General features: G+C 48.0%; 2 pseudogenes and 19 gene segments (V, D, J or C); all 21 read left to right on the top strand.

The window, feature by feature from the left end:
* The first annotated feature begins 364 nt into the window (after window positions 1–364).
* On the top strand, window positions 365–1,602 carry LOC130851830 (T cell receptor beta variable 5-1-like). The segment is given in 3 exon segments: window positions 365–416; window positions 546–834; window positions 1,530–1,602. Coding segments are annotated over 3 exon segments (411 nt in total).
* Window positions 1,603–4,037: 2,435 nt separating this feature from the next.
* LOC130851829 (T cell receptor beta variable 6-1-like) lies at window positions 4,038–4,588 on the top strand. The segment is given in 2 exon segments: window positions 4,038–4,146; window positions 4,233–4,588. Coding segments are annotated over 2 exon segments (405 nt in total).
* Window positions 4,589–11,052: 6,464 nt separating this feature from the next.
* LOC130851828 (T cell receptor beta variable 5-1-like) lies at window positions 11,053–15,761 on the top strand. The segment is given in 4 exon segments: window positions 11,053–11,101; window positions 11,231–11,605; window positions 14,831–14,834; window positions 15,656–15,761. Coding segments are annotated over 4 exon segments (534 nt in total).
* A 5,959-nt stretch (window positions 15,762–21,720) lies between these two features.
* LOC130851827 (T cell receptor beta variable 5-1-like) lies at window positions 21,721–22,303 on the top strand (annotated as a pseudogene).
* A 2,294-nt stretch (window positions 22,304–24,597) lies between these two features.
* LOC130851826 (T cell receptor beta variable 6-4-like) lies at window positions 24,598–25,118 on the top strand. The segment is given in 2 exon segments: window positions 24,598–24,646; window positions 24,733–25,118. Coding segments are annotated over 2 exon segments (435 nt in total).
* A 6,378-nt stretch (window positions 25,119–31,496) lies between these two features.
* LOC130851825 (T cell receptor beta variable 5-1-like) lies at window positions 31,497–32,063 on the top strand. The segment is given in 2 exon segments: window positions 31,497–31,545; window positions 31,660–32,063. Coding segments are annotated over 2 exon segments (453 nt in total).
* Window positions 32,064–35,209: 3,146 nt separating this feature from the next.
* Window positions 35,210–35,701, top strand: LOC130851824 (T cell receptor beta variable 6-2-like). The segment is given in 2 exon segments: window positions 35,210–35,258; window positions 35,346–35,701. Coding segments are annotated over 2 exon segments (405 nt in total).
* A 6,459-nt stretch (window positions 35,702–42,160) lies between these two features.
* Window positions 42,161–42,743, top strand: LOC130851823 (T cell receptor beta variable 5-1-like; annotated as a pseudogene).
* A 2,249-nt stretch (window positions 42,744–44,992) lies between these two features.
* Window positions 44,993–45,552, top strand: LOC130851822 (T cell receptor beta variable 6-4-like). The segment is given in 2 exon segments: window positions 44,993–45,080; window positions 45,167–45,552. Coding segments are annotated over 2 exon segments (435 nt in total).
* Window positions 45,553–51,949: 6,397 nt separating this feature from the next.
* On the top strand, window positions 51,950–57,695 carry LOC130851821 (T cell receptor beta variable 5-1-like). The segment is given in 3 exon segments: window positions 51,950–52,001; window positions 52,131–52,298; window positions 57,556–57,695. Coding segments are annotated over 3 exon segments (357 nt in total).
* A 7,768-nt stretch (window positions 57,696–65,463) lies between these two features.
* LOC130851820 (T cell receptor beta variable 6-4-like) lies at window positions 65,464–65,955 on the top strand. The segment is given in 2 exon segments: window positions 65,464–65,512; window positions 65,600–65,955. Coding segments are annotated over 2 exon segments (405 nt in total).
* Window positions 65,956–72,382: 6,427 nt separating this feature from the next.
* Window positions 72,383–72,963, top strand: LOC130851819 (T cell receptor beta variable 5-1-like). The segment is given in 2 exon segments: window positions 72,383–72,431; window positions 72,560–72,963. Coding segments are annotated over 2 exon segments (453 nt in total).
* Window positions 72,964–75,258: 2,295 nt separating this feature from the next.
* LOC130851818 (T cell receptor beta variable 6-4-like) lies at window positions 75,259–75,779 on the top strand. The segment is given in 2 exon segments: window positions 75,259–75,307; window positions 75,394–75,779. Coding segments are annotated over 2 exon segments (435 nt in total).
* Window positions 75,780–82,176: 6,397 nt separating this feature from the next.
* LOC130851817 (T cell receptor beta variable 6-4-like) lies at window positions 82,177–82,697 on the top strand. The segment is given in 2 exon segments: window positions 82,177–82,225; window positions 82,312–82,697. Coding segments are annotated over 2 exon segments (435 nt in total).
* An 8,183-nt stretch (window positions 82,698–90,880) lies between these two features.
* On the top strand, window positions 90,881–91,371 carry LOC130851816 (T cell receptor beta variable 6-1-like). The segment is given in 2 exon segments: window positions 90,881–90,929; window positions 91,016–91,371. Coding segments are annotated over 2 exon segments (405 nt in total).
* A 6,403-nt stretch (window positions 91,372–97,774) lies between these two features.
* On the top strand, window positions 97,775–98,295 carry LOC130851815 (T cell receptor beta variable 6-1-like). The segment is given in 2 exon segments: window positions 97,775–97,823; window positions 97,910–98,295. Coding segments are annotated over 2 exon segments (435 nt in total).
* An 8,217-nt stretch (window positions 98,296–106,512) lies between these two features.
* LOC130851814 (T cell receptor beta variable 6-4-like) lies at window positions 106,513–107,003 on the top strand. The segment is given in 2 exon segments: window positions 106,513–106,561; window positions 106,648–107,003. Coding segments are annotated over 2 exon segments (405 nt in total).
* A 6,424-nt stretch (window positions 107,004–113,427) lies between these two features.
* Window positions 113,428–118,132, top strand: LOC130851813 (T cell receptor beta variable 5-1-like). The segment is given in 5 exon segments: window positions 113,428–113,476; window positions 113,606–113,891; window positions 114,585–114,643; window positions 117,202–117,205; window positions 118,027–118,132. Coding segments are annotated over 5 exon segments (504 nt in total).
* A 5,948-nt stretch (window positions 118,133–124,080) lies between these two features.
* LOC130851812 (T cell receptor beta variable 5-1-like) lies at window positions 124,081–124,662 on the top strand. The segment is given in 2 exon segments: window positions 124,081–124,129; window positions 124,259–124,662. Coding segments are annotated over 2 exon segments (453 nt in total).
* A 2,298-nt stretch (window positions 124,663–126,960) lies between these two features.
* LOC130851811 (T cell receptor beta variable 6-4-like) lies at window positions 126,961–127,481 on the top strand. The segment is given in 2 exon segments: window positions 126,961–127,009; window positions 127,096–127,481. Coding segments are annotated over 2 exon segments (435 nt in total).
* A 6,388-nt stretch (window positions 127,482–133,869) lies between these two features.
* On the top strand, window positions 133,870–134,390 carry LOC130851810 (T cell receptor beta variable 6-4-like). The segment is given in 2 exon segments: window positions 133,870–133,918; window positions 134,005–134,390. Coding segments are annotated over 2 exon segments (435 nt in total).
* The last annotated feature ends 8,092 nt before the right edge of the window (window positions 134,391–142,482 follow it).

The raw sequence follows: 142,482 nt of genomic DNA, 5'->3' as shown, positions 1-142,482 counted from the left end.
CCCAGAGGCTGCATGGGAAGTGGGGGTGACGGGGTTGGGGTGGCTGGTGAGAGCTGGGTGATGAGTGTCAGGCAGAGGCAGGCAGAGGAGAACAAGTGGTGTTGTGGGCACCCGGGACGTGGGGACGGTGCTCCTCTCAGAGCACCCTTTGCTGAGGGGCTGTGCAGGACAGGGAATGGCATAGAGGAGCCGGGCCTGGGTCCTGTCAAGAGGTACAGTGGACCGGGAGGCAGCCTGCAGGGCCGTCAGAGCAGTGACATCATAGGCAGATGCTCCTATCAGGGAAACAGGAGGTTCAGTGCTTTAGACCACTCACCCCAGGAGACCCGCCCCGAGGTAGGGCTTGTCTTGGGTTCCTGAGGCTGCCATGGGCTCCAGGTTCCTCTGCTGTGTGGCTCTTTGTCTCCTGGGAGCAGGTGAGTTCTGAGCACAGTGTGGGAGCTTCTGATATGCCTCTGCCATCCTCGAGGTAGAAGCTGATGAGGGCTGAGCAGGAGGCGTCCCCTGTGCTCTGCCCTCAGCCTCCTCTGTCTCCTCCCCAACAGGCCCAGTGGATTCTGGAGTCACTCAGACCCCAAAATACCTGATCAAGTCAAGACAACAGCAAGTGGCCCTGAGATGTTCCCCTGTCTCTGGACATCTCTCCGTGTACTGGTACCAACAGCCCCCGGGCCAGGGTCCTCAGTTCCTTGTTCAGTATTACAATGGGCAAGTGAGAGACAAAGGAAACCTCCCAGAACGATTCTCAGGTCAACAGTTCAGTGACTCTAGCTCTCAGCTGAACCTGAGCTCCTTGGAGCTGCTGGACTCGGCCCTGTATCTCTGTGCCAGCAGCCAAGACACAGCCCTGCAGGATCAGCTGCCTCTGGTACAAAAACACTCCTGCCCCAGCTCAGGAGGCGGCCGCGAGGTTGCCAGCTGTCAGTGTGCCAGGCCCTGGTCTTTGTAAAGGGGACAGGCTTTCTCAGGGTTTTATGGTCTCTTTTTAGGCTCACAAAGGCTATGCACAGTAAGTATTACTTTGTGTGATTATACATCTGAGTTATGAAATATAAGAGCTCATATTTATAACTGTCAGAACAAGGAATCAGACTGAAGTTTCTTCTCAACCCCTGTGGTCCCTGCCCCCATCTGTCCTCCCATAGAACATATATATGCAGACATACACACATGCTTTAAAGAAATTGGCTCACATAGTGGCAAAGGCTGAAAAGTCGAAAACCTGCAAGCTCACCCGGTGGTACTAGAGCCCCAGGGAGAGCTGATGGATAAGTTCGAATGCTGAGGAACTGATGTCCCAGTGAAGACCATCAGCTGGACAGTCCTCTCTCACCTGGGGGAGGATCAGTCTTTTTGTTCCATTCATGTCTTCAGATGGTTGGTTGAGGCCCACTGACACCGTGGAAGGTCATTTGCTTTCCTAATTAAACTATGAATCTAATCTAATATTAAAGTCTAATGATTTCACATGTTAATCTCTTCCTAAAACACCCTCACAGGAACACCCAATATAGTGTTTAACTAAATACCTGTGGCCCTGTGAAGTCGACACAGTACATTAGCCATAGCACCAACCTGCAGGGCTGTATAAGAATTTGGTGACCATGAAGTACCTGGCACCTAGCAGGACCCTGGATTTCTTGACTCCCTTGCTAATCTCTGACAGCCTCTGCATTCGTTTCCTAGGGGCAGTGGTAGACAAAGACACACTTTGCCCTGAAACCCTATAGTTGAGGACGACAGAAGTCGCAGGAAAAAATATTTATGCCAATGATTCATTACATGAAATAACAAGAGCTTGTAACATCCATGCATCCTGAGGTATTTTAAAGCCTACGTTATTGACGTGTGAATTATAGTTCAGCCACAAACAATGTGGAGCTTAGGGGCCCTGAGCCACCGCCAACCCCGCAGACAAAAATTTCTGTATCACCTCACAGTCAACCCGCTGCATCCACGATTCCACATGTGCAGATTCAAACAACCACAATTGTGTAGTACTGCAGTATGTGTTTAGTAAAAATCCATGTATAAGTGGACCCACACAGTTCAAACGTGGGTGGATCAAGGGTCAACTGTATATACAATAACATTACACCCGGTATAATGGACACATCACTCATTTGGATCAATATATATGTATAAACTCACATAACATCCACCCCATGAAGATACAGAACCTTTCCTTCACCAGAAAGTTCCCTCATGCCCCTTTCCCATGCCTCTCTCCTTCCTGACAACCAACAATATGATTTCTGTTGCTACAGATGTTTTTGCTCAGGCATCTTTTTAGTGAAAATGTAAGTTCCCTACCCATTAAAACAGTTCCTCTTTAGCACACAGCTAAATATTCCAGACAGTAGCATGCTGCTGGAAGTTTTATGGTTAGAGAAATGCTTGAAGTCACGTGAGACACCAAATTCACGTAAGGGACAGTTCTATGTGGAGGTGGACACTTTTATAAACTAACCATCAAAGGTCTTCCTAGCGGGTACAAGATGTTTTTAGAAAATTTATTTATTTACTTCCATAAATTACTTTTCTCAGGATCTCATTCCTTGAAATCATACTCTAATAATATTTTGGCAAAAAGCTGTCATCTCCTAGGAAATTATGTTGAGATCCCATGAGACACACACAGCAAGTCCTCATGGTCACACACGGCGTGCTGGGGCTGAGCAGACAACAGGCAGTAGCGACTTTGGTGAGAAATCATTTTATATGAGCAGAATGGATGCCTTTGCTTTGATCTCAACTATCCAAGCCACAGGCCTTGAGCTGGAGAGGCCCCATTTCCCTTCTAATCTTGCTGGGCCCTCAGTCGTTGGTGCCATGTGTCCGTCTTTCTCCTGGAGCACAGAAGGTCTGAGCACCAAGGTGGAACCACTGGTGGGCTAGCCAGGCCCCAGTTCATGGCTTGTTGCTGTGGTGACAACATCAGGCTCCTTCACTGTTTCTGATTTAATTTCAGTGTCTTTGTCTCCCAGGCCCCAGGGATGCTTAGTCACCAAGACCCCAGACAGGTGATCACGCTCCAGGGAAACCAGCAGGTCACCACAGGTCCACCCTCATGGACTCAGGACCAGCTGCATAATTTACAAGGCCCGTAGTTCAAAAATTATTAACAATTGGAACATCACCACAACAGAGCATTGCAGGAAGGATGGGGTCCTTCTAAGCATGGGGTTGTGTGCAACATGATACAGTTTGGGGCTCTGTGATATTTGTTACCCAATTCAATGCAGCCAGGCTTCAGAGAGAGGTGTCCCCAAGGAATGGATGTCCCGTGTAAAAACAGAGCATATTTTATTTACCTGGAGTCTGCCATCTCTCCTCACATCCCTCCCACATCTGTATGCCTTTGTGCTGACGTGTCATCCGCAGTGCTGGGCCATCTTCTCGCCACAAAGAAAGGTGGGTCACAGGCGTGAGGTGGTTCTCCTGCTGCCCCCCCCCACCCCCACCCCCAGACACGGGAAGCCCAGGCTCCGGTGACCACGCAGGAGCTGCAGCTGCATTGGGCAGGAGCCCTGGCTTTGGATGAATTGGTAAGAAATAGAGACAAAGGATTCCTCACATGTGGATGCGCCCGCCCTGAGGTTGGGGAACCAGATACCAGAAGGATCACCATAGGTGGAAGGAGGCGACCAGGATTGTGGTCAATGTCACAAAGCAGAAATGGACGCTTGAAGAGCATTTGGGACGCGAGTCATAGAGGGCAGCAGGAGGTCGTAAGGATTTTCCCCGAGATTCACATCTACAGAAACGTGGAGATAAATAAACTGAATAAGCATATTGATGAAGAATTCTCTCTGGGATAAGTTATACATAAAGTTACAAACTGTTTTAGAGAAAGGTTAAAAGAACTTGTAAGACTGGCTTCTGATCCGAGGAATGCCTTCTTCCTGTTCTAAGCTGCTCACTGTAGATTCCTGTTTGATTTGAGCCTCAGGGGAAGGGGCGTGGCCCCCTGTGTGAAGCATTGGCTCTGGGGCCTGGCAGGGACAGGGACATCTCTGAATGACTCCCTGCAGAGCCCCTCTCCCCTCTCAGCAGCACATAGACACAGAGGACCCTCCGCCTGCCCCACCCCCACCATGAGCACCTGCCTCCTGTGCTGTGTGGCCTTCTGTCTCCTGCAGGCAGGTGAGTCCCGGGGGGCAGGGGTCCTTTAGGGTCACGGCACTAAGCCTTCCCCTGAGGCTTCAGCATCAGCTTCTCCTTCTGCACAGGCCCAGTGAACGCTGGCGTCACTCAGGACCCAAAATTTCAGGTGCTGAGGACAGGACAGAACATGACAGTAAAATGTACCCAGGACGTGGACCACATCTATATGTACTGGTACCGACAAGACCTGGGACACGGGCTGAGGCTGATCCATTACTCAGCTGGCACTGCCAGCACCAGCAAAGGAGACGGTCCCAAGGGGTACAGCATCTCCAGACCAAACCTCAAGAACTTCCCTCTCACGCTGGAGTCCGCCACCCCCTCCCAGACATCTGTGTACTTCTGTGCCAGCAGTGACTCCACGGCGCTGCACGGCCACCTCCTCTCTGCACAAAAACACAGGGCAGGCCTTGCACCCTAAGACTGAGTGGAGTCCCTTGCAGACTCCTAGCACCTGGAGCCTAGGATCCTCTGGGGTCACATCTGTGCAGGATAACCCTTATAGTGTGCGATCTCAGCCAGCCCAGACCTGACTCCAGGGCCTCGTGGGCATGTGTCCACCGTCACTCTCTGTCTTTCATCTGCAGCCCCACCCCCACCCCGTGAAAAGAAAGATGCGTCCCCAGCTCTGACTCCTAGCCATCAGCCTGAGCCTGAGACCTCTAGGAGGAAACATCATTGGTAAATCACATGCAGGTAGGCCCTCTTCTCTCTCCATGGGCACCTCATTGCTGTTTCTCTGGAAGGTTCTCCCCCAGCCGGGCCCTCAGGACATCTCTGCTCTCGCCCACCTTTCCCAGATGGGGCAGGTTTCCTCTCCCCACCTCCCTGGCGTCAGCTCCCCGGCCCTCCCTACTGCAGCCTCGCTGCTCCGTCCTCATCGGGGTCATCTCTGTCATGGTCTGAGCACAGGTGGAAAAGAATTTCCAGACAGAAGGCAGATAAAGAAGATACGATTTATTAACGAGAAGGGATGCTGCTAGAACAGCGGCCTGACTTCCTGGGAGCTGGGGAGAGTCGACGATGGTGACGATGAGCATGGGTGGCTTGTGTGGTGTTACAGCCAGGGAGCAGAGGGACTAGCGGGTCACCTGCTGAGTGGGTGGGGTCTGCATGTTTCCAATGTGCAGAGTGGGAGAAGCAGGGGACCACGACCTTCCCTCCTACGGGATGGGAAAGGAGCCAGGCGTGTGCTTGGGAAGATGAGGTTGCGGTGGTTGCTGTGGGACAGTGATTAGGGTCTGGTAACTCTCTGTTCCTGTGATGTTGGCCCTTTGATTTTTTCTTGTTCTTTGTCCTTGGAGCTCACCACAATGTCCCTTCCCACGACACAGGGAACCTTACAAGAGGCCTGTGTAAATGGTCTTCTGTGAGCAAGCGGTCCAAGATCTTCAAAGGAAAATCAATTTTAGCTAATTATTAATCATCCAAAAGCCCTTGGGAGTCCATCTGCAGGAGGAGAGATAGGTTGTCTCCATGTGTTCCGCACCTCTGCCCGTTTTTAGTATCTCGCCTAACCTAGGCCAGGTCTGTACCATCTTCCTCATCAAGATGTTCTAAAAGCCAACACAGTTTCTCCATGGCTAGAATCTTTTCTCTTAAAATGCAAAATCACCAATCAGTTAGGGTACGTGTTTGTGTCCCCATTTAGGAAAAGGCAAAGTAAAACAAAACAAACATACAGAAACACAGTGCAATAGGCAAATAGTGAAATAGTTTCTAATTTAAACACACTCGATGAGTATTAAATCTGGACAAACCCCGTGTTCCCACACATAGACCACACGGGGTGCTGTGGAACAGCCCAGCTCCATAAGTTTCAGGGCCAAAACTAGCAATTTCCTGGGACCGGGAAGGTTAAGAAACAGCCTTGGTCAGTGTTTTACCTTTGGAAGCCTTCATAGCATAGACACTACTTTGCAGACTTGCTGTCCCAGCTGGGAGCCATGACCTTCAACTATGCACGGATGAGGGAGTTTCTGAGGTTACAAGGGGCAGTGAAGGGGGCCGAGCTGGGAGGGCACAGGGCCAGGGAGAGAAACTTGTGCCTCACAGGAAAAGCAAAGGCGTGTGGGGATGGGCATGCGGCCTATACCCAGCCTCGCCGAGACCAGCCCATTCCAGCCCCCATGTCACATAAGAGGCTTTGCAGGACAAAGCAGGGTTCCTAGATGAGCTGACCTGGAATGGGAGGCCAGGCTCATGGGAACCAGCAGAGACAATGACATCAGAGCAGTGATGTCACCACCTAACTTCCAATCAGAGAAAGGATGCCCAGAACTTCAGCTCCCAGACAACCAGAGCTCTGAACCAAGACACGCCTGCCCAGCTCTGCCGCTTCCTGCCATGGGCTCCAGTCTCCTCTGCTGGGTGGCTCTGTGTCTCCTGGCAGCAGGTAGGTCCTTGGTACAGGCAGGCATCTCTGTTCTAAGCCTGACAATACCTGAATCCAAGGCACCTTCGGGCTCTCTCCCGTGTTCTTTCTCCAGCCCCTGTGTCCTTCCCTCACAGGCCCAGTGGATTCTGGAGTCACCCAAACACCAAGATACCTCATGAAAGCAAGAGGACACCAAGTGATGCTGAGATGTTCCCCTGTGTTAGGGCACCACAGTGTATCTTGGTACCAACAGGTCCTGAGGGAAGGTCCTCAGTTCCTCTTTGAGTTTTATGAAAGTATGCAAAGAGCCAAAGGCAACTTCCCAGATCGATTCTCAGCACAACAGTTCCAGAACTCTCACTCTGAGATGAATGTGAACTCCTTGGAGATGAGGGACTCGGCCCTGTACCTCTGTGCCAGCAGCTTGGCACAGCGCTGCTGAGTCAGCAGGGTTCTGTGCACAAACCTCCCTTCCCCAGTGGGGAGCAACCTCAGAGCTGACAGCTGCATGAGAGCCCAGGGATTGTAGTGGGAAAGGAAAATGCATGAGGGGGCTGAAAGGCAGCCTTGGGCTCTTGTGGCACTCAGGGGAGGGACAAGAGGTCAAGAAGATGTGTTCAGAGGATGGGCTGCATCAACAGGTTCCCTCCTACACGACCTCCTTGGCTGGTACTTGAAGCTACCAGGGGTGAGGAAGAGTTTGTGATTTCATAATTGGTGGCCTCTTTTGTGAAAGAGAGAGTCCATTTGTGGAGCAAAGGTACTTGATCAATATGTGATTCTAATATCATCATATGCATTTGCTTTCTATAATTTAGGGGAAAGAATTGAAGATTTGGTGAAAGTCTAGGGCAAGGATTATGATTAAGATGGTTGAGAAGGGAGCTAGAGCTACAACATGAGTAAAACTGTGGTCTGTGTAACATGATCTCTTTTCTTCTCCCTCCCAAGGTCGCCAGTACCAGAAAATATTCAGCCAGGCCTCATAACACCCAGCATCACCTAGGGACTGGTCCAGAAGAGGTCATCACTACCCAGATGATGTGATGATGGTGTGAGAAACCTGGAGATGGTGCTGACTTCTTCCTTCTTAACCTCTCACCCCTGCCCTGCCTCCTCGGGACAAAGCTGAGTGCCCCCCACACACAGATGAGGGCAGGCCTCCCCTGATTATAAACAGGCAAAGCTCCAAAGATCAATTCTGCTTCCCTGGGATCACTTTTTAACACTTCATCACCCTGATTCTTTTCACTTCAAAGTATCACTTCTTCGCTCCCTCAGGATGCGTCTTCCTCTGTGACCAAACATCTCTTTGCAAAACTCCCAAAATACAGATGCCTTTTCAACCCTCTGCATATGCTCTTGCTCTTGCTCTTGCCATGGCCTAAAGGCATCTCTCTCCTCCCCAAACTTGACCAGGTACTACCCACCTTTAAACACTAGCTCAGACGTGTCTTCCACTTTGCTTCTTATCCTGACTTTTCAGGGTGATATACTGTTGACTTATTTGCTCAGGCCAACATAATAAAATGCAACAGACTATGTGGCTTATACAACAGACATTTGTTTCTCACAGAATTGAGGGCCTGAAACCCAAGATCCAGGTGCTACGGTTGGTTTCTGGAGAGAACTCAGTTCCTGGTTTGGAGACAGCTGCCTTCTCCCTGTGTCCTCACATGGCCTCTCCTCTGGGCTTTACAGAGAAAGAGCTCTCTGGTGTCACCTCCTCTTCTTCTAAGGACACCAGTCATGTTGTGTTAGAATCCCAGCCTTATAATATTGTTTACCCTCAACTACCTCCCTCCAGGCCCTAAGTCCAGATACAGTCACACTGGGGGTTAGGACTTCAACACATGAATCTGGGGGAGACACAAGTCCATCTATAGAAACTCCCTTCCTCTCTTTACTTTCATAGGAAAAGTCAAGGTATAAGGATATCATTCTTACTCCTTGAGACTTGTGAAATGAGTGAATTAATGCCCACCTACATAGAGCTGCATGGAGTATTTTATTTTCCCAGCACAAGTCAGACATTTATTCTAGAGCATGAAACTCTGGACCCAAGCCCAGTGTTCCAGTTTGTGGGAATATTTTAACATTTCCTTTTCTGGCTTTGCTGATGTCAATGTAAAGTTTTATCTGAGTATTCCATATGCAGCCCTCTTCCAAACCAAGTACACTTGCTAATTTAGGTCCCTGTGAGTTAGTTTAAAGTGATAATGGAAAGGTAACCTAATGTGGTTTAAAGAAAAAGTGCATGTTTTCTAGCTAAACGTGGATTTGAATGCAAAGTGCCACTCTCTTGAAATGTCCCAAATCTCTCTGAATTGTAACAATCTCAGAAGTTGGGGTTGGGATGTTTTCAGTTTCTTCTTTGCATTTGTCTGTATTGTTGATTTACAATGTTGTGTTAGTTTCTGGTGTACAGCTCAGTGATTCTCACACACACACACACACAGACACAAGAATGAGTCAAAAATTATCCTCACTCCAGTTTTAGTAAAACTTATATAAATTGTACAGACAGAGTGTGGATAATATATATATATATACACACACACATATATATGTATATATACTTCTCCAGATTCCTTTCTCTTATAGATTATTACAAACTTATGAATGTGGTTCCCTGTGCTATGCAGTAGGTCCTTGTTTTTTATCTGTTTGATATATAGTAGGGCATATACACTAATCACAATCTCCGAATTTGTCCCTCCCCACATTTCCCCTTTGGGAACCATACGTTTCTTTCCTATGTCTGTTGGTCTATTTCTGTTTTATACGTAAGTTCAGTTTTATCTTTTTGTGTGTGTGTTTTACGTATAAGTGATATATTATGATATTTGGCTTTCATTGCCTAGTTTATTTCATTAGGATGATAATCTCTAGATCCATCCATGTTACTGCAAATGGCATTATTTCATTGTTTTTCCTGGCTGAGTAATATTCTTTTGCATACACATACCAGTTCTCTATGCATTTATCTGTCAATGGACATGTAGGTTGCTTCCTTGTCTCAGCTATTGTATAGTGCCACTATGAACACTGTGGTGCATGTATCTTTTTGAATTGGAGTTTTGTCCAGATTTATGCCCAGGAGTCAGATTACAGGATCACATGGTAACACTATTTTTAGTTTTTTAAGGAACCTTTGTACTGTTCTCATACTGGCCGTACAATTTTCATTCCCACCAGCAGTGTAAGAGAGGTCCTTTCTCTCTACATCCTTTCCAACATGTATTATCTGAAGAATTTTTGATGATGGTTATTGGGCCCGATATGAGATGATATCTCATTGTAGTTGTGATTTGCATCGCTCTGATGATTAGTGATGGTGAGCATCTTTTCATGTGCCTTTTGACCATGTGATTTCTCTGCAGAATTGTCTAAGTTTTTGCTGACAGTATGGTTATTGCACGATTTTATAATTTCAGAAATAAATGGGTTCATGTATATATCGTCTGTATACAAACAGTACCTAGAATTTGGTAACACTAATTTTAAATATAAAATCTGGAAATATGTGGATGTGATTACTGAGAAGGAGCTATGGGATACCTGCTTCCAGGCTGGTTTCCCTTGAGGTCACCAGAGTGTTTATTTTTACACCCACACCTTTCCATCTCAGAATTCTACCCTCATTGCAGTGGTGCAGCAAGTGTTTCCTCCTTCATCGAAATGTTGGATCATACAGTCTTTTAATTCCACAGGCTAAGACTGGATTTGAAGTTGAACCATAAGTCAGCCAGGCTGAAAAGGTAGAAAACGTGTGTGTGTGTGTGTGTGGGTGTGTGGGTGTGTGTGTGTGTGTGTGTGTGTGTGTGTGTGGAAGGGGTTGCAGGTGGTGCTTGTGGGGAATTTCTATTCTTGATTTAGAAGGATGGTGCAGATCTAGGAGACTGTGGACCATTGGCCACGTGGAGGTGCTGTGGGCCCACGGTACTCAAGGTGCCCTGGGAGGGGCTGAGAGTCACCCAGGAGAAGGCAGCTTAAGGGAATCTGGACTCCATGTCTGCCTCAGGGAGCTGGTGAGGGTTCTCAGAGTGGCCCTGGGACATGAGGCGCCAGCACAGACCCCTCACTGCCCAGGTGAGTAGAGATGTGTCTGGAGCTTCAGGATGCACCAGGAGGCCGTGTCCCAGAGTCTGCACGGGAAGTGGGGGTGGCTGGGTTGTGGTGGCTGGTGATGGCTGGGTGATGAGTGTCAGGCAGAGGCAGGCAGAGGAGAACAAGGTGAGTTGTGGGCCCACGGGGACATGGGGACGGTTCTCCCCTCACACCACCCTTTGCTGAGGGGCTGTGCAGGACAGGGAATGGCATGGAGGAGCTGGGCCTGGGTCCTGCCAAGGGGCACAGTGGACCGGGAGGCAGCCTGCAGGGCCGTCAGAGCAGTGACATCATAGGCAGATGCTCCTATCAGGGAAACAGGAGGTTCAGCGCTTTAGACCACTCACCCCAGGAGACCCGCCCCAAGACAGGGCTTGTCTTCATTTCCTGAGGCTGCCATGGGCTCCAGGCTCCTGTGCTCTGTGGCTCTTTGTCTCCTGGGAGCAGGTGAGTCCTGAGCACAGCGTGGGAGCTTCTGATATGCCTCTGCCATCCTCGAGGTAGAAGCTGATGAGGGCTGAGCAGGAGGTGTCCCCTGTGCTCTGCCCTCAGCCTCCTCTGTCTCCTCCCCAACAGGCCTGGTGGATTCTGGAGTCACTCAGACCCCAAAATACCTGATCAAGTCAAGACAACAGCAAGTGACCCTGAGATGTTCTCCTGTCTCTGGACACCTCTCCGTGTACTGGTACCAACAGGTCCTCGGCCAGGGCCCTCAGTTCCTTGTTCAGTATTACGACAGGCAAGTGAGAGACAAAGGAAACCTCCCAGAACGATTCTCAGGTCAACAGTTCAGTGACTCTAGCTCTCAGCTGAACTTGAGCTCCTTGGAGCTGCCGGACTCGGCCCTGTATCTCTGTGCCAGCAGCCAAGACACAGCCCTGCAGAATCAGCTGCCTCTGGTACAAAAACACTCCTGCCCCAGCTCAGGAAGTGGCCGCGAGGTTGCCAGCTGTCAGTGTGCCAGGCCCTGGTCTTCGTAAAGGGAACAGCCCTTCTCAGGGTTTTATGGTCTCCTTTTAGGCTCAGAAAAGCTATGCACGATAAGTATTACATTGTCTGATTATACATCTGAGTTATGAAATATAAGAGCTCATATTTATAACTGTCAGAACAAGGAATCAGACTGAAGTTTCTTCTCAACCCCTGTGGTCCCTGCCCCCATCTGTCCTCCCATAGAACATATATATGCAGACATACACATGCTTTAAAGAAATTGGCTCACATAGTGGCAAAGGCTGAAAAGTCGAAAATCTGCAAGCTCACCCGGTGGTACTAGAGCCCCAGGGAGAGCTGATGGATAAGTTCGAATGCTGAGGAACTGATGTCCTAGTGAAGACCATCAGCTGGACAGTCCTCTCTCACCTGGGGGAGGATCAGTCTTTTTGTTCCATTCATGTCTTCAGATGGTTGGTTGAGGCCCACTGACACCGTGGAAGGTCATCTGCTTTCCTAAGTAAACTATGAATCTAATCTAATATTAAAGTCTAATGGTTTCACATGTTAATCTCTTCCTAAAACACCCTCACAGAAACACCCAATATAGTGTTTAACTAAATACCTGTGGCCCTGTGAAGTTGACACAGTACATTAGCCATAGCACCAACCTGCAGGGCTGTATAAGAATTTGGTGACCATGAAGTACCTGGCACCTAGCAGGACCCTGGATTTCTTGACTCCCTTGCTAATCTCTGACAGCCTCTGCAATCGTTTCCTAGGGGCAGTGGTAGACAAAGACACACTTTGCCCTGAAACCCTATAGTTGAGGACGACAGAAGTCGCAGGAAAAAATATTTATGCCAATGATTCATTACATGAAATAACAAGAGCTTGTAACATCCATGCATCCTCAGGTATTTTAAAGCCTACGTTATTGATGTGTGAATTATAGTTCAGCCACAAACAATGTGGAGCGTAGGGGCCCTGAGCCACTGCCAACCCCGCAGACAAAAATTTCTGTATCACCTCACAGTCAACCCGCTGTATCCACGATTCCACATGTGCAGATTCAACCAACCACAATTATGTAGTACTGCAGTATGTGTTTAGTAAAAATCCATGTATAAGAGGACCCACACAGTTCAAACGTGGGTGGATCAAGGGTCAACTGTATATATAATAAACATTACACCCGGTATAATAGACAGATCACTCATTTTGATCAATATATATGTGTAATCCAACGTAACATTCACCCCATAAAGATACAGAACATTTCCTTCACCAGAAAGTTTCCTCATGCAGCTTTCCCACGCCTCTCTCCTTCCTGACAACCAACAATATGATTTCTGTTGCTACAGATGTTTTTTGCTCAGGCATCTTTTTAGTGAAAATGTAAGTTCCCTACCCATTAAAACAATTCCTCTTTAGCACACAGCTAAATATTCCAGACAGTAGCATGCTGCTGGAAGTTTTATGGTTAGGGAAATGCTTGAAGTCACGTGAGACACCAAATCCATGTACGGTACAGTTCTATGTAGAGGTGGACACTTTTATAAACTAACCATCAAAAGGTCTTCCTAGCGGGTACAAGATGTTTTTAGAAAATTTATTTATTTACTTCCATAAATTACTTTTCTCAGGATCCCTTTCCTTGAAATCATATTCTAATAATATTTTGGCAAAAAGCCGTCATCTCCTAGGAAATTATGTTGAGATCCCATGAGACACACACAGCAAGTCCTCATGGTCACACACGGCGTGCTGGGGCTGAGCAGACAACAGGCAGTAGTGACTTTGGTGAGAAATCATTTTATATGAGCAGAATGGATGCCTTTGCTTTGATCTCAACTATCCAAGCCACAGGCCTTGAGCTGGAGAGGCCCCATTTCCCTTCTAATCTTGCTGGGCCCTCAGTCGTTGGTGCCATGTGTCCGTCTTTCTCCTGGAGCACAGAAGGTCTGAGCACCAAGGTGGAACCACTGGTGGGCTAGCCAGGCCCCAGTTCATGGCTTGTTGCTGTGGTGACAACATCAGGCTCCTTCACTGTTTCTGATTTAATTTCAGTGTCTTTGTCTCCCAGGCCCCAGGGAGGCTTCGTCACCAAGACCCCAGACAGGTGATCACGCTCCAGGGAAACCAGCAGGTCACCACAGGTCCACCCTCATGGACTCAGGACCAGCTGCATAATTTACAAGGCCTGTAGTTCAAAAATTATTAACAATGGGAACATCACCACAGCAGAGCATTGCAGAAAGGATGGGGTCCTTCTAAGCATGGGGTTGTGTGCAACATGATACAGTTTGGGGCTCTGTGATATTTGTTACCCAATTCAATGCAGCCAGGCTTCAGAGAGAGGTGTCCCCAAGGAATGGATGTCCCGTGTAAAAATAGAGCATATTTTATTTACCTGGAGTCTGCCATCTCTCCTCACATCCCTCCCACATCTGTATGCCTTTGTGCTGACATGTCATCCGCAGTGCTGGGCCATCTTCTCGCCACAAAGAAAGGTGGGTCACAGGCGTGAGGTGGTTCTCCTGCTGCCCCCCCCCCCACCCCCACCCCCAGACATGGGAAGCCCAGGCTCCAGTGACCACGCAGGAGCTGCAGCTGCATTGAGCAGGAGCCCTGGCTTTGGATGAATTGGTAAGAAATAGAGACAAAGGATTCCTCACATGTGGATGTGCCCGTCCTGAGGTTGGGGAACCAGATACCAGAAGGATCACCGTAGGTGGAAGGAGGCGACCAGGATTGTGGTCAATTCCACAAAGCAGAAATGGACGCTTGAAGAGCATTTGGGACGCGAGTCATAGAGGGCAGCAGGAGGTCGTAAGGATTTTCCCCAAGATTCACATCTACAGAAACGTGTAGATAAATAAACTGAATAAGCATATTGATGAAGAATTCTCTCTGGGATAAATTACACATAAAGTTACAAACTGTTTTAGAGAAAGGTTAAAAGAACTTGTAAGACTGGCTGCTGATCCGAGGAATGCCTTCTTCCTGTTCTGAGCTGCTCACTGTAGATTCCTGTTTGATTTGAGCCTCAGGGGAAGGGGCGTGGCCCCCTGTGTGAAGGGTTGGCTCTGGGGCCTGGCAGGGACAGGGACATCTCTGAATGACTCCCTGCAGAGCCCCTCTCCCCTCTCAGCAACACACAGACACAGAGGACCCTCCGCCTGCCCCACCCCCACCATGAGCTCCTGTCTCCTGTGCTGTGTGGCCTTCTGTCTCCTGCAGGCAGGTGAGTCTCGGGGGGCAGGGGCCCCTTAGGGTCACAGCACTAAGCCTTTCCTCTGTGGCCACAGCATCAGCTTCTCCTTCTGCACAGGCCCAGTGAACGCTGGTGTCACTCAGGACCCAAAATTCCAGGTGACGAGGACAGGACAGAACACGACAGTAAAATGTACCCAGGATCTGGACCACAACTATATGTACTGGTACTGACAAGACCTGGGACACAGGTTGAGGCTGATCCATTACTCAGCTGGCACTAGGACCACCAGCAAAGGAGACGTCCCCGAGGGGTACAGAGTCTCCAGACCAAACCTTGAGAACTTCCCTCTCACGCTGGAGTCTGCCACCCCCTCCCAGACATCTGTGTACTTCTGTGCCAGCAGTTACTCCACGGTGCTGCATGGCCACCTCCTCTCTGCACAAAAATACAGGGCAGGCCTTGCACCTTAAGACTAAGTGGAGCCCTTTGCAGACTCCTAGCATCTGGAGCCTGGGATCCTCTGGGGTCACATCTGTGCAGGGTAATCCTTATTGTGTGCGATCTCAGCCAGCCCAGACCTGACTCCAGGGCCTCGTGGGCATGTGTCCACCGTCACTCTGTCTTTCATCTGCAGCCCCACCCCCACTCCTGTGAACAGAAAGATGGGTCTCCAGCTCTGACTCCTAGCCATCAGCCTGAGCCTGAGACCTCTAGGAGGAAACATCATTGGTAAATCACATGCAGGTAGGCCCTCTTCTCTCTCCATGGGCAGCTCATTGCTGTTTCTCTGGAAGGTTCTCCCCCAGCCGGGCCCTCAGGACATCTCTGCTCTCGCCCACCTTTCCCAGATGGGGCAGGTTTCCTCTCCCCACCTCCCTGGCGTCAGCTCCCCGGCCCTCCCTACTGCAGCCTCGCTGCTCCGTCCTCATCGGGGTCATCTCTGTCATGGTCTGAGCACAGGTGGAAAAGAATTTCCAGACAGAAGGCAGAATAAAGAAGATAGGATTTATTAACGACAAGGAACGCTGCTAGAACGGCAGGCCGACTTCCTGGGAGCCGGGCAGAGTCGACGATGAGCATAGGTGGCTTGTGTGGTGTTACAGCCAGGGAGCAGAGGGACTAACGGGTCACCTGCTGAGTGGGTGGGGTCTGCATGTTTCCAATGTGCAGAGTGGGAGAAGCAGAGGACCACGACCTTCCCTCCTACGGGATGGGAAAGGAGCCAGGCGTGTGCTTGGGAAGATGAGGTTGCGGTGGTTGCTGTGGGACAGTGATTAGGGTCTGGTAACTCTCTGTTCCTGTGATGTTGGCCCTTTGATTTTTTCTTGTTCTTTGTCCTTGGAGCTCACCACAATGTCCCCTCCCACGACACAGGGAACCTTACAAGAGGCCTGTGTAAATGGTCTTCTGTGAGCAAGCGGTCCAAGATCTTCAAAGGAAAATCAATTTCAGCTAATTATTAATCATCCAAAAGCCCTTGGGAGTCCATCTGCAGGACGAGAGACAGGCTGTCTCCTTGTGTTCCGCACCTCTGCCCGTTTTTAGTATCTCGCCTAACCTAGGCCAGGTCTGTACCATCTTCCTCATCAAGACTCTCTAAAAGTCAACACAGTTTCTCCATGGCCACATTCTTTCTCTTAAAATGCAAAATCACCAATCAGTTAGGGTACATGTTTGTGTCCCCATTTAGGAAAAGGCAAAGTAAAACAAAACAAACATACAGAAACACAGTGCAATAGGCAAATAGTGAAATAGTTTCTAATTTAAACACACTTGATGAGTATTAAATCTGGACAAACCCCGTGTTCCCACACATAGACCACACAGGGTGCTGTGGAACAGCCCAACTCCATAAGTTTCAGGGTCAAAACTAGCAATTTCCTGGGACCGGGAAGGTTAAGAAACAGCCTTGGTCAGTGTTTTACCTTTGGAAGCCTTCATAGCATAGACACTAATTTGCAGACTTGCTGTCCCAGCTGGGAGCCATGACCTTCAACTATGCACGGATGAGGGAGTTTCTGAGGTTACAAGGGACAGTGAAGGGGGCCAAGCTGGGAGGGCACAGGGCCAGGGAGAGAAACTTGTGCCTCATAGGAAAAGCAAAGGCGTGTGGGGATGGGCATGCGGCCTATACCCAGCCTCGCCGAGACCAGCCCATTCCAGCCCCCATGTCACATAAGAGGCTTTGCAGGACAAAGCAGGGTTCCTAGATGAGCTGACCTGGAACGGGAGGCCAGGCTCATGGGAACCAGCAGAGACAATGACATCAGAGCAGTGATGTCACCACCTAACTTCCAATCAGAGAAATGATGCCCAGAACTTCAGCTCCCAGAGAACCAGAGCTCTGAACCAAGACACGCCTGCCCAGCTCTGCCGCTTCCTGCCATGGGCTCCAGTCTCCTCTGCTGGGTGGCTCTGTGTCTCCTGGCAGCAGGTAGGTCCTTGGTACAGGCAGACATCTCTGTTCTAAGCCTGACAATACCTGAATCCAAGGCACCTTCGGGCTCTCTCCCGTGTTCTTTCTCCAGCCCCTGTGTCCTTCCCTCACAGGCCCAGTGGATTCTGGAGTCACCCAAACACCAAGATACCTCATGAAAGCAAGAGGACACCAAGTGATGCTGAGATGTTCCCCTGTGTTAGGGCACCACAGTGTATCTTGGTACCAACAGGTCCTGAGGGAAGGTCCTCAGTTCCTCTTTGAGTTTTATGAAAGTATGCAAAGAGCCAAAGGCAACTTCCCAGATCGATTCTCAGCACAACAGTTCCAGAACTCTCACTCTGAGATGAATGTGAACTCCTTGGAGATGAGGGACTCGGCCCTGTACCTCTGTGCCAGCAGCTTGGCACAGCGCTGCTGAGTCAGCAGGGTTCTGTGCACAAACCTCCCTGCCCCAGTGGGGAGCAACCTCAGAGCTGACAGCTGCATGAGAGCCCAGGGATTGTAGTGGGAAAGGAAAATGCATGAGGGGGCTGAAAGGCAGCCTTGGGCTCTTGTGGCACTCAGGGGAGGGACAAGAGGTCAAGAAGATGTGTTCAGAGGATGGGCTGCATCAACAGGTTCCCTCCTACACGACCTCCTTGGCTGGTACTTGAAGCTACCAGGGGTGAGGAAGAGTTTGTGATTTCATAATTGGTGGCCTCTTTTGTGAAAGAGAGAGTCCATTTGTGGAGCAAAGTTACTTGATCAATATGTGATTCTAATATCATCATATGCATTCGCTTTATATAATTAGGGGAAAGAATTGAAGATTTGGTGAAAGTCTAGGGCAAGGATTATGATTAAGGTGGTTGAGAAGGGAGCTAGAGCTACAACATGAGTAAAACTGTGGTCCTTGTAACATGATCTCTTTTCTTCTCCCTCCCAAGGTCACCAGTACCAGAAAATATTCAGCCAGGCCTCATAACACCCAGCATCACCAAGGGGCTGGTCCAGAAGAGGTCATCACTACCCAGATGATGTGATGATGGTGTGAGAAACCTGGAGATGGTGCTGACTTCTTCCTTCTTAACCTCTCACCCCTGCCCTGCCTCCTCGGGACAAAGCTGAGTGCCCCCCACACACAGATGAGGGCAGGCCTCCCCTGATTATAAACAGGCAAGGATCCAAAGATCAATTCTGCTTCCCTGGGATCACTTTTTAACACTTCATCACCCTGATTCTTTTCACTTCAAAGTATCACTTCTTGGCTCCCTCAGGATGCGTCTTCCTCTGTGACCAAACATCTCTTTGCAAAACTCCCAAAACACAGATGCCTTTTCAATCCTCTGCATGTGCTCTTGCTCTTGCCATGGCCTAAAGGCATCTCTCTCCTCCCCAAACTTGACCAGGTACTACCCACCTTTAAGCACTAGCTCAGACGTGCCTTCCTCTTTGCGTCTCATCCTGACTTTCCAGGGTGCTATACTGTTGACTTATTTGCTCAGGCCAACATAATAAAATGCAACAGACTATGTGGCTTATACAACAGACATTTGATTCTCACAGTTCTGGGGGCCTGAAACCCAAGATCCAAGTGCTATGGTTGGTTTCTGGAGAGAACTCAGTTCCTGGTTTGGAGATAGCTGCCTTCTCCCTGTGTCCTCACATGGCCTCTCCTCTGGGCTTTACAGAGAAAGAGCTCTCTGGTGTCACCTCCTCTTCTTCTAAGGACACCAGTCATGTTGTGTTAGAGTCCCAGCCTTATAATATTGTTTACGCTTAACTACCTCCCTCCAGGCCCTAAGTCCAGATACAGTCACACTGGGGGTTAGGACTTCAACACATGAATTTGGGGGTGACAGGGGTCCACCTATAGAAACTCCCTTCCTCTCTTTACTTTCATAGGAAAAGCCAAGCTATAAGAATATAATTCTTACTCTTTCAGCCTTGTGAAATGAGTGAATTAATGCCCACTTACATAGAGCTGCATGCAGTATTTTATTTTCCCAGCACAACTCAGACATTTATTCTAGAGTATGAAACACTGGACCCAAGCCCAGGCTTCCAGTTTGTGGGAATATTTTAACATTTTCTTTTCTGCCTATGTTGATGTCAGTGTAAAGGCTTATCTGCATATCCATATTCAGCCCTCTTTCAATCTGTGTACATTTGTTAATCTAGTTCCCTGTGAGTTAGTTTAAAGTGATAATGGAAAGGTAACCTAGTGAGGTTTAAAGAAATCGTGCATGTTTTCTAGTTCAACGTGGATTTGAATGCAAAGTGCCACTCTCTTGAAATCTCCCAAATCTCTCCGAATTGTAACAATCTCAGAAGTTGGGGTTGGGATGTTTTCAGTTTCTTCTTTGCATTTGTCTGTATAATTGATTTACAATGTTGTGTTAGTTTCCAGTGTACAGTTTAGTGATTCTCACACACACACACACACACACACACACACACACACACACACACACGATGAGTCAAAAATTATCCTGAGTCCGGTTATATTAAAACTTCTATAAATTCTACAGGCAGAGTGTGGATAATATATATACACACATATATGTATATATGTATTTGTACTTCTCCAGATTCATTTCTCTCATGGATTATTACAAACTTCGGAATATGGTTCCCTGTGCTATACAGTAGGTCCTTGTTGTTTATCCACTTGATATATAGCAGGGCACATGCACTAATCACAATCTCCTGATTTGTCCCTCCCCACATTTCCCCTTTGGGAACCATACGTTGCTTTTCTATGTCTGTTGGTCTATTTCTGTTTTATATATAAGTTCATTTTTATCTTTGTGTGTGTGTGTGTTTTACATATAAGTGAAATATTATGATATTTGGTTTTCTCTGTCCAGTTTATTTCATTAGCATCATAACCTCTAGATCCATCCATGTTACTGAAAATGGCATTATTTCATTCTTTTTCCTGGCTGAGTAATATTCTTTTGCATACATATGCCACTTCTCTCTCCATTTTTCTGTCAGTGGACATTTAGGTTGCTTTCATGTCTCGGCTCTTGTACATAGTGCCACTATGAACATTGGGATGCATGTATCTTTCTGAATTAGAGTTTCCTCCAGACTTATGCCCAGGAGTTGGATTACAGGATCATATGGTAACACTATTTTTAGTTTTTTAAGGAACCTCCATACTCATTGTGGCTGTACAATTTTCATTCCCACCAACAGTGTAAGAGAGTTCCTTTCTCTCTACATCCTTTGCAGCATTTATTATGTGAAGAATTTTTGTTGATGGTTATTGGGCCCGATGTGAGATATCTCATTGTAGTTGTGATTTGCATCGCTCTGATAATTAGTGACGTTGAGCACCTTTTCATGTGCCTTTTGATCGCGCGATTTCTTTGTAGAATTGTCTGTTTAGGTTTTTGCTGACACCATTGTTTATTTCACGATGTTATAATTTCAGAAATAAATGGGTTCATATATATATATATATATCGTCTGTATACAAACACTACCTAGAATTTGGTAATACTAATTTTAAATATAAAATCTGGAAATATGTGGATGTGATTACTGAGAAGGAGCTATGGGATACCTGCTTCCAGGCTGGCTTCCCTTGAGGTCATCAGAGTGTTTTCTTTACTTTATTTTTCCATCTCAGCATCCTACCTTCATTGAGTGGTGCAGCAAGTGTTTCCTCCTTCATCGAAACGAAGGATAATACAGTCTTTGCCGTCCACAGGCTAAGACTGGATTTGAAGAGAAACTCTATGTCAGCAAGGCTGGGAGGCAGAGAACGTGTGTGTGTGTGTGTGTGTGTGTGTGTGTGTGTGTGTGTGTGTGGAAGGGGTTGCAGGTGGTGCTTGTGGGGAATTTCTATTTTTGATTTAGAAAGATGGTGCAGATCCATGAGGCTACAGACCATTGGCCACGTGGAGGCGCTGTGGGCCCACGGTACTCAAGGTGCCCTGGGAGGGGCTGAGTCACCCAGGAGAGGGCAGCTTAAGGGAACCTGGACTCCATGCCTGCCTCAGGGAGCTGGTGTGAGTTCTCAGAGTGGCCCTGGGACATGAGGCGCCAGCACAGACCCCTCACTGCCAAGGTGAGTAGAGATGTGTCTGGAGCTTCAGGATGCACCAGGAGGCCATGTCCCAGAGCCTGCACGGGAAGTGGGGGTGAAGGGGTTGGGGTGGCTGGTGATGGCTGGGTGATTAGTATCAGGCAGGGGCAGGCAGAGGAGAACAAGTGGTGTTGTGGGCACCCGGGGACGTAGGGACGGTGCTCCTCTCACACCACCCTTTGCTGAGGGGCTGTGCAGGACAGGGAATGGCATAGAGGAGCCGGCCCTGGGTCCTGCCAGGGGGCACAGTGGACCGGGAGGCAGCCTGCAGGGCCGTCAGAGCAGTGACATCATAGGCAGATGCTCCTATCAGGGAAACAGGAGGTTCAGTGCTTTAGACCCCTCACCCCAGGAGACCCGCCCCGAGGTAGGGCTTGTCTTCCTTTCCTGAGGCTGCCATGGGCTCCAGGCTCCTGTGCTCTGTGGCTCTTTGTCTCCTGGGGGCAGGTGAGTCCTGGCCACAGCGTGGGAGCTTCTGATAAGCCTGTGCCATCCCCGAGATACAAGCTGACAAGGGCTGAGCAGGAGGCGTCCCTTGTGCTCTGCCCTCAGCCTCCTCTGTCTCCTCCCCAACAGGCCCGGTCGATTCTGGAGTCACTCAGACCCCAAAATACCTGATCAAGTCAAGACAACAGCAGGTGACCCTGAGATGTTCCCCTGTCTCTGGACATCGCTCCGTGTCCTGGTACCAACAGCCCCTGGGCCAGGGCCCTCAGTTCCTTGTTCAGTATTACCGCGGGGAGGAGACAGAAAAAGGAAACCTCCCAGAACGATTCTCAGGTCAACAGTTCAGTGACTCTATCTCTGCTGAACCTGAGCTCCTTGGAGCTGCCGGACTCGGCCCTGTATCTCTGTGCCAGCAGCCAAGACACAGCCCTGCAAGATCAGCTTCCTCCGGTACAAAAACACTGCTGCCCCAGCTCAGGAAGTGGCCGCGAGGGTGCCAGCTGCCAGGTAACCAAGCCCAGGCCCTGGTAAAGCGGACAGCCCTCCGCAGATATTCTTTCTGTATGATATGCTTTAATGCTTACACGGATTATATAGCAGTGGTATTATTTTCATTCTTTATCCATATGAGGTAAAGCGCCTTGTCCAGATCTCATTTTTTATAAGTGTAAGAGCAAGGAATGAGACTTGTCAGTCTTCAACTGCTATGGTTCCCGCCCCCAAGGAACTGACTAGCATAAAATGTGTGTGTTTGTGTGTGTGTGTGTGTGTGTGTGTGTGTGTGTGTATTTGATTTAAAGCAATTGGCTCACATAGTTGTTAAGGCTGATATATCTAAAATATGCCAGCTGGCCTAGCGGTGCTAGAGACCCGGGTGAGCTGATATAACTTCAAAGGCTGTTTGGCAGGAAGAGCTGATGTTCGAGTGGAGGCCGTTAGATGGACAGTTCTCTCTTCCCTGGGGGAGGATCAGTCGTTTTGTTCCATTCATGACTTCAACTGATTGGAGGTCCCCATATATTATGGAAGGTCATCTGCTTTACTAGCTGAATTATTCATCGATTCTACTATTAAAATCTACCTATTCACATGTTAATCTCTTGTGAAAACAGCCTCACAGGAGCACATAGAATAGTCTTAACTGAATAGCTGCGGCCCAGTCCACTTGACATATTAAATTAGCCATGACACCACCCTGCAGGGCTTCATAAGAAGTTGGTAAGCATGAAGTACCTGGCAGGTAGCAGGACTCCGGATTTCTTGACTTCCTTTGCTAACCTCTGACAGCCTCTTCCACGTTTCTAGGAGCAAAGGTGGATATGGGCACATTTGCCAATAGCGGAGGACTTCAGAAGTCAAAGAAATGTGACTGTTTAAGCCTGATGTTCATCACGTGGAAACACAAGAGCACGTGAGATAGGTCCCTCCTCAGGCATTTTTAAAGCCAGTTTATTGAAACATGAAGTATAGTCCATGCTTGAACAATGTGGAGTTAGGGACCCTGAGCCACCACCCCCAAACCTGAAGTCAAAAATGTGTGTATAACTTCACAGTCAACCACCTGTTTCCACTATTCCACATCCTCGGATTGAAACACCTGTGACTGTGTAGTACTCTAGTATGTGTTTATTAAAACATCCACACATAGGAGGACCCACACCTATGTCGTTCAAGGGTCCACAGTATCTACAGTAAACATCACCCACTGTGTAATGGGCAGGTCAATGGTTTTGATCCATCTATCTATCTAGCATCTCTCTATATATCTATCCCCATGTAAATCCACCCCAATAAGATATAGACTCTTTCCAGCACCAGAAACTTCCCTTTCCCATGACTCTCTCCGTCCCTGACAGCCAAGGATACGCTTCCTAGTGTAGCTATAGATTTGTTTTGCTCAGGCATCTTTTTAGTGAACAGTTAAGGTCTCTACACATTAAAAGTATTCCTTTTCAGCACACTGCTAAATACTTCAAACAGCAGGTGCTCCTGGAGACTGTATTAGTGAAAGCAGTGCTTGAAACCATGTGAGACATAATGTCCACTTCACAGACAAGCCTATCTGGAGATGGATGCTTTCATAACATGACCATCAAAAGTTCCTCCCAGCTGGCACAAGCTGTTTCTGTAAAATTTATTGACTCACTTTCATATATTCCTTTTCATATTTACCCATTCCCTGACATTATTTTATAATGATATTTGGACAAGAAGTCATCATCTCCTAGGAAATCATTTGAGATCCCGTGAGCCAGGAGCCCCGCCTATCAGTAAGTTGATAAGAAGTAGAACCAAACGATTCCTCACATGTGGATGCGCCTGCCCTGAGGTTGGGGAACCAGATACCAGAAGAATCACCATAAGTGGAAGGACGCGACCAGGATTGTGGTCAGTTCAACAGAGTAGAAACGGACACTTGAGAGGATTTGGGACCCATGAGACACAAAGAGCAGTAGGAAGCCATAAGGATTTTCCCCGAGATTCCAAACTGTATAAATATGTAGATAAATAAAACGAATATGTGCATTAATGAAGAATTAACTCTGGGATAAAATACACATAAAGTAAAAACCGTTTTACTGAAAGTTAAAAGAACTTGTAAGGCTATGTCCATTCCGAGGGAGGCCTTCTTCCTGTTCTAAGCCATTCACTGTAGGTTCCTGTTTGATTTGAGCCTCTGAAGGAAGGGGTGTGGCCTCCTGTGTGACAGGTTGGCTCTGGGGCCTGGCAGGGACAGGGACACCTCAGAGAGCCTCCCTGCAGAGCCCGCTCCCCTCTCAGCAACACACAGACACAGAGGACCCTCCGCCTGCCCCACCCCCACCATGAGCACCTGCCTCCTGTGCTGTGTGGCCTTCTGTCTCCTGCAGGCAGGTGAGTCCCGGGGGGCAGGGGCCCTTTAGGGTCACGGCACTAAGGCTTCCCCTGTGGCTACAACATCAGCTTCTCCTTCTGCACAGGTCCAGTGAACGCTGGTGTCACTCAGGACCCAAAATTCCAGGTCCTGAGAACAGGACTGAACATGACACTGAAATGTACCCAGGATCTGAACCACAATGCTATGTACTGGTACCGACAAGACCTGGGACACGGGCTGAGGCTGATCCATTACTCAACTACCACTGGGACCACTAGCGAAGGAGACGTCCCCGAGGGGTACAGTGTCTCCAGACCAAAACCTGAGAGCTTCCCTCTCACGCTGGAGTCCGCCAGCCCCTCCCAGACATCTGTGTACCTCTGTGCCAGCAGTGACTCCACGGTGCTGCACGGCCACCTCCTCTCTGCACAAAAACACAGGGGAGGCCCTGCACCCTGGGTCTCAGCGGAGCCCTTTGCAGACTCCTAGCACCTGGAGCCTGGGATCCTCTGGGGTGACCTCCCTGCAGTGTGACCTGTATTGTGTAGGATCTCACCGACTCAGACCTGATTCCAGGGCCACATGGACATGTGTCCAGTGGCCTCTGTCTTTCCTCTGAGAAGAAAGCTGCGTCCCCAGCTCTGACTCCTAGCCATCAGCCTGAGCCTGAATCCTCCAGGAGGGAACATCAGTGGTAAATCACATACATCTAGATCCTCTTGCCTCTCCCTGGGCACCTCATTGCTGTTGCTTTGGAAGGTTCTCCCCCAGTCTGGCCCTCATGAGGTCTGTGCTCTCATCCACCTTTCCTGGATGGGGCAGGTCTCCTCTCCCACCTCCAAGGCCTCAGTTCCCGGACCCTACCTACTCCAGCCTTGCTGCTCCTCCTTCATCGGGGTCATGTCTGTCATGGTCTGAGTGCAGGTTGGAATAGAATTTCCAGACATAAGGCAGAATGTAAAGAAGATAGAATTGATTAGAGAGAAGGGATGCTGCTAGAACAGCAGGCTGACTTCCTGGGAGCCAGGGAGAGTCAACGATGAGCATGGGTGGCTTGTGTGGTATTACAGCCAGAGAACAGAGGGACTAGTGGGTCACCTGTTGAGTGGGAAGGGTCTGCATGTTTCCAATGTGCAGAGTGGGAGAAGCAGGGGACCACGACCTTCCCTCATACGGGATGGGAAAGGAGCCAGGCGTGTCCTTGGGAAGTTGAGGTTGCGGTGGTTGCTGTGGGACGGTGATAAGGATCCCGTCTTCTCTGTTCCGGTGATGTTGACCCTTTGAGTTTATCTTGTTCTTTGTCCTTGGAGCTCACCACAATGTCCCTTCCCATGACACAGGGAACCTTGCAAAGAGGCCTGTCTAAGGCTCTTCTTTGAGCAAGCTGTCCAGGGTCTTAAAGAAATAATGACAATTTCAGTTAATTATTAATCATCCAAAAGTCCTTGGGAGTCTACCTGGGGCAGGAGAGACAGGCTGGCTGTGTGTTCTCCACCTCTGCCCTATTTTAGCATCCTCCCTAACTAGGCCAGGTCTGTACCATCTCCCTCATCCAGATTTCCTAGAAGTCAAAGAAGTTTCTCCATGACCACATTCTTTTCTCTTAAAAATCAAAATCACAAATCCGCTAGGGTACGTGTTTGTGTCCCCATTTAGGAAAAACAAAGTAAAAGCAAACAAAATAAGATGAACATACAAAAACACAGTGCAAAAGGCAAGTAGTGAAATAGTTGCTAATTTAAACACAGTCTATGTGTATTAAATCTGGACAAGGAGAAAATCCTGGTTACCACCCATAGACCGCATGGGGGCGCTGTGGAACTACCGAGCTCCAGAAGTTTCTGTGGCAGAGCTAGCAGTTGCCTGGGACCAGGGAGGTTAAGAAACAGCCTTGGTTGGTGCTTTTACCTTTGGAAGCCTTAACAGCATAGACACTACTTTGCAGGCGGGCTGTCCCAGCTGGGAGCCATGACCTTCAACTATGCACGGAGGAGGGAGTTTCTGAGGTTACAAGGGACAGTGAAGGGGGTGGAGCTGGGAGGGCACAGGGACAGGGAGAGAAACTTCTGCGTCATAGGAAAAGGAAAGGATTGTGGGGATGGGCATGTGGCCTAAACCCATCCTTTCCAAGAGGAGCCCAGTCCAGGCCACATGTCACATAGAAGCTTTTGCAGGACAAAGCAGGGTTCCTGGGTCAGCTGACCTGGAAAGGGAGGCCAGGCTCATGGGAACCAGCAGAGACAATGACATCAGAGCAGTGACGTCACCACCTAACCTCCAATCAGAGAAAGGATGCCCAGAACTTCAGCTCCCAGACAACCAGAGCTCTGAACCAAGACACGCCTGCCCAGCTCTGCCGCTTCCTGCCATGGGCTCCAGCCTCCTCTGCTGGGTGGCTCTGTGTCTCCTGGCAGCAGGTAGGTTCTTGGTACAGGCAGGCATCTCTGTTCTAAGCCTGACAGTACCTGAATCCAAGGCACCTTCGGGCTCTCTCCCGTGTTCTTTCTCCAGCCCCTGTGTCCTTCCCTCACAGGCCCAGTGGATTCTGGAGTCACCCAAACACCAAGATACCTCATGAAAGCAAGAGGACACCAAGTGATGCTGAGATGTTCGCCTATGTGAGGGCACCGCAGTGTATCTTGGTACCAACAGGCCTTGAGGGAAGGTCCTCAGTTCCTCTTTGAGTTTTATGAAACTATGCAAAGAGCCAAAGGCAACTTCCCAGATCGATTCTCCGCACAACAGTTCCGGGACTCTCACTCTGAGATGAATGTGAGCTCCTTGGAGCTGAGGGACTCGGCCCTGTACCTCTGTGCCAGCAGGTTGGCACAGCCCTGCTGAGTCAGCAGGGTTCTGTGCACAAACCTCCCTTCCCCAGTGGGGAGCAACCTCAGAGCTGACAGCTGCATGAGAGCCCAGGGACTGCAGTGGGAAAGGAAAATGACTGAGGGCGCTGTAAGCGGCCGTGGGCTCTGGTGCCGCTCAGGGGAGGGACAAGAGGTCAAGAAGATGTGTTCAGAGGATGGGCTGCATCAACAGGTTCCCTCCTACACGACCTTCTTGGCTGGTACTTGAAGCTACCAGAGGTGAGGAAGAGTTTGTCATTTCATAATTGGTGGCCTATTTTGTGAAAGAGAGAGTCCATTTGTGGAGCAAAGTTACTTGATCAATATGTGATTCTAATATCATCATATGCATTTGCTTTATATAATTAGGGGAAAGAATTGAAGATTTGGTGAAAGTCTAGGGCAAGGATTATGATTAAGGTGGTTGAGAAGGGAGCTAGAGCTACAACATGAGTAAAACTGTGGTCTGTGTAACATGATCTCTTTTCTTCTCCCTCCCAAGGTCGCCAGTACCAGAAAATATTCAGCCAGGCCTCATAACACCCAGCATCACCTAGGGACTGGTCCAGAAGAGGTCATCACTACCCAGATGATGTGATGATGGTGTGAGAAACCTGGAGATGGTGCTGACTTCTTCCTTCTTAACCTCTCACCCCTGGCCTGCCTCCTCGGGACAAAGCTGAGTGCCCCCCACACACAGATGAGGGCAGGCCTCCCCTGATTATAAACAGGCAAAGCACCAAAGATCAATTCTGCTTCCCTGGGATCACTTTTTAACACTTCATCACCCTGATTCTTTTCACTTCAAAGTATCACTTCTTCGCTCCCTCAGGATGCGTCTTCCTCTGTGACCAAACATCTCTTTGCAAAACTCCCAAAATACAGATGCCTTTTCAACCCTCTGCATGTGCTCTTGCTCTTGCCATGGCCTAAAGGAATCTCTCTCCTCCCCAGACTTGACCAGGTACTACCCACCTTTAAACACTAGCTCAGACGTGTCTTCCACTTTGCTTCTTATCCTGACTTTTCAGGGTGCTATACTGTTGACTTATTTGTTCAGGCCAACATAATAAAATGCAACAGACTATGTGGCTTATACAACAGACATTTGTTTCTCACAGTTTTGAGGGCCTGAAACCCAAGATCCAGGTGCTACGGTTGGTTTCTGGAGAGAACTCAGTTCCTGGTTTGGAGACAGCTGCCTGCTCCCTGTGTCCTCACATGGCCTCTCCTCTGGGCTTTACAGAGAAAGAGCTCTCTGGTGTCACCTCCTCTTCTTCTAAGGACACCAGTCATGTTGTGTTAGAATCCCAGCCTTATAATATTGTTTACCCTCAACTACCTCCCTCCAGGCCCTAAGTCCAGATACAGTCACACTGGGGGTTAGGACTTCAACACATGAATTTGGGGGAGACACAAGTCCATCTATAGAAACTCCCTTCCTCTCTTTACTTTCATAGGAAAAGCCAAGCTATAAGGATATAATTCTTACTCTTTGAGACTTGTGAAATGAGTGAATTAATGCCCACTTACATAGAGCTGCATGCAGTATTTTATTTTCCCAGCACAACTCAGACATTTATTCTAGAGTATGAAACTCTGGACCCAAGCCCAGTGTTCCAGTTTGTGGGAATATTTTAACATTTCCTTTTCTGGCTTTGCTGATGTCAGTGTAAAGTTTTATCTGAGTATTTCATATGCAGCCCTCTTCCAAACCAAGTACACTTGCTAATCTAGGTCCCTGTGAGTTAGTTTAAAGTGATAATGGAAAGGTAACCTAGTGTGGTTTAAAGAAAAAGTGCATGTTTTCTAGTTCAACGTGGATTTGAATGCAAAGTGCCACTCTCTTGAAATGTCCCAAATCACTCTGAACTGTAACAATCTCAGAAGTTGGGGTTGGGATGTTTTCAATTTCTTCTTTGCACTTGTCTGTATTGTTGATTTACAATGTTGTGTTAGTTTCTGGTGTACAGCTCAGTGATTCTCACACACACACACACACACACAAGAATGAGTCAAAAATTATCCTCACTCCAGTTTTAGTAAAACTACTATAAATTGTACAGACAAAGTGTGGATAATATATATATATACACACACACATATATATGTATATATACTTCTCCAGATTCCTTTCTCTTCTAGATTATTACAAACTAATGAATGTGGTTCCCTGTGCTATGCAGTAGGTCCTTGTTTTTTATCTGTTTGATATATAGTAGGGCATATACACTAATCACAATCTCCGAATTTGTCCCTCCCCACATTTCCCCTTTGGGAACCATACGTTTCTTTCCTATGTCTGTTGGTCTATTTCTGTTTTATACGTAAGTTCAGTTTGATCTTTTTGTGTGTGTGTTTTACATATAAGTGATATACTATGATATTTGGCTTTCACTGCCTAGTTTATTTCATTAGGATGATAATCTCTAGATCCATTCATGTTACTGCAAATGGCATTATTTCATTGTTTTTCCTGGCTGAGTAATATTCTTTTACATACACATACCAGTTCTCTATGCATTTATCTGTCAATGGACATGTAGGTTGCTTCCTTGTCTCAGCTATTGCATAGTGCCACTATGAACACTGTGATGCATGTATCTTTTTGAATTGAAGTTTTGTCCAGATTTATGCCCAGGAGTCAGATTACAGGATCATATGATAACACTATTTTTAGTTTTTTAAGGAACCTTCGTACTGTTCTCATACTGGCCGTACAATTTTCATTCCCACCAGCAGTGTAAGAGAGGTCCTTTCTCTCTACATCCTTTCCAACATGTATTATCTGAAGAATTTTTGATGATGGTTATTGGGCCCGATATGAGATGATATCTCATTGTAGTTGTGATTTGCATCGCTCTGATGATTAGTGATGGTGAGCATCTTTTCATGTGCCTTTTGACCATGTGATTTCTCTGTAGAATTGTCTAAGTTTTTGCTGACAGCATGGTTATTGCACGATTTTATAATTTCAGAAATAAATGGGTTCATCTATATATATATCGTCCGTATACAAACAGTACCTAGAATTTGGTAATACTAATTTTAAATATAAAATCTGGAAATATGTGGATGTGATTACTGAGAAGGAGCTATGGGATACCTGCTTCCAGGCTGGTTTCCCTTGAGGTCACCAGAGTGTTTATTTTTACACCCACACCTTTCCATCTCAGAATTCTACCCTCATTGCAGTGGTGCAGCAAGTGTTTCCTCCTTCATCGAAATGTTGGATCATACAGTCTTTTAATTCCAGAGCCTAAGACTGGATTTGAAGTTGAACCATAAGTCAGCCAAGCTGAAAAGGTAGAGAACGTGTGTGTGTGTGTGTGTGTGTGTGTGTGGAAGGGGTTGCAGGTGGTGCTTGTGGGGAATTTCTATTCTTGATTTAGAAGGATGGTGCAGATCTAGGAGGCTGTGGACCATTGGCCACGTGGAGGTGCTGTGGGCCCACGGTACTCAAGGTGCCCTGGGAGGGGCTGAGAGTCACCCAGGAGAGGGCAGCTTAAGGGAATCTGGGCTCCATGCCTGCCTCAGGGAGCTGGTGAGGGTTCTCAGAGTGGCCCTGGGACATGAGGCGCCAGCACAGACCCCTCACTGCCCAGGTGAGTAGAGATGTGTCTGGAGCTTCAGGATGCACCAGGAGGCCGTGTCCCAGAGCCTGCACGGGAAGTGGGGGTGACTGGGTTGTGGTGGCTGGTGATGGCTGGGTGATGAGTGTCAGGCAGGAGCAGGCAGAGGAGAACAAGGTGAGTTGTGGGCACCTGGGGACGTGGGGATTGTGCTCCCCTCACACCACCCTTTGCTGAGGGGCTGTGCAGGACAGGGAATGGCATAGAGGAGCCGGGCCTGGGTCCTGCCAAGGGGTACAGTGGACCGGGAGGCAGCCTGCAGGGCCGTCAGAGCAGTGACATCATAGGCAGATGCTCCTATCAGGGAAACAGGAGGCTCAGCGCTTTAGACCCCTCACCCCAGGAAACCTGCCCCGAGGTAGGGCTTGTCTTGGGCTCCTGAGGCTGCCATGGGCTCCAGGCTCCTCTGCTGTGTGGCTCTTTGTTTCCTGGGAGCAGGTGAGTCCAGCTTCTGATATGCCTCTGCCATCCTCGAGGTAGAAGCTGACAAGGGCTGAGCAGGAGGCGTCCCCTGTGCTCTGCCCTCAGCCTCCTCTGTCTCCACTCCAACAGGCCCGGTGGATTCTGGAGTCACTCAGACCCCAAAATACCTGATCAAGTCAAGACAACAGCAAGTGACCCTGAGATGTTCTCCTGTCTCTGGACATCTCTACGTGTCCTGGTACCAACAGCTCCTCGGCCAGGGCCCTCAGTTCCTTGTTCAGTATTACGACAGGCAAGTGAGAGACAAAGGAAACCTCCCAGAAGGATTCTCAGGTCAACAGTTCAGTGACTCTAGCTCTCAGCTGAACTTGAGCTCCTTGGAGCTGCCGGACTCGGCCCTGTATCTCTGTGCCAGCAGCCAAGACACAGCCCTGCAGAAGCAGCTGCCTCTGGTACAAAAACACTCCTGCCCCAGCTCAGGAAGTGGCCGCGAGGTTGCCAGCTGTCAGTGTGCCAGGCCCTGGTCTTCGTAAAGGGGACAGCCCTTCTCAGGGTTTTATGGTCTCTTTTTAGGCTCACAAAAGCTATGCATGATAAGTATTACATTGTCTGATTATACATGTGAGTTATGAAATATAAGAGCTCATATTTATAACTGTCAGAACAAGGAATCAGACTGAAGTTTCTTCTCACCCCCTGTGGTCCCTGCCCCCATCTGTCCTTCCATAGTACATATATATGCAGACATTCACACATGCTTTAAAGAAATTGGCTCACATAGTGGCAAAGGCTGAAAAGTCGAAAACCTGCAAGCTCACCCGGTGGTACTAGAGCCCCAGGGAGAGCTGATGGATAAGTTCGAATGCTGAGGAACTGATGTCCCAGTGAAGACCATCAGCTGGACAGTCCTCTCTCACCTGGGGGAGGATCAGTCTTTTTGTTCCATTCATGTCTTCAGATGGTTGGTTGAGGCCCACTGACACCGTGGAAGGTCATCTGCTTTCCTAAGTAAACTATGAATCTAATCTAATATTAAAGTCTAATGATTTCACATGTTAATCTCTTCCTAAAACACCCTCACAGGAACACCCAATATAGTGTTTAACTAAATACCTGTGGCCCTGTGAAGTCGACACAATACATTAGCCATAGCACCAACCTGCAGGGCTGTATAAGAATTTGGTGACCATGAAGTACCTGGCACCTAGCAGGACCCTGGATTTCTTGACTCCCTTGCTAATCTCTGACAGCCTCTGCATTCGTTTCCTAGGGGCAGTGGTAGACAAAGACACACTTTGCCCTGAAACCCTATAGTTGAGGACGACAGAAGTCGCAGGAAAAATTATTTATGCCAATGATTCATTACATGAAATAACAAGAGCTTGTAACATCCATGCATCCTGAGGTATTTTAAAGCCTACGTTATTGATGTGTGAATTATAGTTCAGCCACAAACAATGTGGAGCGTAGGGGCCCTGAGCCACCGCCAACCCCGCAGACAAAAATTTCTGTATCACCTCACAGTCAACCCGCTGCATCCACGATTCCACATGTGCAGATTCAAGCAACCACAATTGTGTAGTACTGCAGTATGTGTTTAGTAAAAATCCATGTATAAGAGGACCCACACAGTTCAAACGTGGGTGGTTCAAGGGTCAACTGTATATACAATAAATATTACACCCGGTATAATGGACACATCACTCATTTGGATCAATATATATGTATAAACTCACATAACATCCACCCCATGAAGATACAGAACCTTTCCTTCACCAGAAAGTTCCCTCATGCCCCTTTCCCATGCCTCTCTCCTTCCTGACAACCAACAATATGATTTCTGTTGCTACAGATGTTTTTGCTCAGACATCTTTTTAGTGAAAATGTAAGTTCCCTACCCATTAAAACAGTTCCTCTTTAGCACACAGCTAAATATTCCAGACAGTAGCGTGCTGCTGGAAGTATTATGGTTAGAGAAATGCTTGAAGTCACGTGAGACACCAAATTCACGTAAGGGGCAGTTCTATGTGGAGGTGGACACTTTTATAAACTAACCATCAAAGGTCTTTCTAGCGGGTACAAGATGTTTTTAGAAAATTTATTTATTTACTTCCATAAATTTCTTTTCTCAGGATCCCTTTCCTTGAAATCATATTCTAATAATATTTTGGCAAAAAGCCATCATCTCCTAGGAAATTATGTTGAGATCCCATGAGACACACACAGCAAGTCCTCATGGTCACACATGGCTTGCTGGGGCTGAGCAGACAACAGGCAGTAGCGACTTTGGTGAGAAATCATTTTCTATCAGCAGAATGGATGCCTTTGCTTTGATCTCAACTATCCAAGCCACAGGCCTTGAGCTGGAGAGGCCCCATTTCCCTTCTGATCTTGCTGGACCCTCAGTCATCGGTGCTGTGTGTCCGTCTTTCTCCTGGAGCACAGAAGGTCTGAGCACCAAGGTGGAACCACTGGTGGGCTAGCCAGGCCCCAGTTCATGGCTTGTTGCTGTGGTGACAACATCAGGCTCCTTCACTGTTTCTGACTTTAGTTTCAGTGTCTTTGTCTCCCAGGCCCCAGGGATGCTTAGTCACCAAGACCCCAGACATGTGACCATGCTCCAGGGAAACCAGCAGGTCACCACAGGTCCACCCTCATGGACTCAGGACCAGCTGCATAATTTACAAGGCCTGTAGTTCAAAAATTATTAACAATGGGAACATCACCACAGCAGAGCATTGCAGGAAGGATGGGGTCCTTGTAAGTGTGAGGTTGTGTGCAACATGATACAGTTTGGGGCTCTGTGATATTTGTTACCCAATTCAATGCAGCCAGGCTTCAGAGAGAGGTGTCCCCAAGGAATGGATGTCCCGTGTAAAAATAGAGCATATTTTATTTACCTGGAGTCTGCCATCTCTCCTCACATCCCTCCCACATCTGTATGCCTTTGTGCTGACATGTCATCCACAGTGCTGGGCCATCTTCTCGCCACAAAGAAAGGTGGGTCACAGGCGTGAGGTGGTTCTCCTGCTGCCCCCCCCCCCACCCCCAGACATGGGAAGCCCAGGCTCCAGTGACCACGCAGGAGCTGCAGCTGCATTGGGCAGGAGCCCTGGCTTTGGATGAATTGGTAAGAAATAGAGACAAAGGATTCCTCACATGTGGATGCGCCCGCCCTGAGGTTGGGGAACCAGATACCAGAAGGATCACCGTAGGTGGAAGGAGGCGACCAGGATTGTGGTCAATTCCACAAAGCAGAAATGGACGCTTGAAGAGCATTTGGGACGCGAGTCATAGAGGGCAGCAGGAGGTCGTAAGGATTTTCCCCAAGATTCACATCTACAGAAACGTGTAGATAAATAAACTGAATAAGCATATTGATGAAGAATTCTCTCTGGGATAAATTACACATAAAGTTACAAACTGTTTTAGAGAAAGGTTAAAAGAACTTGTAAGACTGGCTGCTGATCCGAGGAATGCCTTCTTCCTGTTCTAAGCTGCTCACTGTAGATTCCTGTTTGATTTGAGCCTCAGGGGAAGGGGCGTGGCCCCCTGTGTGAAGGGTTGGCTCTGGGGCCTGGCAGGGACAGGGACATCTCTGAATGACTCCCTGCAGAGCCCCTCTCCCCTCTCAGCAACACACAGACACAGAGGACCCTCCGCCTGCCCCACCCCCACCATGAGCACCTGCCTCCTGTGCTGTGTGGCCTTCTGTCTCCTGCAGGCAGGTGAGTCCCGGGGGGCAGGGGCCCCTTAGGGTCACGGCACTAAGCCTTTCCTCTGTGGCCACAGCATCAGCTTCTCCTTCTGCACAGGCCCAGTGAACGCTGGTGTCACTCAGGACCCAAAATTCCAGGTGATGAGGACAGGACAGAACATGACACTGAAATGTACCCAGGATCTGGACCACAGCTATATGTACTGGTACCGACAAGACCTGGGACACGGGCTGAGGCTGATCCATTACTCAGCTGGCACTAGGACCACCAGCAAAGGAGATGTCCCCGAGGGGTACAGCGTCTCCAGACCAAACCTTGAGAACTTCCCTCTCACGCTGGAGACTGCCACCCCCTCCCAGACATCTGTGTACTTCTGTGCCAGCAGTTACTCCACGGTGCTGCATGGCCACCTCCTCTCTGCACAAAAACACAGGGCAGGCCTTGCACCTTAAGACTAAGTGGAGCCCTTTGCAGACTCCTAGCATCTGGAGCCTGGGATCCTCTGGGGTCACATCTGTGCAGGGTAATCCTTATTGTGTGCGATCTCAGCCAGCCCAGACCTGACCCCAGGGCCTCGTGGGCATGTGTCCACCGTCACTCTGTCTTTCATCTGCAGCCCCACCCCCACTCCTGTGAACAGAAAGATGGGTCTCCAGCTCTGACTCCTAGCCATCAGCCTGAGCCTGAGACCTCTAGGAGGAAACATCATTGGTAAATCACATGCATGTAGGCCCTCTTCTCTCTCCATGGGCACCTCATTGCTGTTTCTCTGGAAGGTTCTCCCCCAGCCGGGCCCTCAGGACATCTCTGCTCTCGCCCACCTTTCCCAGATGGGGCAGGTTTCCTCTCCCCACCTCCCTGGCGTCAGCTCCCCGGCCCTCCCTACTGCAGCCTCGCTGCTCCGTCCTCATCGGGGTCATCTCTGTCATGGTCTGAGCACAGGCGGAAAAGAATTTCCAGACAGAAGGCAGATAAAGAAGATACGATTTATTAACGAGAAGGGACGCTGCTAGAACGGCAGGCCGACTTCCTGGGAGCCCGGGAGAGTCGACGATGAGCATAGGTGGCTTGTGTGGTGTGACAGCCAGGGAGCAGAGGGACTAGCGGGTCACCTGCTGAGTGGGTGGGGTCTGCATGTTTCCAATGTGCAGAGTGGGAGAAGCAGGGGACCACGACCTTCCCTCCTACGGGATGGGAAAGGAGCCAGGCGTGTGCTTGGGAAGATGAGGTTGCGGTGGTTGCTGTGGGACAGTGATTAGGGTCCCGTCCTCTCTGTTCTAGTGATGTCGGCCCTTTGATTTTTTCTTGTTCTTTGTCCTTGGAGCTCACCACAATGTCCCTTCCCACGACACAGGGAACCTTACAAGAGGCCTGTGTAAATGGTCTTCTGTGAGCAAGCTGTCCAAGATCTTCAAAGGAAAATCAATTTCAGCTAATTATTAATCATCCAAAAGCCCTTGGGAGTCCATCTGCAGGACGAGAGACAGGCTGTCTCCGTGTGTTCCGCACCTCTGCGCGTTTTTAGTATCTCGCCTAACCTAGGCCAGGTCTGTACCATCTTCCTCATCAAGATGTTCTAAAAGCCAACACAGTTTCTCCATGGCTAGAATCTTTTCTCTTAAAATGCAAAATCACCAATCAGTTAGGGTACGTGTTTGTGTCCCCATTTAGGAAAAGGCAAAGTAAAACAAAACAAACATATAGAAACACAGTGCAATAGGCAAATAGTTTCAAATTTAAACACACTTGATGAGTATTAAATCTGGACAAACCCCGTGTTCCCACACATAGACCACACAGGGTGCTGTGGAACAGCCCAACTCCATAAGTTTCAGGGTCAAAACTAGCAATTTCCTGGGACCGGGAAGGTTAAGAAACAGCCTTGGTCAGTGTTTTTACCTTTGGAAGGCTTCATAGCATAGACACTAATTTGCAGACTTGCTGTCCCAGCTGGGAGCCATGACCTTCAACTATGCACAGATGAGGGAGTTTCTGAGGTTACAAGGGACAGTGAAGGGGGCCGAGCTGGGAGGGCACAGGGCCAGGGAGAGAAACTTGTGCCTCACAGGAAAAGCAAAGGCGTGTGGGGATGGGCATGTGGCCTATACCCAGCCTCGCCGAGACCAGCCCATTCCAGCCCCCATGTCACATAAGAGGCTTTGCAGGACAAAGCAGGGTTCCTAGATGAGCTGACCTGGAACGGGAGGCCAGGCTCATGGGAACCAGCAGAGACAATGACATCAGAGCAGTGATGTCACCACCTAACCTCCAATCAGAGAAAGGATGCCCAGAACTTCAGCTCCCAGACAACCAGAGCTCTGAACCAAGACACGCCTGCCCAGCTCTGCCGCTTCCTACCATGGGCTCCAGTCTCCTCTGCTGGGTGGCTCTGTGTCTCCTGGCAGCAGGTAGGTTCTTGGTACAGGCATGGCAACTGTGTTCTAAGCCTGACAGTGCCTGAATCCAAGGCACCTTCGGGCTCTCTCCTGTGTTCTTTCTCCAACCCCTATGTCCTTCCCAAACAGGCCCAGTGGATTCTGGAGTCACCCAAACACCAAGATACCTCATGAAAGCAAGAGGACACCAAGTGATGCTGAGATGGTCCCCTGTGTTAGGGCACCGCAGTGTATCTTGGTACCAACAGGTCCTGAGGGAAGGTCCTCAGTTCCTCTTTGAGTTTTATTAAACTATGCAAAGAGCCAAAGGCAACTTCCCAGATCGATCTCAGCACAACAGTTCCAGGACTCTCACTCTGAGCTGAATGTGAGCTCCTTGGAGCTGAGGGACTCTGCCCTGTACCTCTGTGCCAGCAGGTTGGCACAGCGCTGCTGAGTCAGCAGGGTTCTGTGCACAAACCTCCCTGCCCCAGTGGGGAGCAACCTCAGAGCTGACAGCTGCATGAGAGCCCAGGGACTGCAGTGGGAAAGGAAAATGCCTGAGGGTGCTGGAAAGCAGCCATGTGCTCTGGTGCCACTCAGGGGAGGGACAAGAGGTCAAGAAGATGTGTTCAGAGGATGGGCTGCATCAACAGGTTCCCTCCTACACGACCTTCTTGGCTGGTACTTGAAGCTACCAGGGGTGAGGAAGAGTTTGTGATTTCATAATTGGTGGACTCTTTTGTGAAAGAGAGAGTCCATTTGTGGAGCAAAGTTACTTGATCAATATGTGATTCTAATATCATCATATGCATTTGCTTTCTATAATTTAGGGGAAAGAATTGAAGATTTGGTGAAAGTCTAGGGCAAGGATTATGATTAAGATGGTTGAGAAGGGAGCTAGAGCTACAACATGAGTAAAACTGTGGTCCTTGTAACATGATCTCTTTTCTTCTCCCTCCCAAGGTCGCCAGTACCAGAAAATATTCAGCCAGGCCTCATAACACCCAGCATCACCAAGGGGCTGGTCCAGAAGAGGTCATCACTACCCAGATGATGTGATGATGGTGTGAGAAACCTGGAGATGGTGCTGACTTCTTCCTTCTTAACCTCTCACCCCTGGCCTGCCTCCTCGGGACAAAGCTGAGTGCCCCCCACACACAGATGAGGGCAGGCCTCCCCTGATTATAAACAGGCAAAGCACCAAAGATCAATTCTGCTTCCCTGGGATCACTTTTTAACACTTCATCACCCTGATTCTTTTCACTTCAAAGTATCACTTCTTCGCTCCCTCAGGATGCGTCTTCCTCTGTGACCAAACATCTCTTTGCAAAACTCCCAAAATACAGATGCCTTTTCAACCCTCTGCATGTGCTCTTGCTCTTGCCATGGCCTAAAGGAATCTCTCTCCTCCCCAGACTTGACCAGGTACTACCCACCTTTAAACACTAGCTCAGACGTGTCTTCCACTTTGCTTCTTATCCTGACGTTTCAGGGTGCTACACTGTTGACTTATTTGCTCAGGCCAACATAATAAAATGCAACAGACTATGTGGCTTATACAACAGACATTTGTTTCTCACAGTTTTGAGGGCCTGAAACCCAAGATCCAGGTGCTACGGTTGGTTTCTGGAGAGAACTCAGTTCCTGGTTTGGAGACAGCTGCCTGCTCCCTGTGTCCTCACATGGCCTCTCCTCTGGGCTTTGCAGAGAAAGAGCTCTACGGTGTCACCTCCTCTACTTCTAAGGACACCAGTCATGTTGTGTTAGAATCCCAGCCTTATAATATTGTTTACGCTTAACTACCTCCCTCCGGGCCCTAAGTCCAGATACAGTCACACTGGGGGTTAGGACTTCAACACATGAATTTGAGGGAGACACAAGTCCATCTATAGAAACTCCCTTCCTCTCTTTACTTTCATAGGAAAAGCCAAGGTATAAGGATATCATTCTTACTCCTTGATACTTGTGAAATGAGTGAATTAATGCCCACCTACATAGAGCTGCATGGAGTATTTTATTTTCCCAGCACAAGTCAGACATTTATTCTAGAGTATGAAACTCTGCACCCAAGCCCAGGCTTCCAGTTTGTGGGAATATTTTAACATTTCCTTTTCTGGCTTTGCTGATGTCAATGTAAAGTTTTATCTGAGTATTCCATATGCAGCCCTCTTCCAAACCAAGTACACTTGCTAATTTAGGTCCCTGTGAGTTAGTTTAAAGTGATAATGGAAAGGTAACCTAGTGAGGTTTAAAGAAATCGTGCATGTTTTCTAGTTTAATGTGGATTTGAATGCAAAGTGCCACTCTCTTGAAATTTCCCAAATCTCTCCAAATTGTAACAATCTCAGAAGTTGGGGTTGGGATGTTTTCAGTTTCTTCTTTGCATTTGTCTATATAATTGATTTACAATGTTGTGTTAGTTTCCAGTGTACAGTTTAGTGATTCTCACACACACACACACACACACACACACACACACACACACACACACACACGATGAGCCAAAAATTATCCTGAATCCAGTTATATTAAAACTTTTATAAATTCTACAGGCAGAATATGGATAATATATATACACACATATATGTATATATGTATTTGTACTTCTCCAGATTCATTTCTCTCATGGATTATTAGAAACTTCGGAATATGGTTCCCTGTGCTATACAGTAGGTCCTTGTTGTTTATCCACTTGATATATAGTAGGGCACATACACTAATCACAATCTCCTGATTTGTCCCTCCCCACATTTCCCCTTTGGGAACCATACGTTGCTTTTCTATGTCTGTTGGTCTATTTCTGTTTTATATATAAGTTCATTTTTATCTTTGTGTGTGTGTGTGTTTTACATATAAGTGAAATATTATGATATTTGGTTTTCTCTGTCCAGTTTATCTCATTAGCATCATAACCTCTAGATCCATCCATGTTACTGAAAATGGCATTATTTCATTCTTTTTCCTGGCTGAGTAATATTCTTTTGCATACATATGCCACTTCTCTTTCCATTCTTCTGTCAGTGGACATTTAGGTTGCTTTCATGTCTCGGCTCTTGTACATAGTGCCACTATGAACATTGGGATGCATGTATCTTTCTGAATTAGAGTTTTCTCCAGACTTATGCCCAGGAGTTGGATTACAGGATCATATGGTAACACTATTTTTAGTTTTTTAAGGAACCTCCATACTCATTGTGACTGTACAATTTTCATTCCCACCAACAGTGTAAGAGAGTTCCTTTCTCTCTACATCCTTTGCAGCATTTATTATGTGAAGAATTTTTGTTGATGGTTATTGGGCCCGATATGAGATATCTCATTGTAGTTGTGATTTGCATCGCTCTGATAATTAGTGACGTTGAGCACCTTTTCATGTCCCTTTTGATCGCGCGATTTCTTTGTAGAATTGTCTGTTTAGGTTTTTGCTGACACCATTGTTTATTTCACGATGTTATAATTTCAGAAATAAATGGGTTCATATATATATATATATATATATATGTGTATATATATATATCGTCTGTATACAAACACTACCTAGAATTTGGTAAAACTAATTTTAAATATAAAATCTGGAAATATGTGGATGTGATTACTGAGAAGGAGCTATGGGATACCTGCTTCCAGGCTGGCTTCCCTTGAGGTCATCAGAGTGTTTTCTTTACTTTATTTTTCCATCTCAGCATCCTACCTTCATTGAGTGGTGCAGCAAGTGTTTCCTCCTTCATCGAAATGGAGGATAATACAGTCTTTGCCCTCCACAGGCTAAGACTGGATTTGAAGAGAAACTCTATGTCAGCAAGGCTGGGAGGCAGAGAACGTGTGTGTGTGTGTGTGTGTGTGTGTGTGTGTGTGTGTGTGGAAGGGGTTGCAGGTGGTGCTTGTGGGGAATTTCTATTCTTGATTTAGAAAGACGGTGCAGATCCATGAGGCTGCGGACCATTGGCCACGTGGAGGCTCTGTGGGCCCACGGTACTCAAGGTGCCCTGGGAGGGGCTGAGTCACCCAGGAGAGGGCAGCTTAAGGGAACCTGGGCTCCATGCCTGCCTCAGGGAGCTGGTGTGAGTTCTCAGAGTGGCCCTGGGACATGAGGCGCCAGCACAGACCCCTCACTGCCAAGGTGAGTAGAGATGTGTCTGGAGCTTCAGGATGCACCAGGAGGCCATGTCCCAGAGCCTGCACGGGAAGTGGGGGTGAAGGGGTTGGGGTGGCTGGTGATGGCTGGGTGATTAGTATCAGGCAGAGGCAGGCAGAGGAGAACAAGTGGTGTTGTGGGCACCCGGGGACGTGGGGACGGTGCTCCTCTCATACCACCCTTTGCTGAGGGGCTGTGCAGGACAGGGAATGGCATAGAGGAGCCGGCCCTGGGTCCTGTCAAGGGGCACAGTGGACCGGGAGGCAGCCTGCAGGGCCGTCAGAGCAGTGACATCATAGGCAGATGCTCCTATCAGGGAAACAGGAGGTTCAGTGCTTTAGACCACTCACCCCAGGAGACCCACCCCGAGGTAGGGCTTGTCTTGGGTTCCTGAGGCTGCCATGGGCTCCAGGCTCCTGTGCTCTGTGGCTCTTTGTCTCCTGGGGGCAGGTGAGTCCTGGCCACAGCGTGGGAGCTTCTGATAAGCCTATGCCATCCCCGAGATACAAGCTGACGAGGGCTGAGCAGGAGGCGTCCCTTGTGCTCTGCCCTCAGCCTCCTCTGTCTCCTCCCCAACAGGCCCGGTGGATTCTGGAGTCACTCAGACCCCAAAATACCTGATCAAGTCAAGACAACAGCAGGTGACCCTGAGATGTTCCCCTGTCTCTGGGCATCGCTCCGTGTCCTGGTACCAACAGCCCCTGGGCCAGGGCCCTCAGTTCCTTGTTCAGTATTACCGCGGGGAGGAGACAGAAAAAGGAAACCTCCCAGAACGATTCTCAGGTCAACAGTTCAGTGACTCTATCTCTGCTGAACCTGAGCTCCTTGGAGCTGCCGGACTCGGCCCTGTATCTCTGTGCCAGCAGCCAAGACACAGCCCTGCAGGATCAGCTTCCTCCGGTACAAAAACACTGCTGCCCCAGCTCAGGAAGTGGCCGCGAGGGTGCCAGCTGCCAGGTAACCAAGCCCAGGCCCTGGTAAAGCGGACAGCCCTCTGCAGATATTCTTTCTGTATGATATGCTTTAATGCTTACATGGATTATATAGCAGAGGTATTATTTTCATTCTTTATCCATATGAAGTAAAGCGCCTTGTCCAGATCTCATTTTTTATAAGTGTAAGAGCAAGGAATGAGACTTGTCAGTCTTCAACTGCTATGGTTCCCGCCCCCAAGGAACTGACCAGCATAAAATGTGTGTGTGTGTGTGTGTGTGTGTGTGTGTGTATTTGATTTAAAGCAATTGGCTCACATAGTTGTTAAGGCTGATATGTCTAAAATATGCCAGCTGGCCTAGCGGTGCTAGAGACCCAGGTGAGCTGATATAACTTCAAAGGCTGTTTGGCAGGAAGAGCTGATGTTCGAGTGGAGGCCGTTAGATGGACAGTTCTCTCTTATCTGGGGGAGGATCAGTCGTTTTGTTCCATTCATGACTTCAACTGATTGGAGGTCCCCATATATTATGGAAGGTCATCTGCTTTACTAGCTGAATTATTCATCGATTCTACTATTAAAATCTACCTATTCACATGTTAATCTCTTGCGAAAACAGCCTCACAGGAGCACCTAGAATAGTCTTAACTGAATAGCTGCGGCCCAGTCCAGTTGACATATTAAATTAGCCATGACACCACCCTGCAGGGCTGCGTAAGAAGTTGGTAAGCATGAAGTACCTGGCAGGTAGCAGGACTCCGGATTTCTTGACTTCCTTTGCTAACCTCTGACAGCCTCTTCCACGTTTCTAGGAGCAAAGGTGGATATGGGCACATTTGCCAATAGCAGAGGACTTCAGAAGTCAAAGAAATGTGACTATTTAAGCCTGATGTTCATCACGTGGAAACACAAGAGCACGTGAGATAGGTCCCTCCTCGGGCATTTTTAAAGCCAGTTTATTGAAACATGAAGTATAGTCCATGCTTGAACAATGTGGAGTTTAGGGACCCTGAGCCACCCGCAAACCTGAAGTCAAAAATGTGTGTATAACTTCACAGTCAACCACCTGTTTCCACTATTCCACATCCTCGGATTGAACCCCCTTGATTGTGTAGTACTCTAATATGTGTAATAAAACATCCACACATAGGAGGACCCACACCTATGTCGTTCAAGGGTCCACGGTATCTACAGTAAACATCACCCACTGTGCAATGGGCAGGTCAATGGTTTTGATCCATCTATCCAGCATCTATCTATCTAGCATCTATCTATCTATCTATCCCCATGTAAATCCACCCCAATAAGATATAGACTCTTTCCAGCACCAGAAACTTCCCTTTCCCATGACTCTCTCCGTCCCTGACAGCCAAGGATATGCTTCCTAGTGTAGCTATAGATTTGTTTTGCTCAGGCATCTTTTTAGTGAACAGTTAAGGTCTCTACACATTAAAAGTATTCCTTTTCAGCACACTGCTAAATACTTCAAACAGCAGGTGCTCCTGGAGACTGTATTAGTGAAAGCAGTGCTTGAAACCATGTGAGACATAATGTCCACTTCACAGACAAGCCTATCTGGAGATGGATGCTTTCATAACATGACTATCAAAAGGTCCTCCCAGCTGGCACAAGCTGTTTCTGTAAAATTTATGGACTCACTTTCATACATTCCTTTTCTCATGCACTCATTCCCTGACATCATTTTCTAATGATATTTGGACAAGAAGTCATCATCTCCTAGGAAATCATTTGAGATCCCGTGAGCCAGGAGCCCCGCCTATCAGTAAGTTGATAAGAAGTAGAACCAAACGACTCCTCACATGTGGATGCGCCTGCCCTGAGGTTGGGGAACCAGATACCAGAAGAATCACCATAAGTGGAAGGACGCGACCAGGATTATGGTCAGTTCAACAGAGTAGAAACGGACACTTGAGGGGATTTGGGACCCATGAGACACAAAGAGCAGTAGGAAGCCATAAGGATTTTCCCCGAGATTCCAAACTGTATAAATATGTAGATAAATAAAACGAATATGTGCATTAATGAAGAATTAACTCTGGGATAAAATACACATAAAGTAAAAACCGTTTTACTGAAAGTTAAAAGAACTTGTAAGGCTATGTCCATTCCGAGGGAGGCCTTCTTCCTGTTCTAAGCCATTCACTGTAGGTTCCTGTTTGATTTGAGCCTCTGAAGGAAGGGGTGTGGCCTCCTGTGTGACAGGTTGGCTCTGGGGCCTGGCAGGGACAGGGACACCTCAGAGAGCCTCCCTGCAGAGCCCGCTCCCCTCTCAGCAACACACAGACACAGAGGACCTTCCACCTGCCCCACCCCCACCATGAGCACCTGCCTCCTGTGCTGTGTGGCCTTCTGTCTCCTGCAGGCAGGTGAGTCCCAGGGGGCAGGGGCCCTTTAGGGTCACGGCACTAAGGCTTCCCCTGTGGCTACAACATCAGCTTCTCCTTCTGCACAGGCCCAGTGAACGTTGGTGTCACTCAGGACCCAAAATTCCAGGTCCTGAGAACAGGACTGAACATGACACTGAAATGTACCCAGGATCTGAACCACAACACTATGTACTGGTACCGACAAGACCTGGGACACGGGCTGAGGCTGATCCATTACTCAACTACCACTGGGACCACTAACGAAGGAGACATCCCCGAGGGGTACAGCGTCTCCAGAGCAAACCTCAAGAACTTCCCTCTCACACTGGTGTCTGCCACCCCCTCCCAGACATCTGTGTACTTCTGTGCCAGCAGTGACTCCACGGCGCTGCACAGCCACCTCCTCTCTGCACAAAAACACAGGGGAGGCCCTGCACCCTGGGTCTCAGCGGAGCCCTTTGCAGACTCCTAGCACCTGGAGCCTGGGATCCTCTGGGGTGACCTCCCTGCAGTGTGACCTGTATTGTGTAGGATCTCACCGACCCAGACCTGATTCCAGGGCCACATGGACATGTGTCCAGTGGCCTCTGTCTTTCCTCTGAGAAGAAAGCTGCGTCCCCAGCTCTGACTCCTAGCCATCAGCCTGAGCCTGAATCCTCCAGGAGGGAACATCAGTGGTAAATCACATACATCTAGATCCTCTTGTCTCTCCCTGGGCGCCTCATTGCTGTTGCTTTGGAAGGTTCTCCCCCAGTCTGGCCCTCATGAGGTCTGTGTTCTCATCCACCTTTCCTGGATGGGGCAGGTCTCCTCTCCCACCTCCAAGGCCTCAGTTCTCGGACCCTACCTACTCCAGCCTTGCTGCTCCTCCTTCATCGGGGTCATGTCTGTCATGGTCTGAGTGCAGGTTGGAATAGAATTTCCAGACATAAGGCAGAATGTAAAGAAGATAGAATTGATTAGAGAGAAGGGATGCTGCTAGAACAGCGGGCTGACTTCTTGGGAGCGAGGGAGAGTCGACGATGAGCATGGGTGGCTTGTGTGGTGTTACAGCCAGAGAACAGAGGGACTAGTGGGTCACCTGTTGAGTGGGAAGGGTCTGCATGTTTCCAATGTGCAGAGTGGGAGAAGCAGGGGACCACGACCTTCCCTCATACGGGATGGGAAAGGAGCCAGGCGTGTCCTTGGGAAGTTGAGGTTGCGGTGGTTGCTGTGGGACGGTGATAAGGATCCCGTCTTCTCTGTTCCGGTGATGTTGACCCTTTGAGTTTATCTTGTTCTTTGCCCTTGGAGCTCACCACAATGTCCCTTCCCATGACACAGGGAACCTTGCAAAGAGACCTGTCTAAGGCTCTTCGTTGCGCAAGCTGTCCAGGGTCTTAAAGAAATAATGACAAATTCAGTTAATTATTAATCATCCAAAAGTCCTTGGGAGTCTACCTGGGGCAGGAGAGACAGGCTGGCTGTGTGTTCTCCACCTCTGCCCTATTTTAGCATCTTCCCTAACTAGGCCAGCTCTGTACCATCTCCCTCATACAGATTTCCTAGAAGTCAAAGAAGTTTCTCCATGACCACATTCTTTTCTCTTAAAAATCAAAATCACAAATCCGCTAGGGTACGTGTTTGTGTCCCCATTTAGGAAAAACAAAGTAAAAGCAAACAAAATAAGATGAACATACAAAAACACAGTGCAAAAGGCAAGTAGTGAAATAGTTGCTAATTTAAACACATTCTATGTGTATTAAAGCTGGACAAGGACAAAATCCTGGTTACCACCCACAGACCGCATGGGGGTGCTGTGGAATTACCGAGCTCCAGAAGTTTCTGTGGCAGAGCTAGCAGTTGCCTGGGACCAGGGAGGTTAAGAAACAGCCTTGGTTGGTGCTTTTACCTTTGGAAGCCTTAACAGCATAGACACTACCTTGCAGGCGTGCTGTACCAGCTGGGAGCCATGACCTTCAACTGTGCACGGAGGAGGGAGTCTCTGAGGTTACAAGGGACAGTGAAGGGGGTGGAGCTGGGAGGGCACAGGGACAGGGAGAGAAACTTCTGCGTCATAGGAAAAGGAAAGGATAGTGGGGATGGGCATGTGGCCTAAACCCATCCTTTCCAAGAGGAGCCCAGTCCAGGCCACATGTCCATAGAAGCTTTTGCAGGACAAAGCAGGGTTCCTGGGTCAGCTGACCTGGAAAGGGAGGCCAGGCTCATGGGAACCAGCAGAGACAATGACATCAGAGCAGTGACGTCACCACCTAACCTCCAATCAGAGAAAGGATGCCCAGAACTTCAGCTCCCAGACAACCAGAGCTCTGAACCAAGACACGCCTGCCCAGCTCTGCCGCTTCCTGCCATGGGCTCCAGCCTCCTCTGCTGGGTGGCTCTGTGTCTCCTGGCAGCAGGTAGGTTCTTGGTACAGGCAGGCATCTCTGTTCTAAGCCTGACAGTACCTGAATCCAAGGCACCTTCGGGCTCTCTCCCGTGTTCTTTCTCCAGCCCCTGTGTCCTTCCCTCACAGGCCCAGTGGATTCTGGAGTCACCCAAACACCAAGATACCTCATGAAAGCAAGAGGACACCAAGTGATGCTGAGATGTTCGCCTATGTGAGGGCACCGCAGTGTATCTTGGTACCAACAGGCCTTGAGGGAAGGTCCTCAGTTCCTCTTTGAGTTTTATGAAACTATGCAAAGAGCCAAAGGCAACTTCCCAGATCGATTCTCCGCACAACAGTTCCGGGACTCTCACTCTGAGATGAATGTGAGCTCCTTGGAGCTGAGGGACTCGGCCCTGTACCTCTGTGCCAGCAGCTTGGCACAGCCCTGCTGAGTCAGCAGGGTTCTGTGCACAAACCTCCCTGCCCCAGTGGGGAGCAACCTCAGAGCTGACAGCTGCATGAGAGCCCAGGGACTGCAGTGGGAAAGGAAAATGACTGAGGGCGCTGTAAGCGGTCGTGGGCTCTGGTGCCACTCAGGGGAGGGACAAGAGGTCAAGAAGATGTGTTCAGAGGATGGGCTGCATCAACAGGTTCCCTCCTACACGACCTTCTTGGCTGGTACTTGAAGCTACCAGAGGTGAGGAAGAGTTTGTGATTTCATAATTGGTGGCCTATTTTGTGAAAGAGAGAGTCCATTTGTGGAGCAAAGTTACTTGATCAATATGTGATTCTAATATCATCATATGCATTTGCTTTATATAATTAGGGGAAAGAATTGAAGATTTGGTGAAAGTCTAGGGCAAGGATTATGATTAAGGTGGTTGAGAAGGGAGCTAGAGCTACAACATGAGTAAAACTGTGGTCTGTGTAACATGATCTCTTTTCTTCTCCCTCCCAAGGTCGCCAGTACCAGAAAATATTCAGCCAGGCCTCATAACACCCAGCATCACCTAGGGACTGGTCCAGAAGAGGTCATCACTACCCAGATGATGTGATGATGGTGTGAGAAACCTGGAGATGGTGCTGACTTCTTCCTTCTTAACCTCTCACCCCTGGCCTGCCTCCTCGGGACAAAGCTGAGTGCCCCCCACACACAGATGAGGGCAGGCCTCCCCTGATTATAAACAGGCAAAGCACCAAAGATCAATTCTGCTTCCCTGGGATCACTTTTTAACACTTCATCACCCTGATTCTTTTCACTTCAAAGTATCACTTCTTCGCTCCCTCAGGATGCGTCTTCCTCTGTGACCAAACATCTCTTTGCAAAACTCCCAAAATACAGATGCCTTTTCAACCCTCTGCATGTGCTCTTGCTCTTGCCATGGCCTAAAGGAATCTCTCTCCTCCCCAGACTTGACCAGGTACTACCCACCTTTAAACACTAGCTCAGACGTGTCTTCCACTTTGCTTCTTATCCTGACTTTTCAGGGTGCTACACTGTTGACTTATTTGTTCAGGCCAACATAATAAAATGCAACAGACTATGTGGCTTATACAACAGACATTTGTTTCTCACAGTTTTGAGGGCCTGAAACCCAAGATCCAGGTGCTACGGTTGGTTTCTGGAGAGAACTCAGTTCCTGGTTTGGAGACAGCTGCCTGCTCCCTGTGTCCTCACATGGCCTCTCCTCTGGGCTTTACAGAGAAAGAGCTCTCTGGTGTCACCTCCTCTTCTTCTAAGGACACCAGTCATGTTGTGTTAGAATCCCAGCCTTATAATATTGTTTACCCTCAACTACCTCCCTCCAGGCCCTAAGTCCAGATACAGTCACACTGGGGGTTAGGACTTCAACACATGAATTTGGGGGAGACAGGGGTCCACCTATAGAAACTCCCTTCCTCTCTTTACTTTCATAGGAAAAGCCAAGCTATAAGAATATAATTCTTACTCTTTCAGCCTTGTGAAATGAGTGAATTAATGCCCACTTACATAGAGCTGCATGCAGTATTTTATTTTCCCAGCACAACTCAGACATTTATTCTAGAGTATGAAACACTGGACCCAAGCCCAGGCTTCCAGTTTGTGGGAATATTTTAACATTTTCTTTTCTGCCTATGTTGATGTCAGTGTAAAGGCTTATCTGCATATCCATATTCAGCCCTCTTTCAATCTGTGTACATTTGTTAATCTAGTTCCCTGTGAGTTAGTTTAAAGTGATAATGGAAAGGTAACCTAGTGAGGTTTAAAGAAATCGTGCATGTTTTCTAGTTCAACGTGGATTTGAATGCAAAGTGCCACTCTCTTGAAATCTCCCAAATCTCTCCGAATTGTAACAATCTCAGAAGTTGGGGTTGGGATGTTTTCAGTTTCTTCTTTGCATTTGTCTGTATAATTGATTTACAATGTTGTGTTAGTTTCCAGTGTACAGTTTAGTGATTCTCACACACACACACACACACACACACACACACACACACACGATGAGTCAAAAATTATCCTGAGTCCGGTTATATTAAAACTTCTATAAATTCTACAGGCAGAGTGTGGATAATATATATACACACATATATGTATATATGTATTTGTACTTCTCCAGATTCATTTCTCTCATGGATTATTACAAACTTCGGAATATGGTTCCCTGTGCTATACAGTAGGTCCTTGTTGTTTATCCACTTGATATATAGCAGGGCACATGCACTAATCACAATCTCCTGATTTGTCCCTCCCCACATTTCCCCTTTGGGAACCATACGTTGCTTTTCTATGTCTGTTGGTCTATTTCTGTTTTATATATAAGTTCATTTTTATCTTTGTGTGTGTGTGTGTTTTACATATAAGTGAAATATTATGATATTTGGTTTTCTCTGTCCAGTTTATTTCATTAGCATCATAACCTCTAGATCCATCCATGTTACTGAAAATGGCATTATTTCATTCTTTTTCCTGGCTGAGTAATATTCTTTTGCATACATATGCCACTTCTCTCTCCATTTTTCTGTCAGTGGACATTTAGGTTGCTTTCATGTCTCGGCTCTTGTACATAGTGCCACTATGAACATTGGGATGCATGTATCTTTCTGAATTAGAGTTTCCTCCAGACTTATGCCCAGGAGTTGGATTACAGGATCATATGGTAACACTATTTTTAGTTTTTTAAGGAACCTCCATACTCATTGTGGCTGTACAATTTTCATTCCCACCAACAGTGTAAGAGAGTTCCTTTCTCTCTACATCCTTTGCAGCATTTATTATGTGAAGAATTTTTGTTGATGGTTATTGGGCCCGATGTGAGATATCTCATTGTAGTTGTGATTTGCATCGCTCTGATAATTAGTGACGTTGAGCACCTTTTCATGTGCCTTTTGATCGCGCGATTTCTTTGTAGAATTGTCTGTTTAGGTTTTTGCTGACACCATTGTTTATTTCACGATGTTATAATTTCAGAAATAAATGGGTTCATATATATATATATATATCGTCTGTATACAAACACTACCTAGAATTTGGTAATACTAATTTTAAATATAAAATCTGGAAATATGTGGATGTGATTACTGAGAAGGAGCTATGGGATACCTGCTTCCAGGCTGGCTTCCCTTGAGGTCATCAGAGTGTTTTCTTTACTTTATTTTTCCATCTCAGCATCCTACCTTCATTGAGTGGTGCAGCAAGTGTTTCCTCCTTCATCGAAACGAAGGATAATACAGTCTTTGCCGTCCACAGGCTAAGACTGGATTTGAAGAGAAACTCTATGTCAGCAAGGCTGGGAGGCAGAGAACGTGTGTGTGTGTGTGTGTGTGTGTGTGTGTGTGTGTGTGTGTGGAAGGGGTTGCAGGTGGTGCTTGTGGGGAATTTCTATTTTTGATTTAGAAAGATGGTGCAGATCCATGAGGCTACAGACCATTGGCCACGTGGAGGCGCTGTGGGCCCACGGTACTCAAGGTGCCCTGGGAGGGGCTGAGTCACCCAGGAGAGGGCAGCTTAAGGGAACCTGGACTCCATGCCTGCCTCAGGGAGCTGGTGTGAGTTCTCAGAGTGGCCCTGGGACATGAGGCGCCAGCACAGACCCCTCACTGCCAAGGTGAGTAGAGATGTGTCTGGAGCTTCAGGATGCACCAGGAGGCCATGTCCCAGAGCCTGCACGGGAAGTGGGGGTGAAGGGGTTGGGGTGGCTGGTGATGGCTGGGTGATTAGTATCAGGCAGGGGCAGGCAGAGGAGAACAAGTGGTGTTGTGGGCACCCGGGGACGTGGGGACGGTGCTCCTCTCACACCACCCTTTGCTGAGGGGCTGTGCAGGACAGGGAATGGCATAGAGGAGCCGGCCCTGGGTCCTGCCAGGGGGCACAGTGGACCGGGAGGCAGCCTGCAGGGCCGTCAGAGCAGTGACATCATAGGCAGATGCTCCTATCAGGGAAACAGGAGGTTCAGTGCTTTAGACCCCTCACCCCAGGAGACCCGCCCCGAGGTAGGGCTTGTCTTCCTTTCCTGAGGCTGCCATGGGCTCCAGGCTCCTGTGCTCTGTGGCTCTTTGTCTCCTGGGGGCAGGTGAGTCCTGGCCACAGCGTGGGAGCTTCTGATAAGCCTGTGCCATCCCCGAGATACAAGCTGACGAGGGCTGAGCAGGAGGCGTCCCTTGTGCTCTGCCCTCAGCCTCCTCTGTCTCCTCCCCAACAGGCCCGGTCGATTCTGGAGTCACTCAGACCCCAAAATACCTGATCAAGTCAAGACAACAGCAGGTGACCCTGAGATGTTCCCCTGTCTCTGGACATCGCTCCGTGTCCTGGTACCAACAGCCCCTGGGCCAGGGCCCTCAGTTCCTTGTTCAGTATTACCGCGGGGAGGAGACAGAAAAAGGAAACCTCCCAGAACGATTCTCAGGTCAACAGTTCAGTGACTCTATCTCTGCTGAACCTGAGCTCCTTGGAGCTGCCGGACTCGGCCCTGTATCTCTGTGCCAGCAGCCAAGACACAGCCCTGCAGGATCAGCTTCCTCCGGTACAAAAACACTGCTGCCCCAGCTCAGGAAGTGGCCGCGAGGGTGCCAGCTGCCAGGTAACCAAGCCCAGGCCCTGGTAAAGCGGACAGCCCTCCGCAGATATTCTTTCTGTATGATATGCTTTAATGCTTACACGGATTATATAGCAGTGGTATTATTTTCATTCTTTATCCATATGAGGTAAAGCGCCTTGTCCAGATCTCATTTTTTATAAGTGTAAGAGCAAGGAATGAGACTTGTCAGTCTTCAACTGCTATGGTTCCCGCCCCCAAGGAACTGACTAGCATAAAATGTGTGTGTGTGTGTGTGTGTGTGTGTGTGTGTGTGTGTGTATTTGATTTAAAGCAATTGGCTCACATAGTTGTTAAGGCTGATATGTCTAAAATATGCCAGCTGGCCTAGCGGTGCTAGAGACCCAGGTGAGCTGATATAACTTCAAAGGCTGTTTGGCAGGAAGAGCTGATGTTCGAGTGGAGGCCGTTAGATGGACAGTTCTCTCTTCCCTGGGGGAGGATCAGTCGTTTTGTTCCATTCATGACTTCAACTGATTGGAGGTCCCCATATATTATGGAAGGTCATCTGCTTTACTAGCTGAATTATTCATCGATTCTACTATTAAAATCTACCTATTCACATGTTAATCTCTTGTGAAAACAGCCTCACAGGAGCACATAGAATAGTCTTAACTGAATAGCTGCGGCCCAGTCCACTTGACATATTAAATTAGCCATGACACCACCCTGCAGGGCTTCATAAGAAGTTGGTAAGCATGAAGTACCTGGCAGGTAGCAGGACTCCGGATTTCTTGACTTCCTTTGCTAACCTCTGACAGCCTCTTCCACGTTTCTAGGAGCAAAGGTGGATATGGGCACATTTGCCAATAGCGGAGGACTTCAGAAGTCAAAGAAATGTGACTGTTTAAGCCTGATGTTCATCACGTGGAAACACAAGAGCACGTGAGATAGGTCCCTCCTCAGGCATTTTTAAAGCCAGTTTATTGAAACATGAAGTATAGTCCATGCTTGAACAATGTGGAGTTAGGGACCCTGAGCCACCACCCCCAAACCTGAAGTCAAAAATGTGTGTATAACTTCACAGTCAACCACCTGTTTCCACTATTCCACATCCTCGGATTGAAACACCTGTGACTGTGTAGTACTCTAGTATGTGTTTATTAAAACATCCACACATAGGAGGACCCACACCTATGTCGTTCAAGGGTCCACAGTATCTACAGTAAACATCACCCACTGTGTAATGGGCAGGTCAATGGTTTTGATCCATCTATCTATCTAGCATCTCTCTATATATCTATCCCCATGTAAATCCACCCCAATAAGATATAGACTCTTTCCAGCACCAGAAACTTCCCTTTCCCATGACTCTCTCCGTCCCTGACAGCCAAGGATACGCTTCCTAGTGTAGCTATAGATTTGTTTTGCTCAGGCATCTTTTTAGTGAACAGTTAAGGTCTCTACACATTAAAAGTATTCCTTTTCAGCACACTGCTAAATACTTCAAACAGCAGGTGCTCCTGGAGACTGTATTAGTGAAAGCAGTGCTTGAAACCATGTGAGACATAATGTCCACTTCACAGACAAGCCTATCTGGAGATGGATGCTTTCATAACATGACCATCAAAAGTTCCTCCCAGCTGGCACAAGCTGTTTCTGTAAAATTTATTGACTCACTTTCATATATTCCTTTTCATATTTACCCATTCCCTGACATTATTTTATAATGATATTTGGACAAGAAGTCATCATCTCCTAGGAAATCATTTGAGATCCCGTGAGCCAGGAGCCCCGCCTATCAGTAAGTTGATAAGAAGTAGAACCAAACGATTCCTCACATGTGGATGCGCCTGCCCTGAGGTTGGGGAACCAGATACCAGAAGAATCACCATAAGTGGAAGGACGCGACCAGGATTGTGGTCAGTTCAACAGAGTAGAAACGGACACTTGAGAGGATTTGGGACCCATGAGACACAAAGAGCAGTAGGAAGCCATAAGGATTTTCCCCGAGATTCCAAACTGTATAAATATGTAGATAAATAAAACGAATATGTGCATTAATGAAGAATTAACTCTGGGATAAAATACACATAAAGTAAAAACCGTTTTACTGAAAGTTAAAAGAACTTGTAAGGCTATGTCCATTCCGAGGGAGGCCTTCTTCCTGTTCTAAGCCATTCACTGTAGGTTCCTGTTTGATTTGAGCCTCTGAAGGAAGGGGTGTGGCCTCCTGTGTGACAGGTTGGCTCTGGGGCCTGGCAGGGACAGGGACACCTCAGAGAGCCTCCCTGCAGAGCCCGCTCCCCTCTCAGCAACACACAGACACAGAGGACCCTCCGCCTGCCCCACCCCCACCATGAGCACCTGCCTCCTGTGCTGTGTGGCCTTCTGTCTCCTGCAGGCAGGTGAGTCCCGGGGGGCAGGGGCCCTTTAGGGTCACGGCACTAAGGCTTCCCCTGTGGCTACAACATCAGCTTCTCCTTCTGCACAGGTCCAGTGAACGCTGGTGTCACTCAGGACCCAAAATTCCAGGTCCTGAGAACAGGACTGAACATGACACTGAAATGTACCCAGGATCTGAACCACAATGCTATGTACTGGTACCGACAAGACCTGGGACACGGGCTGAGGCTGATCCATTACTCAACTACCACTGGGACCACTAGCGAAGGAGACGTCCCCGAGGGGTACAGTGTCTCCAGACCAAAACCTGAGAGCTTCCCTCTCACGCTGGAGTCCGCCAGCCCCTCCCAGACATCTGTGTACCTCTGTGCCAGCAGTGACTCCACGGTGCTGCACGGCCACCTCCTCTCTGCACAAAAACACAGGGGAGGCCCTGCACCCTGGGTCTCAGCGGAGCCCTTTGCAGACTCCTAGCACCTGGAGCCTGGGATCCTCTGGGGTGACCTCCCTGCAGTGTGACCTGTATTGTGTAGGATCTCACCGACTCAGACCTGATTCCAGGGCCACATGGACATGTGTCCAGTGGCCTCTGTCTTTCCTCTGAGAAGAAAGCTGCGTCCCCAGCTCTGACTCCTAGCCATCAGCCTGAGCCTGAATCCTCCAGGAGGGAACATCAGTGGTAAATCACATACATCTAGATCCTCTTGCCTCTCCCTGGGCACCTCATTGCTGTTGCTTTGGAAGGTTCTCCCCCAGTCTGGCCCTCATGAGGTCTGTGCTCTCATCCACCTTTCCTGGATGGGGCAGGTCTCCTCTCCCACCTCCAAGGCCTCAGTTCTCGGACCCTACCTACTCCAGCCTTGCTGCTCCTCCTTCATCGGGGTCATGTCTGTCATGGTCTGAGTGCAGGTTGGAATAGAATTTCCAGACATAAGGCAGAATGTAAAGAAGATAGAATTGATTAGAGAGAAGGGATGCTGCTAGAACAGCAGGCTGACTTCCTGGGAGCCAGGGAGAGTCAACGATGAGCATGGGTGGCTTGTGTGGTATTACAGCCAGAGAACAGAGGGACTAGTGGGTCACCTGTTGAGTGGGAAGGGTCTGCATGTTTCCAATGTGCAGAGTGGGAGAAGCAGGGGACCACGACCTTCCCTCATACGGGATGGGAAAGGAGCCAGGCGTGTCCTTGGGAAGTTGAGGTTGCGGTGGTTGCTGTGGGACGGTGATAAGGATCCCGTCTTCTCTGTTCCGGTGATGTTGACCCTTTGAGTTTATCTTGTTCTTTGTCCTTGGAGCTCACCACAATGTCCCTTCCCATGACACAGGGAACCTTGCAAAGAGGCCTGTCTAAGGCTCTTCTTTGAGCAAGCTGTCCAGGGTCTTAAAGAAATAATGACAATTTCAGTTAATTATTAATCATCCAAAAGTCCTTGGGAGTCTACCTGGGGCAGGAGAGACAGGCTGGCTGTGTGTTCTCCACCTCTGCCCTATTTTAGCATCCTCCCTAACTAGGCCAGGTCTGTACCATCTCCCTCATCCAGATTTCCTAGAAGTCAAAGAAGTTTCTCCATGACCACATTCTTTTCTCTTAAAAATCAAAATCACAAATCCGCTAGGGTACGTGTTTGTGTCCCCATTTAGGAAAAACAAAGTAAAAGCAAACAAAATAAGATGAACATACAAAAACACAGTGCAAAAGGCAAGTAGTGAAATAGTTGCTAATTTAAACACAGTCTATGTGTATTAAATCTGGACAAGGAGAAAATCCTGGTTACCACCCATAGACCGCATGGGGGCGCTGTGGAACTACCGAGCTCCAGAAGTTTCTGTGGCAGAGCTAGCAGTTGCCTGGGACCAGGGAGGTTAAGAAACAGCCTTGGTTGGTGCTTTTACCTTTGGAAGCCTTAACAGCATAGACACTACTTTGCAGGCGGGCTGTCCCAGCTGGGAGCCATGACCTTCAACTATGCACGGAGGAGGGAGTTTCTGAGGTTACAAGGGACAGTGAAGGGGGTGGAGCTGGGAGGGCACAGGGACAGGGAGAGAAATTTCTGCGTCATAGGAAAAGGAAAGGATTGTGGGGATGGGCATGTGGCCTAAACCCATCCTTTCCAAGAGGAGCCCAGTCCAGGCCACATGTCACATAGAAGCTTTTGCAGGACAAAGCAGGGTTCCTGGGTCAGCTGACCTGGAAAGGGAGGCCAGGCTCATGGGAACCAGCAGAGACAATGACATCAGAGCAGTGACGTCACCACCTAACCTCCAATCAGAGAAAGGATGCCCAGAACTTCAGCTCCCAGAGAACCAGAGCTCTGAACCAAGACACGCCTGCCCAGCTCTGCCGCTTCCTGCCATGGGCTCCAGCCTCCTCTGCTGGGTGGCTCTGTGTCTCCTGGCAGCAGGTAGGTTCTTGGTACAGGCAGGCATCTCTGTTCTAAGCCTGACAGTACCTGAATCCAAGGCACCTTCGGGCTCTCTCCCGTGTTCTTTCTCCAGCCCCTGTGTCCTTCCCTCACAGGCCCAGTGGATTCTGGAGTCACCCAAACACCAAGATACCTCATGAAAGCAAGAGGACACCAAGTGATGCTGAGATGTTCGCCTATGTGAGGGCACCGCAGTGTATCTTGGTACCAACAGGCCTTGAGGGAAGGTCCTCAGTTCCTCTTTGAGTTTTATGAAACTATGCAAAGAGCCAAAGGCAACTTCCCAGATCGATTCTCCGCACAACAGTTCCGGGACTCTCACTCTGAGATGAATGTGAGCTCCTTGGAGCTGAGGGACTCGGCCCTGTACCTCTGTGCCAGCAGCTTGGCACAGCCCTGCTGAGTCAGCAGGGTTCTGTGCACAAACCTCCCTTCCCCAGTGGGGAGCAACCTCAGAGCTGACAGCTGCATGAGAGCCCAGGGACTGCAGTGGGAAAGGAAAATGACTGAGGGCGCTGTAAGCGGCCGTGGGCTCTGGTGCCACTCAGGGGAGGGACAAGAGGTCAAGAAGATGTGTTCAGAGGATGGGCTGCATCAACAGGTTCCCTCCTACACGACCTTCTTGGCTGGTACTTGAAGCTACCAGAGGTGAGGAAGAGTTTGTGATTTCATAATTGGTGGCCTATTTTGTGAAAGAGAGAGTCCATTTGTGGAGCAAAGTTACTTGATCAATATGTGATTCTAATATCATCATATGCATTTGCTTTATATAATTAGGGGAAAGAATTGAAGATTTGGTGAAAGTCTAGGGCAAGGATTATGATTAAGGTGGTTGAGAAGGGAGCTAGAGCTACAACATGAGTAAAACTGTGGTCTGTGTAACATGATCTCTTTTCTTCTCCCTCCCAAGGTCGCCAGTACCAGAAAATATTCAGCCAGGCCTCATAACACCCAGCATCACCTAGGGACTGGTCCAGAAGAGGTCATCACTACCCAGATGATGTGATGATGGTGTGAGAAACCTGGAGATGGTGCTGACTTCTTCCTTCTTAACCTCTCACCCCTGGCCTGCCTCCTCGGGACAAAGCTGAGTGCCCCCCACACACAGATGAGGGCAGGCCTCCCCTGATTATAAACAGGCAAAGCACCAAAGATCAATTCTGCTTCCCTGGGATCACTTTTTAACACTTCATCACCCTGATTCTTTTCACTTCAAAGTATCACTTCTTCGCTCCCTCAGGATGCGTCTTCCTCTGTGACCAAACATCTCTTTGCAAAACTCCCAAAATACAGATGCCTTTTCAACCCTCTGCATGTGCTCTTGCTCTTGCCATGGCCTAAAGGAATCTCTCTCCTCCCCAGACTTGACCAGGTACTACCCACCTTTAAACACTAGCTCAGACGTGTCTTCCACTTTGCTTCTTATCCTGACTTTTCAGGGTGCTATACTGTTGACTTATTTGTTCAGGCCAACATAATAAAATGCAACAGACTATGTGGCTTATACAACAGACATTTGTTTCTCACAGTTTTGAGGGCCTGAAACCCAAGATCCAGGTGCTACGGTTGGTTTCTGGAGAGAACTCAGTTCCTGGTTTGGAGACAGCTGCCTGCTCCCTGTGTCCTCACATGGCCTCTCCTCTGGGCTTTACAGAGAAAGAGCTCTCTGGTGTCACCTCCTCTTCTTCTAAGGACACCAGTCATGTTGTGTTAGAGTCCCAGCCTTATAATATTGTTTACGCTTAACTACCTCCCTCCAGGCCGTAAGTCCAGATACAGTCACACTGGGGGTTAGGACTTCAACACATGAATTTGGGGGAGACACAAGTCCATCTATAGAAACTCCCTTCCTCTCTTTACTTTCATAGGAAAAGCCAAGCTATAAGGATATAATTCTTACTCTTTGAGACTTGTGAAATGAGTGAATTAATGCCCACTTACATAGAGCTGCATGCAGTATTTTATTTTCCCAGCACAACTCAGACATTTATTCTAGAGTATGAAACTCTGGACCCAAGCCCAGTGTTCCAGTTTGTGGGAATATTTTAACATTTCCTTTTCTGGCTTTGCTGATGTCAGTGTAAAGTTTTATCTGAGTATTTCATATGCAGCCCTCTTCCAAACCAAGTACACTTGCTAATCTAGGTCCCTGTGAGTTAGTTTAAAGTGATAATGGAAAGGTAACCTAGTGTGGTTTAAAGAAAAAGTGCATGTTTTCTAGTTCAACGTGGATTTGAATGCAAAGTGCCACTCTCTTGAAATGTCCCAAATCACTCTGAACTGTAACAATCTCAGAAGTTGGGGTTGGGATGTTTTCAATTTCTTCTTTGCACTTGTCTGTATTGTTGATTTACAATGTTGTGTTAGTTTCTGGTGTACAGCTCAGTGATTCTCACACACACACACACACACACACACACACACACACACACAAGAATGAGTCAAAAATTATCCTCACTCCAGTTTTAGTAAAACTACTATAAATTGTACAGACAAAGTGTGGATAATATATATATATACACACACACATATATATGTATATATACTTCTCCAGATTCCTTTCTCTTCTAGATTATTACAAACTAATGAATGTGGTTCCCTGTGCTATGCAGTAGGTCCTTGTTTTTTATCTGTTTGATATATAGTAGGGCATATACACTAATCACAATCTCCGAATTTGTCCCTCCCCACATTTCCCCTTTGGGAACCATACGTTTCTTTCCTATGTCTGTTGGTCTATTTCTGTTTTATACGTAAGTTCAGTTTGATCTTTTTGTGTGTGTGTTTTACATATAAGTGATATACTATGATATTTGGCTTTCATTGCCTAGTTTATTTCATTAGGATGATAATCTCTAGATCCATTCATGTTACTGCAAATGGCATTATTTCATTGTTTTTCCTGGCTGAGTAATATTCTTTTGCATACACATACCAGTTCTCTATGCATTTATCTGTCAATGGACATGTAGGTTGCTTTCTTGTCTCAGCTATTGCATAGTGCCACTATGAACACTGTGATGCATGTATCTTTTTGAATTGAAGTTTTGTCCAGATTTATGCCCAGGAGTCAGATTACAGGATCATATGATAACACTATTTTTAGTTTTTTAAGGAACCTTCGTACTGTTCTCATACTGGCCGTACAATTTTCATTCCCACCAGCAGTGTAAGAGAGGTCCTTTCTCTCTACATCCTTTCCAGCATGTATTATCTGAAGAATTTTTGATGATGGTTATTGGGCCCGATATGAGATGATATCTCATTGTAGTTGTGATTTGCATCGCTCTGATGATTAGTGATGGTGAGCATCTTTTCATGTGCCTTTTGACCACGTGATTTCTCTGCAGAATTGTCTAAGTTTTTGCTGACAGCATGGTTATTGCACGATTTTATAATTTCAGAAATAAATGGGTTCATCTATATATATATCGTCCGTATACAAACAGTACCTAGAATTTGGTAATACTAATTTTAAATATAAAATCTGGAAATATGTGGATGTGATTACTGAGAAGGAGCTATGGGATACCTGCTTCCAGGCTGGTTTCCCTTGAGGTCACCAGAGTGTTTATTTTTACACCCACACCTTTCCATCTCAGAATTCTACCCTCATTGCAGTGGTGCAGCAAGTGTTTCCTCCTTCATCGAAATGTTGGATCATACAGTCTTTTAATTCCAGAGCCTAAGACTGGATTTGAAGTTGAACCATAAGTCAGCCAAGCTGAAAAGGTAGAGAACGTGTGTGTGTGTGTGTGTGTGTGTGTGTGTGTGTGGAAGGGGTTGCAGGTGGTGCTTGTGGGGAATTTCTATTCTTGATTTAGAAGGATGGTGCAGATCTAGGAGGCTGTGGACCATTGGCCACGTGGAGGTGCTGTGGGCCCACGGTACTCAAGGTGCCCTGGGAGGGGCTGAGAGTCACCCAGGAGAGGGCAGCTTAAGGGAATCTGGGCTCCATGCCTGCCTCAGGGAGCTGGTGAGGGTTCTCAGAGTGGCCCTGGGACATGAGGCGCCAGCACAGACCCCTCACTGCCCAGGTGAGTAGAGATGTGTCTGGAGCTTCAGGATGCACCAGGAGGCCGTGTCCCAGAGCCTGCACGGGAAGTGGGGGTGACTGGGTTGTGGTGGCTGGTGATGGCTGGGTGATGAGTGTCAGGCAGGAGCAGGCAGAGGAGAACAAGGTGAGTTGTGGGCACCCGGGGACGTGGGGATTGTGCTCCCCTCACACCACCCTTTGCTGAGGGGCTGTGCAGGACAGGGAATGGCATAGAGGAGCCGGGCCTGGGTCCTGCCAAGGGGTACAGTGGACCGGGAGGCAGCCTGCAGGGCCGTCAGAGCAGTGACATCATAGGCAGATGCTCCTATCAGGGAAACAGGAGGCTCAGCGCTTTAGACCCCTCACCCCAGGAAACCTGCCCCGAGGTAGGGCTTGTCTTGGGTTCCTGAGGCTGCCATGGGCTCCAGGCTCCTCTGCTGTGTGGCTCTTTGTTTCCTGGGAGCAGGTGACTCCAGCTTCTGATATGCCTCTGCCATCCTCGAGGTAGAAGCTGACAAGGGCTGAGCAGGAGGCGTCCCCTGTGCTCTGCCCTCAGCCTCCTCTGTCTCCACTCCAACAGGCCCAGTGGATTCTGGAGTCACTCAGACCCCAAAATACCTGATCAAGTCAAGACAACAGCAAGTGACCCTGAGATGTTCTCCTGTCTCTGGACATCTCTACGTGTCCTGGTACCAACAGCTCCTCGGCCAGGGCCCTCAGTTCCTTGTTCAGTATTACGACGGGCAAGTGAGAGAGAAAGGAAACCTCCCAGAACGATTCTCAGGTCAACAGTTCAGTGACTCTAGCTCTCAGCTGAACTTGAGCTCCTTGGAGCTGCCGGACTCGGCCCTGTATCTCTGTGCCAGCAGCCAAGACACAGCCCTGCAGAAGCAGCTGCCTCTGGTACAAAAACACTCCTGCCCCAGCTCAGGAAGTGGCCGCGAGGTTGCCAGCTGTCAGTGTGCCAGGCCCTGGTCTTCGTAAAGGGGACAGCCCTTCTCAGGGTTTTATGGTCTCTTTTTAGGCTCACAAAAGCTATGCATGATAAGTATTACATTGTCTGATTATACATGTGAGTTATGAAATATAAGAGCTCATATTTATAACTGTCAGAACAAGGAATCAGACTGAAGTTTCTTCTCACCCCCTGTGGTCCCTGCCCCCATCTGTCCTCCCATAGAACATATATATGCAGACATACACACATGCTTTAAAGAAATTGGCTCACATAGTGGCAAAGGCTGAAAAGTCGAAAATCTGCAAGCTCACCCGGTGGTACTAGAGCCCCAGGGAGAGCTGATGGATAAGTTCGAATGCTGAGGAACTGATGTCCCAGTGAAGACCATCAGCTGGACAGTCCTCTCTCACCTGGGGGAGGATCAGTCTTTTTGTTCCATTCATGTCTTCAGATGGTTGGTTGAGGCCCACTGACACCGTGGAAGGTCATCTGCTTTCCTAAGTAAACTATGAATCTAATCTAATATTAAAGTCTAATGGTTTCACATGTTAATCTCTTCCTAAAACGCCCTCACAGGAACACCCAATATAGTGTTTAACTAAATACCTGTGGCCCTGTGAAGTCGACACAATACATTAGCCATAGCACCCTCCTGCAGGGCTGTATAAGAATTTGGTGACCATGAAGTACCTGGCACCTAGCAGGACCCTGGATTTCTTGACTCCCTTGCTAATCTCTGACAGCCTCTGCAATCGTTTCCTAGGGGCAGTGGTAGACAAAGACACACTTTGCCCTGAAACCCTATAGTTGAGGACGACAGAAGTCGCAGGAAAAAATATTTATGCCAATGATTCATTACATGAAATAACAAGAGCTTGTAACATCCATGCATCCTGAGGTATTTTAAAGCCTACATTATTGACGTGTGAATTATAGTTCAGCCACAAACAATGTGGAGCGTAGGGGCCCTGAGCCACCGCCAACCCCGCAGACAAAAATTTCTGTATCACCTCACAGTCAACCCGCTGCATCCACAATTCCACATGTGCAGATTCAAGCAACCACCATTGTGTAGTACTACAGTATGTGTTTAGTAAAAATCCATGTATAAGAGGACCCACACAGTTCAAACGTGGGTGGATCAAGGGTCAACTGTATATACAATAACATTACAATCTGTTTAATGGACAGATCACTCATTTGGATCAATATATATGTATAAACTCACATAACATCCACCCCATGAAGATACAGAACCTTTCCTTCACCAGAAAGTTCCCTCATGCCCCTTTCCCATGCCTCTCTCCTTCCTGACAACCAACAATATGATTTCTGTTGCTACAGATGTTTTTGCTCAGGCATCTTTTTAGTGAAAATGTAAGTTCCCTACCCATTAAAACAGTTCCTCTTTAGCACACAGCTAAATATTCCAGACAGTAGCGTGCTGCTGGAAGTATTATGGTTAGAGAAATGCTTGAAGTCACGTGAGACACCAAATTCACGTAAGGGACAGTTCTATGTGGAGGTGGACACTTTTATAAACTAGCCATCAAAGGTCTTTCTAGCGGGTACAAGATGTTTTTAGAAAATTTATTTATTTACTTCCATAAATTACTTTTCTCAGGATCTCATTCCTTGAAATCATACTCTAATAATATTTTGGCAAAAAGCTGTCATCTCCTAGGAAATTATGTTGAGATCCCATGAGACACACACAGCAAGTCCTCATGGTCACACACGGCGTGCTGGGGCTGAGCAGACAACAGGCAGTAGTGACTTTGGTGAGAAATCATTTTATATGAGCAGAATGGATGCCTTTGCTTTGATCTCAACTATCCAAGCCACAGGCCTTGAGCTGGAGAGGCCCCATTTCCCTTCTAATCTTGCTGGGCCCTCAGTCGTTGGTGCCATGTGTCCGTCTTTCTCCTGGAGCACAGAAGGTCTGAGCACCAAGGTGGAACCACTGGTGGGCTAGCCAGGCCCCAGTTCATGGCTTGTTGCTGTGGTGACAACATCAGGCTCCTTCACTGTTTCTGATTTAATTTCAGTGTCTTTGTCTCCCAGGCCCCAGGGATGCTTAGTCACCAAGACCCCAGACATGTGATCACGCTCCAGGGAAACCAGCAGGTCACCACAGGTCCACCCTCATGGACTCAGGACCAGCTGCATAATTTACAAGGCCTGTAGTTCAAAAATTATTAACAATTGGAACATCACCACAGCAGAGCATTGCAGGAAGGATGGGGTCCTTCTAAGCATGGGGTTGTGTGCAACATGATACAGTTTGGGGCTCTGTGATATTTGTTACCCAATTCAATGCAGCCAGGCTTCAGAGAGAGGTGTCCCCAAGGAATGGATGTCCCGTGTAAAAGTAGAGCATATTTTATTTACCTGGAGTCTGCCATCTCTCCTCACATCCCTCCCACATCTTGTATGCCTTTGTGCTGACATGTCATCCGCAGTGCTGGGCCATCTTCTCGCCACAAAGAAAGGTGGGTCACAGGCGTGAGGTGGTTCTCCTGCTGCCCCCCCCCCCACCCCCACCCCCAGACATGGGAAGCCCAGGCTCCAGTGACCACGCAGGAGCTGCAGCTGCATTGGGCAGGAGCCCTGGCTTTGGATGAATTGGTAAGAAATAGAGACAAAGGATTCCTCACATGTGGATGCGCCCGCCCTGAGGTTGGGGAACCAGATACCAGAAGGATCACCGTAGGTGGAAGGAGGCGACCAGGATTGTGGTCAATTCCACAAAGCAGAAATGGACGCTTGAAGAGCATTTGGGACGCGAGTCATAGAGGGCAGCAGGAGGTCGTAAGGATTTTCCCCAAGATTCACATCTACAGAAACGTGTAGATAAATAAACTGAATAAGCATATTGATGAAGAATTCTCTCTGGGATAAATTACACATAAAGTTACAAACTGTTTTAGAGAAAGGTTAAAAGAACTTGTAAGACTGGCTGCTGATCCGAGGAATGCCTTCTTCCTGTTCTAAGCTGCTCACTGTAGATTCCTGTTTGATTTGAGCCTCAGGGGAAGGGGCGTGGCCCCCTGTGTGAAGCATTGGCTCTGGGGCCTGGCAGGGACAGGGACATCTCTGAATGACTCCCTGCAGAGCCCCTCTCCCCTCTCAGCAACACACAGACACAGAGGACCCTCCGCCTGCCCCACCCCCACCATGAGCACCTGCCTCCTGTGCTGTGTGGCCTTCTGTCTCCTGCAGGCAGGTGAGTCCCGGGGGGCAGGGGCCCCTTAGGGTCACGGCACTAAGCCTTTCCTCTGTGGCCACAGCATCAGCTTCTCCTTCTGCACAGGCCCAGTGAACGCTGGTGTCACTCAGGACCCAAAATTCCAGGTGACGAGGACAGGACAGAACACGACAGTAAAATGTACCCAGGATCTGGACCACAGCTATATGTACTGGTACCGACAAGACCTGGGACACAGGCTGAGGCTGATCCATTACTCAGCTGGCACTAGGACCACCAGCAAAGGAGATGTCCCCGAGGGGTACAGCGTCTCCAGACCAAACCTTGAGAACTTCCCTCTCACGCTGGAGTCCACCACCCCCTCCCAGACATCTGTGTACTTCTGTGCCAGCAGTGACTCCACGGTGCTGCACAGCCACCTCCTCTCTGCACAAAAATACAGGGCAGGCCTTGCACCTTAAGACTAAGTGGAGCCCTTTGCAGACTCCTAGCATCTGGAGCCTGGGATCCTCTGGGGTCACATCTGTGCAGGGTAATCCTTATTGTGTGCAATCTCAGCCAGCCCAGACTTGACCCCAGGGCCTCGTGGGCATGTGTCCACCATCACTCTGTCTTTCATCTGCAGCCCCACCCCCACTCCTGTGAACAGAAAGATGGGTCTCCAGCTCTGACTCCTAGCCATCAGCCTGAGCCTGAGACCTCTAGGAGGAAACATCATTGGTAAATCACATGCACGTAGGCCCTCTTCTCTCTCCATGGGCAGCTCATTGCTGTTTCTCTGGAAGGTTCTCCCCCAGCCGGGCCCTCAGGACATCTCTGCTCTCGCCCACCTTTCCCAGATGGGGCAGGTTTCCTCTCCCCACCTCCCTGGCGTCAGCTCCCCGGCCCTCCCTACTGCAGCCTCGCTGCTCCGTCCTCATCGGGGTCATCTCTGTCATGGTCTGAGCACAGGCGGAAAAGAATTTCCAGACAGAAGGCAGATAAAGAAGATACGATTTATTAACGAGAAGGGACGCTGCTAGAACGGCAGGCCGACTTCCTGGGAGCCGGGCAGAGTCGACGATGAGCATAGGTGGCTTGTGTGGTGTGACAGCCAGGGAGCAGAGGGACTAGCGGGTCACCTGCTGAGTGGGTGGGGTCTGCATGTTTCCAATGTGCAGAGTGGGAGAAGCAGGGGACGACGACCTTCCCTCATACGGGATGGGAAAGGAACCAGGCGTGTGCTTGGGAAGATGAGGTTGCGGTGGTTGCTGTGGGACAGTGATTAGGGTCTGGTAACTCTCTGTTCCTGTGATGTTGGCCCTTTGATTTTTTCTTGTTCTTTGTCCTTGGAGCTCACCACAATGTCCCCTCCCACGACACAGGGAACCTTACAAGAGGCTTGTGTAAATGGTCTTCTGTGAGCAAGCTGTCCAAGATCTTCAAAGGAAAATCAATTTCAGCTAATTATTAATCATCCAAAAGCCCTTGGGAGTCCATCTGCAGGACGAGAGACAGGCTGTCTCCGTGTGTTCCGCACCTCTGCCCGTTTTTAGTATCTCGCCTAACCTAGGCCAGGTCTGTACCATCTTCCTCATCAAGATGTTCTAAAAGCCAACACAGTTTCTCCATGGCTAGAATCTTTTCTCTTAAAATGCAAAATCACCAATCAGTTAGGGTACGTGTTTGTGTCCCCATTTAGGAAAAGGCAAAGTAAAACAAAACAAACATACAGAAACACAGTGCAATAGGCAAATAGTGAAATAGTTTCAAATTTAAACACACTTGATGAGTATTAAATCTGGACAAACCCCATGTTCCCACACATAGACCACACAGGGTGCTGTGGAACAGCCCAACTCCATAAGCTTCAGGGTCAAAACTAGCAATTTCCTGGGATCGGGAAGGTTAAGAAACAGCCTTGGTTGGTGCTTTTACCTTTGGAAGCCTTCATAGCATAGACACTAATTTGCAGACTTGCTGTCCCAGCTGGGAGCCATGACCTTCAACTATGCACAGATGAGGGAGTTTCTGAGGTTACAAGGGGCAGTGAAGGGGGCCGAGCTGGGAGGGCACAGGGCCAGGGAGAGAAACTTGTGCCTCATAGGAAAAGCAAAGGCGTGTGGGGATGGGCATGCTGCCTATACCCAGCCTCGCCGAGACCAGCCCATTCCAGCCCCCATGTCACATAAGAGGCTTTGCAGGACAAAGCAGTGTTCCTAGATGAGCTGACCTGGAATGGGAGGCCAGGCTCATGGGAACCAGCAGAGACAATGACATCAGAGCAGTGATGTCACCACCTAACTTCCAATCAGAGAAATGATGCCCAGAACTTCAGCTCCCAGAGAACCAGAGCTCTGAACCAAGACACGCCTGCCCAGCTCTGCCGCTGCCTGCCATGGGCTCCAGTCTCCTCTGCTGGGTGGCTCTGTGTCTCCTGGCAGCAGGTAGGTTCTTGGTACAGGCATGGCAACTGTGTTCTAAGCCTGACAGTGCCTGAATCCAAGGCACCTTCAGGCTCTCTCCCGTGTTCTTTCTCCAGCCCCTGTGTCCTTCCCTCACAGGCCCAGTGGATTCTAGAGTCACCCAAACACCAAGATACCTCATGAAAGCAAGAGGACACCAAGTGATGCTGAGATGTTCGCCTATGTGAGGGCACCGCAGTGTATCTTGGTACCAACAGGCCTTCAGGGAAGGTCCTCAGTTCCTCTTTGAGTTTTATGAAACTATGCAAAGAGCCAAAGGCAAATTCCCAGATCGATTCTCCGCACAACAGTTCCGGGACTCTCACTCTGAGCTGAATGTGAGCTCCTTGGAGCTGAGGGACTCGGCCCTGTACCTCTGTGCCAGCAGGTTGGCACAGCCCTGCTGAGTCAGCAGGGTTCTGTGCACAAACCTCCCTTCCCCAGTGGGGAGCAACCTCAGAGCTGACAGCTGCATGAGAGCCCAGGGACTGCAGTGGAAAAGGAAAATGCCTAAAGGCGCTGGAAAGCAACCATGTGCTCTGGTGCCACTCAGGGGAGGGACAAGAGGTCAAGAAGATGTGTTCAGAGGATGGGCTGCATCAACAGGTTCCCTCCTACACGACGTTCTTGGCTGGTACTTGAAGCTACCAGGGGTGAGGAAGAGTTTGTCATTTCATAATTGGTGGCCTCTTTTGTGAAAGAGAGAGTCCATTTGTGGAGCAAAGTTACTTGATCAATATGTGATTCTAATATCATCATATGCATTTGCTTTATATAATTTAGGGGAAAGAATTGAAGATTTGGTGAAAGCCTAGGGCAAGGATTATGATTAAGGTGGTTGAGAAGGGAGCTAGAGCTACAACATGAGTAAAACTGTGGTCTGTGTAACATGATCTCTTTTCTTCTCCCTCCCAAGGTCGCCAGTACCAGAAAATATTCAGCCAGGCCTCATAACACCCAGCATCACCAAGGGGCTGGTCCAGAAGAGGTCATCACTACCCAGATGATGTGATGATGGTGTGAGAAACCTGGAGATGGTGCTGACTTCTTCCTTCTTAACCTCTCACCCCTGGCCTGCCTCCTCGGGACAAAGCTGAGTGCCCCCCACACACAGATGAGGGCAGGCCTCCCCTGATTATAAACAGGCAAGGATCCAAAGATCAATTCTGCTTCCCTGGGATCACTTTTTAACACTTCATCACCCTGATTCTATTCACTTCAGAGCATCGCTTCATGGCTTGCTCAGGATGCGTCTTACTCTGTGACCAAACATCTCTTTGCAAAACTCCCAAAACACAGATGCCTTTTCAATCCTCTGCATGTGCTCTTGCTCTTGCCATGGCCTAAAGGCATCTCTCTCCTCCCCAGACTTGACCAGGTACTACCCACCTTTAAGCACTAGCTCAGACATGCCTTCCTCTTTGCGTCTCAACCTGACTTTCCAGGGTGCTATACTGTTGACTTATTTGTTCAGGCCAACATAATAAAATGCAACAGACTATGTGGCTTATACAACAGACATTTATTTCTCACAGTTCTGGGCGCCTGAAATCCAAGATCCAAGTGCTATGGTTGGTTTCTGGAGAGAACTCAGTTCCTGGTTTGGAGACAGCTGCCTTCTCCCTGTGTCCTCACATGGCCTCTCCTCTGGGCTTTACAGAGAAAGAGCTCTCTGGTGTCACCTCCTCTTCTTCTAAGGACACCAGTCATGTTGTGTTAGAGTCCCAGACTTATAATGTTGTTTACCCTTTACTACCTCCCTCCAGGCCCTAAGTCCAGATACAGTCACACTGGGGGTTAGGACTTCAACACATGAATTTGGGGGAGACACAAGTCCATCTATAGAAACTCCTTTCCTCTCTTTACTTTCATAGGAAAAGCCAAGCTATAAGGATATAATTCTTACTCTTTGAGACTTGTGAAATGAGTGAATTAATGCCCACTTACATAGAGCTGCATGCAGTATTTTATTTTCCCAGCACAACTCAGACATTTATTCTAGAGCATGAAACACTGGACCCAAGCCCAGTGTTCCAGTTTGTGGGAATATTTTAACATTTTCTTTTCTGCCTATGTTGATGTCAGTGTAAAGGCTTATCTGCAGATCCATATTCAGCCCTCTTTCAATCTGCGTACATTTGTTAATCTAGTTCCCTGTGAGTTAGTTTAAAGTGATAATGGAAAGGCAAACTAGTGAGGTTTAAAGAAATCGTGCATGTTTTCTAGTTAAACGTGGATTTGAATGCAAAGTGCCACTCTCTTGAAATTTCCCAAATCTCTCCTAATTGTAACAATCTCAGAAGTTGGGGTTGGGATGTTTTCAGTTTCTTCTTTGCATTTGTCTGTATAATTGATTTACAGTGTTGTGTTAGTTTCCAGTGTACAGTTTAGTGATTCTCACACACACACACACACACACACACACACACGATGAGTCAAAAATTATCCTGAGTCCGGTTATATTAAAACTTCTATAAATTCTACAGGCAGAGTGTGGATAATATATATACACACATATATGTATATATGTATTTGTACTTCTCCAGATTCATTTCTCTCATGGATTATTACAAACTTCGGAATATGGTTCCCTGTGCTATACAGTAGGTCCTTGTTGTTTATCCACTTGATATATAGTAGGGCACATACACTAATCACAATCTCCTGATTTGTCCCTCCCCACATTTCCCCTTTGGGAACCATACGTTGCTTTTCTATGTCTGTTGGTCTATTTCTGTTTTATATATAAGTTCATTTTTATCTTTGTGTGTGTGTGTGTTTTACATATAAGTGAAATATTATGATATTTGGTTTTCTCTGTCCAGTTTATCTCATTAGCATGATAACCTCTAGATCCATCCATATTCCTGAAAATGGCATTATTTCATTCTTTTTCCTGGCTGAGTAATATTCTTTTGCATACATATGCCACTTCTCTCTCCATTTTTCTGTCAATGGACATTTAGGTTGCTTTCATGTCTCAGCTCTTGTACATAGTGCCACTATGAACATTGGGATGCATGTATCTTTCTGAATTAGAGTTTTCTCCAGATGTATGCCCAGGAGTTGGATTACAGGATCATATGGTAACATTATTTTTAGTTTTTTAAGGAACCTCCATACTCATTGTGGCTGTACAATTTTCATTCCCACCAACAGTGTAAGAGAGTTCCTTTCTCTCTACATCCTTTGCAGCATTTATTATGTGAAGAATTTTTGTTGATGGTTATTGGGCCCAATATGAGATATCTCATTGTAGTTGTGATTTGCATCGCTCTGATAATTAGTGACGTTGAGCACCTTTTCATGTGCCTTTTGATCGCGCGATTTCTTTGTAGAGTTGTCTGTTTAGGTTTTTGCTGACACCATTGTTTATTTCATGATGTTATAATTTCAGAAATAAATGGGTTCATATATATATATCGTCTGTATACAAACACTACCTAGAATTTGGTAATACTAATTTTAAATATAAAATCTGGAAATATGTGGATGTGATTACTGAGAAGGAGCTATGGGATACCTGTTTCCAGGCTGGTTTCTCTTGAGGTCATCAGAGTGTTTTCTTTACTTTATTTTTCCATCTCAGCATCCTACCTTCATTGAGTGGTGCAGCAAGTGTTTCCTCCTTCATCGAAACGGAGTATAATACAGTCTTTGCCGTCCACAGGCTAAGACTGGATTTGAAGAGAAACTCTATGTCAGCAAGGCTGGGAGGCAGAGAACGTGTGTGTGTGTGTGTGTGTGTGTGTGTGTGTGTGTGTGTGTGGAAGGGGTTGCAGGTGGTGCTTGTGGGGAATTTCTATTCTTGATTTAGAAAGATGGTGCAGATCCATGAGGCTGCAGACCATTGGCCACGTGGAGGCGCTGTGGGCCCACGGTACTCAAGGTGCCCTGGGAGGGGCTGAGTCACCCAGGAGAGGGCAGCTTAAGGGAACCTGGGCTCCATGCCTGCCTCAGGGAGCTGGTGTGAGTACTCAGAGTGGCCCTGGGACATGAGGCACCAGCACAGACCCCTCACTGCCCAGGTGAGTAGAGATGTGTCTGGAGCTTCAGGATGCACCAGGAGGCCATGTCCCAGAGCCTGCACGGGAAGTGGGGGTGAAGGGGTTGGGGTGGCTGGTGATGGCTGGGTGATTAGTATCAGGCAGAGGCAGGCAGAGGAGAACAAGTGGTGTTGTGGGCACCCGGGGACGTGGGGACGGTGCTCCTCTCACACCACCCTTTGCTGAGGGGCTGTGCAGGACAGGGAATGGCATAGAGGAGCCGGGCCTGGGTCCTGCCAAGGGGCACAGTGGACCGGGAGGCAGCCTGCAGGGCCGTCAGAGCAGTGACATCATAGGCAGATGCTCCTATCAGGGAAACAGGAGGTTCAGCGCTTTAGACCACTCACCCCAGGAGACCCGCCCTGAGGTAGGGCTTGTCTTGGGTTCCTGAGGCTGCCATGGGCTCCAGGCTCCTTTGCTGTGTGGCTCTTTGTTTCCTGGGGGCAGGTGAGTCCTGGCCACAGCGTGGAGCTTCTGATAAGCCTGTGCCATCCCCGAGATACAAGCTGACGAGGGCTGAGCAGGAGGCGTCCCTTGTGCTCTGCCCTCAGCCTCCTCTGTCTCCTCCCCAACAGGCCCGGTCGATTCTGGAGTCACTCAGACCCCAAAATACCTGATCAAGTCAAGACAACAGCAGGTGACCCTGAGATGTTCCCCTGTCTCTGGACATCGCTCCGTGTCCTGGTACCAACAGCCCCTGGGCCAGGGCCCTCAGTTCCTTGTTCAGTATTACCGCGGGAAGGAGGCAGAAAAAGGAAACCTCCCAGAAGGATTCTCAGGTCAACAGTTCAGTGACTCTAGCTCTCAGCTGAACCTGAGCTCCTTGGAGCTGCCGGACTCGGCCCTGTATCTCTGTGCCAGCAGCCAAGACACAGCCCTGCAGGATCAGCTTCCTCCGGTACAAAAACACTCCTGCCCCAGCTCAGGAAGTGGCCACGAGGGTGCCAGCTGCCAGGCAACCAAGCCCAGGCCCTGGTAAAGCGGACAGCCCTCCGCAGATATTCTTTCTGTATGATATGCTTTAATGCTTACACGGATTATATAGCAGAGGTATTGTTTTCATTCTTTATCCATATGAGGTAAAGCGCCTTGTCCAGATCTCATTTTTTATAAGTGTAAGAGCAAGGAATGAGACTTGTCAGTTTTCAACTGCTATGGTTCCCGCCCCCAAGGAACTGACCAGCATAAAATGTGTGTGTGTGTGTGTGTGTGTGTGTGTGTGTGTGTGTATTTGATTTAAAGCAATTGGCTCTCATAGTTGTTAAGGCTGATATGTCTAAAATATGCCAGCTGGCCTAGCGGTGCTAGAGACCCGGGTGAGCTGATATAACTTCAAAGGCTGTTTGGCAGGAAGAGCTGATGTTCGAGTGGAGGCCGTTAGATGGACAGTTCTCTCTTCCCTGGGGGAGGATCAGTCGTTTTGTTCCATTCATGACTTCAACTGATTGGAGGTCCCCATATATTATGGAAGGTCATCTGCTTTACTAGCTGAATTATTCATCGATTCTACTATTAAAATCTACCTATTCACATGTTAATCTCTTGCGAAAACAGCCTCACAGGAGCACCTAGAATAGTCTTAACTGAATAGCTGCGGCCCAGTCCAGTTGACATATTAAATTAGCCATGACACCACCCTGCAGGGCTGCGTAAGAAGTTGGTAAGCATGAAGTACCTGGCAGGTAGCAGGACTCCGGATTTCTTGACTTCCTTTGCTAACCTCTGACAGCCTCTTCCACGTTTCTGGGAGCAAAGGTGGATATGGGCACATTTGCCAATAGCGGAGGACTTCAGAAGTCAAAGAAATGTGACTATTTAAGCCTGATGTTCATCACGTGGAAACACAAGAGCACGTGAGATAGGTCCCTCCTCGGGCATTTTTAAAGCCAGTTTATTGAAACATGAAGTATAGTCCATGCTTGAACAATGTGGAGTTTAGGGACCCTGAGCCACCCGCAAACCTGAAGTCAAAAATGTGTGTATAACTTCATAGTCAACCACCTGTTTCCACTATTCCACATCCTCGGATTGAACCACCTGTGATTGTGTAGTACTCTAATATGTGTATTAAAACATCCACACATAGGAGGACCCACACCTATGTCGTTCAAGAGTCCACGGTATCTACAGTAAACATCACCCACTGTGTAATGGGCAGGTCAATGGTTTTGATCCATCTATCCAGCATCTATCTATCTAGCATCTATCTATCTATCTATCCCCATGTAAATCCACCCCAAAAAGATATAGACTCGTTCCAGCACCAGAAACTTCCCTTTCCCATGACTCTCTCCGTCCCTGACAGCCAAGGATATGCTTCCTAGTGTAGCTATAGATTTGTTTTGCTCAGGCATCTTTTTAGTGAACAGTTAAGGTCTCTACACATTAAAAGTATTCCTTTTCAGCACACTGCTAAATACTTCAAACAGCAGGTGCTCCTGGAAAGTGTATTAGTGAAAGCAGTGCTTGAAACCATGTGAGACATAATGTCCACTTCACAGACAAGCCTATCTGGAGATGGATGCTTTCATAACATGACCATCAAAAGGTCCTCCCAGCTGCCACAAGCTGTTTCTGTAAAATTTATGGACTCACTTTCACACATTCCTTTTCTCAGGCACTCATTCCCTGACATCATTTTCTAACGATATTTGGACAAGAAGTCATCATCTCCTAGGAAATCATTTGAGATCCCGTGAGCCAGGAGCCCCGCCTATCAGTAAGTTGATAAGAAGTAGAACCAAACGATTCCTCACATGTGGATGCGCCTGCCCTGAGGTTGGGGAACCAGATACCAGAAGAATCACCATAAGTGGAAGGACGCGACCAGGATTATGGTCAGTTCAACAGAGTAGAAACGGACACTTGAGAGGATTTGGGACCCATGAGACACAAAGAGCAGTAGGAAGCCATAAGGATTTTCCCCGAGATTCCAAACTGTATAAATATGTAGATAAATAAAACGAATATGTGCATTAATGAAGAATTAACTCTGGGATAAAATACACATAAAGTAAAAACCGTTTTACTGAAAGTTAAGAGAACTTGTAAGGCTATGTCCATTCCGAGGGAGGCCTTCTTCCTGTTCTAAGCCATTCACTGTAGGTTCCTGTTTGATGTGAGCCTCTGAAGGAAGGGGTGTGGCCTCCTGTGTGACAGGTTGGCTCTGGGGCCTGGCAGGGACAGGGACACCTCAGAGAGCCTCCCTGCAGAGCCCGCTCCACTCTCAGCAACACACAGACACAGAGGACCTTCCACCTGCCCCACCCCCACCATGAGCACCTGCCTCCTGTGCTGTGTGGCCTTCTGTCTCCTGCAAGCAGGTGAGTCCCAGGGGGCAGGGGCCCTTTAGGGTCACGGCACTAAGGCTTCCCCTGTGGCTACAACATCAGCTTCTCCTTCTGCACAGGTCCAGTGAACGCTGGTGTCACTCAGGACCCAAAATTCCAGGTCCTGAGAACAGGACTGAACATGACACTGAAATGTACCCAGGATCTGAACCACAATGCTATGTACTGGTACCGACAAGACCTGGGACACGGGCTGAGGCTGATCCATTACTCAACTACCACTGGGACCACTAGCGAAGGAGACGTCCCCGAGGGGTACAGTGTCTCCAGACCAAAACTTGAGAGCTTCCCTCTCACGGTGGAGTCTGCCAGCCCCTCCCAGACATCTGTGTACTTCTGTGCCAGCAGTTACTCCACGGCGCTGCACAGCCACCTCCTCTCTGCACAAAAACACAGGGGAGGCCCTGCACCCTGGGTCTCAGCGGAGCCCTTTGCAGACTCCTAGCACCTGGAGCCTGGGATCCTCTGGGGTGACCTCCCTGCAGTGTGACCTGTATTGTGTAGGATCTCACCGACCCAGACCTGATTCCAGGGCCACATGGACATGTGTCCAGTGGCCTCTGTCTTTCCTCTGAGAAGAAAGCTGCGTCCCCAGCTCTGACTCCTAGCCATCAGCCTGAGCCTGAATCCTCCAGGAGGGAACATCAGTGGTAAATCACATACATCTAGATCCTCTTGTCTCTCCCTGGGCACCTCATTGCTGTTGCTTTGGAAGGTTCTCCCCCAGTCTGGCCCTCATGAGGTCTGTGCTCTCATCCACCTTTCCTGGATGGGGCAGGTCTCCTCTCCCACCTCCAAGGCCTCAGTTCCCGGACCCTACCTACTCCAGCCTTGCTGCTCCTCCTTCATCGGGGTCATGTCTGTCATGGTCTGAGTGCAGGTTGGAATAGAATTTCCAGACATAAGGCAGAATGTGAAGAAGATAGAATTGATTAGAGAGAAGGGATGCTGCTAGAACAGCGGGCTGACTTCTTGGGAGCCAGGGAGAGTCGACAATGAGCATGGGTGGCTTGTGTGGTGTGACAGCCAGAGAACAGAGGGACTAGTGGGTCACCTGTTGAGTGGGAAGGGTCTGCATGTTTCCAATGTGCAGAGTGGGAGAAGCAGGGGACCACGACCTTCCGTCCCACGGGATGGGAAAGGAGCCAGGCGTGTCCTTGGGAAGTTGAGGTTGCGGTGGTTGCTGTGGGACGGTGATAAGGATCCCGTCGTCTCTGTTCCGGTGATGTTGACCCTTTGAGTTTATCTTGTTCTTTGTCCTTGGAGCTCACCACAATGTCCCTTCCCATGACACAGGGAACCTTGCAAAGAGGCCTGTCTAAGGCTCTTCTTTGAGCAAGCTGTCCAGGGTCTTAAAGAAATAATGACAAATTCAGTTAATTATTAATCATCCAAAAGTCCTTGGGAGTCTACCTGGGGCAGGAGAGACAGGCTGGCTGTGTGTTCTCCACCTCTGCCCTATTTTAGCATCCTCCCTAACTAGGCCAGCTCTGTACCATCTCCCTCATCCAGATTTCCTAGAAGTCAAAGAAGTTTCTCCATGGCCACATTCTTTTCTCTTAAAAATCAAAATCACAAATCCGCTAGGGTATGTGTTTGTGTCCCCATTTAGGAAAAACAAAGTAAAAGCAAACAGAAGAAGATGAACATACAAAAACACAGTGCAAAAGGCAAGTAGTGAAATAGTTGCTAATTTAAACACATTCTATGTGTATTAAATCTGGACAAGGACAAAATCCTGGTTACTACCCACAGACCGCATGGGGGCGCTGTGGAACGACCGAGCTCCAGAAGTTTCTGTGGCAGAGCTAGCAGTTGCCTGGGACCAGGGAGGTTAAGAAACAGCCTGGGTTGGTGCTTTTACCTTTGGAAGCCTTAACAGCATAGACACTACCTTGCAGGCATGCTGTCCCAGCTGGGAGCCATGACCTTCAACTGTGCACGGAGGAGGCAGTCTCTGAGGTTACAAGGGACAGTGAAGGGGGTAGAGCTGGGAGGGCACAGGGACAGGGAGAGAAACTTCTGCGTCATAGGAAAAGGAAAGGATTGTGGGGATGGGCATGTGGCCTAAACCCATCCTTTCCAAGAGGAGCCCAGTCCAGGCCACATGTCACATAGAAGCTTTTGCAGGACAAAGCAGGGTTCCTGGGTCAGCTGACCTGGAAAGGGAGGCCAGGCTCATGGGAACCAGCAGAGACAATGACATCAGAGCAGTGACGTCAGCACCTAACCTCCAATCAGGGAAAGGATGCCCAGAACTTCAGCTCCCAGAGAACCAGAGCTCTGAACCAAGACACGCCTGCCCAGCTCTGCCGCTTCCTGCCATGGGCTCCAGCCTCCTCTGCTGGGTGGCTCTGTGTCTCCTGGCAACAGGTAGGTTCTTGGTACAGGCAGGCATCTCTGTTCTAAGCCTGACAGTGCCTGAATCCAAGGCACCTTCGGGCTCTTTCCCGTGTTCTTTCTCCAGCCCCTGTGTCCTTCCCTCACAGGCCCAGTGGATTCTGGAGTCACCCAAACACCAAGATACCTCATGAAAGCAAGAGGACACCAAGTGATGCTGAGATGTTCGCCTATGTGAGGGCACCGCAGTGTATCTTGGTACCAACAGGTCCTGAGGGAAGGTCCTCAGTTCCTCTTTGAGTTTTATGAAACTATGCAAAGAGCCAAAGGCAACTTCCCAGATCGATTCTCAGCACAACAGTTCCAGGACTCTCACTCTGAGCTGAATGTGAGCTCCTTGGAGCTGAGGGACTCAGCCCTGTACCTCTGTGCCAGCAGTTTGGCACAGCCCTGCTGAGTCAGCAGGGTTCTGTGCACAAACCTCCCTGCCCCAGTGGGGAGCAACCTCAGAGCTGACAGCTGCATGAGAGCTCAGGGACTGCAGTGGGAAAGGAAAATGCTTGAGGGCGCTGGAAAGCAGCCATGGGCTCTCGTGCCACTCAGGGGAGGGACAAAACATCAAGAAGATGTGTTCAGAGAATGGGCTACATGACGCAGTTCCCTCCTACACGACCTTCTTGGCTGGTACTTGAAACTACCAGGGGTGAGGAAGAGTTTGTGATTTCATAATTGGTGGCCTCTTTTGTGAAAGAGAGAGTCCATTTCTGGAGCAAAGGTACCTGATCAATGTGTGATTCTAATATCATCATATGCATTTGCTTTCTATACTTTAGGGGAAAGAATTGAAGATTTGGTGAAAGTCTAGGACAGAGAATATGATTAAGATGGTTGAGATGAGAGCTAGAGCTACAAGATATAAAAGCTCTCTTATTTGTAACATGATCTCTTTCCTTCTCCCTCCCAAGGTCTTCAATCACCAGAAAATATTAAGCCAGTCCTCATAACACCCAGGATCACCTAGGGGCTGGTCCAGAAGAGGTCCTCACTACACAGAAGATGTGATGATGGTGTGAGAAACCTGGAGATGGTTCTGACTTCTTCCTTATTAACCTCTCACCCCTGTCCTGTCTCCTCAGGGCACAGCCAAGTGCCCCCCACACACAGATGAGGGCAGGGCTCCCCTGATTAAAAGCAGGCAAAACTCTGAAGATCATGTCTGCTTCCTTGGGATCACTTTTTAACACTTCATCACCCTGATTCTATTCACTATGCAGCCGTTCTTGGCCGGCTCAGGATGCGTCTTCCTCTGTGACCAAACATCTCTTTGCAAAACTCCCAAAACACAGATGCCTTTTCAATCCTCTGCATCTGCTGTTGCTCTTCCCATGGCCTAAAGGAATCTCTCTCCTCCCCAAACATGATCAGGAACTGCCCACCTTTAAGGACTAGCTCTGACTTGCCTTCCTCTTTGCGTCTCATCCTGACTTTCCAGGGTGCTATACTCTTGTTTGGTTTGCTCAGGCTGCCATAATAAAATACCACAGACTGTGCGGTTCATACAACAGACATTTATTTTCTCACAGGCCTGAAGACCATGATCCAGGTGCTAGGGTTGGTTTCTGGTCAGACCTCAGTTCCTGGTTTGGAGACAGCTGCCTTCTCCCTGTGTCCTCACATGGCCTCTCCTCTGGGCTTTACAGAGAAAGAGCTCTCTGGTGCCACCTCCTCTTCTTCTAAGGACACCAGTCATGTTGTGTTAGAGTCCCAGCCTTATAATGTTGTTTACGCTTAACTACCTCCCTCCAGGCCCTAAGTCCACATACAGTCAACCTGGGGGTTAGGACTTCAACACATGAACATGGGGGAGACACAAGTCCATCTATAGAAACTCCCTGCCTCTCTTTACTTTCATAGGAAAAGCCAAGTTATAAGTATATATTTCTTACTCTTTGAGACTTGTGAAATGAGTGAATTAATGCCCACTTACATAGAGCTGCATGGAGTATTTTATTTTCCCAGCACAACTCAGACATTTATTCTAGAGCATGAAACACTGGACCCAAGCCCAGGCTTCCAGTTTGTGGGAATATTTTAACATTTTTTTTCTGCCTTTGTTGATATCAGTGCAAAGGCTTTTCTGCATATTCCATATTCAGCCCTCTTCCAATCTGAGTACATTTGTTCATCTAGCTCCCTGTGAGTTAGTTTAAAGTGATAATGGAAAGGTAACCTAGTGTGGTTTAAAGAAAAAGTGCATGTTTTCTAGCTAAACGTGGATTTGAATGCAAAGTGCCACTCTCTTGAAATTTCTCAAATCTCTCCGAATTGTAACAATCTCAGAAGTTGTGGTTGGGATGTTTACAGTTTCTTCTTTGCACTTGTCTGTATAGTTGATTTACAATGTTGTGTTAGTTTCCGGTGTACAGCTCAGTGATTCACACAAAGATACACACACACACACACACACACACAAGAATGATTCGGAAATTATCCTCACTCTGGTTATATTAATACTTCTATAAATTGTACAGCCAGAGTGTGGATAATAAATATATATATACACACATATATGTATATATGTATATATACTTCTCCAGATTCATTTCTCTTATAGATTATTACAAACTATTGAATGTGGTTCCCTGTGCTATACAGTAGGTCTTTGTTGTTTATCCACTTGATATATAGTAGTGCATATATGCTAATCACAATTTCCTGATTTGTCCTTCCCCACATTTCCCCTTTGGGAACCATACGTTGCTTTTCTATGTCTGTTGGTTTATTTCTGTTTTATACATAAGTTCATTTTTATTGTTTTGTGTGTGTGTGTGTTTTACATATAAGTGATATGTTATGATATTTGGTTTTCTCTGTCTAGTTTATTTCATTAGCAAGATAACCTCTAGATCCATCCATGTTACTGAAAATGGCATTATTTCATTCTTTTTCCTGGCTGAGTAATATTCTTTTGCATACATATGCCACTTCTCTCTCCATATATCTGTCAATGGACATGTAGGTTGCTTCTGTCTCTTGGCTATTGTACGTAGTGCCACTATGAACATTGGGGTGCACGTAGTTTTTCGAAATAGAGTGTTCTCCAGACTTGTGCCCAGGAGTCGGATTACAGGATCATATGCTAACACTATTTTTAGTTTTTTAAGGAACCTGCATACTGTTCTCATTGTGGCTGTACAATTTTCATTCCCACCAACAGTGTAAGAGAGTTCCTTTCTCTCTACATCCTTTCCAGCATGTATTATCTGAAGAGTTTTTGATGATGGTTATTGGGACTGATATGAGGTGATTTCTCATTGTAGTTGTGATTTGCATCGCTCTGATAATTAGTGATGGTGAGCATCTTTTCATGTGCTTTTTGACCACGTGATTTCTTTGTAGAGTTGTCTGTTTAGGTTTTTGTGGATACCATTGTTTATTTCACGATGTTATAATTTCAGAAATAAATGGGTTCATAAATATATATATATATATAAACTTCTGTATACAAACAGTACTTAGAATTTGGTAATATTAATTTTAAATATAAAATCCGTAAATATGTGGATGTGATTACTGAGAAGAAGCTATGGGATACCTGCTTCCAGGCTGGTTTCTCTTGAGGTCATCAGTGTTTTCTTTTATGCCTGTGTTATTCCATCTCAGCATCCTACCCTCATTGAGTGGTGCAGCAAGTGTTTCCTCCTAGCAGGAAGGGGCAGATCATACAGTCTTTGATGTCCACAGGCTAAGAGTGGATTCAAAGAGAATCCCTATGTCAGCCAGGCTGGGAAGGCAGAGAACAGCGGTGTGTGTGTGTGTGTGTGTGTGCAGGGGCTTGCAGGTGGTGCTTGTGGGAAATTTCTATTCTCAATTTAGACAGAAGGAACAGATCTATGAGGCTGTGGACTGCTGGCCACGTGGAGGTGCTGTGGGCCCACGGTATTCAAGGTGCCCTGGGAGGGGCTGAGAGTCACCCAGGAGAGGGCAGCTTAAGGGAACCTGGACTCCATGCCTCCCTCAGGGAGCTGCTGTGAGTTCTCAGAGTGGCCCTGGGACATGAGGCGCCAGCACAGACCCCTCACTGCCCAGGTGAGTAGAGATGTGTCTGGAGCCTCAGGATGCACCAGGAGGCCGTCTCCAGAGCCTGCACGGGAAGTGGGGGTGAAGGGGTTGTGGTGGCTGGTGATGGCTGGGTGATGAGTGTCAGGCAGGAGCAGGCAGAGGAGAACAAGAGGTGTTGTGTGCCCACGGGGACATGGGGACCGTGCTCCCCTCACACCACCCTTTGCTGAGGGGCTGTGCAGGACAGGGAATGGCATGGAGGAGCTGGGCCTGCGTCCTGCCAAGGGGCACAGTGGACCAGGAGGCAGCCTGCAGGGCCATCAGAGCAGTGACATCATAGGCAGATGCTCCTATCAGGGAAACAGGAGGTTCAGCGCTTTAGACCACTCACCCCAGGAGACCCGCCCCGAGGTAGGTGTTGTTTGGTTTCTGAGGCCACCATGGGCTCCAGCCTCCTCTGCTGTGTTGCCTTTTGTTTCCTGCAGGCAGGTGAGTCTCAGGGAGCAGGGGCCCTTTAGGGTTCTGGCACGAAGGCTTCCCATGTGGCTACAGGATCAGCTTCTCCGTCTCCACAGGTCCAGTGAACGCTGGTGTCACTCAAGACTCCAAATTCCAGGTCCTGAGGACAGGACAGAGCATGACACTGAAATGTACCCAGGATCTGAACCATGAGTATATGTGCTGGTACCGACAAGAACTGGGACATGGGCTGAGGCTGATCCACTACTCAGCTACCACTGACACCACCAGGAAAGGAGACGGTTCGGAGGGGTACAGTGTCTCTAGACCAAACCTCAAGAACTTCCCTCTCACGCTGGGGTCCGACACCCCCTCCCAGACTTCTGTGTACTTCTGCGCCAGCAGTGACTCCACGGTGCTGCACGGCCACCTCCTCTCTGCACAAAATCACAGGGGAGGCCCTGCACCCTGGGTCTCAGCAGAGCCCCTTGCAGGCTCCTAGCACAGGGAGCCCCGGAGCCCTGGAAGCCGTGTGTCACATGTGAGCAATGTGTTCCTGAGTGTGTGGACTTGACTTCAAGGCCTCGCAGACATATGTCCACTGTCACTCTGTCTTTCCTCTCCCTCACCTTAACCCCACCTCCCACCCCGTCCCCGTGAACAGAAAGATGCTTCCCCAGCTCGGACTCCCAGCCATCAGCCTGAGCCTGAGACCTTCAGGAGGAAATGTTATTGGAAAATCACATACATCTAGAACATCTTATCTCTCGCTGGACACCTCATTGCTGTTTCTCTGGAGGTTCTCCCCCAGCCTGGCCCTCATGAGCTCTCTGCTTTTGCCCACATTTCCTGGATGGGCCTAGTCTCTCCTCTCCCCCTTACCTGGCCTCACCTTCCTGGCCCTCCCTCCTCCCGCTACGCTGCTCCTCCCTCATCGGGGCCATGTCCTTCTCCATCTCAGAGACTCACACAAAGCTATTTCGTCTGCACTGGAAGCAGACCCTTCCTTTAACAGGGATTAACTCCTACCCATGTTCCCATTCAAAGTCCCGCTGAGTGGTCGGGCACTTCCAAGTACACCTGTTTCCCAGGTGAAATGTGAATATGGTCGGGCTGTCTCCATTCTAGATTCTCCAGGTCCCAGCTAGGAACTTTCCCCTCGTGACTGTAGATACAGCCTCTGTACTACTCAGAAGCGGGGCTCTGTCTCCTTCCGGAGTTCCTGTGATGCCTGAGTTGCATGGGCTCAGGGACACCTGGGTGGTGTTAAAAGACCAGTGGAGACAGTGGGATGTAATCTCGTCTCCAGATACCTTCCTGGATCCACTTCAGCAAAGACTCAGAGCTACAAAGGGTCCTCCTCCCGGACTCCACAGCCCTGCTCCCCACCCCTCCGTCATCTCTGATGCGACTCCCTCCTCCCCCTAAAGCAGAGGATGTTTGTAATGACTCTTAGCCAGTGAACCAAAGTGGGCAGACATTGATGGCTGTGGGACAACTGGATGCTCTGACAGCAGTGAAGGGGAGAAGTAAGTCACCTGCAATGCCGCCTCTCAGGTTTTCTGAAGGAACGTTAGAGCAGGAAGGAGTGACAGGGGATGAGACGATTAATGTAGAGATGCCGCACGAGGGCCCCACAGGCAGGCAGCACTGGAGCCCACACATGGCTTGTGTCAACGCGAGCTGTTAAATATTTCAATTAGTCATCCGAGTATGTTATAATATAAATTATGTGTCCCTGACGTTGTTGGGTGTGATAGAGGCAGTGATGTCACCATGGGAACTGCCAGTGGGGACCAGGACGCCCCTCCTCCTCTGCGCCTGCTCACAAGGGCCCTGAACTGGTGAGCCTCCCACGGCTGCCCTGACCCTGCCATGGGCTCCAGGCTCCTCTGCTGGGTGACCCTCTGTCTCCTGGGGGCAGGTGAGTCCTCAGCAAGCCAAGCAGTTCCAGTGTGTGTGTGCGTGTGTAGATGATGATTACAATTACTTCCTTACTATGCCCACTTCTGTCCCCACAGGTCACGCAGGAACTGGAGTGTCCCAGTCCCCCGGGCACAGGGTCTCAGGGAGGGGCCAGGCTCTAGTTCTCAGCTGTGACCCAATTCCTGGTCACCAACGCCTTTACTGGTACCGACAAATGCTGGGGCAGGGCCCGGAGCTTCTGACTTATTTTCAGTACGGAGAGGCACCAGACGCATCAGGGATGCCTAATGATCGGTTCTCTGCTGAGAGGCCTGAGGGTTCGTACTCCCGTCTGAAGATCCAGCGAGTGGAGCCCGAGGACTCGGGCGTGTATCTCTGTGCCAGCAGCTTAACCACAGTGTCACACAGCCACCTCCTTCCTGTTCACAAACCCCCACGTGCCCACCTCTCCTCAAAATTCCCCAACATCCCCCAATAAAGGAGTCACCCCGCTCTTCCCGTGGAATAAGTGAATTTGGCCTTCAGCTGTTCTGATAGTAGGAGGTCAAAAAATAACCTTTGAAAGACTAGAGCATGTGGGTTTCTGAGATTCCTTTACACAGTTCAAGATTCTATACTTGGCACTGAGGATCAGAACTTCGTCTCAGGTAGAGTGAAATATCCTCTTGTAAAACTATATAGTTTCAGCACAGTTATAATAAACGCCTCATACTCTCACCATCTCAGACCTCGGGACGCCCAGATGTGGGCCAGCTAAGGCAGAACCCTGTCAAGGCCATCAAATCAATCCGTTAGAACCCTTAGCAGCAATTGCCACTGAAATCAATTATGCACAGGGAACTGTCACCCACGGTAATGCACGCGGATATATGTCCATCTATTGCTTTTTTTAAAAGAATTTTTATTGATACAATTGGCATACAATAAACTGCATATATTTAGAGTGTACAATTTGATATTTTTTTTTCTTATTAGTGATGTATATATGGCAATCCCAATCTCCCAATTCATTCCTCCCCAACCCTCCCCACTTTCCCCATTTTGTTTCTGTATGTTTGTTCTCTACACCTGTGTCTCTATTTCTGTCTTGCAGACCAGTTGATTTGTACCAGTTTTCTATATTCCGCATATATGTGTTAATATATGATATCTGTTTTTCTCTTTCTGACTCACTTCACTCTGTACGACAGTCTCTAGGTCCATCCATGTCTCTACGAATGTCCCAATGTCGTTCCTTTCTACAGCTGAGTAATATTTTATTGTATATATGTACCACATCTTCTTTATCCATTCATCTGTTGATGGACATTTAGGTGGCTTCCATGTCCTGGCTATTGTAAATGGTGCTGCGATGAACATTGGAGTGCATGTGTCTTTTTGAATTATGATGTTCTCTGGATATATGCCCAGGAGTGGGATTGCTGGGTCATATGGCTTTTTTATGTTTTGACAAGCCTGCAGCCATTTTGTGTTTAATTTCCTTCTTCTCTATTCTATTTTTTAAATAGAAACTCAGCTTGGCTTTCATAACAGGTAACCCCCCTTAAAAAGGTGTTAAAGGGCAGTGATTCAAGGAAGACTGGAATGAGTGATGTCAACCATTCAGGATTCTTTGAAGTTTCCAGTTTACACTCCTAGCAAAGTATGTGAGCCTTTCAACTGGTATACACACACATGCTCACACACACGCTCACACACACATGAACACGCATGCACACACAAACACACACAAGCTCACACGTGTTCACACACATGAACTCATGTTCACACACATGCACACACACACTGTGTGGGTTACTTTTTCACTCACTTGTGTCTTTTGATGAGAACCTCTTAATCCAGAATCATTCCATTTTTTCCCCACTTTTTGGTTTGTGTTTTGTATTTTGTATCTTGGTGTCTAGTGTGAGAAATCTGCCTATTTCCAATGATCATGTTTCCTTATATTTTCCCTCTAAATTCTTTATATTTTAAACTTTTACATGAAGATCTGTAAGTCAACTGGAATTCTTTGTATATGAAAAGAGGAAGAAGTCAAATTACGGTTTTCCATATACTTATCCACGTGACCCAATATTGTTTGTTGAAGAGCAACACTTTCCTCGCCGCTGTGTGGTGTCGCTTTTGTCACATATCAGTCATTGCAAATGTGTTGCTCAGTTTCATCAGCTTTTGCGCAAATAACACACTGCCCTATTTACTATGGCTTTGTGATTTATCATATGGAATGCCATAAAAGGAAAGCCATATGATCATCTCTATAGATGCTCAAAAAATTAAAAAGATTTCTAAAGGAGAATGAAAAATGTTCTAATTTTAAAAAGAATTAATTTTTTCTTTATGAAAAATTTAAAAAATTTTTTCAACAAAAGATACTAAGAAAATTCTATATGTATGGATAGGTGAGAGTGTGTATGTGATGAGTGTCAGGCAGGGGCAGGCAGAGGAGAACAAGGGGTGTTGTGGGCACACGGGGACATGGGGATGGTGCTCCCCTCACACCACCCTTTGCTGAGGGGCTGTGCAGGACAGGGAATGGCATAGAGGAGCCGGGCCTAGGTCCTGCCAGGGGGTACAGTGGACCAGGAGGCAGCCTGCAGGGCCGTCAGAACAGTGACATCATAGGCAGATGCTCCTATCAGGTTCAGCGCTTTAGACCCCTCACCCCAGGAGACCCGCCCCGAGCTAGGTATTTTTTGGTTTCTGAGACTGCCATGGGCTCCAGCTCCTCTGCTCTGTGGCTCTTTGTCTCCTGGGAGCAGGTGAGTCCTGAGAACAGCCTGGGAGCTTCTGATATGCAATTGGCATCCCAGAGATACAAGCCTGCTGATGAGGGCTGAGCAGGAGGCGTCCCCTGTGCTCTGCCCTCAGCCTCCTCTGTCTCCGCCCCAACAGGCCTGGTGGATTCTGGAGTCACTCAGACCCCAAAATACCTGATCAAGTCAAGACAACAGTAGGTAACACTGAGGTGTTCCCCTGTCTCTGGACATCTCTCCGTGTCCTGGTACCAACAGCCCCTGGGCCAGGGCCCTCAGTTCCTTGTTCAGTATTACCACGGGAAAGTGAGAGAGAAAGGAAACCTCCCAAAACGATTCTCAGGTCAACGGTTCAGTGACTCTAGCTCTGACCTGAACTTGAGCTCCTAGGAGCTACCGGACTCAGCCCTGTAACTGTGCCAGCAGCCAAGACACAGCCCTGCAGGATCAGCTGCCTCTGGTACAAAAACACTCCTGCCCCAGCTCAGGAAGTGGCTGCGAGGGTGGAAGCTGCCAGGCAGCCAGGCCCAGGCCCTGGTAAAGGGGACAGCCCTCCCCAGACATTCTGTTTTTAGAGATGTTTTAATATTCACAATAAACACACATAATAATTATTTTTTTACCTGTTTATCCATCCGAGGGGAAGTGACTTACCCAGATCTCATAATTCAGAACTGTCAGAGCAAGAAATCAGACCCAAGTCTGCCCTCAACTCCTGTGGTCCTGCCCCCACAGTAGAAATATATGCATAGATACGTATATATAGTTATGTATCTAATTATCTATCTGTGTGTGTATATATATATATATATATATATATATATATGGCTGTGTGTTATGGCTGATAAGTCTGCAATCTGCAGCTGAGCTGGTCGTACTAGAGACCCGGGAGAGTTGATGTTTAACTTCAAAGGCTGTTTGGCAGGAAGAGCTGATGTTGGAGTGAACACCACCAGCTGGACAGTTCTCCCTTCCCCGGGGGAGGAAGAGTCTTTTTGTTCCATGCATGTCTTCCACTGACTGGATGAGGCCCACCTACATTATGGGAGGTCATCTGCTTTACTTATTAGATGTTAAGCTAATGGAATGTTAAAGTCTATCTATACATGTGCTAATCTCTTCCAAAAACACCCTCACAGGAGCACCCAGAATACTGTTTAACTAAATACCTGTGGCCCGGTGAAGTCGACACATTAAATGAGCCATGACAGCATCCTGCAGTCCTGCATAAGAATTTAGTGACCATGAAGTCCCTGGCATGTAGCAGGACTCTGGACTTCTTGACTCCCTTTGCTAATCTCTGACAGCCTCTTTTGTTGCTGTGCATGGGCTTCCTCTAGTTGCAGCTAGTGGGGGCTACTCTTCATTGTGGTGTGTGGGCTTCTCATTGCGGTGGCTTCTCTTGTGTGGAGCACCGGCTCTAGGCACGCAGGCTTCAGTAGTTGTAGCACGAAGGCTTCAGTGGTTGTGGCTCGCAAACTCTAGAGCACAGGCTCAGGAGTTGCGGTGCATGGGCTTAGTTGCTGTGTGGCAAGTGGGATCCTCCCAGATCAGGGATCAAACTTGTGTCCACACATTGGCATGTGGATTCTTAACCACTGCGTCACCAGGGAAGTGCCATACTTTGTCTTCAAACGTTAACGTTCAGGACTTCAGAAGATTCAGGAATGAATATATTTTTGCCTAAGATTCATTACATGAAATAACAAGAGCATGTAACAAGCGTCCCTCCTCAGGCATTTTGAAATCAACTTTATTGAAGTATGAATTATAGTTAATGCTTGAACAACATTGAATGTAGGGACCCTGAGCCACCCCCAACCTGCAGTCAAAAGTCTGTGTATAACTCCACGGTCAACCCCCTGGGCCCACTATTCCACATGTGCGGTTCAACCAAGTGCAATTGTTTACTGCTGTAGTGTGTGTTTCTCAAAACATTCACACGTAAGTGGACCCCTGTAGTTCAAACCTGTGTGGTTCAAGGGTCAACTGTATATACAATAAACGTTACAGCATGTATAATGGGCAGATCACTGGTTTCACACAATCTAGATGTATATGTCCATGTAACATCCACCCATAAAGAGAGAGAACCTTTCCTTCACCAGAAAGTTCCTCCATGCCTCTTTCCCATGCCTCTCTCCTTCCCGACAACCAACAATATGATTTCTATTGCTACAGATGTGTTTGGCTCAAGCATCTTTTTAGTGAACATGTAAGTTCCCTACCCATTAAAACAATTCCTCTTCAGCACACAACTCGATATTTCAGACAGTAACATGCTCCTGGAAAGTGTTATGGCTAAAGAAGTGCTTGAAACACAATATCCACATCAGGGCAATTATATCTGGAGATGGGCGGTTTGATAAAATGATCATCAAAAGGTCCTCCCAGCTGGTACAAGCTGTTTTAATAAAATGCATTTATTCACTTTCACAAATTTCTTTTCTCCAAACCCATTCCCTTAAATCATTTGATAATGATATTTGGACCAAAAGTTGTCATCTCGCAGGAAATTATTTTGCAATCCCATGAGACACACACCTAGCAAGCCTTCATGTTCACACATTGTGTGCTGGGCTGAGCAGATCGTTGGCAGTAGTGACTTCGGTGAGAAATTATTTACATCAGCAGAATGGATGACTTTGCCTTGACCCCAAGTATCCAAGCCACAGGCCATGAGCTGGAAAGCCCCCCTTTCTGTTCTGATCTTGCCTGGGCACCAGTCTCCTGTGCTGTGTATCCTTCTGTCTCCTGGACCACAGAAGGTCTGAGCACCAATGGGGAACCACGGGTGAGCTTGTCAGGCCCCAATCCATGGCTTGTTGCTATGGTTACAACATGAGCCTCCTTCTTTGCTTCTGCCTTTAGTTTCAGTGTCTTTCTCTCCCAGGCCCCAGGGATGCTTAGTCACCAAGCCCCCAGACATGTCCTCAAGGGAAACCAGCACATCAGGAGGTCGACACAGGAAAAAATGTACTCAGGACCAGCTACATAACTTGCAGGGCTTGTGGTTCAAAAATTATTGAGAATTTGAAGATCACAACATCAGAGCTTTGCAGCAAGAATGGGGTCATTCTAAGCATGGGGTTGTGTGCACATGATACAGTTTGGAGTTTATGATATTTGATACTCAATTATTGGCAGCCACGCTTCACAAGGACGTGTTCCCCATGGAACGGATGTCTCATATAAAAACAGAACACTTTTCATTTATCCTGAAGTTGGCCACCTCCCCCCACACCCCTCCCACATCTGTATGCCTTTGTGCTGACATGTCATCTGTGGTCCTGGGCCACCATCTTCTCACCACAAAGAAAGGTGGGTCACAGGCGTGAGGTGGTTCTCCTGCTGCCCCCCCCTCGCCCCCCCCATACACGGGAAGCCCGGGCTCTGGTGACCACGCAGGAGCCGCAGCTGCATTGGGCAGGAGCCCTGGCTGTGGGTGAATAGGTAAGAAATAGAACCAAACGATTCCTCACATGTGGATGCGCCCGCCCTGAGGTTGGGGAACCAGATACCAGAAGGATCACCGTAGGTGGAAGGACGCGACCAGGATTGTGGTCAATTCCACAAAGCAGAAACGGACGCTTGAAGAGCATCTGGGACATGAGTCATAAAGGGCAGCAGGAGGTCGCAAGGATTTTCCCCGAGATTCACATCTACAGAAATGCGTAGATAAATAAACTGAATAAGCGTACTAATGAAGAATTCTCTCTGGGATAAAATACACATAAAGTTACAAACTGTTTTAGAGAAAGGTTAAAAGAACTTGTAAGACTGGCTTCTGATCCGAGGAATGCCTTCTTCCTGTTCTAAGCTGCTCACTGTAGATTCCTGTTTGATCTGAGCCTCAGGGGAAGGGGTGTGGCCTCCTGTGTGACAGATGGACTCTGGGGCCTGGCAGGGACAAGGACATCTCTGAATGACTCCCTGCAGAGCCCCTCTCCCCTCTCAGCAACACACAAACATTGAAGACTCCTGTTCCTGCCCCACCCCCACCATGAGCACCTGCCTCCTGTGCTGTGTGGCCTTCTGTCTCCTGCAGGCAGGTGAGTCCCGGGGGGCAGGGGTCCTTTAGGGTCACGGCACTAAGCCTTCCCCTGAGGCTTCAGCATCAGCTTCTCCTTCTGCACAGGTCCAGTGAACGCTGGTGTCACTCAGGACCCAAAATTCCAGGTGACGAGGACAGGACAGAACACGACAGTAAAATGTACCCAGGATGTGGACCACAGCTATATGTACTGGTACCAACAACACCTGGGACACAGGCTGAGGCTGATCCATTACTCAGCTGGAACTGGCAGCACCAGCAAAGGAGACGGTCCCAAGGGGTACAGCATCTCCAGACCAAACCTCAAGAACTTCCCTCTCACGCTGGAGTCCGCCACCCCCTCCCAGACATCTGTGTACTTCTGTGCCAGCAGTGACTTCACGGCGCTGCACGGCCACCTCCTCTCTGCTCAAAAACACAGGGCAGGCCTTGCACCCTAAGACTGAGTGGAGTCCCTTGCAGACTCCTAGCACCTGGAGCCTAGGATCCTCTGGGGTCACATCTGTGCAGGATAACCCTTATAGTGTGCGATCTCAGCCAGCCCAGACCTGACTCCAGGGCCTCGTGGGCATGTGTCCACCGTCACTCTCTGTCTTTCATCTGCAGCCCCACCCCCACCCCGTGAAAAGAAAGATGCGTCCCCAGCTCTGACTCCTAGCCATCAGCCTGAGCCTGAGACCTCTAGGAGGAAACATCATTGGTAAATCACATGCACGTAGGCCCTCTTCTCTCTCCATGGGCACCTCATGGCTGTTTCTCTGGGAAGTTCTCCCCCAGCCGGGCCCTCAGGACATCTCTGCTCTCGCCCACCTTTCCCAGATGGGGCAGGTTTCCTCTCCCCACCTCCCTGGCGTCAGCTCCCCGGCCCTCCCTACTGCAGCCTCGCTGCTCCGTCCTCATCGGGGTCATCTCTGTCATGGTCTGAGCACAGGCGGAAAAGAATTTCCAGACAGAAGGCAGAATAAAGAAGATACGATTTATTAACGAGAAGGGACGCTGCTAGAACGGCAGGCCGACTTCCTGGGAGCCGGGCAGAGTCGACGATGAGCATGGATGGCTTGTGTGGTGTGACAGCCAGGGAGCAGAGGGACTAGCGGGTCACCTGCTGAGTGGGTGGGGTCTGCATGTTTCCAATGTGCAGAGTGGGAGAAGCAGGGGACCACGACCTTCCCTCCTACGGGATGGGAAAGGAGCCAGGCGTGTCCTTGGGAAGATGAGGTTGCGGTGGTTGCTGTGGGACAGTGATTAGGGTCCCGTCCTCTCTGTTCTGGTGATGTCGGCCCTTTGATTTTTTCTTGTTCTTTGTCCTTGGAGCTCACCACAATGTCCCTTCCCACGACACAGGGAACCTTACAAGAGGCCTGTGTAAATGGTCTTCTGTGAGCAAGCTGTCCAAGATCTTCAAAGGAAAATCAATTTCAGCTAATTATTAATCATCCAAAAGCCCTTGGGAGTCCATCTGCAGGACGAGAGACAGGCTGTCTCCATGTGTTCCGCACCTCTGCCCGTTTTTAGCATCTCGCCTAACCTAGGCCAGGTCTGTACCATCTTCCTCATCAAGATGTTCTAAAAGCCAAAACAGTTTCTCCATGGCTAGAATCTTTTCTCTTAAAATGCAAAATCACCAATCAGTTAGGGTACCTGTTTGTGTCCCCATTTAGGAAAAGGCAAAGTAAAACAAAACAAACATATAGAAACACAGTGCAATAGGCAAATAGTTTCTAATTTAAACACACTCGATGAGTATTAAATCTGGACAAACCCCGTGTTCCCACACATAGACCACACAGGGTGCTGTGGAACAGCCCAACTCCATAAGTTTCAGGGTCAAAACTAGCAATTTCCTGGGACCGGGAAGGTTAAGAAACAACCTTGGTTAGTGTTTTTACCTTTGGAAGCCTTCATAGCATAGACACTAATTTGCAGACTTGCTGTCCCAGCTGGGAGCCATGACCTTCAACTATGCACGGATGAGGGAGTTTCTGAGGTTACAAGTGGCAGTGAAGGGGGCCGAGCTGGGAGGGCACAGGGCCAGGGAGAGAAACTTGTGCCTCACAGGAAAAGCAAAGGCGTGTGGGGATGGGCATGCGGCCTATACCCACCTCGCCAAGACCAGCCCATTCCAGCCCCCATGTCACATAAGAGGCTTTGCAGGACAAAGCAGGGTTCCTAGATCACCTGACCTGGAATGGGAGGCCAGGCTCATGGGAACCAGCAGAGACAATGACATCAGAGCAGTGACGTCACCACCTAACCTCCAATCAGAGAAAGGATGCCCAGAACTTCAGCTCCCAGAGAACCAGAGCTCTGAACAAAGACACGCCTGCCCAGCTCTGCTGCTTCCTGCCATGGGCTCCAGTCTCCTCTGCTGGGTGCCTCTGTGTCTCCTGGCAGCAGGTAGGTTCTTGGTACAGGCAGGCATCTCTGTTCTAAGCCTGACAATACCTGAATCCAAGGCACCTTCGGTCTCTCTCACATGTTCTTTCTCCAGCCCCTGTGTCCTTCCCTCACAGGCCCAGTGGATTCTGGAGTCACCCAAACACCAAGATACCTCATGAAAGCAAGAGGACACCAAGTGATGCTGAGATGGTCCCCTGTGTTAGGGCACCGCGGTGTATCTTGGTACCAACAGGTCCTGAGCGAAGGTCCTCAGTTCCTCTTTGAGTTTTATGAAACTATGCAAAGAGCCAAAGGCAACTTCCCAGATCGATTCTCAGCACAACAGTTCCAGGACTCTCACTCTGAGCTGAATGTGAGCTCCTTGCAGATGAGGGACTCGGCCTTGTACCTCTGTGCCCGCAGCTTGGCACAGCGCTGCTGAGTCAGCAGGGTTCTGTGCACAAACCTCCCTGCCCCAGTGGGGAGCAACCTCAGAGCTGACAGCTGCATGAGAGCCCAGGGATTGTAGTGGGAAAGGAAAATGCATGAGGGGGCTGAAAGGCAGCCTTGGGCTCTTGTGCCACTCAGGGGAGGGACAAGAGGTCAAGAAGATGTGTTCAGAGGATGGGCTGCATCAACAGGTTCCCTCCTACACGACCTCCTTGGCTGGTACTTGAAGCTACCAGGGGTGAGGAAGAGTTTGTCATTTCATAATTGGTGGCCTCTTTTGTGAAAGAGAGAGTCCATTTGTGGAGCAAAGTTACTTGATCAATATGTGATTCTAATATCATCATATGCATTCGCTTTATATAATTAGGGGAAAGAATTGAAGATTTGGTGAAAGTCTAGGGCAAGGATTATGATTAAGGTGGTTGAGAAGGGAGCTAGAGGTACAACATGAGTAAAACTGTGGTCTGTGTAACATGATCTCTTTTCTTCTCCCTCCCAAGGTCGCCAGTACCAGAAAATATTCAGCCAGGCCTCATAACACCCAGCATCACCTAGGGACTGGTCCAGAAGAGGTCATCACTACCCAGATGATGTGATGATGGTGTGAGAAACCTGGAGATGGTGCTGACTTCTTCCTTCTTAACCTCTCACCCCTGGCCTGCCTCCTCGGGACAAAGCTGAGTGCCCCCCACACACAGATGAGGGCAGGCCTCCCCTGATTATAAACAGGCAAGGATCCAAAGATCAATTCTGCTTCCCTGGGATCACTTGTTAACACTTCATCACCCTGATTCTTTTCACTTCAAAGTATCACTTCTTGGCTCCCTCAGGATGCGTCTTCCTCTGTGACCAAACATCTCTTTGCAAAACTCCCAAAACACAGATGCCTTTTCAACCCTCTGCATGTGCTCTTGCTCTTGCCATGGCCTAAAGGCATCTCTCTCCTCCCCAGACTTGACCAGGTACTACCCACCTTTAAACACTAGCTCAGACGTGTCTTCCACTTTGCTTCTTATCCTGACTTTTCAGGGTGCTATACTGTTGACTTATTTGCTCAGGCCAACATAATAAAATGCAACAGACTATGTGGCTTATACAACAGACATTTGTTTCTCACAGAATTGAGGGCCTGAAACCCAAGATCCAGGTGCTACGGTTGGTTTCTGGAGAGAACTCAGTTCCTGGTTTGGAGACAGCTGCCTGCTCCCTGTGTCCTCACATGGCCTCTCCTCTGGGCTTTACAGAGAAAGAGCTCTCTGGTGTCACCTCCTCTTCTTCTAAGGACACCAGTCATGTTGTGTTAGAATCCCAGCCTTATAATATTGTTTACCCTCAACTACCTCCCTCCAGGCCCTAAGTCCAGATATAGTCACACTGGGGGTTAGGACTTCAACACATGAATTTGGGGGAGACACAAGTCCATCTATAGAAACTCCCTTCCTCTCTTTACTTTCATAGGAAAAGCCAAGCTATAAGAATATAATTCTTACTCTTTGAGACTTGTGAAATGAGTGAATTAATGCCCACTTACATAGAGCTGCATGCAGTATTTTATTTTCCCAGCACAACTCAGACATTTATTCTAGAGCATGAAACACTGGACCCAAGCCCAGGCTTCCAGTTTGTGGGAATATTTTAACATTTTCTTTTCTGCCTATGTTGATGTCAGTGTAAAGGCTTATCTGCATATCCATATTCAGCCCTCTTTCAATCTGCGTACATTTGTTAATCTAGTTCCCTGTGAGTTAGTTTAAAGTGATAATGGAAAGGTAACCTAGTGAGGTTTAAAGAAATCGTGCATGTTTTCTAGTTAAATGTGGATATGAATGCAAAGTGCCACTCTCTTGAAATTTCCCAAATCTCTCCGAATTGTAACAATCTCAGAAGTTGGGATTGGGATGTTTTCAGTTTCTTCTTTGCATTTGTCTGTATAATTGATTTACAGTGTTGTGTTAGTTTCCAGTGTACAGTTTAGTGATTCTCACACACACACACACACACACACACACACACGATGAGTCAAAAATTATCCTGAGTCCGGTTATATTAAAACTTCTATAAATTCTACAGGCAGAGTGTGAATAATATATATACACACATATATATATATATGTATTTGTACTTCTCCAGATTCATTTCTCTCATGGATTATTACAAACTTCGGAATATGGTTCCCTGTGCTATACAGTAGGTCCTTGTTGTTTATCCACTTGATATATAGTAGGGCACATACACTAATCACAATCTCCTGATTTGTCCCTCCCCACATTTCCCCTTTGGGAACCATACGTTGCTTTTCTATGTCTGTTGGTCTATTTCTGTTTTATATATAAGTTCATTTTTATCTTTGTGTGTGTGTGTGTTTTACATATAAGTGAAATATTATGATATTTGGTTTTCTCTGTCCAGTTTATCTCATTAGCATGATAACCTCTAGATCCATCCATGTTCCTGAAAATGGCATTATTTCATTCTTTTTCCTGGCTGAGTAATATTCTTTTGCATACATATGCCACTTCTCTCTCCATTTTTATGTCAGTGGACATCTAGGTTGCTTTCATGTCTCGGCTCTTGTACATAGTGCCACTATGAACATTGGGATGCATGTATCTTTCTGAATTAGAGTTTTCTCCAGACGTATGCCCAGGAGTTGGATTACAGGATCATATGGTAACATTATTTTTAGTTTTTTAAGGAACCTCCATACTCATTGTGGCTGTACAATTTTCATTCCCACCAACAGTGTAAGAGAGTTCCTTTCTCTCTACATCCTTTGCAGCATTTATTATGTGAGGAATTTTTGTTGATGGTTATTGGGCCCGATATGAGATATCTCATTGTAGTTGTGATTTGCATCGCTCTGATAATTAGTGATGGTGAGCATCTTTTCATGTGCCTTTTGATCGCGCAATTTCTTTGTAAAATTGTCTGTTTAGGTTTTTGCTGACACCATTGTTTATTTCACAATGTTATAATTTCAGAAATAAATGGGTTCATATATATATATCGTCTGTATACAAACAGTACCTAGAATTTGGTAATACTAATTTTAAATATAAAATCTGTAAATATGTGGATGTGATTACTGAGAAGGAGCTATGGGATACCTGCTTCCAGGCTGGTTTCCCTTGAGGTCATCAGAGTGTTTTCTTTTATGCCCCTATTTTTCCATCTCAGCATCCTACCCTCATTGAGTGGTGCAGCAAGTGTCTTCTCCTTCATCGAAATGGAGGATAATACAGTCTTTGCCGTCCACAGGCTAAGACTGGATTTGAAGAGAAACTCTATATTAGCAAGGTTGGGAGGCAGAGAACGTGTGTGTATGTGTGTGTGTGTGTATGCAGGGGCTTGCAGGTCATGCTTGTGGGGAATTTCAATTCTCAATTTAGACAGAAGGAGCAGATCTATGAGGCTGTGGACTGTTGGCCATGTGGAGGCGCTGTGGGCCCACGGTACTCTAGGAGCCCTGGGAGGGGCTGAGAGTCACCCAGGAGAGGGCAGCTTAAGGGAACCTTGGTTCCATGCCTGCATCAGGGAGCTGGTGTGAGTTCTCAGAGTGGCCCTGGGAATGAGGCGCCAGCACAGACCCCTCACTGCCCAGGTGAGTAGAGATGTGTCTGGATCTTCAGGATGCACCAGGAAGCCGTCTCCAGAGCCTGCATGGGAAGTGGGGGTGATGGGGTTGGGGTGGGTGGTGATGGCTGGGTGATGAGTGTCAGGCAGGGGCAGGCAGAGGAGAACGAGGGGTGTTGTGGCCACTGGGAGACATGGGGACGGTGCTCCCTTCACACCACCCTTTGCTGAGGGGCTGTGCAGGACAGGGAATGGCATGGAGGAGCCGGGCCTGGGTCCTGTGAAGGGGCACAGTGGACCAGGAGGCAGCCTGCAGGGCCATCAGAGCAGTGACATCATAGGCAGATGCTCCTATCAGGGAAACAGGAGGTTCAGTGCTTTAGATCACTCACCCCAGGATACCCGCCCTGAGCTAGGTGTTGTTTGGTTTCTGAGGCCACCATGGGCTCCAGCCTCCTCTGCTGTGTTGCCTTTTGTTTCCTGCAGGCAGGTGCGTCTCAGGGGGCAGGGGTCCTTTAGGGTCCCGGAACTAAGGCTTCCCATGTGGCTACAGCATCAGCTTCTCCGTCTCCACAGGTCCAGTGAATGCTGGTGTCACTCAAGACCCCAAATTCCAGGTCCTGAGGACAGGACAGAGCATGACACTGAAATGTACCCAGGATCTGAACCATGAGTATATGTGCTGGTACCAACAAGACCTGGGACACGGGCTGAGGCTGATCCACTACTCAGCTACCACTGACACCACCAGCAAAGGAGACGTCCCCGAGGGGTACAGCATCTCCAGACCAAACCTCAAGACCTTCCCTCTCACGCTGGAGTCTGCCAACCCCTCCCAGATATCTGTGTACTTCTGCAGCAGCAGTGACTCCACGGTGCTGCACGGCCATCTCCTCTCTGCACAAAATCACAGGGGAGGCCCTGCACCCTGGGTCTCAGCAGAGCCCCTTGCAGGCTCCTAGCACAGGGAGCCCCGGAGCCCTGGAAGCCGTGTGTCACGTGTGAGCAATGTGTTCCTGGGTGTGTGGACTTGACTTCAAGGCCTCGTAGACATGTGTCCACTGTCACTCTCTGTCTTTCCTCTCCCTCACCGTAACCCCCACCTCCCACCCCGTCCCCATGAACAGAAAGATGCTTCCCCAGCTCGGACTCCCAGCCATCAGCCTGAGCCTGAGACCTTCAGGAGGGAATGTTATTGGAAAATCACATACATCTAGACCCTCTTATCTCTCCCTGGACACCTCATTGCTGTTTCTCTGGAAGGTTCTCCCCCAGCCTGGCCCTCATGAGGTCTCTGCTTTTGCCCACATTTCCTGGATGGGGCTAGTCTCTCCTCTCCCCCTTACCTGACCTCACCTTCCTGGCCCTCCCTCCTCCCGCTACGCTGCTCCTCCCTCATCGGGGCCATGTCCTTCTCCATCTCAGAGACTCACACAAAGCTATTTCCTCTGCACTGGAAGCAGACCCTTCCTTTAACAGGGATTAACTCCTACCCATGTTCCCATTCAAGGTCCCGCTGAGTGGTCGGGCACTTCCGAGTACACCTGTTTCCCAGGGGAATTGTGAACATGGTTGGGATGTCTCCATTCTAGATTCTCCAGGTCCCAGCTAGGAACTTTCCCCTCGTGACTGTAGATACAGCCTCTGTACTACTCAGAAGCGGGGCTCTGTCTCCTGCTTCTGTCTCCTTCCTGAGTTCCTGTGATGCCTGAGTTGCATGGGCTCAGGGACACCTGGGTGGTGTTAAAAGACCAGTGGAGACAGTGCGATGTAATCTCGTCTCCAGATACCTTCCTGGATCCACTTCAGCAAAGACTCAGAGCTACAGAGGGTCCTCCTCCCGGACTCCACAGCCCTGCTCCCCACCCCTCCGTCATCTCTGATGCGACTCCCTCCTCCCCCTAAAGCAGAGGATGTTTGTAATGACTCTTAGCCAGTGAACCAAAATGGGCAGACATTGATGGCTGTGGGACAACTGGATGCTCTGACAGCAGTGAAGGGGAGAAGTAAGTCACCTGCAACGCCGCCTCTCAGGTTTTCTGAAGGAACGTTAGAGCAGGCAAGGAGTGATGGGGGATGAGACGATTAATGTAGAGATGCCTCACGAGGGCCCCACAGGCAGGCAGCACTGGAGCCCACACATGGCTTGTGTTCAACGCGAGCTGTTAAATATTTCAATTAGTCATCCGAGTATGTTATAATATAAATTATGTGTCCCTGACGTTGTTGGGAGTGATAGAGGCAGTGATGTCACCATGGGAACTGCCAGTGGGGACCAGGACTCCACCCCTCCTCCATTCATGCTCACAAGGGCCCTGAGCAGGTGAGCCTCCCACAGCTGCCCTGACCCTGCCATGGGCTCCAGGCTCCTCTGCTGGGTGACCCTCTGTCTCCTAGGGGCAGGTGAGTCCTCAGCAAGCCAAGCAGTTCCAGTGTGTGCGTGCATGTGTGCGTGTGTAGATGATGATTACAATTACTTCCTTACTGTGCCCACTTCTGTCCCCACAGGTCACGCAGGAACTGGAGTGTCCCAGTCCCCCGGGCACAGGGTCTCAGGGAGGGGCCAGGCTCTAGTTCTCAGCTGTGACCCAATTCCTGGTCACCAAGGCCTTTACTGGTACCGACAAATGCTGGGGCAGGGCCCGGAGCTTCTGACTTATTTTCAGTACAAAGAGGCACGAGACACATCAGGGATGCCTAATGATCGGTTCTCTGCTGAGAGGCCTGAGGGCTCGTACTCCCGTCTGAAGATCCAGCGAGCGGAGCCCGAGGACTCGGGCGTGTATCTCTGCGCCAGCAGCTTAACCACAGTGTCACACAGCCACCTCCTTCCTGTTCACAAACCCCCACGTGCCCACCTCTCCTCAAAATTCCCCAACATCCCCCAATAAAGGAGTCACCCCGCTCTTCCCGCGGAATAAGTGAATTTGGCCTTCAGCTGTTCTGATAGTAGGAGGTCAAAAAATAACCTTTGAAAGACTAGAGCATGTGGGTTTCTGAGATTCCTTTATACAGTTCAAGATTCTGTACTTGGCACTGAGGATCAGAACTTCGTCTCAGGTAGAGTGAAATATCCTCTTGTAAAACTATATAGTTTCAGCACAGTTATAATAAACGCCTCATACTCTCACCATCTCAGACCTCGGGACGCCCAGATGTGGGCCAGCTAAGGCAGAACCCTGTCAAGGCCATCAAATCAATCCGTTAGAACCCTTAGCAGCAATTGCCACTGAAATCAATTATGCACAGGGAACTGTCACCCACGGTAATGCACGCGGATATATGTCCATCTATTGCTTTTTTTTAAAGAATTTTTATTGATACAATTGGCATACAATAAACTGCATATATTTAGAGTGTACAATTTGATATTTTTTTTCTTATTAGTGATGTATATATGGCAATCCCAATCTCCCAATTCATTCCTCCCCAACCCTTCCCACTTTCCCCATTTCGTTTCCGTATGTTTGTTCTCTACACCTGTGTCTCTATTTCTGCCTTGCAGACCGGTTGATTTGTACCAGTTTTCTATATTCTGCATATATGTGTTAATATATGATATCTATTTTTCTCTTTCTGACTCACTTCACTCTGTACGACAGTCTCTAGGTCCATCCATGTCTCTACAAATGTCCCAATTTCGTTCCTTTCTACAGCTGAGTAATATTTTATTGTATATATGTACCACATCTTCTTTATCCATTCATCTGTTGATGGACATTTAGGTGGCTTCCATGTCCTGGCTATTGTAAATAGTGCTGCGATGAACATTGGAGTGCATGTGTCTTTTTGAATTATGATGTTCTCTGGATATATGCCCAGGAGTGGGATTGCTGGGTCATATGGCTTTTTTATGTTTTGACAAGCCTGCAGCCATTTTGTGTTTAATTTCCTTCTTCTCTATTCTATTTTTTAAATAGAAACTCAGCTTGGCTTTCATAACAGGTAACCCCCCTTAAAAAGGTGTTAAAGGGCAGTGATTCAAGGAAGACTGGAATGAGTGATGTCAACCATTCAGGATTCTTTGAAGTTTCCAGTTTACACTCCTAGCAAAGTATGTGAGCCTTTCAACTGGTATACACACACATGCTCACACACATGCTCACACACACATGAACACACATGTACACACAAACACACACAAGCTCACACGTGTTCACACACATGAACTCATGTTCACACACATGCACACACACACTGTGTGGGTTACTTTTTCACTCACTTGTGTCTTTTGATGAGAACCTCTTAATCCAGAATCATTCCATTTTTCCCCACTTTTTGGTTTGTGTTTTGTATTTTGTATCTTGGTATCTAGTGTGAGAAATCTGCCTATTTCCAATGATCATGTTTCCTTATATTTTCCCTCTAAATTCTTTATATTTTAAACTTTTACATGAAGATCTGTAAGTCAACTGGAATTCTTTGTATATGAAATGAGGAAGAAGTCAAATTACGGTTTTCCATATACTTATCCACGTGACCCAATATTGTTTGTTGAAGAGTAACACTTTCCTCACCGCTGTGTGGTGTCGCTTTTGTCACATATCAGTCATTGCAAATGTGTTGGTCAGTTTCATCAGCTTTTGCGCAAATAACACACTGCCCTACTTACTATGGCTTTGTGATTTATCATATGGAATGCCATAAAAGGAAAGCCATATGATCATCTCTATAGATGCTCAAAAAATTAAAAAGATTTCTAAAGGAGGATGAAAAATGTTCTAATTTTAAAAAGAATTAATTTTTTCTTTATGAAAAATTTAAAAAGTTTTTTCAACAAAAGATACTAAGAAAATTCTATATGTATGGATAGGTGAGAGTGTGTATGTGATGAGTGTCAGGCAGGGGCAGGCAGAGGAGAACAAGGGGTGTTGTGGGCACACGGGGACATGGGGACGGTGCTCCCCTCACACCACCCTTTGCTGAGGGGCTGTGCAGGACAGGGAATGGCATAGAGGAGCCGGGCTTGGGTCCTGCCAGGGGGTACAGTGGACCGGGAGGCAGCCTGCAGGGCCGTCAGAGCAGTGACATCATAGGCAGATGCTCCTATCAGGGAAACAGGAGGTTCAGTGCTTTAGACCACTCACCCCAGGAGACCTATCCCGAGCTAGGTATTTTTTGGTTTCTGAGGCTACCATGGGCTCCAGCTCCTCTGCTCTGTGGCTCTTTGTCTCCTGGGAGCAGGTGAGTCCTGAGAACAGCCTGGGAGCTTCTGATATGCAATTGGCATCCCAGAGATACAAGCCTGCTGATGAGGGCTGAGCAGGAGGCGTCCCCTGTGCTCTGCCCTCAGCCTCCCCTGTCTCCGCCCCAACAGGCCTGGTGGATTCTGGAGTCACTCAGACCCCAAAATACCTGATCAAGTCAAGACAACAGTAGGTAACACTGAGGTGTTCCCCTGTCTCTGGACATCTCTCCGTGTCCTGGTACCAACAGCCCCTGGGCCAGGGCCCTCAGTTCCTTGTTCAGTATTACCACGGGAAAGTGAGAGAGAAAGGAAACCTCCCAAAACGATTCTCAGGTCAACGGTTCAGTGACTCTAGCTCTGACCTGAACTTGAGCTCCTAGGAGCTACCGGACTCAGCCCTGTAACTGTGCCAGCAGCCAAGACACAGCCCTGCAGGATCAGCTGCCTCTGGTACAAAAACACTCCTGTCCCAGCTCAGGAAGTGGCCGCGAGGATGCCAGCTGCCAATCAGCCAGGCCCAGGCCCTGGTAAAGGGGACAGCCCTCCCCAGACATTCTGTGTTTAGAGATGTTTTAATATTCACAATAAACATACATAATAATTATTTTTTTTACCTGTTTATCCATCCGAGGGGAAGTGACTTACCCAGATCTCATAATTCAGAACTGTCAGAGCAAGAAATCAGACCCAAGTCTGCCCTCAACTCCTGTGGTCCTGCCCCCACAGTAGAAATATATGCATAGATACGTATATATAGTTATGTATCTAATTATCTATCTGTGTGTATATATATATATATATATATATATATGGCTGTGTGTTATGGCTGATAAGTCTGCAATCTGCAGCTGAGCTGGTCGTACTAGAGACCCGGGAGAGTTGATGTTTAACTTCAAAGGCTGTTTGGCAGGAAGAGCTGATGTTGGAGTGAACACCACCAGCTGGACAGTTCTCCCTTCCCCAGGGGAGGAAGAGTCTTTTTGTTCCATGCATGTCTTCCACTGACTGGATGAGGCCCACCTACATTATGGGAGGTCATCTGCTTTACTTATTAGATGTTAAGCTAATGGAATGTTAAAGTCTATCTATACATGTGCTAATCTCTTCCAAAAACACCCTCACAGGAGCACCCAGAATACTGTTTAACTAAATACCTGTGGCCCGGTGAAGTCGACACATTAAATGAGCCATGACAGCATCCTGCAGTCCTGCATAAGAATTTAGTGACCATGAAGTCCCTGGCATGTAGCAGGACTCTGGACTTCTTGACTCCCTTTGCTAATCTCTGACAGCCTCTTTTGTTGCTGTGCATGGGCTTCCTCTAGTTGCAGCTAGTGGGGGCTACTCTTCATTGTGGTGTGTGGGCTTCTCATTGCGGTGGCTTCTCTTGTGTGGAGCACCGGCTCTAGGCACGCAGGCTTCAGTAGTTGTAGCACGAAGGCTTCAGTAGTTGTGGCTCGCAAACTCTAGAGCACAGGCTCAGGAGTTGTGGCGCATGGGCTTAGTTGCTGTGTGGCAAGTGGGATCTTCCCAGATCAGGGATCAAACTTGTGTCCACACATTGGCATGTGGATTCTTAACCACTGCGTCACCAGGGAAGTGCCATACTTTGTCTTCAAACGTTAACGTTCAGGACTTCAGAAGACTCAGGAATGAATATATTTTTGCCTAAGATTCATTACATGAAATAACAAGAGCATGTAACAAGCGTCCCTCCTCAGGCATTTTGAAATCAACTTTATTGAAGTATGAATTATAGTTAATGCTTGAACAACATTGAATGTAGGGACCCTGAGCCACCCCCAACCCTGCAGTCAAAAGTCTGTGTATAACTCCACGGTCAACCCCCTGGGCCCACTATTCCACATGTGCGGTTCAACCAAGTGCAATTGTTTATTGCTGTAGTGTGTGTTTCTCAAAACATTCACACATAAGTGGACCCATGTAGTTCAAACCTGTGTGGTTCAAGGGTCAACTGTATATACAATAAACGTTACAGCATGTCTAATGGGCAGATCACTGGTTTCACACAATCTAGATGTATATGTCCATGTAACATCCACCCATAAAGAGAGAGAACCTTTCCTTCACCAGAAAGTTCCTCCATGCCTCTTTCCCATGCCTCTCTCCTTCCCGACAACCAACAATATGATTTCTATTGCTACAGATGTGTTTGGCTCAAGCATCTTTTTAGTGAACATGTAAGTTCCCTACCCATTAAAACAATTCCTCTTCAGCACACAACTCGATATTTCAGACAGTAACATGCTCCTGGAAAGTGTTATGGCTAAAGAAGTGCTTGAAACACAATATCCACATCAGGGCAATTATATCTGGAGATGGGCGGTTTGATAAAATGATCATCAAAAGGTCCTCCCAGCTGGTACAAGCTGTTTTAATAAAATGCATTTATTCACTTTCACAAATTTCTTTTCTCCAAACCCATTCCCTTAAATCATTTGATAATGATATTTGGACCAAAAGTTGTCATCTCGCAGGAAATTATTTTGCAATCCCATGAGACACACACCTAGCAAGCCTTCATGTTCACACATTGTGTGCTGGGCTGAGCAGATCGTTGGCAGTAGCGACTTCGGTGAGAAATTATTTACATCAGCAGAATGGATGACTTTGCCTTGACCCCAAGTATCCAAGCCACAGGCCATGAGCTGGAAAGCCCCCCTTTCTGTTCTGATCTTGCCTGGGCACCAGTCTCCTGTGCTGTGTATCCTTCTGTCTCCTGGACCACAGAAGGTCTGAGCACCAATGGGGAACCACGGGTGAGCTTGTCAGGCCCCAATCCATGGCTTGTTGCTATGGTTACAACATGAGCCTCCTTCTTTGCTTCTGACTTTAGTTTCAGTGTCTTTCTCTCCCAGGCCCCAGGAATGCTTAGTCACCAAGCCCCCAGACATGTCCTCAAGGGAAACCAGCACATCAGGAGGTCGACACAGGAAAAAATGTACTCAGGACCAGCTACATAACTTGCAGGGCTTGTGGTTCAAAAATTATTGAGAATTTCAAGATCACAACATCAGAGCTTTGCAGCAAGAATGGGGTCATTCTAAGCATGGGGTTGTGTGCACATGATACAGTTTGGAGTTTATGATATTTGATACTCAGTTATTGGCAGCCACGCTTCACAAGGACGTGTTCCCCATGGAACGGATGTCTCATATAAAAACAGAACACTTTTCATTTATCCTGAAGTTGGCCACCTCCCCCCGCATCCCTCCCACATCTGTATGCCATTGTGCTGACATGTCATCTGTGGTCCTGGGCCACCATCTTCTCGCCACAAAGAAAGGTGGGTCACAGGCGTGAGGTGGTTCTCCTGCTGCCCCCCCCGTCGCCCCCCCCCATACACGGGAAGCCCGGGCTCTGGTGACCACGCAGGAGCTGCAGCTGCATTGGGCAGGAGCCCCAGCTGTGGGTGAATAGGTAAGAAATAGAACCAAACGATTCCTCACATGTGGATGCGCCCACCCTGAGGTTGGGGAACCAGATACCAGAAGGATCACCGTAGGTGGAAGGACGCGACCAGGATTGTGGTCAATTCCACAAAGCAGAAACGGACGCTTGAAGAGCATTTGGGACGCGAGTCATAGAGGGCAGCAGGAGGTCGCAAGGATTTTCCCTGAGATTCACATCTACAGAAATGTGTAGATAAATAAACTGAATAAGCGTACTAATGAAGAATTCTCTCTGGGATAAAATACACATAAAGTTACAAACTGTTTTAGAGAAAGGTTAAAAGAACTTGTAAGACTGGCTTCTGATCCGAGGAATGCCTTCTTCCTGTTCTAAGCTGCTCACTGTAGATTCCTGTTTGATCTGAGCCTCAGGGGAAGGGGTGTGGCCTCCTGTGTGACAGATGGACTCTGGGGCCTGGCAGGGACAAGGACATCTCTGAATGACTCCCTGCAGGGCCCCTCTCCCCTCTCAGCAACACACAAACATTGAAGACTCCTGTTCCTGCTCCACCCCCACCATGAGCACCTGCCTCCTGTGCTGTGTGGCCTTCTGTCTCCTGAAGGCAGGTGAGTCCCGGGGGGCAGGGGTCCTTTAGGGTCACGGCACTAAGCCTTCCCCTGAGGCTTCAGCATCAGCTTCTCCTTCTGCACAGGCCCAGTGAACGCTGGTGTCCCTCAGGACCCAAAATTTCAGTTGCTGAGGACAGGACAGATCATGACAGTAAAATGTACCCAGGATGTGGACCACATCTATATGTACTGGTACCGACAAGACCTGGGACACGGGCTGAGGCTGATCCATTACTCAGCTGGCACTGGCAGCACCAGCAAAGGAGACGTCCCCGAGGGGTACAGCATCTCCAGACCAAACCTTGAGAACTTCCCTCTCACGCTGGAGTCTGCCACCCCCTCCCAGACATCTGTGTACTTCTGTGCCAGCAGTGACTCCACAGCGCTGCACGGCCACCTCCTCTCTGCACAAAAACACAGGGCAGGCCTTGCACCCTAAGACTGAGTGGAGTCCCTTGCAGACTCCTAGCACCTGGAGCCTAGGATCCTCTGGGGTCACATCTGTACAGGATAACCCTTATTGTGTGCGATCTCAGCCAGCCCAGACCTGACCCCAGGGCCTCGTGGGCATGTGTCCACCGTCACTCTCTGTTTTTCATCTGCAGCCCCACCCCCACCCCGTGAAAAGAAAGATGCGTCCCCAGCTCTGACTCCTAGCCATCAGCCTGAGCCTGAGACCTCTAGGAGGAAACATCATTGGTAAATCACATGCACGTAGGCCCTCTTCTCTCTCCATGGGCACCTCATTGCTGTTTCTCTGGAAGGTTCTCCCCCAGCCGGGCCCTCAGGACATCTCTGCTCTCGCCCACCTTTCCCAGATGGGGCAGGTTTCCTCTCCCCACCTCCCTGGCGTCAGCTCCCCGGCCCTCCCTACTGCAGCCTCGCTGCTCCGTCCTCATCGGGGTCATCTCTGTCATGGTCTGAGCACAGGCGGAAAAGAATTTCCAGACAGAAGGCAGATAAAGAAGATACGATTTATTAATGAGAAGGGACGCTGCTAGAACAGCGGCCTGACTTCCTGGGAGCTGGGGAGAGTCGACGATGGTGACGATGAGCATGGGTGGCTTGTGTGGTGTTACAGCCAGGGAGCAGAGGGACTAGCGGGTCACCTGCTGAGTGGGTGGGGTCTGCATGTTTCCAATGTGCAGAGTGGGAGAAGCAGGGGACCACGACCTTCCCTCCTACGGGATGGGAAAGGAGCCAGGCGTGTGCTTGGGAAGATGAGGTTGCGGTGGTTGCTGTGGGACAGTGATTAGGGTCTGGTAACTCTCTGTTCCTGTGATGTTGGCCCTTTGATTTTTTCTTGTTCTTTGTCCTTGGAGCTCACCACAATGTCCCTTCCCACGACACAGGGAACCTTACAAGAGGCCTGTGTAAATGGTCTTCTGTGAGCAAGCTGTCCAAGATCTTCAAAGGAAAATCAATTTCAGCTAATTATTAATCATCCAAAAGCCCTTGGGAGTCCATCTGCAGGAGGAGAGACAGGTTGTCTCCGTGTGTTCCGCACCTCTGCCCGTTTTTAGTATCTCGCCTAACCTAGGCCAGGTCTGTACCATCTTCCTCATCAAGACGTTCTAAAAGCCAAAACAGTTTCTCCATGGCTAGATTATTTTCTCTTAAAATGCAAAATCACCAATCAGTTAGGGTACGTGTTTGTGTCCCCATTTAGGAAAAGGCAAAGTAAAACAAAACAAACATACAGAAACACAGTGCAATAGGCAAATAGTGAAATAGTTTCTAATTTAAACACACTCGATGAGTATTAAATCTGGACAAACCCCGTGTTCCCACACATAGACCACACGGGGTGCTGTGGAACAGCCCAGCTCCATAAGTTTCAGGGCCAAAACTAGCAATTTCCTGGGACCGGGAAGGTTAAGAAACAGCCTTGGTTGGTGCTTTTACCTTTGGAAGCCTTCATAGCATAGACACTACTTTGCAGACTTGCTGTCCCAGCTGGGAGCCATGACCTTCAACTATGCACGGATGAGGCAGTTTCTGAGGTTACAAGGGGCAGTGAAGGGGGCCGAGCTGGGAGGGCACAGGGCCAGGGAGAGAAACTTGTGCCTCACAGGAAAAGCAAAGGCGTGTGGGGATGGGCATGTGGCCTATACCCAGCCTCGCCGAGACCAGCCCATTCCAGCCCCCATGTCACATAAGAGGCTTTGCAGGACAAAGCAGGGTTCCTAGATCACCTGACCTGGAATGGGAGGCCAGGCTCATGGGAACCAGCAGAGACAATGACATCAGAGCAGTGATGTCACCACCTAACTTCCAATCAGAGAAATGATGCCCAGAACTTCAGCTCCCAGAGAACCAGAGCTCTGAACCAAGACACGCCTGCCCAGCTCTGCCGCTTCCTGCCATGGGCTCCAGTCTCCTCTGCTGGGTGGCTCTGTGTCTCCTGGCAGCAGGTAGGTCCTTGGTACAGGCAGGCATCTCTGTTCTAAGCATGACAATACCTGAATCCAAGGCACCTTCGGGCTCTCTCCCGTGTTCTTTCTCCAGCCCCTGTGTCCTTCCCTCACAGGCCCAGTGGATTCTGGAGTCACCCAAACACCAAGATACCTCATGAAAGCAAGAGGACACCAAGTGATGCTGAGATGGTCCCCTGTGTTAGGGCACCACAGTGTATCTTGGTACCAACAGGTCCTGAGTGAAGGTCCTCAGTTCCTCTTTGAGTTTTATGAAACTATGCAAAGAGCCAAAGGCAACTTCCCAGATCAATTCTCCGCACAACAGTTCCAGAACTCTCACTCTGAGATGAATGTGAACTCCTTGGAGATGAGGGACTCGGCCCTGTACCTCTGTGCCAGCAGCTTGGCACAGCCCTGCTGAGTCAGCAGGGTTCTGTGCACAAACCTCCCTGCCCCAGTGGGGAGCAACCTCAGAGCTGACAGCTGCATGAGAGCCCAGAGATTGTAGTGGGAAAGGAAAATGCATGAGGGGGCTGAAAGGCAGCCTTGGGCTCTTGTGGCACTCAGGGGAGGGACAAGAGGTCAAGAAGATGTGTTCAGAGGATGGGCTGCATCAACAGGTTCCCTCCTACACGACCTCCTTGGCTGGTACTTGAAGCTACCAGGGGTAAGGAAGAGTTTGTCATTTCATAATTGGTGGCCTCTTTTGTGAAAGAGAGAGTCCATTTGTGGAGCAAAGGTACTTGATCAATATGTGATTCTAATATCATCATATGCATTTGCTTTCTATAATTTAGGGGAAAGAATTGAAGATTTGGTGAAAGTCTAGGGCAAGGATTATGATTAAGATGGTTGAGAAGGGAGCTAGAGCTACAACATGAGTAAAACTGTGGTCTGTGTAACATGATCTCTTTTCTTCTCCCTCCCAAGGTCGCCAGTACCAGAAAATATTCAGCCAGGCCTCATAACACCCAGCATCACCTAGGGACTGGTCCAGAAGAGGTCATCACTACCCAGATGATGTGATGATGGTGTGAGAAACCTGGAGATGGTGCTGACTTCTTCCTTCTTAACCTCTCACCCCTGCCCTGCCTCCTGGGGACAAAGCTGAGTGCCCCCCACACACAGATGAGGGCAGGCCTCCCCTGATTATAAACAGGCAAAGCTCCAAAGATCAATTCTGCTTCCCTGGGATCACTTTTTAACACTTCATCACCCTGATTCTTTTCACTTCAAAGTATCACTTCTTCGCTCCCTCAGGATGCGTCTTCCTCTGTGACCAAACATCTCTTTGCAAAACTCCCAAAATACAGATGCCTTTTCAACCCTCTGCATGTGCTCTTGCTCTTGCCATGGCCTAAAGGAATCTCTCTCCTCCCCAAACTTGACCAGGTACTACCCACCTTTAAACACTAGCTCAGACGTGTCTTCCACTTTGCTTCTTATCCTGACTTTTCAGGGTGCTATACTGTTGACTTATTTGCTCAGGCCAACATAATAAAATGCAACAGACTATGTGGCTTATACAACAGACATTTGTTTCTCACAGAATTGAGGGCCTGAAACCCAAGATCCGGGTGCTACGGTTGGTTTCTGGAGAGAACTCAGTTCCTGGTTTGGAGACAGCTGCCTGCTCCCTGTGTCCTCACATGGCCTCTCCTCTGGGCTTTACAGAGAAAGAGCTCTCTGGTGTCACCTCCTCTTCTTCTAAGGACACCAGTCATGTTGTGTTAGAATCCCAGCCTTATAATATTGTTTACCCTCAACTACCTCCCTCCAGGCCCTAAGTCCAGATACAGTCACACTGGGGGTTAGGACAACACATGAATTTGGGGGAGACACAAGTCCATCTATAGAAACTCCCTTCCTCTCTTTACTTTCATAGGAAAAGCCAAGCTATAAGGATATCATTCTTACTCCTTGAGACTTGTGAAATGAGTGAATTAATGCCCACCTGCATAGAGCTGCATGGAGTATTTTATTTTCCCAGCACAATTCAGACATTTATTCTAGAGTATGAAACTCTGGACCCAAGCCCAGTCTTCCAGTTTGTGGGAATATTTTAACATTTCCTTTTCTGGATTTGCTGATGTCAATGTAAAGTTTTATCTGAGTATTCCATATGCAGCCCTCTTCCAAACCAAGTACACTTGCTAATTTAGGTCCCTGTGAGTTAGTTTAAAGTGATAATGGAAAGGTAACCTAGTGTGGTTTAAAGAAAAAGTGCATGTTTTCTAGCTAAACGTGGATTTGAATGCAAAGTGCCACTCTCTTGAAATGTCCCAAATCTCTCTGAATTGTAACAATCTCAGAAGTTGGGGTTGGGATGTTTTCAATTTCTTCTTTGCACTTGTCTGTATTGTTGATTTACAATGTTGTGTTAGTTTCTGGTGTACAGCTCAGTGATTCTCACACACACACACACACAGACACAAGAATGAGTCAAAAATTATCCTCACTCCAGTTTTAGTAAAACTTATATAAATTGTACAGACAGAGTGTGGATAATATATATATATATACACACACACATATATATGTATATATACTTCTCCAGATTCCTTTCTCTTATAGATTATTACATACTAATGAATGTGGTTCCCTGTGCTATGCAGTAGGTCCTTGTTTTTTATCTGTTTGATATATAGTAGGGCATATACACTAATCACAATCTCCGAATTTGTCCCTCCCCACATTTCCCCTTTGGGAACCATACGTTTCTTTCCTATGTCTGTTGGTCTATTTCTGTTTTATACATAAGTTCAGTTTTATCTTTTTGTGTGTGTGTTTTACGTATAAGTGATATATTATGATATTTGGCTTTCATTGCCTAGTTTATTTCATTAGGATGACAATCTCTAGATCCATTCATGTTACTGCAAATGGCATTATTTCATTGTTTTTCCTGGCTGAGTAATATTCTTTTGCATACACATACCAGTTCTCTATGCATTTATCTGTCAATGGACATGTAGGTTGCTTCCTTGTCTCAGCTATTGTATAGTGCCACTATGAACACTGTGGTGCATGTATCTTTTTGAATTGGAGTTTTGTCCAGATTTATGCCCAGGAGTCAGATTACAGGATCACATGGTAACACTATTTTTAGTTTTTTAAGGAACCTTTGTACTGTTCTCATACTGGCCGTACAATTTTCATTCCCACCAGCAGTGTAAGAGAGGTCCTTTCTCTCTACATCCTTTCCAACATGTATTATCTGAAGAATTTTTGATGATGGTTATTGGGCCCGATATGAGATGATATCTCATTGTAGTTGTGATTTGCATCGCTCTGATGATTAGTGATGGTGAGCATCTTTTCATGTGCCTTTTGACCATGTGATTTCTCTGTAGAATTGTCTAAGTTTTTGCTGACAGCATGGTTATTGCACGATTTTATAATTTCAGAAATAAATGGGTTCATGTATATATCGTCTGTATACAAACAGTACCTAGAATTTGGTAACACTAATTTTAAATATAAAATCTGGAAATATGTGGATGTGATTACTGAGAAGGAGCTATGGGATACCTGCTTCCAGGCTGGTTTCCCTTGAGGTCACCAGAGTGTTTATTTTTACACCCACACCTTTCCATCTCAGAATTCTACCCTCATTGCAGTGGTGCAGCAAGTGTTTCCTCCTTCATCGAAATGTTGGATCATACAGTCTTTTAATTCCAGAGCCTAAGACTGGATTTGAAGTTGAACCATAAGTCAGCCAGGCTGAAAAGGTAGAAAACGTGTGTGTGTGTGTGTGTGTGTGTGTGTGGAAGGGGTTGCAGGTGGTGCTTGTGGGGAATTTCTATTCTTGATTTAGAAGGATGGTGCAGATCTAGGAGGCTGTGGACCATTGGCCACGTGGAGGTGCTGTGGGCCCACGGTACTCAAGGTGCCCTGGGAGGGGCTGAGAGTCACCCAGGAGAGGGCAGCTTAAGGAAACCTGGACTCCATGTCTGCCTCAGGGAGCTGGTGAGGGTTCTCAGAGTGGCCCTGGGACATGAGGCGCCAGCACAGACCCCTCACTGCCCAGGTGAGTAGAGATGTGTCTGGAGCTTCAGGATGCACCAGGAGGCCGTGTCCCAGAGTCTGCACGGGAAGTGGGGGTGGCTGGGTTGTGGTGGCTGGTGATGGCTGGGTGATGAGTGTCAGGCAGGGGCAGGCAGAGGAGAACAACGTGAGTTGTGGGCCCACGGGGACATGGGGACGGTTCTCCCCTCACACCACCCTTTGCTGAGGGGCTGTGCAGGACAGGGAATGGCATGGAGGAGCTGGGCCTGGGTCCTGCCAAGGGGCACAGTGGACCGGGAGGCAGCCTGCAGGGCCGTCAGAGCAGTGACATCATAGGCAGATGCTCCTATCAGGCAAACAGGAGGTTCAGTGCTTTAGACCACTCACCCCAGGAGACCCGCCCCAAGACAGGGCTTGTCTTCATTTCCTGAGGCTGCCATGGGCTCCAGGCTCCTGTGCTGTGTGGCTCTTTGTCTCCTGGGAGCAGGTGAGTCCTGAGCACAGCGTGGGAGCTTCTGATATGCCTCTGCCATCCTCGAGGTAGAAGCTGATGAGGGCTGAGCAGGAGGTGTCCCCTGTGCTCTGCCCTCAGCCTCCTCTGTCTCCTCCCCAACAGGCCTGGTGGATTCTGGAGTCACTCAGACCCCAGAATACCTGATCAAGTCAAGACAACAGCAAGTGACCCTGAGATGTTCTCCTGTCTCTGGACACCTCTCCGTGTACTGGTACCAACAGGTCCTCGGCCAGGGCCCTCAGTTCCTTGTTCAGTATTACGACAGGCAAGTGAGAGACAAAGGAAACCTCCCAGAACGATTCTCAGGTCAACAGTTCAGTGACTCTAGCTCTCAGCTGAACTTGAGCTCCTTGGAGCTGCCGGACTCGGCCCTGTATCTCTGTGCCAGCAACCAAGACACAGCCCTGCAGAAGCAGCTGCCTCTGGTACAAAAACACTCCTGCCCCAGCTCAGGAAGTGGCTGCAAGGTTGCCAGCTGTCAGTGTGCCAGGCCCTGGTCTTCGTAAAGGGAACAGCCCTTCTCAGGGTTTTATGGTCTCCTTTTAGGCTCACAAAAGCTATGCACGATAAGTATTACATTGTCTGATTATACATCTGAGTTATGAAATATAAGAGCCCATATTTATAACTGTCAGAACAAGGAATCAGACTGAAGTTTCTTCTCAACCCCTGTGGTCCCTGCCCCCATCTGTCCTCCCATAGAACATATATATGCAGACATACACATGCTTTAAAGAAATTGGCTCACATAGTGGCAAAGGCTGAAAAGTCGAAAATCTGCAAGCTCACCCGGTGGTACTAGAGCCCCAGGGAGAGCTGATGGATAAGTTCGAATGCTGAGGAACTGATGTCCTAGTGAAGACCATCAGCTGGACAGTCCTCTCTCACCTGGGGGAGGATCAGTCTTTTTGTTCCATTCATGTCTTCAGATGGTTGGTTGAGGCCCACTGACACCGTGGAAGGTCATCTGCTTTCCTAATTAAACTATGAATCTAATCTAATATTAAAGTCTAATGGTTTCACATGTTAATCTCTTCCTAAAACACCCTCACAGAAACACCCAATATAGTGTTTAACTAAATACCTGTGGCCCTGTGAAGTTGACACAATACATTAGCCATAGCACCAACCTGCAGGGCTGTATAAGAATTTGGTGACCATGAAGTACCTGGCACCTAGCAGGACCCTGGATTTCTTGACTCCCTTGCTAATCTCTGACAGCCTCTGCAATCGTTTCCTAGGGGCAGTGGTAGACAAAGACACACTTTGCCCTGAAACCCTATAGTTGAGGACGACAGAAGTCGCAGGAAAAATTATTTATGCCAATGATTCATTACATGAAATAACAAGAGCTTGTAACATCCATGCATCCTCAGGTATTTTAAAGCCTACGTTATTGATGTGTGAATTATAGTTCAGCCACAAACAATGTGGAGCGTAGGGGCCCTGAGCCACTGCCAACCCCGCAGACAAAAATTTCTGTATCACCTCACAGTCAACCCGCTGTATCCACGATTCCACATGTGCAGATTCAACCAACCACAATTATGTAGTACTGCAGTATGTGTTTAGTAAAAATCCATGTATAAGAGGACCCACACAGTTCAAACGTGGGTGGATCAAGGGTCAACTGTATATATAATAAACATTACACCCGGTATAATAGACAGATCACTCATTTTGATCAATATATATGTGTAATCCAACGTAACATTCACCCCATAAAGATACAGAACATTTCCTTCACCAGAAAGTTCCCTCATGCAGCTTTCCCACGCCTCTCTCCTTCCTGACAACCAACAATATGATTTCTGTTGCTACAGATGTTTTTTGCTCAGGCATCTTTTTAGTGAAAATGTAAGTTCCCTACCCATTAAAACAATTCCTCTTTAGCACACAGCTAAATATTCCAGACAGTAGCGTGCTGCTGGAAGTTTTATGGTTAGGGAAATGCTTGAAGTCACGTGAGACACCAAATCCATGTACGGTACAGTTCTATGTAGAGGTGGACACTTTTATAAACTAACCATCAAAAGGTCTTCCTAGCGGGTACAAGATGTTTTTAGAAAATTTATTTATTTACTTCCATAAATTACTTTTCTCAGGATCCCTTTCCTTGAAATCATATTCTAATAATATTTTGGCAAAAAGCCGTCATCTCCTAGGAAATTATGTTGAGATCTCATGAGACACACACAGCAAGTCCTCATGGTCACACACGGCGTGCTGGGGCTGAGCAGACAACAGGCAGTAGCGACTTTGGTGAGAAATCATTTTATATCAGCAGAATGGATGCCTTTGCTTTGATCTCAACTATCCAAGCCACAGGCCTTGAGCTGGAGAGGCCCCATTTCCCTTCTAATCTTGCTGGGCCCTCAGTCGTTGGTGCCATGTGTCCGTCTTTCTCCTGGAGCACAGAAGGTCTGAGCACCAAGGTGGAACCACTGGTGGGCTAGCCAGGCCCCAGTTCATGGCTTGTTGCTGTGGTGACAACATCAGGCTCCTTCACTGTTTCTGATTTAATTTCAGTGTCTTTGTCTCCCAGGCCCCAGGGAGGCTTCGTCACCAAGACCCCAGACAGGTGATCACGCTCCAGGGAAACCAGCAGGTCACCACAGGTCCACCCTCATGGACTCAGGACCAGCTGCATAATTTAGAAGGCCTGTAGTTCAAAAATTATTAACAATGGGAACATCACCACAGCAGAGCATTGCAGGAAGGATGGGGTCCTTCTAAGCATGGAGTTGTGTGCAACATGATACAGTTTGGGGCTCTGTGATATTTGTTACCCAATTCAATGCAGCCAGGCTTCAGAGAGAGGTGTCCCCAAGGAATGGATGTCCCGTGTAAAAACAGAGCATATTTTATTTACCTGGAGTCTGCCATCTCTCCTCACATCCCTCCCACATCTGTATGCCTTTGTGCTGACATGTCATCCGCAGTGCTGGGCCATCTTCTCGCCACAAAGAAAGGTGGGTCACAGGCGTGAGGTGGTTCTCCTGCTGCCCCCCCCCCCCCACCCCCAGACATGGGAAGCCCAGGCTCCAGTGACCACGCAGGAGCTGCAGCTGCATTGGGCAGGAGCCCTGGCTTTGGATGAATTGGTAAGAAATAGAGACAAAGGATTCCTCACATGTGGATGTGCCCGTCCTGAGGTTGGGGAACCAGATACCAGAAGGATCACCGTAGGTGGAAGGAGGCGACCAGGATTGTGGTCAATTCCACAAAGCAGAAATGGACGCTTGAAGAGCATTTGGGACGCGAGTCATAGAGGGCAGCAGGAGGTCGTAAGGATTTTCCCCAAGATTCACATCTACAGAAACGTGTAGATAAATAAACTGAATAAGCATATTGATGAAGAATTCTCTCTGGGATAAATTACACATAAAGTTACAAACTGTTTTAGAGAAAGGTTAAAAGAACTTGTTAGACTGGCTTCTGATCTGAGGAATGCCTTCTTCCTGTTCTAAGCTGCTCACTGTAGATTCCTGTTTGATTTGAGCCTCAGGGGAAGGGGCGTGGCCCCCTGTGTGAAGGGTTGGCTCTGGGGCCTGGCAGGGACAGGGACATCTCTGAATGACTCCCTGCAGAGCCCCTCTCCCCTCTCAGCAACACACAGACACAGAGGACCCTCCGCCTGCCCCACCCCCACCATGAGCACCTGTCTCCTGTGCTGTGTGGCCTTCTGTCTCCTGCAGGCAGGTGAGTCCCGGGGGGCAGGGGCCCCTTAGGGTCACAGCACTAAGCCTTTCCTCTGTGGCCACAGCATCAGCTTCTCCTTCTGCACAGGCCCAGTGAACGCTGGTGTCACTCAGGACCCAAAATTCCAGGTGACGAGGACAGGACAGAACACGACAGTAAAATGTACCCAGGATCTGGACCACAACTATATGTACTGGTACTGACAAGACCTGGGACACAGGTTGAGGCTGATCCATTACTCAGCTGGCACTAGGACCACCAGCAAAGGAGACGTCCCCGAGGGGTACAGAGTCTCCAGACCAAACCTTGAGAACTTCCCTCTCACGCTGGAGTCTGCCACCCCCTCCCAGACATCTGTGTACTTCTGTGCCAGCAGTTACTCCACGGTGCTGCATGGCCACCTCCTCTCTGCACAAAAATACAGGGCAGGCCTTGCACCTTAAGACTAAGTGGAGCCCTTTGCAGACTCCTAGCATCTGGAGCCTGGGATCCTCTGGGGTCACATCTGTGCAGGGTAATCCTTATTGTGTGCGATCTCAGCCAGCCCAGACCTGACTCCAGGGCCTTGTGGGCATGTGTCCACCGTCACTCTGTCTTTCATCTGCAGCCCCACCCCCACTCCTGTGAACAGAAAGATGGGTCTCCAGCTCTGACTCCTAGCCATCAGCCTGAGCCTGAGACCTCTAGGAGGAAACATCATTGGTAAATCACATGCATGTAGGCCCTCTTCTCTCTCCATGGGCAGCTCATTGCTGTTTCTCTGGAAGGTTCTCCCCCAGCCGGGCCCTCAGGACATCTCTGCTCTCGCCCACCTTTCCCAGATGGGGCAGGTTTCCTCTCCCCACCTCCCTGGCGTCAGCTCCCCGGCCCTCCCTACTGCAGCCTCGCTGCTCCGTCCTCATCGGGGTCATCTCTGTCATGGTCTGAGCACAGGTGGAAAAGAATTTCCAGACAGAAGGCAGAATAAAGAAGATAGGATTTATTAAAGACAAGGAACGCTGCTAGAACGGCAGGCCGACTTCCTGGGAGCCGGGCAGAGTCGACGATGAGCATAGGTGGCTTGTGTGGTGTTACAGCCAGGGAGCAGAGGGACTAGCGGGTCACCTGCTGAGTGGGTGGGGTCTGCATGTTTCCAATGTGCAGAGTGGGAGAAGCAGGGGACGACGACCTTCCCTCATACGGGATGGGAAAGGAGCCAGGCGTGTGCTTGGGAAGATGAGGTTGCGGTGGTTGCTGTGGGACAGTGATAAGGGTCCCGTCCTCTCTGTTCTGGTGATGTCGGCCCTTTGATTTTTCTTGTTCATTGTCCTTGGAGCTCACCACAATGTCCCTTCCCACGACACAGGGAACCTTACAAGAGGCTTGTGTAAATGGTCTTCTGTGAGCAAGCTGTCCAAGATCTTCAAAGGAAAATCAATTTCAGCTAATTATTAATCATCCAAAAGCCCTTGGGAGTCCATCTGCAGGATGAGAGACAGGCTGTCTCCGTGTGTTCCGCACCTCTGCCCGTTTTTAATATCTCGCCTAACCTAGGCCAGGTCTGTACCATCTTCCTCATCAAGACTCTCTAAAAGTCAACACAGTTTCTCCATGGCCACATTCTTTTCTCTTAAAATGCAAAATCACCAATCAGTTAGGGTACGTGTTTGTGTCCCCATTTAGGAAAAGGCAAAGTAAAATAAAACAAACATACAGAAACACAGTGCAATAGGCAAATAGTGAAATAGTTTCTAATTTAAACACACTTGATGAGTATTAAATCTGGACAAACCCCTTGTTCCTACACATAGACCACATGGGGTGCTGTGGAACAGCCCAGCTCCATAAGTTTCAGGGCCAAAACTAGCAATTTCCTGGGACCGGGAAGGTTAAGAAACAGCCTTGGTTGGTGCTTTTACCTTTGGAAGCCTTCATAGCATAGACACTGCTTTGCAGTCATGCTGTCCCAGCTGGGAGCCATGACCTTCAACTATGCACGGATGAGGCAGTTTCTGAGGTTACAAGGGGCAGTGAAGGGGGCTGAGCTGGGAGGGCACAGGGCCAGGGAGAGAAACTTGTGCCTCACAGGAAAAGCAAAGGCGTGTGGGGATGGGCATGTGGCCTATACCCAGCCACGCCGAGACCAGCCCATTCCAGCCCCCATGTCACATAAGAGGCTTTGCAGGACAAAGCAGGGTTCCTAGATGAGCTGACCTGGAATGGGAGGCCAGGCTCATGGGAACCAGCAGAGACAATGACATCAGAGTAGTGACGTCACCACCTAACCTCCAATCAGAGAAAGGATGCCCAGAACTTCAGCTCCCAGACAACCAGAGCTCTGAACCAAGACACGCCTGCCCAGCTCTGCAACTTCCTACCATGGGCTCCAGTCTCCTCTGCTGGGTGGCTCTGTGTCTCCTGGCAGCAGGTAGGTTCTTGGTACAGGCATGGCAACTGTGTTCTAAGCCTGACAGTGCCTGAATCCAAGGCACCTTTGGGCTCTCTCCCGTGTTCTTTCTCCAGCCCCTGTGTCCTTCCCTCACAGGCCCAGTGGATTCTGGAGTCACCCAAACACCAAGATACCTCGTGAAAGCAAGAGGACACCAAGTGATGCTGAGATGTTCGCCTATGTGAGGGCACCGCAGTGTATCTTGGTACCAACAGGTCCTGAGCGAAGGTCCTCAGTTCCTCTTTGAGTTTTATGAAACTATGCAAGGAGCCAAAGGCAATTTCCCAGATCGATTCTCCGCACAACAGTTCCAGGACTCTCACTCTGAGCTGAATGTGAGCTCCTTGGAGCTGAGGGACTCGGCCCTGTACCTCTGTGCCAGCAGCTTGGCACAGCCCTGCTGAGTCAGCAGGGTTCTGTGCACAAACCTCCCTTCCCCAGTGGGGAGCAACCTCAGAGCTGACAGCTGCATGAGAGCCCAGGGACTGCAGTGGGAAAGGAAAATGCCTGAGGGTGCTGGAAAGCAACCATGTGCTCTGGTGCCACTCAGGGGAGGGACAAGAGGTCAAGAAGATGTGTTCAGAGGATGGGCTGCATCAACAGGTTCCCTCCTACATGACCTTCTTGGCTGGTACTTGAAGCTACCAGGGGTGAGGAAGAGTTTGTCATTTCATAATTGGTGGCCTCTTTTGTGAAAGAGAGAGTCCATTTGTGGAGGAAAGTTACTTGATCAATATGTGATTCTAATATCATCATATGCATTCGCTTTATATAATTAGGGGAAAGAATTGAAGATTTGGTGAAAGTCTAGGGCAAGGATTATGATTAAGGTGGTTGAGAAGAGAGCTAGAGCTACAACATGAGTAAAACTGTGGTCTGTGTAACATGATCTCTTTTCTTCTCCCTCCCAAGGTCGCCAGTACCAGAAAATATTCAGCCAGGCCTCCTAACACCCAGCATCACCTAGGGACTGGTCCAGAAGAGGTCATCACTACCCAGATGATGTGATGATGGTGTGAGAAACCTAGAGATGGTGCTGACTTCTTCCTTCTTAACCTCTCACCCCTGCCCTGCCTCCTGGGGACAAAGCTGAGTGCCCCCCACACACAGATGAGGGCAGGCCTCCCCTGATTATAAACAGGCAAGGATCCAAAGATCAATTCTGCTTCCCTGGGATCAATTTTTAACACTTCATCACCCTGATTCTATTCACTTCAGAGCATCGCTTCATGGCTTGCTCAGGATGCGTCTTACTCTGTGACCAAACATCTCTTTGAAAACTCCCAAAACACAGATGCCTTTTCAATCCTCTGCATGTGCTCCTGCTCTTGCCATGGCCTAAAGGCATCTCTCTCCTCCCCAGACTTGACCAGGTACTACCCACCTTTAAGCACTAGCTCAGACATGCCTTCCTCTTTGCGTCTCAACCTGACTTTCCAGGGTGCTATACTGTTGACTTATTTGTTCAGGCCAACATAATAAAATGCAACAGTCTATGTGGCTTATACAACAGACATTTATTTCTCACAGTTCTGGGGGCCTGAAATCCAAGATCCAAGTGCTACAGTTGGTTTCTGGAGAGAACTCAGTTCCTGGTTTGGAGATAGCTGCCTTCTCCCTGTGTCCTCACATGGCCTCTCCTCTGGGCTTTACAGAGAAAGAGCTCTCTGGTGTCACCTCCTCTTCTTCTAAGGACACCAGTCATGTTGTGTTAGAGTCCCAGCCTTATAATATTGTTTACCCTTAACTACCTCCCTCCAGGCCCTAAGTCCAGATACAGTCACACTGGGGGTTAGGACTTCAACACATGAATTTGGGGGAGACAGGGGTCCGTCTATAGAAACTCCTTTCCTCTCTTTACTTTCATAGGAAAAGCCAAGCTATAAGGATATAATTCTTACTCTTTCAGCCTTGTGAAATGAGTGAATTGATGCCCACTTACATAGAGCTGCATGCAGTATTTTATTTTCCCAGCACAACTCAGACATTTATTCTAGAGTATGAAACTCTGGACCCAAGCCCAGGCTTCCAGTTTGTGGGAATATTTTAACATTTTCTTTTCTGCCTATGTTGATGTCAGTGTAAAGGCTTATCTGCAGATCCATATTCAGCCCTCTTTCAGTCTGGGTACATTTGTTAATCTAGTTCCCTGTGAGTTAGTTTAAAGTGATAATGGAAAGATAACCTAGTGAGGTTTAAAGAAATCGTGCATGTTTTCTAGTTCAACATGTATTTGAATGCAAAGTGCCACTCTCTTGAAATTTCCCAAATCTCTCCGAATTGTAACAATCTCAGAAGTTGTGGTTGGGATGTTTTCAGTTTCTTCTTTGCATTTGTCTATATAATTGATTTACAATGTTGTGTTAGTTTCCAGTGTACAGTTTAGTGATTCTCACACACACACACACACACACACACACAGACGATGAGTCAAAAATTATCCTGAGTCCGGTTATATTAAAACTTCTATAAATTCTACAGGCAGAGTGTGGATAATATATATACACACATATATGTATATATGTATATATACTTCTCCAGATTCATTTCTCTCATGGATTATTACAAACTTCGGAATATGGTTCCCTGTGCTATACAGTAGGTCCTTGTTGTTTATCCACTTGATATATAGTAGGGCACATACACTAATCAAAATCTCCTGATTTGTCCCTCCCCACATTTCCGCTTTGGGAACCATACGTTGCTTTTCTATGTCTGTTGGTCTATTTCTGTTTTATATATTAGATCATTTTTATCTTTGTGTGTGTGTGTTTTACATATAAGTGAAATATTATGATATTTGGTTTTATCTGTCCAGTTTATCTCATTAGCATCATAACCTCTAGATCCATCCATGTTCCTGAAAATGGCATTATTTCATTCTTTTTCCTGGCTGAGTAATATTCTTTTGCATACATATGCCACTTCTCTCTCCATTTTTCTGTCAATGGACATTTAGGTTGCTTTCATGTCTCGGCTCTTGTACATAGTGCCACTATGAACATTGGGATGCATGTATCTTTCTGAATTAGAGTTTTCTCCAGACTTATGCCCAGGAGTTGGATTACAGGATCATATGGTAACATTATTTTTAGTTTTTTAAGGAACCTCCATACTCATTGTGACTGTACAATTTTCATTCCCACCAACAGTGTAAGAGAGTTCCTTTCTCTCTACATCCTTTGCAGCATTTATTATGTGAAGAATTTTTGTTGATGGTTATTGGGCCCAATATGAGATATCTCATTGTAGTTGTGATTTGCATCGCTCTGATAATTAGTGACGTTGAGCATCTTTTCATGTGCCTTTTGACCACGCAATTTCTTTGTACAGTTGTCTGTTTAGGTTTTTGCTGACACCATTGTTTATTTCACAATGTTATAATTTCAGAAATAAATGGGTTCATATATATATATATATATATATATCGTCTGTATACAAACACTACCTAGAATTTGGTAATACTAATTTTAAATATAAAATCTGTAAATATGTGGATGTGATTACTGAGAAGGAGCTATGGGATACCTGCTTCCAGGCTGGTTTCCCTTGAGGTCATCAGAATGTTTTCTTTACTGCCCGTATTTTTCCATCTCAGTATCCTACCTTCATTGAGTGGTGCAGCAAGTGTTTCCTCCTTCATTGAAACGGAGGATAATACAGTCTTTGCTGTCCACAGGCTAAGACTGGATTTGAAGAGAAACTCTATATTAGCAAGGCTGGGAGGCAGAGAACGTGTGTGTGTGTGTGTGTGTGTGTGAGTGTGTGTGGAAGGGGTTGCAGGTGGTGCTTGTGGGGAATTTCTATTCTTGATTTAGACAGAAGGAGCAGATCTATGAGGCTGTGGACCGTTGGCCACGTGGAGGCGCTGTGGGCCCACACTACTCAAGGTGCCCTGGGAGGGGCTGAGAGTCAACCAGGAGAGGGCTGCTTAAGGGAACCTGCACTCCATGCCTGCATCAGGGAGCTGGTGTGAGTTCTCAGAGTGGCCCTGGGACATGAGGCGCCAGCACAGACCCCTCACTGCCCAGGTGAGTAGAGATGTGTCTGGATCTTCAGGATGCACCAGGAGGCCATGTTCCAGAGCCTGCACGGGAAGTGGGGGTGAAGGGGTTGGGGTGGCTGGTGATGGCTGGGTGATGAGTATCAGGCAGGGGCAGGCAGAGGAGAACAAGGGCTGTTGTGGGCCCACGGGGACATGGGGACGGTGCTCCCCTCACACCACCCTTTGCTGAGGGGCTGTGCAGGACAGGGAATGGCATAGAGGAGCCGGGTCTGGGTCCTGTCAAGGGGCACAGTGGACCGGGAGGCAGCCTGCAGGGCCGTCAGAGCAGTGACATCATAGGCAGATGCTCCTATCAGGGAAACAGGAGGTTCAGCGCTTTAGACCCCTCACCCCAGGTGACCCGCCCCGAGGTAGGGCTTGTCTTGGGTTCCTGAGGCTGCCATGGGCTCCAGGCTCCTTTGCTGTGTGGCTCTTTGTTTCCTGGGGGCAGGTGAGTCCTGGCCACAGCGTGGGAGCTTCTGATAAGCCTGTGCCATGCCCGAGATACAAGCTGACAAGGGCTGAGCAGGAGGCGTCCCTTGTGCTCTGCCCTCAGCCTCCTCTGTCTCCTCCCCAACAGGCCCGGTGGATTCTGGAGTCACTCAGACCCCAAAATACCTGATCAAGTCAAGACAACAGCAAGTGACCCTGAGATGTTCTCCTGTCTCTGGACATCTCTCCGTGTCCTGGTACCAACAACCCCTGGGCCAGGGCCCTCAGTTCCTTGTTCAGTATTACGACGGGCAAGTGGGAGACAAAGGAAACCTCCCAGAACGATTCTCAGGTCAACAGTTCAGTGACTCTAGCTCTCAGCTGAGCCTGAGCTCCTTGGAGCTGCCAGACTCGGCCCTGTATCTCTGTGCCAGCAGCCAAGACACAGCCCTGCAGGATCAGCTTCCTCCGGTACAAAAACACTGCTGCCCCAGCTCAGGAAGTGGCCGCGAGGGTGCCAGCTGCCAGGCAGCCAAGCCCAGGCCCTGGTAAAGTGGACAGCCCTCCCCAGATATTCTTTCTGTATGATATGCTTTAATGCTTACACGGATTATATAACAGAGGTATTATTTTCATTCTTTATCCATATGAGGTAAAGCACCTTGTCCAGATCTCATTTTTTATAAGTGTAAGAGCAAGGAATGAGACTTGTCAGTCTTCAACTGCTATGGTTCCCGCCCCCAAGGAACTGACCAGCATAAAATGTGTGTGTGTGTGTGTGTGTGTGTGTGTGTGTGTGTGTGTGTGTATTTGATTTAAAGCAATTGGCTCTCATAGTTGTTAAGGCTGATATGTCTAAAATATGCCAGCTGGCCTAGCGGTGCTAGAGACCCGGGTGAGCTGATATAACTTCAAAGGCTGTTTGGCAGGAAGAGCTGATGTTCGAGTGGAGGCCGTTAGATGGACAGTTCTCTCTTCCCTGGGGGAGGATCAGTCGTTTTGTTCCATTCATGACTTCAACTGATTGGAGGTCCCCATATATTATGGAAGGTCATCTGCTTTACTAGCTGAATTATTCATCGATTCTACTATTAAAATCTACCTATTCACATGTTAATCTCTTGCGAAAACAGCCTCACAGGAGCACCTAGAATAGTCTTAACTGAGTAGCTGCGGCCCAGTCCAGTTGACATATTAAATTAGCCATGACACCACCCTGCAGGGCTGCGTAAGAAGTTGGTAAGCATGAAGTACCTGGCAGGTAGCAGGACTCCGGATTTCTTGACTTCCTTTGCTAACCTCTGACAGCCTCTTCCACGTTTCTAGGAGCAAAGGTGGATATGGGCACATTTGCCAATAGCGGAGGACTTCAGAAGTCAAAGAAATGTGACTATTTAAGCCTGATGTTCATCACGTGGAAACACAAGAGCACGTGAGATAGGTCCCTCCTCGGGCATTTTTACAGCCAGTTTATTGAAACATGAAGTATAGTCCATGCTTGAACAATGTGGAGTTTAGGGACCCTGAGCCACCCGCAAACCTGAAGTCAAAAATGTGTGTATAACTTCACAGTCAACCACCTGTTTCCACTATTCCACATCCTCGGATTGAACCACCTGTGATTGTGTAGTACTCTAATATGTGTATTAAAACATCCACACATAGGAGGACCCACACCTATGTCATTCAAGGGTCCACGGTATCTACAGTAAACATCACCCACTGTGTAATGGGCAGGTCAATGGTTTTGATCCATCTACCTAGCATCTATCTATCTAGCATCTATCTATCTATCTATCCCCATGTAAATCCACCCCAATAAGATATAGACTCTTTCCAGCACCAGAAACTTCCCTTTCCCATGACTCTCTCCGTCCCTGACAGCCAAGGATACGCTTCCTAGTGTAGCTATAGATTTGTTTTGCTCAGGCATCTTTTTAGTGAACAGTTAAGGTCTCTACACATTGAAAGTATTCCTTTTCAGCACACTGCTAAATACTTCAAACAGCAGGTGCTCCTGGAGACTGTATTAGTGAAAGCAGTGCTTGAAACCATGTGAGACATAATGTCCACTTCACAGACAAGCCTATCTGGAGATGGATGCTTTCATAACATGACCATCAAAAGGTCCTCCCAGCTGGCACAAGCTGTTTCTGTAAAATTTATGGACTCACTTTCATACATTCCTTTTCTCATGCACTCATTCCCTGACATCATTTTCTAATGATATTTGGACAAGAAGTCATCATCTCCTAGGAAATCATTTGAGATCCCGTGAGCCAGGAGCCGCGCCTATCAGTAAGTTGATAAGAAGTAGAACCAAACAACTCCTCACATGTGGATGCGCCTGCCCTGAGGTTGGGGAACCAGATACCAGAAGAATCACCATAAGTGGAAGGACGCGACCAGGATTGTGGTCAGTTCAACAGAGTAGAAACGGACACTTGAGAGGATTTGGGACCCATGAGACACAAAGAGCAGTAGGAAGCCATAAGGATTTTCCCCGAGATTCCAAACTGTATAAATATGTAGATAAATAAAACGAATATGTGCATTAATGAATTATCTCTGGGATAAAATACACATAAAGTAAAAACCGTTTTACTGAAAGTTAAAAGAACTTGTAAGGCTATGTCTATTCTGAGGGAGGCCTTCTTCCTGTTCTAAGCCATTCACTGTAGGTTCCTGTTTGATTTGAGCCTCTGAAGGAAGGGGTGTGGCCTCCTGTGTGACAGGTTGGCTCTGGGGCCTGGCAGGGACAGGGACACCTCAGAGAGCCTCCCTGCAGAGCCCGCTCCGCTCTCAGCAACACACAGACGCAGAGGACCTTCCACCTGCCCCACCCCCACCATGAGCGCCTGCCTCCTGTGCTGTGTGGCCTTCTGCCTCCTGCAGGCAGGTGAGTCCCAGGGGGCAGGGGCCCTTTAGGGTCACGGCACTAAGGCTTCCCCTGTGGCTACAACATGAGCTTCTCCTTCTGCACAGGCCCAGTGAACGCTGGTGTCACTCAGGACCCAAAATTCCAGGTGCTGAGGACAGGACTGAACATGACACTGAAATGTACCCAGGATCTGAACCACAACACTATGTACTGGTACCGACAAGACCTGGGACACGGGCTGAGGCTGATCCATTACTCAACTACCACTGGGACCATTAGCGAAGGAGATGTCCCCGAGGGGTACAGAGTCTCCAGAGCAAACCTCAAGAACTTCCCTCTCACACTGGTGTCTGCCACCCCCTCCCAGACATCTGTGTACTTCTGTGCCAGCAGTGACTCCACGGTGCTGCACGGCCACCTCCTCTCTGCACAAAAACACAGGGGAGGCCATGCACCCTGGGTCTCAGCGGAGCCCTTTGCAGACTCCTAGCACCTGGAGCCTGGGATCCTCTGGGGTGACCTCCCTGCAGTGTGACCTGTATTGTATAGGATCTCACCGACCCAGACCTGATTCCAGGGCCACATGGACATGTGTCCAGTGGCCTCTGTCTTTCCTCTGAGAAGAAAGCTGCGTCCCCAGCTCTGACTCCTAGCCATCAGCCTGAGCCTGAATCCTCCAGGAGGGAACATCAGTGGTAAATCACATATATCTAGATCCTCTTGCCTCTCCCTGGGCGCCTCATTGCTGTTGCTTTGGAAGGTTCTCCCCCAGTCTGGCCCTCATGAGGTCTGTGCTCTCATCCACCTTTCCTGGATGGGGCAGGTCTCCTCTCCCACCTCCAAGGCCTCAGTTCCCGGACCCTACCTACTCCAGCCTTGCTGCTCCTCCTTCATCTGGGTCATGTCTGTCATGGTCTGAGTGCAGGTTGGAATAGAATTTCCAGGCATAAGGCAGAATGTGAAGAAGATAGAATTGATTAGAGAGAAGGGATGCTGCTAAAACAGCGGGCTGACTTCTTGGGAGCCAGGGAGAGTCGACGATGAGCATGGGTGGCTTGTGTGGTGTTACAGCCAGAGAACAGAGGGACTAGTGGGTCACCTGTTGAGTGGGAAGGGTCTGCATATTTCCAATGTGCAGAGTGGGAGAAGCAGGGGACCACGACCTTCCGTCCCACGGGATGGGAAAGGAACCAGGCGTGTCCTTGGGAAGTTGAGGTTGCGGTGGTTGCTGTGGGACGGTGATAAGGATCCCGTCTTCTCTGTTCCGGTGATGTTGACCCTTTGAGTTTTTCTTGTTCTTTGTCCTTGGAGCTCACCACAATGTCCCTTCCCATGACACAGGGAACCTTGCAAAGAGGCCTGTCTAAGGCTCTTCGTTGAGCAAGCTGTCCAGGGTCTTAAAGAAATAATGACAAATTCAGTTAATTATTAATCATCCAAAAGTCCTTGGGAGTCTACCTGGGGCAGGAGAGACAGGCTGGCTGTGTGTTCTCCACCTCTGCCCTATTTTAGCATCTTCCCTAACTAGGCCAGGTCTGTACCATCTCCCTCATCCAGATTTCCTAGAAGTCAAAGAAGTTTCTCCATGACCACATTCTTTTCTCTGAAAAATCAAAATCACAAATCCGCTAGGGTATGTGTTTGTGTCCCCATTTAGGAAAAACAAAGTAAAAGCAAACAAAATAAGATGAACATACAAAAACACAGTGCAATAGGCAAGTAGTGAAATAGTTTCTAATTTAAACACATTCTATGTGTATTAAAGCTGGACAAGGACAAAATCCTGGTTACCACCCACAGACCGCATGGGGGCGCTGTGGAACGACCACGCTCCAGAAGTTTCTGTGGCAGAGCTAGCAGTTGTCTGGGACCAGGGAGGTTAAGAAACAGCCTTGGTTGGTGCTTTTACCTTTGGAAGCCTTAACAGCATAGACACTACTTTGCAGGCATGCTGTCCCAGCTGGGAGCCATGACCTTCAACTATGCACAGAGGAGGGAGTCTCTGAGGTTACAAGGGACAGTGAAGGGGGCCGAGCTGGGAGGGCACAGGGCCAGGGAGAGAAACTTCTGCATCATAGGAAAAGGAAAGGAGTGTGGGGATGGGCATGTGGCCTATACCCATCCTTTCCAAGAGGAGCCCAGTCCAGGCCACATGGCACATAGAAGCTTTTGCAGGACAAAGCAGGGTTCCTGGGTCAGCTGACCTGGAAAGGAAGGCCAGGCTCATGGGAACCAGCAGAGACAATGACATCAGAGCAGTGACGTCACCACCTAACCTCCAATCAGAGAGAGGATTCCCAGAACTTCAGCTCCCAGACAACCAGAGCTCTGAACCAAGACACGCCTGCCCAGCTCTGCCGCTTCCTGTCATGGGCTCCAGCCTCCTCTGCTGGGTGGCTCTGTGTCTCCTGGCAGCAGGTAGGTTCTTGGTACAGGCAGGCATCTCTGTTCTAAGCTTGACAGTGCCTGAATCCAAGGCACCTTCGGGCTCTCTCCGCGATCTTTCACCAGCCCCCGTGTCCTTCCCTCACAGGCCCAGTGGATTCTGGAGTCACCCAAACACCAAGATACCTCATGAAAGCAAGAGGACACCAAGTGATACTGAGATGGTCCCCTGTGTTAGGGCACAGCAGTGTATCTTGGTACCAACAGGTCCTGAGGGGAGGTCCTCAGTTCCTCTTTGAGTTTTATGAAACTATGCAAAGAGCCAAAGGAAACTTCCCAGATCGATTCTCAGCACAACAGTTCCGGGACTCTCACTCTGAGCTGAATGTGAGCTCCTTGGAGCTGAGGGACTCGGCCCTGTACCTCTGTGCCAGCAGCTTGGCACAGCCCTGCTGAGTCAGCAGGGTTCTGTGCACAAACCTCCCTGCCCCAGTGGGGAGCAACCTCAGAGCTGACAGCTGCATGAGAGCTCAGGGACTGCAGTGGGAAAGGAAAATGCTTGAGGGCGCTGGAAAGCAGCCATGGGCTCTCGTGCCACTCAGGGGAGGGACAAAACATCAAGAAGATATGTTCAGAGAATGGGCTACATGACGCAGTTCCCTCCTACACGACCTTCTTGGCTGGTACTTGAAACTACCAGGGGTGAGGAAGAGTTTGTCATTTCATAATTGGTGGCCTCTTTTGTGAAAGAGAGAGTCCATTTGCAGAGCAAAGTTACTTGATCAATATGTGATTCTAATATCATCATATGCATTTGCTTTCTATAATTTAGGGGAAAGAATTGAAGATTTGGTGAAAGTCTAGGACAGAGAATATGATTAAGATGGTTGAGATGAGAGCTAGAGCTACAAGATATAAAAGCTCTCTTATTTGTAACATGATCTCTTTCCTTCTCCCTCCCAAGGTCTTCAATCACCAGAAAATATTAAGCCAGTCCTCATAACACCCAGGATCACCTAGGGACTGGTCCAGAAGAGGTCCTCACTACCCAGATGATGTGATGATGGTGTGAGAAACCTGGAGATGGTGCTGACTTCTTCCTTCTTAACCTTTCACCCCTGTCCTGTCTCCTCAGGGCACAGCTGAGTGCCCCCCACACACAGATGAGGGCAGGGCTCCCCTGATTAAAAGCAGGCAAAACTCTGAAGATCATTTCTGCTTCCTTGGGATCACTTTTTAACACTTCATCACCCTGATTCTATTCACTTCAGAGCAGCCGTTCTTGGCCGGCTCAGGATGCTTCTTCCTCTGTGACCAAACATCTCTTTGCAAAACTCCCAAAACACAGGTGCCTTTTCAGTACTCTGTATCTGCTGTTGCTCTTCCCATGGCCTAAAGGAACCTCTCTCCTCCCCAAACATGATCAGGAACTGCCCACCTTTAAGCACTAGCTCTGACTTGCCTTCTTCTTTGCGTCTCATCCTGACTTTCCAGGGTGCTATATTCTTGATTGCTTTGCTCAGGCTGCCATAATAAAATACCACAGACTGTGTGCCGTATACAACAGACATTTCTTTTCTCACAGGCCTGAAGACCATGATCCAGGTGCTAGCATTGGCTTAGGGTGAGAACTCAGTTTCTGGTTTGCAAACAGCTGCCTGCTCCCTGTGTCCTCACATGGCCTCTCCTCTGGGCTTTACAGAGAAAGAGCTCTCTGGTGTCACCTCCTCTTCTTCTAAGGACACCAGTCATGTTGTGTTAGAGTCCCAGCCTTATAATATTGTTTACCCTTAACTACCTCCCTCCAGGCCCTAAGTCCAGATACAGTCACACTGGGGGTTAGGACTTCAACACATGAATTTGGGGGAGACACAAGTCCATCTATAGAAACTCCTTTCCTCTCTTTACTTTCATAGGAAAAGCCAAGCTATAAGGATATAATTCTTACTCTTTCAGCCTTGTGAAATGAGTGAATTAATGTCCATCTACATAGAGCTGCATGGAGTATTTTATTTTCCCAGCACAACTCAGACATTTATTCTAGCGTATGAAACACTGGACCCAAGCCCAGTCTTCCAGTTTGTATGAATATTTTAACATTTCCTTTTCTGCCTATGTTGATGTCAGTGTAAAGGCTTATCTGCATATTCCATATTCAGCCCTCTTTCAATCTGTGTACATTTGTTAATCTAGTTCCCTGTGAGTTAGTTTAAAGTGATAATGGAAAGGTAACCTAGTGAAGTTTAAAGAAACCGTGCATGTTTTCTAGTTCAACGTGGATTTGAATGCAAAGTGCCACTCTCTTGAAATTTCCCAAATCTCTCCGAATTGTAACAATCTCAGAAGCTGGGGCTGGGTTGTTTTCAGTTTCTTCTTTGCATTTGTCTGTATAATTGATTTACAATGTTGTGTTAGTTTCCAGTGTACAGTTTAGTGATTCTCACACACACACACACACACACACACACACACACATGATGAGTCAAAAATTATCCTGAGTCCAGTTATATTAAAACTTCTATAAATTCTACAGGCAGAGTGTGGATAATATATATACACACATATATGTATATATGTATATATACTTCTCCAGATTCATTTCTCTCATGGATTATTACAAACTTTGGAATATGGTTCCCTGTGCTATACAGTAGGTCCTTGTTGTTTATCCACTTGATATATAGTAGGGCGCATACACTAATCACAATCTCCTGATTTGTCCCTCCCCACATTTCCGCTTTGGGAACCATACGTTGCTTTTCTATGTCTGTTGGTCTATTTCTGTTTTATATATTAGATCATTTTTATCTTTGTGTGTGTGTGTTTTACATATAAGTGAAATATTATGATATTTGGTTTTCTCTGTCCAGTTTATTTCATTAGCATGATAACCTCTAGATCCATCCATGTTACTGAAAATGGCATTATTTCATTCTTTTTCCTGGCTGAGTAATATTCTTTTGCATACATATGCCACTTCTCTCTCCATTTTTCTGTCAATGGACATCTAGGTTGCTTTCATGTCTCGGCTCTTGTACATAGTGCCACTATGAACATTGGGATGCATGTATCTTTCTGAATTAGAGTTTTCTCCAGACTTATGCCCAGGAGTTGGATTACAGGATCATATGGTAACACTATTTTAGTTTTTTAAGGAACCTCCATACTCATTGTGGCTGTACAATTTTCATTCCCACCAACAGTATAAGAGAGTTCCTTTCTCTCTACATCCTTTGCAGCATTTATTATGTGAGGAATTTTTGTTGATGGTTATTGGGCCCGATATGAGATATCTCATTGTAGTTGTGATTTGCATCGCTCTGATAATTAGTGATGGTGAGCACCTTTTCATGTGCCTTTTGATTGCGCGATTTCTTTGTAAAATTGTCTGTTTAGGTTTTTGCTGACACCATTGTTTATTTCACAATGTTATAATTTCAGAAATAAATGGGTTCATATATATATATCGTCTGTATACAAACACTACCCAGAATTTGGTAATACTAATTTTAAATATAAAATCTGTAAATATGTGGATGTGATTACTGAGAAGGAGCTATGGGATACCTGCTTCCAGGCTGGTTTCCCTTGAAGTCATCAGAGTGTTTTCTTTTATGCCCCTATTTTTCCATCTCAGCATCCTACCCTCATTGAGTGCTGCAGCAAGTGTCTTCTCCTTCATCGAAATGGAGGATAATACAGTCTATGCCGTCCACAGGCTAAGACTGGATTTGAAGAGAAACTCTATATTAGCAAGGCTGGAAGGCAGAGAACGTGTGTGTGTGTGTGTGTGTGTGTGTGTGTGTGTGTATGTGTACGCAGGGGCTTGCAGGTCATGCTTGTGGGGAATTTCTATTCTCAATTTAGACAGAAGGACCAGATCTATGAGGCTGTGGACCGTTGGCCACGTGGAGGCGCTGTGGGCCCACGGTACTCAAGGTGCCCTGGGAGGAGCTGAGAGTCACCCAGGAGAGGGCAGCTTAAGGGAACCTTGGTTCCATGCCTGCATCAGGGAGCTGGTGTGAGTTCTCAGAGTGGCCCTGGGACATGAGGCGCCAGCACAGACCCCTCACTGCTCAGGTGAGTAGAGATGTGTCTGGAGCTTCAGGATGCACCAGGAGGCCGTCTCCAGAGCCTGCACAGGAAGTGGGGGTGAAGGGGTTGGGGTGGCTGGTGATGGCTGGGTGATGAGTGTCAGGCAGGGGCAGGCAGAGGAGAACAAGTGGTGTTGTGGCCACTGGGGGACATGGGGACGGTGCTCCCCTCACACCACCCTTTGCTGAGGGGCTGTGCAGGACAGGGAATGGCATAGAGGAGCCGGGCCTGGGTCCTGCCAAGGGGCACAGTGGACCAGGAGGCAGCCTGCAGGGCCATCAGAGCAGTGACATCATAGGCAGATGCTCCTATCAGGGAAACAGGAGGTTCAGTGCTTTAGACCACTCACCCCAGGAGACCAGCCCTGAGCTAGGTGTTGTTTGGTTTCTGAGGCCACCATGGGCTCCAGCCTCCTCTGCTGTGTTGCCTTTTGTTTCCTGCAGGCAGGTGCGTCTCAGGGGGCAGGGGTCCTTTAGGGTCCCGGAACGAAGGCTTCCCAGGTGGCTACAGCATCAGCTTCTCCGTCTCCACAGGTCCAGTGAATGCTGGTGTCACTCAAGACCCCAAATTCCAGGTCCTGAGGACAGGACAGAGCATGACACTGAAATGTACCCAGGATCTGAACCATGAGTATATGTGCTGGTACCGACAAGACCTGGGACACGGGCTGAGGCTGATCCACTACTCAGCTACCACTGACACCACCAGCAAAGGAGATGGTCCGGAGGGGTACAGTGTCTCTAGACCAAACCTCAAGAACTTCCCTCTCACGGTGGGGTCCGACACCCCCTCCCAGACATCTGTGTACTTCTGCGCCAGCAGTGACTCCACGGTGCTGCACGGCCACCTCCTCTCTGCACAAAATCACAGGGGAGGCCCTGCACCCTGGGTCTCAGCAGAGCCCCTTGCAGGCTCCTAGCACAGGGAGCCCCGGAGCCCTGGAAGCCGTGTGTCACGTGTGAGCAATGTGTTCCTGGGTGTGTGGACTTGACTTCAAGGCCTCGCAGACATGTGTCCACTGTCACTCTCTGTCTTTCCTCTCCCTCACCGTAACCCCCACCTCCCACCCCGTCCCCGTGAACAGAAAGATGCCTCCCCAGCTCTGACTCCCAGCCATCAGCCTGAGCCTGAGACCTTCAGGAGGGAATGTTATTGGAAAATCACATACATCTAGACCCTCTTATCTCTCCCTGGACACCTCATTGCTGTTTCTCTGGAAGGTTCTCCCCCAGCCTGGCCCTCATGAGGTGTCTGCTCTTGCCCACATTTCCTGGATGGGGCTAGTCTCTCCTCTCCCCCTTACCTGACCTCACCTTCCTGGCCCTCCCTCCTCCCGCTACGCTGCTCCTCCCTCATCGGGGCCATGTCCTTCTCCATCTCAGAGACTCACACAAAGCTATTTCCTCTGCACTGGAAGCAGACCCTTCCTTTAACAGGGATTAACTCCTACCCATGTTTCCATTCAAAGTCCCGCTGAGTGGTCGGGCACTTCCGAGTACACCTGTTTCCCAGGGGAATTGTGAACATGGTTGGGATGTCTCCATTCTAGATTCTCCAGGTCCCAGCTAGGAACTTTCCCCTCGTGACTGTAGATACAGCCTCTGTACTACTCAGAAGCGGGGCTCTGTCTCCTTCCTGAGTTCCTGTGATGCCTGAGTTGCATGGGCTCAGGGACACCTGAGTGGTGTTAAAAAACCAGTGGAGACAGTGCGATGTAATCTCGTCTCCAGATACCTTCCTGGATCCACTTCAGCAAAGACTCAGAGCTACAGAGGGTCCTCCTCCCGGACTCCACAGCCCTGCTCCCCACCCCTCCGTCATCTCTGATGCGACTCCCTCCTCCCCCTAAAGCAGAGGATGTTTGTAATGACTCTTAGCCAGTGAACCAAAGTGGGCAGACATTGATGGCTGTGGGACAACTGGATGCTCTGACAGCAGTGAAGGGGAGAAGTAAGTCACCTGCAACGCCGCCTCTCAGGTTTTCTGAAGGAGCGTTAGAGCAGGCAAGGAGTGATGGGGGATGAGACGATTAATGTAGAGATGCCTCACGAGGGCCCCACAGGCAGGCAGCACTGGAGCCCACACATGGCTTGTGTTCAACGCGGGCTGTTAAATATTTCAATTAGTCATCCGAGTATGTTATAATATAAATTATGTGTCCCTGACGTTGTTGGGTGTGATAGAGGCAGTGATGTCACCATGGGAACTGCCAGTGGGGACCAGGACTCCACCCCTCCTCCATTCATGCTCACAAGGGCCCTGAGCTGGTGAGCCTCCCACGGCTGCCCTGACCCTGCCATGGGCTCCAGGCTCCTCTGCTGGGTGACCCTCTGTCTCCTGGGGGCAGGTGAGTCCTCAGCAAGCCAAGCAGTTCCAGTGTGTGTGTGCGTGTGTAGATGATGATTACAATTACTTCCTTACTGTGCCCACTTCTGTCCCCACAGGTCACGCAGGAACTGGAGTGTCCCAGTCCCCCCGGCACAGGGTCTCAGGGAGGGGCCAGGCTCTAGTTCTCAACTGTGACCCAATTCCTGGTCACCAAGGCCTTTTCTGGTACCGACAAATGCTGGGGCAGGGCCCGGAGTTTCTGACTTATTTTCAGAGCAAAAATGAACCAGACAAATCAGGGATGCCTAATGATCGATTCTCTGCTGAGAGGCCTGAGGGCTCGTACTCCCGTCTGAAGATCCAGCGCGCGGAGCCCGGGGACTCGGGCGTGTATCTCTGTGCCAGCAGCGTAACCACAGTGTCACACAGCCACCTCCTTCCTGTTCACAAACGCCATCCTTGTCTCTTCTTGCAGCTCCCAGAGATGCTACATAGGCCGTTCTTGCTTTTCAGTCACCAACAAAAAGAGGTCGATTTGAACATCAGCTCTTCTTTGGATAGAAACAGACCACAGAGTAGCTCCTGAAATACTGAGGCCGTCACCGCTGGCGGATGCACAGGGTTAAGGCTCGCTGGGTTCTAGGAGTCCCAGGGCTGGCTCAGTGCTCCAGGGCAAAGACCCAAAGTCCTGGACCCCACAGTCTTCTATGGGACGTTCGGGCGGCCGCCCACATACCCGGCTTTGGCTGCCTGTTGTGCAATGAGCACAATCTCCTCTACGTTTGTTGTTGGCATCTAGAACGTTTTTGGGTACCTGCTCGGGCATATTCTTTCTTCTAAAGCCTCTTTCATCCCTGTCGCATTGGAAGTTTTCCGCAACCTAGCATCAAGCCTGTCCTCCTGTTTGAAGTCAAATCCTTACTAGTTTTGTGCCAGTTAGTTGAGAAACAGTGTCGAAAACAATAAGACATCGTGTCCTCTGCCTCATGTAAGCAACCCACTTTCTCTATTTTGTTTTCATGTTTTCACTGCTCCAGACCTGACAGACGAAAGCATAATTTCAGAACCTCTCCAGTTTCGTCTTGATTCCCTGAGTAAACGTGTTCTCTAGAGACTGTTTTATTTAGTGCCCTAGACTGCTGATTTGAAACAATTTCCCTGAGGTCTTTAACTCAAGAAGACAGGATATTTTCTAATGTCCCTATCCCTTTTTATGTATTTGCTCTATTATATATTGTTATATATATTCATTATAAATACCTATATTATAAATGACATCTTCCATCCATCTGTGGAGAAGCTGCACTTTGAATCTATGCAGTCTAAAGCCCTGGTCAGAGTGGATATGATTACAGATCACAGGTTTCTGGGGGTCCTAAAAGAAAACCCATTTCTGAGACTGGGATTGAATTGTCACACAGGGCCATGGTAGAGACACCCTGAGCCTTGCATAGCGGGTAAGGAGAATGACAGTTGCACCAATTCCACGTATCAGAAACTGTAGTGGCTCGGGACACCAAATTCCTCTCCCCAGAGAATGAGTGTCCATGGGAGGGAATTTTTCTGGTCTTTAATTGTGGCATCACCAAAGCTCTCCTTTCACTGTGGCCCTGTGCTTCTGGGGAGTGAGACAGGCCACAGCACACACGGGAATTCCCCGCTCTTGGAATCCCAATCCAAGGACTCCCTTTGTAGACTTCACCTCCAATGTTTTTTTCCATTCCCCACCCCCATTTTTGCCACATGAGCCTGGCAGGTTCAGCTTCCTTATAATACTATTTTATAGCAGCGTTTGCATACCTCCCAACTCCTCTGCTTCTTCCAGAATCATCTCTTCCCTCCCTGCTGCTCAAATATTCAGATGCACATTGTACAAGTTCTGTGGAGACCATCCCTTGCTGATCTTAATTGCAGCCATCCTTACTCCCCATCAGATACTGTTTCCTCCGTGATGGCTTAATGCCTTATAAGATGTTCTTATGTTTCTTACATTCCAATTTTACTTTGTATTTGTACACATTTGACCCCATCTCAAAGGTAATTTCATTATCTTCCCAGTCCTTTGCTGATCTATAATGTGAAGTTAACCCTGATTGTCTTTTTTTTTTTCCAGCATTTTTGTTTATTTTTAGTAATGAAAATATATGAACCTCCTTACACGTCAACATCTGTGTTTTTCCTCCTACTTTAGACTAAACATTATTTTCTTTCGTTTCTCCCATTCTATCTCCCTCCGTTTCAGTAGATAGTTTTAAGGGGGAAGATCTTAGTTGGACTGTAACTGCCAGATAATGAGATAGCAGTTAAGTAGAATGAGGGTGGCCTATTAAGCATGATAAGTCAAAGGAATACTTAGGGTTAGAACTGGTGTTGGGATTAGGGTTTAAAGAAGTTGAGTATAAAATGTGAGCAGGCAGACACTTCCCAGCACCCTTTGGGCCCCTGCAGAAGAAACAATGATGAAACTTCAGTTACTGGCCACAAGGTGGCACGGTGATGCCGCCAAGATCTAAGGGGCTCTGGGCAGAGTCTGGGAGAGCAGCCTGGGAGGAAAAGGGTTAAGAAAAACTTAGGCATGGATCCAATACTAGGCAGCTGTTGAAGAAGTTTTCAGTTATTGGCAGGCTACCTACAGCTATGGAAGAAGTGGGATGCCCCGCTAAACTTTAACAAGATCCACAGTTGAAGGATTTGGTCAAAGAAGCCTTGAGGTCAGGGGCAGGTGCAGACAGAGGAGCAGCTGTCTCAGAGGAACAGGGAAGACCTAGGGGGTGGGGTGCACCCAAAAGTCAGTACATCGCAGCCCCACCCCATCCCAGCCCCACCCCATCTCCCCTGCAGACATGCTCAGCAATGTGTAGGAGAGGAGACTCTGAACTCTGACCTCCCTGGGCCTGGGCTGGAAGAATCTGCAGGGGTGCGGGGAGTGACCTCCCAGGCAGACTCATCCAGCCTTTGGAGAAGAGCCCCCCGGCTCCCTCCCTCAGGCTTGTGGATCAGATCATCTAGCAGGGACAGCCCTCTTCTCGTCCTGACCCTGCCATGAGCCCCAACCTCTTTTGTGGGATTCTTTGTCTCCTGGCAGCAGGTGAGTTCAGAACTCACCGCTGCCTGGGGTTTGCAGAGTCTCTGCTCCAAGCCTCTCCCCTGCCTTCGCAGATCCAGGTGACTTATTAAAGCGTGTCTTCACTCCGTGTCTGCCTCTCCACAGGTCGCACGCTTGCCACAGTCACCCAGAAGCCAAGATACCACATCATACGAGCAGGAAACAAGGTGGTCCTGGAATGTTCTCAGCATATGAACCATTTGGGAATGTTCTGGTACCGGCAAGACCCGGGACAGGGACCAAGGCTGATCCGTTATTCAGATGGCGTCGACAGCACTGTTGAAGGGGATGTCACAGAGGGATACAGTGTCTCCCGAGACGAAAAGGAACATTTCCCCCTGACCCTGGAGTCGGCCAGCACCAACCAGACCTCCCTGTACCTCTGTGCCAGCAGTGAGTCCACAGCGCGGCAGAGCCAGCTGCTCTCTGCACAAAAAGCTCAGCCATGGGTGTGAGCTGGACACGTCTTCCTGAGGCCACGTCTCACCAGGGGAGAAAAGCCGCTCATTCTGAAGCTCTCACTAGACTAGTGTGAACTGAGGTCATCAGCGTGAGGTACGTGTGTGTACACGCGTGCACACGTGTACACACAAGCTCTAATTCGAAAAGATACATGACCCCAAGGTTCATAGCAGAACTATTTATAATTGCCAAGATATGGAAGCAACCCAAATGTCCATCGACCGATGAATGGATAAAGAAGATGTGGTATATATGCATACACGACGGAATATTAGTCATTAAAAAAGAATGAAATATTGTCATTTGCAGCAACATGGATGAACCTCGAGATGATCATACCAAGTGAAGTAAGTCAGAGAAAGACAAATATCATATGATATTACTCGTATGTGGAATCTAAAAAAAATAGATATAAATGAACTTATTTACAAAACAGAAATAGACTCACAGACATGGAAAACAAACTTATGGTTACCAGAGAGGATAGCAGGGTGGGGGGAGAAATAACTTGGGAATTTGGAATTAACATATCCACTCTGCTATGTATAAAATAGACAAATGACAAGGACCTACTGTGTAGCACAGGGAACTGTATTCAATGTCTTGTAATAACCTATAATGGAAAAGAATCTGAAAAATATTGTATATATGTATATATAACTGAATCACTTTGCTGTACACCTGAAGCTAACATAACATTGTAAATTAATTATACTTCAATTTAAAAATGGTTTAAAAAAGTAACTGCAAATAGCACTTAATGTTACATCACCCAATTTTAAATATTCTAATACTGAGTAAAGCAAAGGAGCAGTAGCATCCAATGTGAAATTTATATTTCACTGTCTTTTTCAGTTCAGCATGAAGCAGGAAGCAGCCATGCAGCTTTAAATTCCTTGAGTGATCAGGGGCTCTCCAGGCTTGAAACTGTTACATAAAGTTGCCTGGAGCTCATTGAATACCAAGCAAGAGTTCTCTGGAGAAAAAAAATTCTCAATAACAAATTATGAAACACACAAGTAAACAAACCACTTAGGGGAAATGTTAGTAAGTAGATGCATTCAACAGCAGCACTAAACCCTGAGGTGATCAACTGTACAATTATCAAAAAAAAAAGATGACAAACTATGTCTCTCCTGTGGACATGGGGCTGTATTTTGCATCTTCTGAGGTTATGAGGTCTTCTGAGGTCACCGAGAACTTCTCATGTTCTCAATATTTTATGTGTATGACTGTTCTTATCTCTTATTTGTGTGTAATTCATTTATTTTTTTCTCTTTTTTTAAAAATTTTATTTATTTTTGGCTGTGTTGGGCCTTCATTGCTGCGTGCAGGCTTTCTCTAGTTGCAGTGAGAGGAGGCTACTCTTCATTGTGGTAAGCAGGCTTCTCATTGCGGTGGCCTCTCTTGTTGTGGAGTACAGGCTCTAGGCATGTGGGCTTCAGTAGTTGCGGCATGTGGACTCAGCAGTTGCGGTGCATGGACTTAGTTGCTCCGTGGCATGTGGGATCTTCCTGGACCAGGGATCCAACCTGTGTCCCCTGCATTGGCAGGCGGATTCTTAACCACTGTGCCACCAGGGAAGTCCTGTGATTCATTTCTAACTTGAACTACACAGAATACAAGCATAAAATTATATATGACTCCCATCTTTTATGCAATTTGTAAATTAAGAACCTCATTTTTATCATCCCTTTGACTTGATTAAAATCTACGAGCTTTTCAATTTTTTTTCTTGTAAAATATTACAAAATGATATTGGGCAACAATTTTATTCTCCCCCAGCCCATATTGCTCCTTGGCTCCTTACAGGTAGAAGAACTGGGTTTCTTCACATTGGACCCATTAATTCCAAGACTGGGGATCCATAGCTGGACTTCACAGGAAGGGCAAACCACATGTGCTGCTCACCCCTTGACCTGCTGTTTCATGAACATCCTGGGTTGGGGGAGAACTGGTTGACCCAGGACCTGATCTCAGACAAGGGAGCAGGCTGCTTGCTGGGCAAAAACTCAACTCACTAATTGGCCAATCTTCTGAAAGTCTAAATGATGAAACTGGCAAAGGACCAATTTTGCCAAATGATGGTGTTTACAGCAGTTCAGGATGCTTGGAATGATTTCAACAGCATTTGAAGATTTTTTTCTTTTGAAGTTTTTGTTAGGCTACAGGTTTCCTTCAACCATTGATCTTCAGGTGTTTCTGGGCAAACTTGTCAGTCCAGCTTATTTTGAGGTCAGATTTGGATGTTGTATATTTCAGTCACCGAGAACATCCCACATTCCCAATATTTTATGCATGTGATTGTTCCTGTCTTCTTATTTGGGTGTGATTCATTTCTAAGGTGGGCTACTTGGAATAAAAGTAATAAAATTGTATGTGACTCCCATCTTCTGTGTAATTTATTTATTTATGTTTGATTAATACTTATTTAAGGTGTAATTAAGAGGGAGAAAAAAGCTCAAATTAATACACGTATTGCTTGGTAAATTTTGACAAATGCCTACACCAATGTAACCATGACCGAAATCAAGATAAAGAACATTTCCATCACCCAAGAAGATTTTCTCATGACTCTTCCCAATCGGCTTATTTCCCGGAGCTAACCACTTTTCTGAATTTTATGACTATACTTGTGTCTATTTGTGAACTTCATGTAAGTGGAACCATGTAGGAAATACTCTGTTCTGATTGACTTCTTTTTCTCAAAATTATTACTATAAATTTTTGAAATGTACCCATATTGTTGTGTATCAGTACTTTTATCTTTGTATTACTGAGTAGTACTCCATTGTATATCACAATCTGTTTATCCATCCTCCAATAGATGGATGACCAGGTTGTTCCAGTTTTCAACTCTTATGAATAAAACTGCTCTGAATATTCTCATACAAGTCATTGTGGGTAAATGCATTCATTTCTCTAGGGTATAAACATAAGGCTGGAATTACTGATTCATAGGGTAGGCTTGTGTTTGACTTTTTTAGAAGCAGTTGAACAGTTCTCCAAAGTGACTGCACCAATTTACAACACCAAGGAGGGGGAGTTCCCCTGGACCCCATTTACACCAATATTTGGTGTTCTCCTTCTTATTGTTAGCCATTCTATTGGGTTT

The sequence above is a fragment of the Hippopotamus amphibius genome, chromosome 4 (genome assembly GCF_030028045.1).
Source record: "Hippopotamus amphibius kiboko isolate mHipAmp2 chromosome 4, mHipAmp2.hap2, whole genome shotgun sequence".
Taxonomy (NCBI): domain Eukaryota; kingdom Metazoa; phylum Chordata; class Mammalia; order Artiodactyla; family Hippopotamidae; genus Hippopotamus; species Hippopotamus amphibius.
Note: the sequence above shows the minus strand (reverse complement) of the source record. Positions and strands in the feature narration are given on the sequence as shown.